We start from the raw sequence: 144,179 nt of genomic DNA on the forward strand, positions 1-144,179 counted from the left end.
AATTCGCAGGGGTCAGCACGACACGGCTGTGCAATGGCCGAGCCTCGCCCTGGGCAAACAACCTTCTTGATCATTGTATCGCCCCTGCCAGGTAAGTATGAGTTGTACAAGACCAAGCTGGCGCCAGCCTTCCTGGCCAGAGGCAGCACCGGGACGGTGGGGGCACCTCCAACTTTCAGGCAGGCTGCCGATGCACCCCAAGCACCAGAAATAACCAGACTTAAGCATCGGTCCACCCTTAAGCCCATAACCAGCCTTAAACACCCCCTCTGAGGCTTGAGTCAATGGTGCGCAGCCTACGGATCTAAGACCCATGGTCAACCAAAAGAAAAGCTAACCCATGGTTAACCAGTTTGGAATTAGAAAAATGTTCCACTTTTTTCTTTTTTTTTTTTCACCCATGGTTAACCAGTTTGGACTTTGAAATATTTTCAACTTTTTTGTGGTCTACCCATGGTTAACCAGTTTGGACTGGGCAAACAAATTCCATCTTTAAACTTAAGGCGAGACACTACAGGTGAATAGGGTAAAAATCTTAAATAAAAGGTATCACCATGAAACTTTCTCAGTTGATTAGTCATGTTTAGATGAGAAAAAAATGTATTACAAGTTTTTTGTATTTTGATGTTTGAATATGCAAATTAGGCGTTATCTCATTAAATATGCGCCAATTTGCATAATGTTTAAAAGACCATGTCTGATCATGGGATAAAGCCAGGTTAAAAAATCCTTTTCCATTTTGTTGGCATATTAGATGGGAAAAAAATTACAGAGGGATTTATGGATATCTACTTTTGTTTTCCTGTAAATCAGAAAAGACTGTCAATAGCCTTAGAAAGTCGATTTTCGCTATGTTTTTGGGGATATAATGTTATATAATTCAGGCTAGGAATAATATATTTACAAATCCCTCTGTAAATGTCTTCATAATATAGTTGGGTACGAGACTGGAAAGTTTGGTGTATATAGGTTGAACTGAAGTGGAGTTATGATCCTTGGAGTATGACCAAAAACTCATTTTGAGAAAATCGCATTTAAAGATTCAGGAAGTGTCAAGCCATACCACGTGATGCGTCTGAGCCAATCACGTTATCAGAAACCACCGCAAACCAATGAAATTGCGTCCTTAGGTTTAAACCCCCGTTTTTGCTAACATCATTGGTTACTGCTGGAAAGGAAATGTCCTTATTTGGATTAGATAACGTTGTGTGAGAGCTATAGCGCTTTCCAACGGTACCAAACATGAAAGGAATCAGAAAGCCGACACACAGCACGTTACGTTAGAATGCTAACTTTCCTGGAAACCTATGAGAATGCTGACGCCGCGAACAGACAAAATGTGAATAAATATACACATTAATGTATAATTAGGATATTTTCTTTATGCTAGTATGAAAGATTACATGTTTAGGGAGTGAACTAGCTCAAAATCTCAAATTGACCACTGCTGAAAAAACGATGTTTTTGCCTGCCGTGTCTCGCCTTAAGTAGCGTTCCATAACAAACGTACGAGGCGTTTCCAGTTTAGGAATCCATATTTCAGACGACATACAACTTGCCAAAGATTGCAATTTCAATATGCCTTCATTTGCAGCCTCCCCACATTCCAATTAGTCCTCAATATTCCTCCAATTGCAGCCTCCGCACATTTCAAATAGCCCTTGCTGGAGATCATCGCCGTGCCTTTCAGCCCTCCGAGTCAAAGCCGGCGCTTTAGTCTGTCATTAAACCATCACCTCAGGGGAGAGCGCGAACGCAGTCCCCCACCACCAGAAATTGTGCAGTCGAGATTCCTACATTTGAGGAATTCGCAGGGGTCAGCACGACACGGCTGTGCAATGGCCGAGCCTCGCCCTGGCAAACAACCTTCTTGATCATTGTATCGCCCCTGCCAGGTAAGTATGAGTTGTACAAGACCAAGCTGGCGCCAGCCTTCCTGGCCAGAGGCAGCACCGGGACGGTGGGGGCACCTCCAACTTTCAGGCAGGCTGCCGATGCACCCCAAGCACCAGAAATAACCAGACTTAAGCATCGGTCCACCCTTAAGCCCATAACCAGCCTTAAACACCCCCTCTGAGGCTTGAGTCAATGGTGCGCAGCCTACGGATCTAAGACCCATGGTCAACCAAAAAGAAAAGCTAACCCATGGTTAACCAGTTTGGAATTAGAAAAATGTTCCACTTTTTTTTTTTTCACCCATGGTTAACCAGTTTGGACTTTGAAATATTTTCAACTTTTTTTGTGGTCTACCCATGGTTAACCAGTTTGGACTGGGCAAACAAATTCCATCTTTAAACTTAAGGCGAGACACTACAGGTGAATAGGGTAAAAATCTTAAATAAAAGGTATCACCATGAAACTTTCTCAGTTGATTAGTCATGTTTAGATGAGAAAAAAATGTATTACAAGTTTTTGTATTTTGATGTTTGAATATGCAAATGAGGCGTTATCTCATTAAATATGCGCTAATTTGCATAATGTTTAAAAGACCATGTCTGATCATGGGATAAAGCCAGGTTAAAAAATCCTTTTCCATTTTGTTGGCATATTAGATGGGAAAAAAATTACAGAGGGATTTATGGATATCTACTTTTGTTTTCCTGTAAATCAGAAAAGACTGTCAATAGCCTTAGAAAGTCGATTTTCGCTATGTTTTTGGGGATATAATGTTATATAATTCAGGCTAGGAATAATATATTTACAAATCCCTCTGTAAATGTCTTCATAATATAGTTGGGTACGAGACTGAAAGTTTGGTGTATATAGGTTGAACTGAAGTGGAGTTATGATCCTTGGAGTATGACCAAAAACTCATTTGAGAAAATCGCATTTAAAGATTCAGGAAGTGTCAAGCCATACCACGTGATGCGTCTGAGCCAATCACGTTATCAGAAACCACCGCAAACCAATGAAATTGCGTCCTTAGGTTTAAACCCCGTTTTTGCTAACATCATTGGTTACTGCTGGAAAGGAAATGTCCTTATTTGGATTAGATAACGTTGTGTGAGAGCTATAGCGCTTTCCAACGGTACCAAACATGAAAGGAATCAGAAAGCCGACACACAGCACGTTACGTTAGAATGCTAACTTTCCTGGAAACCTATGAGAATGCTGACGCCGCGAACAGACAAAATGTGAATAAATATACACATTAATGTATAATTAGGATATTTTCTTTATGCTAGTATGAAAGATTACATGTTTAGGGAGTGAACTAGCTCAAAATCTCAAAATTGACCACTGCTGAAAAAACGATGTTTTTGCCTGCCGTGTCTCGCCTTAAGTAGCGTTCCATAACAAACGTACGAGGCGTTTCCAGTTTAGGAATCCATATTTCAGACGACATACAACTTGCCAAAGATTGCAATTTCAATATGCCTTCATTTGCAGCCTCCCACATTCCAATTAGTCCTCAATATTCCTCCAATTGCAGCCTCCGCACATTTCAAATAGCCCTTGCTGGAGATCATCGCCGTGCCTTTCAGCCCTCCGAGTCAAAGCCGGCGCTTTAGTCTGTCATTAAACCATCACCTCAGGGGAGAGCGCGAACGCAGTCCCCCACTACCAGAAATTGTGCAGTCGAGATTCCTACATTTGAGGAATTCGCAGGGGTCAGCACGACACGGCTGTGCAATGGCCGAGCCTCGCCCTGGGCAAACAACCTTCTTGATCATTGTATCGCCCCTGCCAGGTAAGTATGAGTTGTACAAGACCAAGCTGGCGCCAGCCTTCCTGGCCAGAGGCAGCACCGGGACGGTGGGGGCACCTCCAACTTTCAGGCAGGCTGCCGATGCACCCCAAGCACCAGAAATAACCAGACTTAAGCATCGGTCCACCTTAAGCCCATAACCAGCCTTAAACACCCCCTCTGAGGCTTGAGTCAATGGTGCGCAGCCTACGGATCTAAGACCCATGGTCAACCAAAAAGAAAAGCTAACCCATGGTTAACCAGTTTGGAATTAGAAAAATGTTCCACTTTTTTCTTTTTTTTTTTTCACCCATGGTTAACCAGTTTGGACTTTGAAATATTTTCAACTTTTTTTGTGGTCTACCCATGGTTAACCAGTTTGGACTGGGCAAACAAATTCCATCTTTAAACTTAAGGCGAGACACTACAGGTGAATAGGGTAAAAATCTTAAATAAAAGGTATCACCATGAAACTTTCTCAGTTGATTAGTCATGTTTAGATGAGAAAAAAATGTATTACAAGTTTTTTGTATTTTGATGTTTGAATATGCAAATTAGGCGTTATCTCATTAAATATGCGCCAATTTGCATAATGTTTAAAAGACCATGTCTGATCATGGGATAAAGCCAGGTTAAAAATCCTTTTCCATTTTGTTGGCATATTAGATGGGAAAAAAATTACAGAGGGATTTATGGATATCTACTTTTGTTTTCCTGTAAATCAGAAAAGACTGTCAATAGCCTTAGAAAGTCGATTTTCGCTATGTTTTTGGGGATATAATGTTATATAATTCAGGCTAGGAATAATATATTTACAAATCCCTCTGTAAATGTCTTCATAATATAGTTGGGTACGAGACTGGAAAGTTTGGTGTATATAGGTTGAACTGAAGTGGAGTTATGATCCTTGGAGTATGACCAAAAACTCATTTTGAGAAAATCGCATTTAAAGATTCAGGAAGTGTCAAGCCATACCACGTGATGCGTCTGAGCAATCACGTTATCAGAAACCACCGCAAACCAATGAAATTGCGTCCTTAGGTTTAAACCCCCGTTTTTGCTAACATCATTGGTTACTGCTGGAAAGGAAATGTCCTTATTTGGATTAGATAACGTTGTGTGAGAGCTATAGCGCTTTCCAACGGTACCAAACATGAAAGGAATCAGAAAGCCGACACACAGCACGTTACGTTAGAATGCTAACTTTCCTGGAAACCTATGAGAATGCTGACGCCGCGAACAGACAAAATGTGAATAAATATACACATTAATGTATAATTAGGATATTTTCTTTATGCTAGTATGAAAGATTACATGTTTAGGGAGTGAACTAGCTCAAAATCTCAAAATTGACCACTGCTGAAAAAACGATGTTTTTGCCTGCCGTGTCTCGCCTTAAGTAGCGTTCCATAACAAACGTACGAGGCGTTTCCAGTTTAGGAATCCATATTTCAGACGACATACAACTTGCCAAAGATTGCAATTTCAATATGCCTTCATTTGCAGCCTCCCCACATTCCAATTAGTCCTCAATATTCCTCCAATTGCAGCCTCCGCACATTTCAAATAGCCCTTGCTGGAGATCATCGCCGTGCCTTTCAGCCTCCGAGTCAAAGCCGGCGCTTTAGTCTGTCATTAAACCATCACCTCAGGGGAGAGCGCGAACGCAGTCCCCCACCACCAGAAATTGTGCAGTCGAGATTCCTACATTTGAGGAATTCGCAGGGGTCAGCACGACACGGCTGTGCAATGGCCGAGCCTCGCCCTGGGCAAACAACCTTCTTGATCATTGTATCGCCCTGCCAGGTAAGTATGAGTTGTACAAGACCAAGCTGGCGCCAGCCTTCCTGGCCAGAGGCAGCACCGGGACGGTGGGGGCACCTCCAACTTTCAGGCAGGCTGCCGATGCACCCCAAGCACCAGAAATAACCAGACTTAAGCATCGGTCCACCCTTAAGCCCATAACCAGCCTTAAACACCCCTCTGAGGCTTGAGTGGTGCGCAGCCTACGGATCTAAGACCCATGGTCAACCAAAAAGAAAAGCTAACCCATGGTTAACCAGTTTGGAATTAGAAAAATGTTCCACTTTTTTTTTTTTCACCCATGGTTAACCAGTTTGGACTTTGAAATATTTTCAACTTTTTTTGTGGTCTACCCATGGTTAACCAGTTTGGACTGGGCAAACAAATTCCATCTTTAAACTTAAGGCGAGACACTACAGGTGAATAGGGTAAAAATCTTAAATAAAAGGTATCACCATGAAACTTTCTCAGTTGATTAGTCATGTTTAGATGAGAAAAAAATGTATTACAAGTTTTTTGTATTTTGATGTTTGAATATGCAAATGAGGCGTTATCTCATTAAATATGCGCTAATTTGCATAATGTTTAAAAGACCATGTCTGATCATGGGATAAAGCCAGGTTAAAAAATCCTTTTCCATTTTGTTGGCATATTAGATGGGAAAAAAATTACAGAGGGATTTATGGATATCTACTTTTGTTTTCCTGTAAATCAGAAAAGACTGTCAATAGCCTTAGAAAGTCGATTTTCGCTATGTTTTTGGGGATATAATGTTATATAATTCAGGCTAGGAATAATATATTTACAAATCCCTCTGTAAATGTCTTCATAATATAGTTGGGTACGAGACTGGAAAGTTTGGTGTATATAGGTTGAACTGAAGTGGAGTTATGATCCTTGGAGTATGACCAAAAACTCATTTTGAGAAAATCGCATTTAAAGATTCAGGAAGTGTCAAGCCATACCACGTGATGCGTCTGAGCCAATCACGTTATCAGAAACCACCGCAAACCAATGAAATTGCGTCCTTAGGTTTAAACCCCCGTTTTTGCTAACATCATTGGTTACTGCTGGAAAGGAAATGTCCTTATTTGGATTAGATAACGTTGTGTGAGAGCTATAGCGCTTTCCAACGGTACCAAACATGAAAGGAATCAGAAAGCCGACACACAGCACGTTACGTTAGAATGCTAACTTTCCTGGAAACCTATGAGAATGCTGACGCCTGCGAACAGACAAAATGTGAATAAATATACACATTAATGTATAATTAGGATATTTTCTTTATGCTAGTATGAAAGATTACATGTTTAGGGAGTGAACTAGCTCAAAATCTCAAAATTGACCACTGCTGAAAAAACGATGTTTTTGCCTGCCGTGTCTCGCCTTAAGTAGCGTTCCATAACAAACGTACGAGGCGTTTCCAGTTTAGGAATCCATATTTCAGACGACATACAACTTGCCAAAGATTGCAATTTCAATATGCCTTCATTTGCAGCCTCCCCACATTCCAATTAGTCCTCAATATTCCTCCAATTGCAGCCTCCGCACATTTCAAATAGCCCTTGCTGGAGATCATCGCCGTGCCTTTCAGCCCTCCGAGTCAAAGCCGGCGCTTTAGTCTGTCATTAAACCATCACCTCAGGGGAGAGCGCGAACGCAGTCCCCCACTACCAGAAATTGTGCAGTCGAGATTCCTACATTTGAGGAATTCGCAGGGGTCAGCACGACACGGCTGTGCAATGGCCGAGCCTCGCCCTGGGCAAACAACCTTCTTGATCATTGTATCGCCCCTGCCAGGTAAGTATGAGTTGTACAAGACCAAGCTGGCGCCAGCCTTCCTGGCCAGAGGCAGCACCGGGACGGTGGGGGCACCTCCAACTTTCAGGCAGGCTGCCGATGCACCCCAAGCACCAGAAATAACCAGACTTAAGCATCGGTCCACCCTTAAGCCCATAACCAGCCTTAAACACCCCCTCTGAGGCTTGAGTCAATGGTGCGCAGCCTACGGATCTAAGACCCATGGTCAACCAAAAAGAAAAGCTAACCCATGGTTAACCAGTTTGGAATTAGAAAAATGTTCCACTTTTTTTCTTTTTTTTTTTTCACCCATGGTTAACCAGTTTGGACTTTGAAATATTTTCAACTTTTTTTGTGGTCTACCCATGGTTAACCAGTTTGGACTGGGCAAACAAATTCCATCTTTAAACTTAAGGCGAGACACTACAGGTGAATAGGGTAAAAATCTTAAATAAAAGGTATCACCATGAAACTTTCTCAGTTGATTAGTCATGTTTAGATGAGAAAAAAATGTATTACAAGTTTTTTGTATTTTGATGTTTGAATATGCAAATTAGGCGTTATCTCATTAAATATGCGCCAATTTGCATAATGTTTAAAAGACCATGTCTGATCATGGGATAAAGCCAGGTTAAAAAATCCTTTTCCATTTTGTTGGCATATTAGATGGGAAAAAAATTACAGAGGGATTTATGGATATCTACTTTTGTTTTCCTGTAAATCAGAAAAGACTGTCAATAGCCTTAGAAAGTCGATTTTCGCTATGTTTTTGGGGATATAATGTTATATAATTCAGGCTAGGAATAATATATTTACAAATCCCTCTGTAAATGTCTTCATAATATAGTTGGGTACGAGACTGGAAAGTTTGGTGTATATAGGTTGAACTGAAGTGGAGTTATGATCCTTGGAGTATGACCAAAAACTCATTTTGAGAAAATCGCATTTAAAGATTCAGGAAGTGTCAAGCCATACCACGTGATGCGTCTGAGCCAATCACGTTATCAGAAACCACCGCAAACCAATGAAATTGCGTCCTTAGGTTTAAACCCCCGTTTTTGCTAACATCATTGGTTACTGCTGGAAAGGAAATGTCCTTATTTGGATTAGATAACGTTGTGTGAGAGCTATAGCGCTTTCCAACGGTACCAAACATGAAAGGAATCAGAAAGCCGACACACAGCACGTTACGTTAGAATGCTAACTTTCCTGGAAACCTATGAGAATGCTGACGCCGCGAACAGACAAAATGTGAATAAATATACACATTAATGTATAATTAGGATATTTTCTTTATGCTAGTATGAAAGATTACATGTTTAGGGAGTGAACTAGCTCAAAATCTCAAAATTGACCACTGCTGAAAAAACGATGTTTTTGCCTGCCGTGTCTCGCCTTAAGTAGCGTTCCATAACAAACGTACGAGGCGTTTCCAGTTTAGGAATCCATATTTCAGACGACATACAACTTGCCAAAGATTGCAATTTCAATATGCCTTCATTTGCAGCCTCCCCACATTCCAATTAGTCCTCAATATTCCTCCAATTGCAGCCTCCGCACATTTCAAATAGCCCTTGCTGGAGATCATCGCCGTGCCTTTCAGCCCTCCGAGTCAAAGCCGGCGCTTTAGTCTGTCATTAAACCATCACCTCAGGGGAGAGCGCGAACGCAGTCCCCCACCACCAGAAATTGTGCAGTCGAGATTCCTACATTTGAGGAATTCGCAGGGGTCAGCACGACACGGCTGTGCAATGGCCGAGCCTCGCCCTGGGCAAACAACCTTCTTGATCATTGTATCGCCCCTGCCAGGTAAGTATGAGTTGTACAAGACCAAGCTGGCGCCAGCCTTCCTGGCCAGAGGCAGCACCGGGACGGTGGGGGCACCTCCAACTTTCAGGCAGGCTGCCGATGCACCCCAAGCACCAGAAATAACCAGACTTAAGCATCGGTCCACCCTTAAGCCCATAACCAGCCTTAAACACCCCCTCTGAGGCTTGAGTCAATGGTGCGCAGCCTACGGATCTAAGACCCATGGTCAACCAAAAAGAAAAGCTAACCCATGGTTAACCAGTTTGGAATTAGAAAAATGTTCCACTTTTTTTCTTTTTTTTTTTTCACCCATGGTTAACCAGTTTGGACTTTGAAATATTTTCAACTTTTTTTGTGGTCTACCCATGGTTAACCAGTTTGGACTGGGCAAACAAATTCCATCTTTAAACTTAAGGCGAGACACTACAGGTGAATAGGGTAAAAATCTTAAATAAAAGGTATCACCATGAAACTTTCTCAGTTGATTAGTCATGTTTAGATGAGAAAAAAATGTATTACAAGTTTTTTGTATTTTGATGTTTGAATATGCAAATGAGGCGTTATCTCATTAAATATGCGCTAATTTGCATAATGTTTAAAAGACCATGTCTGATCATGGGATAAAGCCAGGTTAAAAAATCCTTTTCCATTTTGTTGGCATATTAGATGGGAAAAAAATTACAGAGGGATTTATGGATATCTACTTTTGTTTTCCTGTAAATCAGAAAAGACTGTCAATAGCCTTAGAAAGTCGATTTTCGCTATGTTTTTGGGGATATAATGTTATATAATTCAGGCTAGGAATAATATATTTACAAATCCCTCTGTAAATGTCTTCATAATATAGTTGGGTACGAGACTGGAAAGTTTGGTGTATATAGGTTGAACTGAAGTGGAGTTATGATCCTTGGAGTATGACCAAAAACTCATTTTGAGAAAATCGCATTTAAAGATTCAGGAAGTGTCAAGCCATACCACGTGATGCGTCTGAGCCAATCACGTTATCAGAAACCACCGCAAACCAATGAAATTGCGTCCTTAGGTTTAAACCCCCGTTTTTGCTAACATCATTGGTTACTGCTGGAAAGGAAATGTCCTTATTTGGATTAGATAACGTTGTGTGAGAGCTATAGCGCTTTCCAACGGTACCAAACATGAAAGGAATCAGAAAGCCGACACACAGCACGTTACGTTAGAATGCTAACTTTCCTGGAAACCTATGAGAATGCTGACGCCGCGAACAGACAAAATGTGAATAAATATACACATTAATGTATAATTAGGATATTTTCTTTATGCTAGTATGAAAGATTACATGTTTAGGGAGTGAACTAGCTCAAAATCTCAAAATTGACCACTGCTGAAAAAACGATGTTTTTGCCTGCCGTGTCTCGCCTTAAGTAGCGTTCCATAACAAACGTACGAGGCGTTTCCAGTTTAGGAATCCATATTTCAGACGACATACAACTTGCCAAAGATTGCAATTTCAATATGCCTTCATTTGCAGCCTCCCCACATTCCAATTAGTCCTCAATATTCCTCCAATTGCAGCCTCCGCACATTTCAAATAGCCCTTGCTGGAGATCATCGCCGTGCCTTTCAGCCCTCCGAGTCAAAGCCGGCGCTTTAGTCTGTCATTAAACCATCACCTCAGGGGAGAGCGCGAACGCAGTCCCCCACTACCAGAAATTGTGCAGTCGAGATTCCTACATTTGAGGAATTCGCAGGGGTCAGCACGACACGGCTGTGCAATGGCCGAGCCTCGCCCTGGGCAAACAACCTTCTTGATCATTGTATCGCCCCTGCCAGGTAAGTATGAGTTGTACAAGACCAAGCTGGCGCCAGCCTTCCTGGCCAGAGGCAGCACCGGGACGGTGGGGGCACCTCCAACTTTCAGGCAGGCTGCCGATGCACCCCAAGCACCAGAAATAACCAGACTTAAGCATCGGTCCACCCTTAAGCCCATAACCAGCCTTAAACACCCCCTCTGAGGCTTGAGTCAATGGTGCGCAGCCTACGGATCTAAGACCCATGGTCAACCAAAAAGAAAAGCTAACCCATGGTTAACCAGTTTGGAATTAGAAAAATGTTCCACTTTTTTTCTTTTTTTTTTTTCACCCATGGTTAACCAGTTTGGACTTTGAAATATTTTCAACTTTTTTTGTGGTCTACCCATGGTTAACCAGTTTGGACTGGGCAAACAAATTCCATCTTTAAACTTAAGGCGAGACACTACAGGTGAATAGGGTAAAAATCTTAAATAAAAGGTATCACCATGAAACTTTCTCAGTTGATTAGTCATGTTTAGATGAGAAAAAAATGTATTACAAGTTTTTTGTATTTTGATGTTTGAATATGCAAATTAGGCGTTATCTCATTAAATATGCGCCAATTTGCATAATGTTTAAAAGACCATGTCTGATCATGGGATAAAGCCAGGTTAAAAAATCCTTTTCCATTTTGTTGGCATATTAGATGGGAAAAAAATTACAGAGGGATTTATGGATATCTACTTTTGTTTTCCTGTAAATCAGAAAAGACTGTCAATAGCCTTAGAAAGTCGATTTTCGCTATGTTTTTGGGGATATAATGTTATATAATTCAGGCTAGGAATAATATATTTACAAATCCCTCTGTAAATGTCTTCATAATATAGTTGGGTACGAGACTGGAAAGTTTGGTGTATATAGGTTGAACTGAAGTGGAGTTATGATCCTTGGAGTATGACCAAAAACTCATTTTGAGAAAATCGCATTTAAAGATTCAGGAAGTGTCAAGCCATACCACGTGATGCGTCTGAGCCAATCACGTTATCAGAAACCACCGCAAACCAATGAAATTGCGTCCTTAGGTTTAAACCCCCGTTTTTGCTAACATCATTGGTTACTGCTGGAAAGGAAATGTCCTTATTTGGATTAGATAACGTTGTGTGAGAGCTATAGCGCTTTCCAACGGTACCAAACATGAAAGGAATCAGAAAGCCGACACACAGCACGTTACGTTAGAATGCTAACTTTCCTGGAAACCTATGAGAATGCTGACGCCGCGAACAGACAAAATGTGAATAAATATACACATTAATGTATAATTAGGATATTTTCTTTATGCTAGTATGAAAGATTACATGTTTAGGGAGTGAACTAGCTCAAAATCTCAAAATTGACCACTGCTGAAAAAACGATGTTTTTGCCTGCCGTGTCTCGCCTTAAGTAGCGTTCCATAACAAACGTACGAGGCGTTTCCAGTTTAGGAATCCATATTTCAGACGACATACAACTTGCCAAAGATTGCAATTTCAATATGCCTTCATTTGCAGCCTCCCCACATTCCAATTAGTCCTCAATATTCCTCCAATTGCAGCCTCCGCACATTTCAAATAGCCCTTGCTGGAGATCATCGCCGTGCCTTTCAGCCCTCCGAGTCAAAGCCGGCGCTTTAGTCTGTCATTAAACCATCACCTCAGGGGAGAGCGCGAACGCAGTCCCCCACCACCAGAAATTGTGCAGTCGAGATTCCTACATTTGAGGAATTCGCAGGGGTCAGCACGACACGGCTGTGCAATGGCCGAGCCTCGCCCTGGGCAAACAACCTTCTTGATCATTGTATCGCCCCTGCCAGGTAAGTATGAGTTGTACAAGACCAAGCTGGCGCCAGCCTTCCTGGCCAGAGGCAGCACCGGGACGGTGGGGGCACCTCCAACTTTCAGGCAGGCTGCCGATGCACCCCAAGCACCAGAAATAACCAGACTTAAGCATCGGTCCACCCTTAAGCCCATAACCAGCCTTAAACACCCCCTCTGAGGCTTGAGTCAATGGTGCGCAGCCTACGGATCTAAGACCCATGGTCAACCAAAAAGAAAAGCTAACCCATGGTTAACCAGTTTGGAATTAGAAAAATGTTCCACTTTTTTTTTTTTCACCCATGGTTAACCAGTTTGGACTTTGAAATATTTTCAACTTTTTTTGTGGTCTACCCATGGTTAACCAGTTTGGACTGGGCAAACAAATTCCATCTTTAAACTTAAGGCGAGACACTACAGGTGAATAGGGTAAAAATCTTAAATAAAAGGTATCACCATGAAACTTTCTCAGTTGATTAGTCATGTTTAGATGAGAAAAAAATGTATTACAAGTTTTTTGTATTTTGATGTTTGAATATGCAAATTAGGCGTTATCTCATTAAATATGCGCCAATTTGCATAATGTTTAAAAGACCATGTCTGATCATGGGATAAAGCCAGGTTAAAAAATCCTTTTCCATTTTGTTGGCATATTAGATGGGAAAAAAATTACAGAGGGATTTATGGATATCTACTTTTGTTTTCCTGTAAATCAGAAAAGACTGTCAATAGCCTTAGAAAGTCGATTTTCGCTATGTTTTTGGGGATATAATGTTATATAATTCAGGCTAGGAATAATATATTTACAAATCCCTCTGTAAATGTCTTCATAATATAGTTGGGTACGAGACTGGAAAGTTTGGTGTATATAGGTTGAACTGAAGTGGAGTTATGATCCTTGGAGTATGACCAAAAACTCATTTTGAGAAAATCGCATTTAAAGATTCAGGAAGTGTCAAGCCATACCACGTGATGCGTCTGAGCCAATCACGTTATCAGAAACCACCGCAAACCAATGAAATTGCGTCCTTAGGTTTAAACCCCCGTTTTTGCTAACATCATTGGTTACTGCTGGAAAGGAAATGTCCTTATTTGGATTAGATAACGTTGTGTGAGAGCTATAGCGCTTTCCAACGGTACCAAACATGAAAGGAATCAGAAAGCCGACACACAGCACGTTACGTTAGAATGCTAACTTTCCTGGAAACCTATGAGAATGCTGACGCCGCGAACAGACAAAATGTGAATAAATATACACATTAATGTATAATTAGGATATTTTCTTTATGCTAGTATGAAAGATTACATGTTTAGGGAGTGAACTAGCTCAAAATCTCAAAATTGACCACTGCTGAAAAAACGATGTTTTTGCCTGCCGTGTCTCGCCTTAAGTAGCGTTCCATAACAAACGTACGAGGCGTTTCCAGTTTAGGAATCCATATTTCAGACGACATACAACTTGCCAAAGATTGCAATTTCAATATGCCTTCATTTGCAGCCTCCCCACATTCCAATTAGTCCTCAATATTCCTCCAATTGCAGCCTCCGCACATTTCAAATAGCCCTTGCTGGAGATCATCGCCGTGCCTTTCAGCCCTCCGAGTCAAAGCCGGCGCTTTAGTCTGTCATTAAACCATCACCTCAGGGGAGAGCGCGAACGCAGTCCCCCACCACCAGAAATTGTGCAGTCGAGATTCCTACATTTGAGGAATTCGCAGGGGTCAGCACGACACGGCTGTGCAATGGCCGAGCCTCGCCCTGGGCAAACAACCTTCTTGATCATTGTATCGCCCCTGCCAGGTAAGTATGAGTTGTACAAGACCAAGCTGGCGCCAGCCTTCCTGGCCAGAGGCAGCACCGGGACGGTGGGGGCACCTCCAACTTTCAGGCAGGCTGCCGATGCACCCCAAGCACCAGAAATAACCAGACTTAAGCATCGGTCCACCCTTAAGCCCATAACCAGCCTTAAACACCCCCTCTGAGGCTTGAGTCAATGGTGCGCAGCCTACGGATCTAAGACCCATGGTCAACCAAAAAGAAAAGCTAACCCATGGTTAACCAGTTTGGAATTAGAAAAATGTTCCACTTTTTTTTTTTTCACCCATGGTTAACCAGTTTGGACTTTGAAATATTTTCAACTTTTTTTGTGGTCTACCCATGGTTAACCAGTTTGGACTGGGCAAACAAATTCCATCTTTAAACTTAAGGCGAGACACTACAGGTGAATAGGGTAAAAATCTTAAATAAAAGGTATCACCATGAAACTTTCTCAGTTGATTAGTCATGTTTAGATGAGAAAAAAATGTATTACAAGTTTTTTGTATTTTGATGTTTGAATATGCAAATTAGGCGTTATCTCATTAAATATGCGCCAATTTGCATAATGTTTAAAAGACCATGTCTGATCATGGGATAAAGCCAGGTTAAAAAATCCTTTTCCATTTTGTTGGCATATTAGATGGGAAAAAAATTACAGAGGGATTTATGGATATCTACTTTTGTTTTCCTGTAAATCAGAAAAGACTGTCAATAGCCTTAGAAAGTCGATTTTCGCTATGTTTTTGGGGATATAATGTTATATAATTCAGGCTAGGAATAATATATTTACAAATCCCTCTGTAAATGTCTTCATAATATAGTTGGGTACGAGACTGGAAAGTTTGGTGTATATAGGTTGAACTGAAGTGGAGTTATGATCCTTGGAGTATGACCAAAAACTCATTTTGAGAAAATCGCATTTAAAGATTCAGGAAGTGTCAAGCCATACCACGTGATGCGTCTGAGCCAATCACGTTATCAGAAACCACCGCAAACCAATGAAATTGCGTCCTTAGGTTTAAACCCCCGTTTTTGCTAACATCATTGGTTACTGCTGGAAAGGAAATGTCCTTATTTGGATTAGATAACGTTGTGTGAGAGCTATAGCGCTTTCCAACGGTACCAAACATGAAAGGAATCAGAAAGCCGACACACAGCACGTTACGTTAGAATGCTAACTTTCCTGGAAACCTATGAGAATGCTGACGCCGCGAACAGACAAAATGTGAATAAATATACACATTAATGTATAATTAGGATATTTTCTTTATGCTAGTATGAAAGATTACATGTTTAGGGAGTGAACTAGCTCAAAATCTCAAAATTGACCACTGCTGAAAAAACGATGTTTTTGCCTGCCGTGTCTCGCCTTAAGTAGCGTTCCATAACAAACGTACGAGGCGTTTCCAGTTTAGGAATCCATATTTCAGACGACATACAACTTGCCAAAGATTGCAATTTCAATATGCCTTCATTTGCAGCCTCCCCACATTCCAATTAGTCCTCAATATTCCTCCAATTGCAGCCTCCGCACATTTCAAATAGCCCTTGCTGGAGATCATCGCCGTGCCTTTCAGCCCTCCGAGTCAAAGCCGGCGCTTTAGTCTGTCATTAAACCATCACCTCAGGGGAGAGCGCGAACGCAGTCCCCCACCACCAGAAATTGTGCAGTCGAGATTCCTACATTTGAGGAATTCGCAGGGGTCAGCACGACACGGCTGTGCAATGGCCGAGCCTCGCCCTGGGCAAACAACCTTCTTGATCATTGTATCGCCCCTGCCAGGTAAGTATGAGTTGTACAAGACCAAGCTGGCGCCAGCCTTCCTGGCCAGAGGCAGCACCGGGACGGTGGGGGCACCTCCAACTTTCAGGCAGGCTGCCGATGCACCCCAAGCACCAGAAATAACCAGACTTAAGCATCGGTCCACCCTTAAGCCCATAACCAGCCTTAAACACCCCCTCTGAGGCTTGAGTCAATGGTGCGCAGCCTACGGATCTAAGACCCATGGTCAACCAAAAAGAAAAGCTAACCCATGGTTAACCAGTTTGGAATTAGAAAAATGTTCCACTTTTTTTCTTTTTTTTTTTTCACCCATGGTTAACCAGTTTGGACTTTGAAATATTTTCAACTTTTTTTGTGGTCTACCCATGGTTAACCAGTTTGGACTGGGCAAACAAATTCCATCTTTAAACTTAAGGCGAGACACTACAGGTGAATAGGGTAAAAATCTTAAATAAAAGGTATCACCATGAAACTTTCTCAGTTGATTAGTCATGTTTAGATGAGAAAAAAATGTATTACAAGTTTTTTGTATTTTGATGTTTGAATATGCAAATTAGGCGTTATCTCATTAAATATGCGCCAATTTGCATAATGTTTAAAAGACCATGTCTGATCATGGGATAAAGCCAGGTTAAAAAATCCTTTTCCATTTTGTTGGCATATTAGATGGGAAAAAAATTACAGAGGGATTTATGGATATCTACTTTTGTTTTCCTGTAAATCAGAAAAGACTGTCAATAGCCTTAGAAAGTCGATTTTCGCTATGTTTTTGGGGATATAATGTTATATAATTCAGGCTAGGAATAATATATTTACAAATCCCTCTGTAAATGTCTTCATAATATAGTTGGGTACGAGACTGGAAAGTTTGGTGTATATAGGTTGAACTGAAGTGGAGTTATGATCCTTGGAGTATGACCAAAAACTCATTTTGAGAAAATCGCATTTAAAGATTCAGGAAGTGTCAAGCCATACCACGTGATGCGTCTGAGCCAATCACGTTATCAGAAACCACCGCAAACCAATGAAATTGCGTCCTTAGGTTTAAACCCCCGTTTTTGCTAACATCATTGGTTACTGCTGGAAAGGAAATGTCCTTATTTGGATTAGATAACGTTGTGTGAGAGCTATAGCGCTTTCCAACGGTACCAAACATGAAAGGAATCAGAAAGCCGACACACAGCACGTTACGTTAGAATGCTAACTTTCCTGGAAACCTATGAGAATGCTGACGCCGCGAACAGACAAAATGTGAATAAATATACACATTAATGTATAATTAGGATATTTTCTTTATGCTAGTATGAAAGATTACATGTTTAGGGAGTGAACTAGCTCAAAATCTCAAAATTGACCACTGCTGAAAAAACGATGTTTTTGCCTGCCGTGTCTCGCCTTAAGTAGCGTTCCATAACAAACGTACGAGGCGTTTCCAGTTTAGGAATCCATATTTCAGACGACATACAACTTGCCAAAGATTGCAATTTCAATATGCCTTCATTTGCAGCCTCCCCACATTCCAATTAGTCCTCAATATTCCTCCAATTGCAGCCTCCGCACATTTCAAATAGCCCTTGCTGGAGATCATCGCCGTGCCTTTCAGCCCTCCGAGTCAAAGCCGGCGCTTTAGTCTGTCATTAAACCATCACCTCAGGGGAGAGCGCGAACGCAGTCCCCCACCACCAGAAATTGTGCAGTCGAGATTCCTACATTTGAGGAATTCGCAGGGGTCAGCACGACACGGCTGTGCAATGGCCGAGCCTCGCCCTGGGCAAACAACCTTCTTGATCATTGTATCGCCCCTGCCAGGTAAGTATGAGTTGTACAAGACCAAGCTGGCGCCAGCCTTCCTGGCCAGAGGCAGCACCGGGACGGTGGGGGCACCTCCAACTTTCAGGCAGGCTGCCGATGCACCCCAAGCACCAGAAATAACCAGACTTAAGCATCGGTCCACCCTTAAGCCCATAACCAGCCTTAAACACCCCCTCTGAGGCTTGAGTCAATGGTGCGCAGCCTACGGATCTAAGACCCATGGTCAACCAAAAAGAAAAGCTAACCCATGGTTAACCAGTTTGGAATTAGAAAAATGTTCCACTTTTTTTTTTTTCACCCATGGTTAACCAGTTTGGACTTTGAAATATTTTCAACTTTTTTTGTGGTCTACCCATGGTTAACCAGTTTGGACTGGGCAAACAAATTCCATCTTTAAACTTAAGGCGAGACACTACAGGTGAATAGGGTAAAAATCTTAAATAAAAGGTATCACCATGAAACTTTCTCAGTTGATTAGTCATGTTTAGATGAGAAAAAAATGTATTACAAGTTTTTTGTATTTTGATGTTTGAATATGCAAATTAGGCGTTATCTCATTAAATATGCGCCAATTTGCATAATGTTTAAAAGACCATGTCTGATCATGGGATAAAGCCAGGTTAAAAAATCCTTTTCCATTTTGTTGGCATATTAGATGGGAAAAAAATTACAGAGGGATTTATGGATATCTACTTTTGTTTTCCTGTAAATCAGAAAAGACTGTCAATAGCCTTAGAAAGTCGATTTTCGCTATGTTTTTGGGGATATAATGTTATATAATTCAGGCTAGGAATAATATATTTACAAATCCCTCTGTAAATGTCTTCATAATATAGTTGGGTACGAGACTGGAAAGTTTGGTGTATATAGGTTGAACTGAAGTGGAGTTATGATCCTTGGAGTATGACCAAAAACTCATTTTGAGAAAATCGCATTTAAAGATTCAGGAAGTGTCAAGCCATACCACGTGATGCGTCTGAGCCAATCACGTTATCAGAAACCACCGCAAACCAATGAAATTGCGTCCTTAGGTTTAAACCCCCGTTTTTGCTAACATCATTGGTTACTGCTGGAAAGGAAATGTCCTTATTTGGATTAGATAACGTTGTGTGAGAGCTATAGCGCTTTCCAACGGTACCAAACATGAAAGGAATCAGAAAGCCGACACACAGCACGTTACGTTAGAATGCTAACTTTCCTGGAAACCTATGAGAATGCTGACGCCGCGAACAGACAAAATGTGAATAAATATACACATTAATGTATAATTAGGATATTTTCTTTATGCTAGTATGAAAGATTACATGTTTAGGGAGTGAACTAGCTCAAAATCTCAAAATTGACCACTGCTGAAAAAACGATGTTTTTGCCTGCCGTGTCTCGCCTTAAGTAGCGTTCCATAACAAACGTACGAGGCGTTTCCAGTTTAGGAATCCATATTTCAGACGACATACAACTTGCCAAAGATTGCAATTTCAATATGCCTTCATTTGCAGCCTCCCCACATTCCAATTAGTCCTCAATATTCCTCCAATTGCAGCCTCCGCACATTTCAAATAGCCCTTGCTGGAGATCATCGCCGTGCCTTTCAGCCCTCCGAGTCAAAGCCGGCGCTTTAGTCTGTCATTAAACCATCACCTCAGGGGAGAGCGCGAACGCAGTCCCCCACCACCAGAAATTGTGCAGTCGAGATTCCTACATTTGAGGAATTCGCAGGGGTCAGCACGACACGGCTGTGCAATGGCCGAGCCTCGCCCTGGGCAAACAACCTTCTTGATCATTGTATCGCCCCTGCCAGGTAAGTGTGAGTTGTACAAGACCAAGCTGGCGCCAGCCTTCCTGGCCAGAGGCAGCACCGGGACGGTGGGGGCACCTCCAACTTTCAGGCAGGCTGCCGATGCACCCCAAGCACCAGAAATAACCAGACTTAAGCATCGGTCCACCCTTAAGCCCATAACCAGCCTTAAACACCCCCTCTGAGGCTTGAGTCAATGGTGCGCAGCCTACGGATCTAAGACCCATGGTCAACCAAAAAGAAAAGCTAACCCATGGTTAACCAGTTTGGAATTAGAAAAATGTTCCACTTTTTTTTTTTTCACCCATGGTTAACCAGTTTGGACTTTGAAATATTTTCAACTTTTTTTGTGGTCTACCCATGGTTAACCAGTTTGGACTGGGCAAACAAATTCCATCTTTAAACTTAAGGCGAGACACTACAGGTGAATAGGGTAAAAATCTTAAATAAAAGGTATCACCATGAAACTTTCTCAGTTGATTAGTCATGTTTAGATGAGAAAAAAATGTATTACAAGTTTTTTGTATTTTGATGTTTGAATATGCAAATGAGGCGTTATCTCATTAAATATGCGCTAATTTGCATAATGTTTAAAAGACCATGTCTGATCATGGGATAAAGCCAGGTTAAAAAATCCTTTTCCATTTTGTTGGCATATTAGATGGGAAAAAAATTACAGAGGGATTTATGGATATCTACTTTTGTTTTCCTGTAAATCAGAAAAGACTGTCAATAGCCTTAGAAAGTCGATTTTCGCTATGTTTTTGGGGATATAATGTTATATAATTCAGGCTAGGAATAATATATTTACAAATCCCTCTGTAAATGTCTTCATAATATAGTTGGGTACGAGACTGGAAAGTTTGGTGTATATAGGTTGAACTGAAGTGGAGTTATGATCCTTGGAGTATGACCAAAAACTCATTTTGAGAAAATCGCATTTAAAGATTCAGGAAGTGTCAAGCCATACCACGTGATGCGTCTGAGCCAATCACGTTATCAGAAACCACCGCAAACCAATGAAATTGCGTCCTTAGGTTTAAACCCCCGTTTTTGCTAACATCATTGGTTACTGCTGGAAAGGAAATGTCCTTATTTGGATTAGATAACGTTGTGTGAGAGCTATAGCGCTTTCCAACGGTACCAAACATGAAAGGAATCAGAAAGCCGACACACAGCACGTTACGTTAGAATGCTAACTTTCCTGGAAACCTATGAGAATGCTGACGCCGCGAACAGACAAAATGTGAATAAATATACACATTAATGTATAATTAGGATATTTTCTTTATGCTAGTATGAAAGATTACATGTTTAGGGAGTGAACTAGCTCAAAATCTCAAAATTGACCACTGCTGAAAAAACGATGTTTTTGCCTGCCGTGTCTCGCCTTAAGTAGCGTTCCATAACAAACGTACGAGGCGTTTCCAGTTTAGGAATCCATATTTCAGACGACATACAACTTGCCAAAGATTGCAATTTCAATATGCCTTCATTTGCAGCCTCCCCACATTCCAATTAGTCCTCAATATTCCTCCAATTGCAGCCTCCGCACATTTCAAATAGCCCTTGCTGGAGATCATCGCCGTGCCTTTCAGCCCTCCGAGTCAAAGCCGGCGCTTTAGTCTGTCATTAAACCATCACCTCAGGGGAGAGCGCGAACGCAGTCCCCCACCACCAGAAATTGTGCAGTCGAGATTCCTACATTTGAGGAATTCGCAGGGGTCAGCACGACACGGCTGTGCAATGGCCGAGCCTCGCCCTGGGCAAACAACCTTCTTGATCATTGTATCGCCCCTGCCAGGTAAGTGTGAGTTGTACAAGACCAAGCTGGCGCCAGCCTTCCTGGCCAGAGGCAGCACCGGGACGGTGGGGGCACCTCCAACTTTCAGGCAGGCTGCCGATGCACCCCAAGCACCAGAAATAACCAGACTTAAGCATCGGTCCACCCTTAAGCCCATAACCAGCCTTAAACACCCCCTCTGAGGCTTGAGTCAATGGTGCGCAGCCTACGGATCTAAGACCCATGGTCAACCAAAAAGAAAAGCTAACCCATGGTTAACCAGTTTGGAATTAGAAAAATGTTCCACTTTTTTTTTTTTCACCCATGGTTAACCAGTTTGGACTTTGAAATATTTTCAACTTTTTTTGTGGTCTACCCATGGTTAACCAGTTTGGACTGGGCAAACAAATTCCATCTTTAAACTTAAGGCGAGACACTACAGGTGAATAGGGTAAAAATCTTAAATAAAAGGTATCACCATGAAACTTTCTCAGTTGATTAGTCATGTTTAGATGAGAAAAAAATGTATTACAAGTTTTTTGTATTTTGATGTTTGAATATGCAAATGAGGCGTTATCTCATTAAATATGCGCTAATTTGCATAATGTTTAAAAGACCATGTCTGATCATGGGATAAAGCCAGGTTAAAAAATCCTTTTCCATTTTGTTGGCATATTAGATGGGAAAAAAATTACAGAGGGATTTATGGATATCTACTTTTGTTTTCCTGTAAATCAGAAAAGACTGTCAATAGCCTTAGAAAGTCGATTTTCGCTATGTTTTTGGGGATATAATGTTATATAATTCAGGCTAGGAATAATATATTTACAAATCCCTCTGTAAATGTCTTCATAATATAGTTGGGTACGAGACTGGAAAGTTTGGTGTATATAGGTTGAACTGAAGTGGAGTTATGATCCTTGGAGTATGACCAAAAACTCATTTTGAGAAAATCGCATTTAAAGATTCAGGAAGTGTCAAGCCATACCACGTGATGCGTCTGAGCCAATCACGTTATCAGAAACCACCGCAAACCAATGAAATTGCGTCCTTAGGTTTAAACCCCCGTTTTTGCTAACATCATTGGTTACTGCTGGAAAGGAAATGTCCTTATTTGGATTAGATAACGTTGTGTGAGAGCTATAGCGCTTTCCAACGGTACCAAACATGAAAGGAATCAGAAAGCCGACACACAGCACGTTACGTTAGAATGCTAACTTTCCTGGAAACCTATGAGAATGCTGACGCCGCGAACAGACAAAATGTGAATAAATATACACATTAATGTATAATTAGGATATTTTCTTTATGCTAGTATGAAAGATTACATGTTTAGGGAGTGAACTAGCTCAAAATCTCAAAATTGACCACTGCTGAAAAAACGATGTTTTTGCCTGCCGTGTCTCGCCTTAAGTAGCGTTCCATAACAAACGTACGAGGCGTTTCCAGTTTAGGAATCCATATTTCAGACGACATACAACTTGCCAAAGATTGCAATTTCAATATGCCTTCATTTGCAGCCTCCCCACATTCCAATTAGTCCTCAATATTCCTCCAATTGCAGCCTCCGCACATTTCAAATAGCCCTTGCTGGAGATCATCGCCGTGCCTTTCAGCCCTCCGAGTCAAAGCCGGCGCTTTAGTCTGTCATTAAACCATCACCTCAGGGGAGAGCGCGAACGCAGTCCCCCACCACCAGAAATTGTGCAGTCGAGATTCCTACATTTGAGGAATTCGCAGGGGTCAGCACGACACGGCTGTGCAATGGCCGAGCCTCGCCCTGGGCAAACAACCTTCTTGATCATTGTATCGCCCCTGCCAGGTAAGTATGAGTTGTACAAGACCAAGCTGGCGCCAGCCTTCCTGGCCAGAGGCAGCACCGGGACGGTGGGGGCACCTCCAACTTTCAGGCAGGCTGCCGATGCACCCCAAGCACCAGAAATAACCAGACTTAAGCATCGGTCCACCCTTAAGCCCATAACCAGCCTTAAACACCCCCTCTGAGGCTTGAGTCAATGGTGCGCAGCCTACGGATCTAAGACCCATGGTCAACCAAAAAGAAAAGCTAACCCATGGTTAACCAGTTTGGAATTAGAAAAATGTTCCACTTTTTTTTTTTTCACCCATGGTTAACCAGTTTGGACTTTGAAATATTTTCAACTTTTTTTGTGGTCTACCCATGGTTAACCAGTTTGGACTGGGCAAACAAATTCCATCTTTAAACTTAAGGCGAGACACTACAGGTGAATAGGGTAAAAATCTTAAATAAAAGGTATCACCATGAAACTTTCTCAGTTGATTAGTCATGTTTAGATGAGAAAAAAATGTATTACAAGTTTTTTGTATTTTGATGTTTGAATATGCAAATTAGGCGTTATCTCATTAAATATGCGCCAATTTGCATAATGTTTAAAAGACCATGTCTGATCATGGGATAAAGCCAGGTTAAAAAATCCTTTTCCATTTTGTTGGCATATTAGATGGGAAAAAAATTACAGAGGGATTTATGGATATCTACTTTTGTTTTCCTGTAAATCAGAAAAGACTGTCAATAGCCTTAGAAAGTCGATTTTCGCTATGTTTTTGGGGATATAATGTTATATAATTCAGGCTAGGAATAATATATTTACAAATCCCTCTGTAAATGTCTTCATAATATAGTTGGGTACGAGACTGGAAAGTTTGGTGTATATAGGTTGAACTGAAGTGGAGTTATGATCCTTGGAGTATGACCAAAAACTCATTTTGAGAAAATCGCATTTAAAGATTCAGGAAGTGTCAAGCCATACCACGTGATGCGTCTGAGCCAATCACGTTATCAGAAACCACCGCAAACCAATGAAATTGCGTCCTTAGGTTTAAACCCCCGTTTTTGCTAACATCATTGGTTACTGCTGGAAAGGAAATGTCCTTATTTGGATTAGATAACGTTGTGTGAGAGCTATAGCGCTTTCCAACGGTACCAAACATGAAAGGAATCAGAAAGCCGACACACAGCACGTTACGTTAGAATGCTAACTTTCCTGGAAACCTATGAGAATGCTGACGCCGCGAACAGACAAAATGTGAATAAATATACACATTAATGTATAATTAGGATATTTTCTTTATGCTAGTATGAAAGATTACATGTTTAGGGAGTGAACTAGCTCAAAATCTCAAAATTGACCACTGCTGAAAAAACGATGTTTTTGCCTGCCGTGTCTCGCCTTAAGTAGCGTTCCATAACAAACGTACGAGGCGTTTCCAGTTTAGGAATCCATATTTCAGACGACATACAACTTGCCAAAGATTGCAATTTCAATATGCCTTCATTTGCAGCCTCCCCACATTCCAATTAGTCCTCAATATTCCTCCAATTGCAGCCTCCGCACATTTCAAATAGCCCTTGCTGGAGATCATCGCCGTGCCTTTCAGCCCTCCGAGTCAAAGCCGGCGCTTTAGTCTGTCATTAAACCATCACCTCAGGGGAGAGCGCGAACGCAGTCCCCCACCACCAGAAATTGTGCAGTCGAGATTCCTACATTTGAGGAATTCGCAGGGGTCAGCACGACACGGCTGTGCAATGGCCGAGCCTCGCCCTGGGCAAACAACCTTCTTGATCATTGTATCGCCCCTGCCAGGTAAGTGTGAGTTGTACAAGACCAAGCTGGCGCCAGCCTTCCTGGCCAGAGGCAGCACCGGGACGGTGGGGGCACCTCCAACTTTCAGGCAGGCTGCCGATGCACCCCAAGCACCAGAAATAACCAGACTTAAGCATCGGTCCACCCTTAAGCCCATAACCAGCCTTAAACACCCCCTCTGAGGCTTGAGTCAATGGTGCGCAGCCTACGGATCTAAGACCCATGGTCAACCAAAAAGAAAAGCTAACCCATGGTTAACCAGTTTGGAATTAGAAAAATGTTCCACTTTTTTTTTTTTCACCCATGGTTAACCAGTTTGGACTTTGAAATATTTTCAACTTTTTTTGTGGTCTACCCATGGTTAACCAGTTTGGACTGGGCAAACAAATTCCATCTTTAAACTTAAGGCGAGACACTACAGGTGAATAGGGTAAAAATCTTAAATAAAAGGTATCACCATGAAACTTTCTCAGTTGATTAGTCATGTTTAGATGAGAAAAAAATGTATTACAAGTTTTTTGTATTTTGATGTTTGAATATGCAAATGAGGCGTTATCTCATTAAATATGCGCTAATTTGCATAATGTTTAAAAGACCATGTCTGATCATGGGATAAAGCCAGGTTAAAAAATCCTTTTCCATTTTGTTGGCATATTAGATGGGAAAAAAATTACAGAGGGATTTATGGATATCTACTTTTGTTTTCCTGTAAATCAGAAAAGACTGTCAATAGCCTTAGAAAGTCGATTTTCGCTATGTTTTTGGGGATATAATGTTATATAATTCAGGCTAGGAATAATATATTTACAAATCCCTCTGTAAATGTCTTCATAATATAGTTGGGTACGAGACTGGAAAGTTTGGTGTATATAGGTTGAACTGAAGTGGAGTTATGATCCTTGGAGTATGACCAAAAACTCATTTTGAGAAAATCGCATTTAAAGATTCAGGAAGTGTCAAGCCATACCACGTGATGCGTCTGAGCCAATCACGTTATCAGAAACCACCGCAAACCAATGAAATTGCGTCCTTAGGTTTAAACCCCCGTTTTTGCTAACATCATTGGTTACTGCTGGAAAGGAAATGTCCTTATTTGGATTAGATAACGTTGTGTGAGAGCTATAGCGCTTTCCAACGGTACCAAACATGAAAGGAATCAGAAAGCCGACACACAGCACGTTACGTTAGAATGCTAACTTTCCTGGAAACCTATGAGAATGCTGACGCCGCGAACAGACAAAATGTGAATAAATATACACATTAATGTATAATTAGGATATTTTCTTTATGCTAGTATGAAAGATTACATGTTTAGGGAGTGAACTAGCTCAAAATCTCAAAATTGACCACTGCTGAAAAAACGATGTTTTTGCCTGCCGTGTCTCGCCTTAAGTAGCGTTCCATAACAAACGTACGAGGCGTTTCCAGTTTAGGAATCCATATTTCAGACGACATACAACTTGCCAAAGATTGCAATTTCAATATGCCTTCATTTGCAGCCTCCCCACATTCCAATTAGTCCTCAATATTCCTCCAATTGCAGCCTCCGCACATTTCAAATAGCCCTTGCTGGAGATCATCGCCGTGCCTTTCAGCCCTCCGAGTCAAAGCCGGCGCTTTAGTCTGTCATTAAACCATCACCTCAGGGGAGAGCGCGAACGCAGTCCCCCACTACCAGAAATTGTGCAGTCGAGATTCCTACATTTGAGGAATTCGCAGGGGTCAGCACGACACGGCTGTGCAATGGCCGAGCCTCGCCCTGGGCAAACAACCTTCTTGATCATTGTATCGCCCCTGCCAGGTAAGTATGAGTTGTACAAGACCAAGCTGGCGCCAGCCTTCCTGGCCAGAGGCAGCACCGGGACGGTGGGGGCACCTCCAACTTTCAGGCAGGCTGCCGATGCACCCCAAGCACCAGAAATAACCAGACTTAAGCATCGGTCCACCCTTAAGCCCATAACCAGCCTTAAACACCCCCTCTGAGGCTTGAGTCAATGGTGCGCAGCCTACGGATCTAAGACCCATGGTCAACCAAAAAGAAAAGCTAACCCATGGTTAACCAGTTTGGAATTAGAAAAATGTTCCACTTTTTTTCTTTTTTTTTTTTCACCCATGGTTAACCAGTTTGGACTTTGAAATATTTTCAACTTTTTTTGTGGTCTACCCATGGTTAACCAGTTTGGACTGGGCAAACAAATTCCATCTTTAAACTTAAGGCGAGACACTACAGGTGAATAGGGTAAAAATCTTAAATAAAAGGTATCACCATGAAACTTTCTCAGTTGATTAGTCATGTTTAGATGAGAAAAAAATGTATTACAAGTTTTTTGTATTTTGATGTTTGAATATGCAAATTAGGCGTTATCTCATTAAATATGCGCCAATTTGCATAATGTTTAAAAGACCATGTCTGATCATGGGATAAAGCCAGGTTAAAAAATCCTTTTCCATTTTGTTGGCATATTAGATGGGAAAAAAATTACAGAGGGATTTATGGATATCTACTTTTGTTTTCCTGTAAATCAGAAAAGACTGTCAATAGCCTTAGAAAGTCGATTTTCGCTATGTTTTTGGGGATATAATGTTATATAATTCAGGCTAGGAATAATATATTTACAAATCCCTCTGTAAATGTCTTCATAATATAGTTGGGTACGAGACTGGAAAGTTTGGTGTATATAGGTTGAACTGAAGTGGAGTTATGATCCTTGGAGTATGACCAAAAACTCATTTTGAGAAAATCGCATTTAAAGATTCAGGAAGTGTCAAGCCATACCACGTGATGCGTCTGAGCCAATCACGTTATCAGAAACCACCGCAAACCAATGAAATTGCGTCCTTAGGTTTAAACCCCCGTTTTTGCTAACATCATTGGTTACTGCTGGAAAGGAAATGTCCTTATTTGGATTAGATAACGTTGTGTGAGAGCTATAGCGCTTTCCAACGGTACCAAACATGAAAGGAATCAGAAAGCCGACACACAGCACGTTACGTTAGAATGCTAACTTTCCTGGAAACCTATGAGAATGCTGACGCCGCGAACAGACAAAATGTGAATAAATATACACATTAATGTATAATTAGGATATTTTCTTTATGCTAGTATGAAAGATTACATGTTTAGGGAGTGAACTAGCTCAAAATCTCAAAATTGACCACTGCTGAAAAAACGATGTTTTTGCCTGCCGTGTCTCGCCTTAAGTAGCGTTCCATAACAAACGTACGAGGCGTTTCCAGTTTAGGAATCCATATTTCAGACGACATACAACTTGCCAAAGATTGCAATTTCAATATGCCTTCATTTGCAGCCTCCCCACATTCCAATTAGTCCTCAATATTCCTCCAATTGCAGCCTCCGCACATTTCAAATAGCCCTTGCTGGAGATCATCGCCGTGCCTTTCAGCCCTCCGAGTCAAAGCCGGCGCTTTAGTCTGTCATTAAACCATCACCTCAGGGGAGAGCGCGAACGCAGTCCCCCACCACCAGAAATTGTGCAGTCGAGATTCCTACATTTGAGGAATTCGCAGGGGTCAGCACGACACGGCTGTGCAATGGCCGAGCCTCGCCCTGGGCAAACAACCTTCTTGATCATTGTATCGCCCCTGCCAGGTAAGTGTGAGTTGTACAAGACCAAGCTGGCGCCAGCCTTCCTGGCCAGAGGCAGCACCGGGACGGTGGGGGCACCTCCAACTTTCAGGCAGGCTGCCGATGCACCCCAAGCACCAGAAATAACCAGACTTAAGCATCGGTCCACCCTTAAGCCCATAACCAGCCTTAAACACCCCCTCTGAGGCTTGAGTCAATGGTGCGCAGCCTACGGATCTAAGACCCATGGTCAACCAAAAAGAAAAGCTAACCCATGGTTAACCAGTTTGGAATTAGAAAAATGTTCCACTTTTTTTTTTTTCACCCATGGTTAACCAGTTTGGACTTTGAAATATTTTCAACTTTTTTTGTGGTCTACCCATGGTTAACCAGTTTGGACTGGGCAAACAAATTCCATCTTTAAACTTAAGGCGAGACACTACAGGTGAATAGGGTAAAAATCTTAAATAAAAGGTATCACCATGAAACTTTCTCAGTTGATTAGTCATGTTTAGATGAGAAAAAAATGTATTACAAGTTTTTTGTATTTTGATGTTTGAATATGCAAATGAGGCGTTATCTCATTAAATATGCGCTAATTTGCATAATGTTTAAAAGACCATGTCTGATCATGGGATAAAGCCAGGTTAAAAAATCCTTTTCCATTTTGTTGGCATATTAGATGGGAAAAAAATTACAGAGGGATTTATGGATATCTACTTTTGTTTTCCTGTAAATCAGAAAAGACTGTCAATAGCCTTAGAAAGTCGATTTTCGCTATGTTTTTGGGGATATAATGTTATATAATTCAGGCTAGGAATAATATATTTACAAATCCCTCTGTAAATGTCTTCATAATATAGTTGGGTACGAGACTGGAAAGTTTGGTGTATATAGGTTGAACTGAAGTGGAGTTATGATCCTTGGAGTATGACCAAAAACTCATTTTGAGAAAATCGCATTTAAAGATTCAGGAAGTGTCAAGCCATACCACGTGATGCGTCTGAGCCAATCACGTTATCAGAAACCACCGCAAACCAATGAAATTGCGTCCTTAGGTTTAAACCCCCGTTTTTGCTAACATCATTGGTTACTGCTGGAAAGGAAATGTCCTTATTTGGATTAGATAACGTTGTGTGAGAGCTATAGCGCTTTCCAACGGTACCAAACATGAAAGGAATCAGAAAGCCGACACACAGCACGTTACGTTAGAATGCTAACTTTCCTGGAAACCTATGAGAATGCTGACGCCGCGAACAGACAAAATGTGAATAAATATACACATTAATGTATAATTAGGATATTTTCTTTATGCTAGTATGAAAGATTACATGTTTAGGGAGTGAACTAGCTCAAAATCTCAAAATTGACCACTGCTGAAAAAACGATGTTTTTGCCTGCCGTGTCTCGCCTTAAGTAGCGTTCCATAACAAACGTACGAGGCGTTTCCAGTTTAGGAATCCATATTTCAGACGACATACAACTTGCCAAAGATTGCAATTTCAATATGCCTTCATTTGCAGCCTCCCCACATTCCAATTAGTCCTCAATATTCCTCCAATTGCAGCCTCCGCACATTTCAAATAGCCCTTGCTGGAGATCATCGCCGTGCCTTTCAGCCCTCCGAGTCAAAGCCGGCGCTTTAGTCTGTCATTAAACCATCACCTCAGGGGAGAGCGCGAACGCAGTCCCCCACTACCAGAAATTGTGCAGTCGAGATTCCTACATTTGAGGAATTCGCAGGGGTCAGCACGACACGGCTGTGCAATGGCCGAGCCTCGCCCTGGGCAAACAACCTTCTTGATCATTGTATCGCCCCTGCCAGGTAAGTATGAGTTGTACAAGACCAAGCTGGCGCCAGCCTTCCTGGCCAGAGGCAGCACCGGGACGGTGGGGGCACCTCCAACTTTCAGGCAGGCTGCCGATGCACCCCAAGCACCAGAAATAACCAGACTTAAGCATCGGTCCACCCTTAAGCCCATAACCAGCCTTAAACACCCCCTCTGAGGCTTGAGTCAATGGTGCGCAGCCTACGGATCTAAGACCCATGGTCAACCAAAAAGAAAAGCTAACCCATGGTTAACCAGTTTGGAATTAGAAAAATGTTCCACTTTTTTTCTTTTTTTTTTTTCACCCATGGTTAACCAGTTTGGACTTTGAAATATTTTCAACTTTTTTTGTGGTCTACCCATGGTTAACCAGTTTGGACTGGGCAAACAAATTCCATCTTTAAACTTAAGGCGAGACACTACAGGTGAATAGGGTAAAAATCTTAAATAAAAGGTATCACCATGAAACTTTCTCAGTTGATTAGTCATGTTTAGATGAGAAAAAAATGTATTACAAGTTTTTTGTATTTTGATGTTTGAATATGCAAATTAGGCGTTATCTCATTAAATATGCGCCAATTTGCATAATGTTTAAAAGACCATGTCTGATCATGGGATAAAGCCAGGTTAAAAAATCCTTTTCCATTTTGTTGGCATATTAGATGGGAAAAAAATTACAGAGGGATTTATGGATATCTACTTTTGTTTTCCTGTAAATCAGAAAAGACTGTCAATAGCCTTAGAAAGTCGATTTTCGCTATGTTTTTGGGGATATAATGTTATATAATTCAGGCTAGGAATAATATATTTACAAATCCCTCTGTAAATGTCTTCATAATATAGTTGGGTACGAGACTGGAAAGTTTGGTGTATATAGGTTGAACTGAAGTGGAGTTATGATCCTTGGAGTATGACCAAAAACTCATTTTGAGAAAATCGCATTTAAAGATTCAGGAAGTGTCAAGCCATACCACGTGATGCGTCTGAGCCAATCACGTTATCAGAAACCACCGCAAACCAATGAAATTGCGTCCTTAGGTTTAAACCCCCGTTTTTGCTAACATCATTGGTTACTGCTGGAAAGGAAATGTCCTTATTTGGATTAGATAACGTTGTGTGAGAGCTATAGCGCTTTCCAACGGTACCAAACATGAAAGGAATCAGAAAGCCGACACACAGCACGTTACGTTAGAATGCTAACTTTCCTGGAAACCTATGAGAATGCTGACGCCGCGAACAGACAAAATGTGAATAAATATACACATTAATGTATAATTAGGATATTTTCTTTATGCTAGTATGAAAGATTACATGTTTAGGGAGTGAACTAGCTCAAAATCTCAAAATTGACCACTGCTGAAAAAACGATGTTTTTGCCTGCCGTGTCTCGCCTTAAGTAGCGTTCCATAACAAACGTACGAGGCGTTTCCAGTTTAGGAATCCATATTTCAGACGACATACAACTTGCCAAAGATTGCAATTTCAATATGCCTTCATTTGCAGCCTCCCCACATTCCAATTAGTCCTCAATATTCCTCCAATTGCAGCCTCCGCACATTTCAAATAGCCCTTGCTGGAGATCATCGCCGTGCCTTTCAGCCCTCCGAGTCAAAGCCGGCGCTTTAGTCTGTCATTAAACCATCACCTCAGGGGAGAGCGCGAACGCAGTCCCCCACCACCAGAAATTGTGCAGTCGAGATTCCTACATTTGAGGAATTCGCAGGGGTCAGCACGACACGGCTGTGCAATGGCCGAGCCTCGCCCTGGGCAAACAACCTTCTTGATCATTGTATCGCCCCTGCCAGGTAAGTATGAGTTGTACAAGACCAAGCTGGCGCCAGCCTTCCTGGCCAGAGGCAGCACCGGGACGGTGGGGGCACCTCCAACTTTCAGGCAGGCTGCCGATGCACCCCAAGCACCAGAAATAACCAGACTTAAGCATCGGTCCACCCTTAAGCCCATAACCAGCCTTAAACACCCCCTCTGAGGCTTGAGTCAATGGTGCGCAGCCTACGGATCTAAGACCCATGGTCAACCAAAAAGAAAAGCTAACCCATGGTTAACCAGTTTGGAATTAGAAAAATGTTCCACTTTTTTTTTTTTCACCCATGGTTAACCAGTTTGGACTTTGAAATATTTTCAACTTTTTTTGTGGTCTACCCATGGTTAACCAGTTTGGACTGGGCAAACAAATTCCATCTTTAAACTTAAGGCGAGACACTACAGGTGAATAGGGTAAAAATCTTAAATAAAAGGTATCACCATGAAACTTTCTCAGTTGATTAGTCATGTTTAGATGAGAAAAAAATGTATTACAAGTTTTTTGTATTTTGATGTTTGAATATGCAAATGAGGCGTTATCTCATTAAATATGCGCTAATTTGCATAATGTTTAAAAGACCATGTCTGATCATGGGATAAAGCCAGGTTAAAAAATCCTTTTCCATTTTGTTGGCATATTAGATGGGAAAAAAATTACAGAGGGATTTATGGATATCTACTTTTGTTTTCCTGTAAATCAGAAAAGACTGTCAATAGCCTTAGAAAGTCGATTTTCGCTATGTTTTTGGGGATATAATGTTATATAATTCAGGCTAGGAATAATATATTTACAAATCCCTCTGTAAATGTCTTCATAATATAGTTGGGTACGAGACTGGAAAGTTTGGTGTATATAGGTTGAACTGAAGTGGAGTTATGATCCTTGGAGTATGACCAAAAACTCATTTTGAGAAAATCGCATTTAAAGATTCAGGAAGTGTCAAGCCATACCACGTGATGCGTCTGAGCCAATCACGTTATCAGAAACCACCGCAAACCAATGAAATTGCGTCCTTAGGTTTAAACCCCCGTTTTTGCTAACATCATTGGTTACTGCTGGAAAGGAAATGTCCTTATTTGGATTAGATAACGTTGTGTGAGAGCTATAGCGCTTTCCAACGGTACCAAACATGAAAGGAATCAGAAAGCCGACACACAGCACGTTACGTTAGAATGCTAACTTTCCTGGAAACCTATGAGAATGCTGACGCCGCGAACAGACAAAATGTGAATAAATATACACATTAATGTATAATTAGGATATTTTCTTTATGCTAGTATGAAAGATTACATGTTTAGGGAGTGAAGTAGCTCAAAATCTCAAAATTGACCACTGCTGAAAAAACGATGTTTTTGCCTGCCGTGTCTCGCCTTAAGTAGCGTTCCATAACAAACGTACGAGGCGTTTCCAGTTTAGGAATCCATATTTCAGACGACATACAACTTGCCAAAGATTGCAATTTCAATATGCCTTCATTTGCAGCCTCCCCACATTCCAATTAGTCCTCAATATTCCTCCAATTGCAGCCTCCGCACATTTCAAATAGCCCTTGCTGGAGATCATCGCCGTGCCTTTCAGGCCTCCGAGTCAAAGCCGGCGCTTTAGTCTGTCATTAAACCATCACCTCAGGGGAGAGCGCGAACGCAGTCCCCCACTACCAGAAATTGTGCAGTCGAGATTCCTACATTTGAGGAATTCGCAGGGGTCAGCACGACACGGCTGTGCAATGGCCGAGCCTCGCCCTGGGCAAACAACCTTCTTGATCATTGTATCGCCCCTGCCAGGTAAGTATGAGTTGTACAAGACCAAGCTGGCGCCAGCCTTCCTGGCCAGAGGCAGCACCGGGACGGTGGGGGCACCTCCAACTTTCAGGCAGGCTGCCGATGCACCCCAAGCACCAGAAATAACCAGACTTAAGCATCGGTCCACCCTTAAGCCCATAACCAGCCTTAAACACCCCCTCTGAGGCTTGAGTCAATGGTGCGCAGCCTACGGATCTAAGACCCATGGTCAACCAAAAAGAAAAGCTAACCCATGGTTAACCAGTTTGGAATTAGAAAAATGTTCCACTTTTTTTCTTTTTTTTTTTTCACCCATGGTTAACCAGTTTGGACTTTGAAATATTTTCAACTTTTTTTGTGGTCTACCCATGGTTAACCAGTTTGGACTGGGCAAACAAATTCCATCTTTAAACTTAAGGCGAGACACTACAGGTGAATAGGGTAAAAATCTTAAATAAAAGGTATCACCATGAAACTTTCTCAGTTGATTAGTCATGTTTAGATGAGAAAAAAATGTATTACAAGTTTTTTGTATTTTGATGTTTGAATATGCAAATTAGGCGTTATCTCATTAAATATGCGCCAATTTGCATAATGTTTAAAAGACCATGTCTGATCATGGGATAAAGCCAGGTTAAAAAATCCTTTTCCATTTTGTTGGCATATTAGATGGGAAAAAAATTACAGAGGGATTTATGGATATCTACTTTTGTTTTCCTGTAAATCAGAAAAGACTGTCAATAGCCTTAGAAAGTCGATTTTCGCTATGTTTTTGGGGATATAATGTTATATAATTCAGGCTAGGAATAATATATTTACAAATCCCTCTGTAAATGTCTTCATAATATAGTTGGGTACGAGACTGGAAAGTTTGGTGTATATAGGTTGAACTGAAGTGGAGTTATGATCCTTGGAGTATGACCAAAAACTCATTTTGAGAAAATCGCATTTAAAGATTCAGGAAGTGTCAAGCCATACCACGTGATGCGTCTGAGCCAATCACGTTATCAGAAACCACCGCAAACCAATGAAATTGCGTCCTTAGGTTTAAACCCCCGTTTTTGCTAACATCATTGGTTACTGCTGGAAAGGAAATGTCCTTATTTGGATTAGATAACGTTGTGTGAGAGCTATAGCGCTTTCCAACGGTACCAAACATGAAAGGAATCAGAAAGCCGACACACAGCACGTTACGTTAGAATGCTAACTTTCCTGGAAACCTATGAGAATGCTGACGCCGCGAACAGACAAAATGTGAATAAATATACACATTAATGTATAATTAGGATATTTTCTTTATGCTAGTATGAAAGATTACATGTTTAGGGAGTGAACTAGCTCAAAATCTCAAAATTGACCACTGCTGAAAAAACGATGTTTTTGCCTGCCGTGTCTCGCCTTAAGTAGCGTTCCATAACAAACGTACGAGGCGTTTCCAGTTTAGGAATCCATATTTCAGACGACATACAACTTGCCAAAGATTGCAATTTCAATATGCCTTCATTTGCAGCCTCCCCACATTCCAATTAGTCCTCAATATTCCTCCAATTGCAGCCTCCGCACATTTCAAATAGCCCTTGCTGGAGATCATCGCCGTGCCTTTCAGCCCTCCGAGTCAAAGCCGGCGCTTTAGTCTGTCATTAAACCATCACCTCAGGGGAGAGCGCGAACGCAGTCCCCCACCACCAGAAATTGTGCAGTCGAGATTCCTACATTTGAGGAATTCGCAGGGGTCAGCACGACACGGCTGTGCAATGGCCGAGCCTCGCCCTGGGCAAACAACCTTCTTGATCATTGTATCGCCCCTGCCAGGTAAGTATGAGTTGTACAAGACCAAGCTGGCGCCAGCCTTCCTGGCCAGAGGCAGCACCGGGACGGTGGGGGCACCTCCAACTTTCAGGCAGGCTGCCGATGCACCCCAAGCACCAGAAATAACCAGACTTAAGCATCGGTCCACCCTTAAGCCCATAACCAGCCTTAAACACCCCCTCTGAGGCTTGAGTCAATGGTGCGCAGCCTACGGATCTAAGACCCATGGTCAACCAAAAAGAAAAGCTAACCCATGGTTAACCAGTTTGGAATTAGAAAAATGTTCCACTTTTTTTTTTTTCACCCATGGTTAACCAGTTTGGACTTTGAAATATTTTCAACTTTTTTTGTGGTCTACCCATGGTTAACCAGTTTGGACTGGGCAAACAAATTCCATCTTTAAACTTAAGGCGAGACACTACAGGTGAATAGGGTAAAAATCTTAAATAAAAGGTATCACCATGAAACTTTCTCAGTTGATTAGTCATGTTTAGATGAGAAAAAAATGTATTACAAGTTTTTTGTATTTTGATGTTTGAATATGCAAATGAGGCGTTATCTCATTAAATATGCGCTAATTTGCATAATGTTTAAAAGACCATGTCTGATCATGGGATAAAGCCAGGTTAAAAAATCCTTTTCCATTTTGTTGGCATATTAGATGGGAAAAAAATTACAGAGGGATTTATGGATATCTACTTTTGTTTTCCTGTAAATCAGAAAAGACTGTCAATAGCCTTAGAAAGTCGATTTTCGCTATGTTTTTGGGGATATAATGTTATATAATTCAGGCTAGGAATAATATATTTACAAATCCCTCTGTAAATGTCTTCATAATATAGTTGGGTACGAGACTGGAAAGTTTGGTGTATATAGGTTGAACTGAAGTGGAGTTATGATCCTTGGAGTATGACCAAAAACTCATTTTGAGAAAATCGCATTTAAAGATTCAGGAAGTGTCAAGCCATACCACGTGATGCGTCTGAGCCAATCACGTTATCAGAAACCACCGCAAACCAATGAAATTGCGTCCTTAGGTTTAAACCCCCGTTTTTGCTAACATCATTGGTTACTGCTGGAAAGGAAATGTCCTTATTTGGATTAGATAACGTTGTGTGAGAGCTATAGCGCTTTCCAACGGTACCAAACATGAAAGGAATCAGAAAGCCGACACACAGCACGTTACGTTAGAATGCTAACTTTCCTGGAAACCTATGAGAATGCTGACGCCGCGAACAGACAAAATGTGAATACATATACACATTAATGTATAATTAGGATATTTTCTTTATGCTAGTATGAAAGATTACATGTTTAGGGAGTGAACTAGCTCAAAATCTCAAAATTGACCACTGCTGAAAAAACGATGTTTTTGCCTGCCGTGTCTCGCCTTAAGTAGCGTTCCATAACAAACGTACGAGGCGTTTCCAGTTTAGGAATCCATATTTCAGACGACATACAACTTGCCAAAGATTGCAATTTCAATATGCCTTCATTTGCAGCCTCCCCACATTCCAATTAGTCCTCAATATTCCTCCAATTGCAGCCTCCGCACATTTCAAATAGCCCTTGCTGGAGATCATCGCCGTGCCTTTCAGCCCTCCGAGTCAAAGCCGGCGCTTTAGTCTGTCATTAAACCATCACCTCAGGGGAGAGCGCGAACGCAGTCCCCCACTACCAGAAATTGTGCAGTCGAGATTCCTACATTTGAGGAATTCGCAGGGGTCAGCACGACACGGCTGTGCAATGGCCGAGCCTCGCCCTGGGCAAACAACCTTCTTGATCATTGTATCGCCCCTGCCAGGTAAGTATGAGTTGTACAAGACCAAGCTGGCGCCAGCCTTCCTGGCCAGAGGCAGCACCGGGACGGTGGGGGCACCTCCAACTTTCAGGCAGGCTGCCGATGCACCCCAAGCACCAGAAATAACCAGACTTAAGCATCGGTCCACCCTTAAGCCCATAACCAGCCTTAAACACCCCCTCTGAGGCTTGAGTCAATGGTGCGCAGCCTACGGATCTAAGACCCATGGTCAACCAAAAAGAAAAGCTAACCCATGGTTAACCAGTTTGGAATTAGAAAAATGTTCCACTTTTTTTCTTTTTTTTTTTTCACCCATGGTTAACCAGTTTGGACTTTGAAATATTTTCAACTTTTTTTGTGGTCTACCCATGGTTAACCAGTTTGGACTGGGCAAACAAATTCCATCTTTAAACTTAAGGCGAGACACTACAGGTGAATAGGGTAAAAATCTTAAATAAAAGGTATCACCATGAAACTTTCTCAGTTGATTAGTCATGTTTAGATGAGAAAAAAATGTATTACAAGTTTTTTGTATTTTGATGTTTGAATATGCAAATTAGGCGTTATCTCATTAAATATGCGCCAATTTGCATAATGTTTAAAAGACCATGTCTGATCATGGGATAAAGCCAGGTTAAAAAATCCTTTTCCATTTTGTTGGCATATTAGATGGGAAAAAAATTACAGAGGGATTTATGGATATCTACTTTTGTTTTCCTGTAAATCAGAAAAGACTGTCAATAGCCTTAGAAAGTCGATTTTCGCTATGTTTTTGGGGATATAATGTTATATAATTCAGGCTAGGAATAATATATTTACAAATCCCTCTGTAAATGTCTTCATAATATAGTTGGGTACGAGACTGGAAAGTTTGGTGTATATAGGTTGAACTGAAGTGGAGTTATGATCCTTGGAGTATGACCAAAAACTCATTTTGAGAAAATCGCATTTAAAGATTCAGGAAGTGTCAAGCCATACCACGTGATGCGTCTGAGCCAATCACGTTATCAGAAACCACCGCAAACCAATGAAATTGCGTCCTTAGGTTTAAACCCCCGTTTTTGCTAACATCATTGGTTACTGCTGGAAAGGAAATGTCCTTATTTGGATTAGATAACGTTGTGTGAGAGCTATAGCGCTTTCCAACGGTACCAAACATGAAAGGAATCAGAAAGCCGACACACAGCACGTTACGTTAGAATGCTAACTTTCCTGGAAACCTATGAGAATGCTGACGCCGCGAACAGACAAAATGTGAATAAATATACACATTAATGTATAATTAGGATATTTTCTTTATGCTAGTATGAAAGATTACATGTTTAGGGAGTGAACTAGCTCAAAATCTCAAAATTGACCACTGCTGAAAAAACGATGTTTTTGCCTGCCGTGTCTCGCCTTAAGTAGCGTTCCATAACAAACGTACGAGGCGTTTCCAGTTTAGGAATCCATATTTCAGACGACATACAACTTGCCAAAGATTGCAATTTCAATATGCCTTCATTTGCAGCCTCCCCACATTCCAATTAGTCCTCAATATTCCTCCAATTGCAGCCTCCGCACATTTCAAATAGCCCTTGCTGGAGATCATCGCCGTGCCTTTCAGCCCTCCGAGTCAAAGCCGGCGCTTTAGTCTGTCATTAAACCATCACCTCAGGGGAGAGCGCGAACGCAGTCCCCCACCACCAGAAATTGTGCAGTCGAGATTCCTACATTTGAGGAATTCGCAGGGGTCAGCACGACACGGCTGTGCAATGGCCGAGCCTCGCCCTGGGCAAACAACCTTCTTGATCATTGTATCGCCCCTGCCAGGTAAGTATGAGTTGTACAAGACCAAGCTGGCGCCAGCCTTCCTGGCCAGAGGCAGCACCGGGACGGTGGGGGCACCTCCAACTTTCAGGCAGGCTGCCGATGCACCCCAAGCACCAGAAATAACCAGACTTAAGCATCGGTCCACCCTTAAGCCCATAACCAGCCTTAAACACCCCCTCTGAGGCTTGAGTCAATGGTGCGCAGCCTACGGATCTAAGACCCATGGTCAACCAAAAAGAAAAGCTAACCCATGGTTAACCAGTTTGGAATTAGAAAAATGTTCCACTTTTTTTTTTTTCACCCATGGTTAACCAGTTTGGACTTTGAAATATTTTCAACTTTTTTTGTGGTCTACCCATGGTTAACCAGTTTGGACTGGGCAAACAAATTCCATCTTTAAACTTAAGGCGAGACACTACAGGTGAATAGGGTAAAAATCTTAAATAAAAGGTATCACCATGAAACTTTCTCAGTTGATTAGTCATGTTTAGATGAGAAAAAAATGTATTACAAGTTTTTTGTATTTTGATGTTTGAATATGCAAATGAGGCGTTATCTCATTAAATATGCGCTAATTTGCATAATGTTTAAAAGACCATGTCTGATCATGGGATAAAGCCAGGTTAAAAAATCCTTTTCCATTTTGTTGGCATATTAGATGGGAAAAAAATTACAGAGGGATTTATGGATATCTACTTTTGTTTTCCTGTAAATCAGAAAAGACTGTCAATAGCCTTAGAAAGTCGATTTTCGCTATGTTTTTGGGGATATAATGTTATATAATTCAGGCTAGGAATAATATATTTACAAATCCCTCTGTAAATGTCTTCATAATATAGTTGGGTACGAGACTGGAAAGTTTGGTGTATATAGGTTGAACTGAAGTGGAGTTATGATCCTTGGAGTATGACCAAAAACTCATTTTGAGAAAATCGCATTTAAAGATTCAGGAAGTGTCAAGCCATACCACGTGATGCGTCTGAGCCAATCACGTTATCAGAAACCACCGCAAACCAATGAAATTGCGTCCTTAGGTTTAAACCCCCGTTTTTGCTAACATCATTGGTTACTGCTGGAAAGGAAATGTCCTTATTTGGATTAGATAACGTTGTGTGAGAGCTATAGCGCTTTCCAACGGTACCAAACATGAAAGGAATCAGAAAGCCGACACACAGCACGTTACGTTAGAATGCTAACTTTCCTGGAAACCTATGAGAATGCTGACGCCGCGAACAGACAAAATGTGAATACATATACACATTAATGTATAATTAGGATATTTTCTTTATGCTAGTATGAAAGATTACATGTTTAGGGAGTGAACTAGCTCAAAATCTCAAAATTGACCACTGCTGAAAAAACGATGTTTTTGCCTGCCGTGTCTCGCCTTAAGTAGCGTTCCATAACAAACGTACGAGGCGTTTCCAGTTTAGGAATCCATATTTCAGACGACATACAACTTGCCAAAGATTGCAATTTCAATATGCCTTCATTTGCAGCCTCCCCACATTCCAATTAGTCCTCAATATTCCTCCAATTGCAGCCTCCGCACATTTCAAATAGCCCTTGCTGGAGATCATCGCCGTGCCTTTCAGCCCTCCGAGTCAAAGCCGGCGCTTTAGTCTGTCATTAAACCATCACCTCAGGGGAGAGCGCGAACGCAGTCCCCCACCACCAGAAATTGTGCAGTCGAGATTCCTACATTTGAGGAATTCGCAGGGGTCAGCACGACACGGCTGTGCAATGGCCGAGCCTCGCCCTGGGCAAACAACCTTCTTGATCATTGTATCGCCCCTGCCAGGTAAGTATGAGTTGTACAAGACCAAGCTGGCGCCAGCCTTCCTGGCCAGAGGCAGCACCGGGACGGTGGGGGCACCTCCAACTTTCAGGCAGGCTGCCGATGCACCCCAAGCACCAGAAATAACCAGACTTAAGCATCGGTCCACCCTTAAGCCCATAACCAGCCTTAAACACCCCCTCTGAGGCTTGAGTCAATGGTGCGCAGCCTACGGATCTAAGACCCATGGTCAACCAAAAAGAAAAGCTAACCCATGGTTAACCAGTTTGGAATTAGAAAAATGTTCCACTTTTTTTTTTTTCACCCATGGTTAACCAGTTTGGACTTTGAAATATTTTCAACTTTTTTTGTGGTCTACCCATGGTTAACCAGTTTGGACTGGGCAAACAAATTCCATCTTTAAACTTAAGGCGAGACACTACAGGTGAATAGGGTAAAAATCTTAAATAAAAGGTATCACCATGAAACTTTCTCAGTTGATTAGTCATGTTTAGATGAGAAAAAAATGTATTACAAGTTTTTTGTATTTTGATGTTTGAATATGCAAATGAGGCGTTATCTCATTAAATATGCGCTAATTTGCATAATGTTTAAAAGACCATGTCTGATCATGGGATAAAGCCAGGTTAAAAAATCCTTTTCCATTTTGTTGGCATATTAGATGGGAAAAAAATTACAGAGGGATTTATGGATATCTACTTTTGTTTTCCTGTAAATCAGAAAAGACTGTCAATAGCCTTAGAAAGTCGATTTTCGCTATGTTTTTGGGGATATAATGTTATATAATTCAGGCTAGGAATAATATATTTACAAATCCCTCTGTAAATGTCTTCATAATATAGTTGGGTACGAGACTGGAAAGTTTGGTGTATATAGGTTGAACTGAAGTGGAGTTATGATCCTTGGAGTATGACCAAAAACTCATTTTGAGAAAATCGCATTTAAAGATTCAGGAAGTGTCAAGCCATACCACGTGATGCGTCTGAGCCAATCACGTTATCAGAAACCACCGCAAACCAATGAAATTGCGTCCTTAGGTTTAAACCCCCGTTTTTGCTAACATCATTGGTTACTGCTGGAAAGGAAATGTCCTTATTTGGATTAGATAACGTTGTGTGAGAGCTATAGCGCTTTCCAACGGTACCAAACATGAAAGGAATCAGAAAGCCGACACACAGCACGTTACGTTAGAATGCTAACTTTCCTGGAAACCTATGAGAATGCTGACGCCGCGAACAGACAAAATGTGAATACATATACACATTAATGTATAATTAGGATATTTTCTTTATGCTAGTATGAAAGATTACATGTTTAGGGAGTGAACTAGCTCAAAATCTCAAAATTGACCACTGCTGAAAAAACGATGTTTTTGCCTGCCGTGTCTCGCCTTAAGTAGCGTTCCATAACAAACGTACGAGGCGTTTCCAGTTTAGGAATCCATATTTCAGACGACATACAACTTGCCAAAGATTGCAATTTCAATATGCCTTCATTTGCAGCCTCCCCACATTCCAATTAGTCCTCAATATTCCTCCAATTGCAGCCTCCGCACATTTCAAATAGCCCTTGCTGGAGATCATCGCCGTGCCTTTCAGCCCTCCGAGTCAAAGCCGGCGCTTTAGTCTGTCATTAAACCATCACCTCAGGGGAGAGCGCGAACGCAGTCCCCCACTACCAGAAATTGTGCAGTCGAGATTCCTACATTTGAGGAATTCGCAGGGGTCAGCACGACACGGCTGTGCAATGGCCGAGCCTCGCCCTGGGCAAACAACCTTCTTGATCATTGTATCGCCCCTGCCAGGTAAGTATGAGTTGTACAAGACCAAGCTGGCGCCAGCCTTCCTGGCCAGAGGCAGCACCGGGACGGTGGGGGCACCTCCAACTTTCAGGCAGGCTGCCGATGCACCCCAAGCACCAGAAATAACCAGACTTAAGCATCGGTCCACCCTTAAGCCCATAACCAGCCTTAAACACCCCCTCTGAGGCTTGAGTCAATGGTGCGCAGCCTACGGATCTAAGACCCATGGTCAACCAAAAAGAAAAGCTAACCCATGGTTAACCAGTTTGGAATTAGAAAAATGTTCCACTTTTTTTCTTTTTTTTTTTTCACCCATGGTTAACCAGTTTGGACTTTGAAATATTTTCAACTTTTTTTGTGGTCTACCCATGGTTAACCAGTTTGGACTGGGCAAACAAATTCCATCTTTAAACTTAAGGCGAGACACTACAGGTGAATAGGGTAAAAATCTTAAATAAAAGGTATCACCATGAAACTTTCTCAGTTGATTAGTCATGTTTAGATGAGAAAAAAATGTATTACAAGTTTTTTGTATTTTGATGTTTGAATATGCAAATTAGGCGTTATCTCATTAAATATGCGCCAATTTGCATAATGTTTAAAAGACCATGTCTGATCATGGGATAAAGCCAGGTTAAAAAATCCTTTTCCATTTTGTTGGCATATTAGATGGGAAAAAAATTACAGAGGGATTTATGGATATCTACTTTTGTTTTCCTGTAAATCAGAAAAGACTGTCAATAGCCTTAGAAAGTCGATTTTCGCTATGTTTTTGGGGATATAATGTTATATAATTCAGGCTAGGAATAATATATTTACAAATCCCTCTGTAAATGTCTTCATAATATAGTTGGGTACGAGACTGGAAAGTTTGGTGTATATAGGTTGAACTGAAGTGGAGTTATGATCCTTGGAGTATGACCAAAAACTCATTTTGAGAAAATCGCATTTAAAGATTCAGGAAGTGTCAAGCCATACCACGTGATGCGTCTGAGCCAATCACGTTATCAGAAACCACCGCAAACCAATGAAATTGCGTCCTTAGGTTTAAACCCCCGTTTTTGCTAACATCATTGGTTACTGCTGGAAAGGAAATGTCCTTATTTGGATTAGATAACGTTGTGTGAGAGCTATAGCGCTTTCCAACGGTACCAAACATGAAAGGAATCAGAAAGCCGACACACAGCACGTTACGTTAGAATGCTAACTTTCCTGGAAACCTATGAGAATGCTGACGCCGCGAACAGACAAAATGTGAATAAATATACACATTAATGTATAATTAGGATATTTTCTTTATGCTAGTATGAAAGATTACATGTTTAGGGAGTGAACTAGCTCAAAATCTCAAAATTGACCACTGCTGAAAAAACGATGTTTTTGCCTGCCGTGTCTCGCCTTAAGTAGCGTTCCATAACAAACGTACGAGGCGTTTCCAGTTTAGGAATCCATATTTCAGACGACATACAACTTGCCAAAGATTGCAATTTCAATATGCCTTCATTTGCAGCCTCCCCACATTCCAATTAGTCCTCAATATTCCTCCAATTGCAGCCTCCGCACATTTCAAATAGCCCTTGCTGGAGATCATCGCCGTGCCTTTCAGCCCTCCGAGTCAAAGCCGGCGCTTTAGTCTGTCATTAAACCATCACCTCAGGGGAGAGCGCGAACGCAGTCCCCCACCACCAGAAATTGTGCAGTCGAGATTCCTACATTTGAGGAATTCGCAGGGGTCAGCACGACACGGCTGTGCAATGGCCGAGCCTCGCCCTGGGCAAACAACCTTCTTGATCATTGTATCGCCCCTGCCAGGTAAGTATGAGTTGTACAAGACCAAGCTGGCGCCAGCCTTCCTGGCCAGAGGCAGCACCGGGACGGTGGGGGCACCTCCAACTTTCAGGCAGGCTGCCGATGCACCCCAAGCACCAGAAATAACCAGACTTAAGCATCGGTCCACCCTTAAGCCCATAACCAGCCTTAAACACCCCCTCTGAGGCTTGAGTCAATGGTGCGCAGCCTACGGATCTAAGACCCATGGTCAACCAAAAAGAAAAGCTAACCCATGGTTAACCAGTTTGGAATTAGAAAAATGTTCCACTTTTTTTTTTTTCACCCATGGTTAACCAGTTTGGACTTTGAAATATTTTCAACTTTTTTTGTGGTCTACCCATGGTTAACCAGTTTGGACTGGGCAAACAAATTCCATCTTTAAACTTAAGGCGAGACACTACAGGTGAATAGGGTAAAAATCTTAAATAAAAGGTATCACCATGAAACTTTCTCAGTTGATTAGTCATGTTTAGATGAGAAAAAAATGTATTACAAGTTTTTTGTATTTTGATGTTTGAATATGCAAATGAGGCGTTATCTCATTAAATATGCGCTAATTTGCATAATGTTTAAAAGACCATGTCTGATCATGGGATAAAGCCAGGTTAAAAAATCCTTTTCCATTTTGTTGGCATATTAGATGGGAAAAAAATTACAGAGGGATTTATGGATATCTACTTTTGTTTTCCTGTAAATCAGAAAAGACTGTCAATAGCCTTAGAAAGTCGATTTTCGCTATGTTTTTGGGGATATAATGTTATATAATTCAGGCTAGGAATAATATATTTACAAATCCCTCTGTAAATGTCTTCATAATATAGTTGGGTACGAGACTGGAAAGTTTGGTGTATATAGGTTGAACTGAAGTGGAGTTATGATCCTTGGAGTATGACCAAAAACTCATTTTGAGAAAATCGCATTTAAAGATTCAGGAAGTGTCAAGCCATACCACGTGATGCGTCTGAGCCAATCACGTTATCAGAAACCACCGCAAACCAATGAAATTGCGTCCTTAGGTTTAAACCCCCGTTTTTGCTAACATCATTGGTTACTGCTGGAAAGGAAATGTCCTTATTTGGATTAGATAACGTTGTGTGAGAGCTATAGCGCTTTCCAACGGTACCAAACATGAAAGGAATCAGAAAGCCGACACACAGCACGTTACGTTAGAATGCTAACTTTCCTGGAAACCTATGAGAATGCTGACGCCGCGAACAGACAAAATGTGAATACATATACACATTAATGTATAATTAGGATATTTTCTTTATGCTAGTATGAAAGATTACATGTTTAGGGAGTGAACTAGCTCAAAATCTCAAAATTGACCACTGCTGAAAAAACGATGTTTTTGCCTGCCGTGTCTCGCCTTAAGTAGCGTTCCATAACAAACGTACGAGGCGTTTCCAGTTTAGGAATCCATATTTCAGACGACATACAACTTGCCAAAGATTGCAATTTCAATATGCCTTCATTTGCAGCCTCCCCACATTCCAATTAGTCCTCAATATTCCTCCAATTGCAGCCTCCGCACATTTCAAATAGCCCTTGCTGGAGATCATCGCCGTGCCTTTCAGCCCTCCGAGTCAAAGCCGGCGCTTTAGTCTGTCATTAAACCATCACCTCAGGGGAGAGCGCGAACGCAGTCCCCCACTACCAGAAATTGTGCAGTCGAGATTCCTACATTTGAGGAATTCGCAGGGGTCAGCACGACACGGCTGTGCAATGGCCGAGCCTCGCCCTGGGCAAACAACCTTCTTGATCATTGTATCGCCCCTGCCAGGTAAGTATGAGTTGTACAAGACCAAGCTGGCGCCAGCCTTCCTGGCCAGAGGCAGCACCGGGACGGTGGGGGCACCTCCAACTTTCAGGCAGGCTGCCGATGCACCCCAAGCACCAGAAATAACCAGACTTAAGCATCGGTCCACCCTTAAGCCCATAACCAGCCTTAAACACCCCCTCTGAGGCTTGAGTCAATGGTGCGCAGCCTACGGATCTAAGACCCATGGTCAACCAAAAAGAAAAGCTAACCCATGGTTAACCAGTTTGGAATTAGAAAAATGTTCCACTTTTTTTCTTTTTTTTTTTTCACCCATGGTTAACCAGTTTGGACTTTGAAATATTTTCAACTTTTTTTGTGGTCTACCCATGGTTAACCAGTTTGGACTGGGCAAACAAATTCCATCTTTAAACTTAAGGCGAGACACTACAGGTGAATAGGGTAAAAATCTTAAATAAAAGGTATCACCATGAAACTTTCTCAGTTGATTAGTCATGTTTAGATGAGAAAAAAATGTATTACAAGTTTTTTGTATTTTGATGTTTGAATATGCAAATTAGGCGTTATCTCATTAAATATGCGCCAATTTGCATAATGTTTAAAAGACCATGTCTGATCATGGGATAAAGCCAGGTTAAAAAATCCTTTTCCATTTTGTTGGCATATTAGATGGGAAAAAAATTACAGAGGGATTTATGGATATCTACTTTTGTTTTCCTGTAAATCAGAAAAGACTGTCAATAGCCTTAGAAAGTCGATTTTCGCTATGTTTTTGGGGATATAATGTTATATAATTCAGGCTAGGAATAATATATTTACAAATCCCTCTGTAAATGTCTTCATAATATAGTTGGGTACGAGACTGGAAAGTTTGGTGTATATAGGTTGAACTGAAGTGGAGTTATGATCCTTGGAGTATGACCAAAAACTCATTTTGAGAAAATCGCATTTAAAGATTCAGGAAGTGTCAAGCCATACCACGTGATGCGTCTGAGCCAATCACGTTATCAGAAACCACCGCAAACCAATGAAATTGCGTCCTTAGGTTTAAACCCCCGTTTTTGCTAACATCATTGGTTACTGCTGGAAAGGAAATGTCCTTATTTGGATTAGATAACGTTGTGTGAGAGCTATAGCGCTTTCCAACGGTACCAAACATGAAAGGAATCAGAAAGCCGACACACAGCACGTTACGTTAGAATGCTAACTTTCCTGGAAACCTATGAGAATGCTGACGCCGCGAACAGACAAAATGTGAATAAATATACACATTAATGTATAATTAGGATATTTTCTTTATGCTAGTATGAAAGATTACATGTTTAGGGAGTGAACTAGCTCAAAATCTCAAAATTGACCACTGCTGAAAAAACGATGTTTTTGCCTGCCGTGTCTCGCCTTAAGTAGCGTTCCATAACAAACGTACGAGGCGTTTCCAGTTTAGGAATCCATATTTCAGACGACATACAACTTGCCAAAGATTGCAATTTCAATATGCCTTCATTTGCAGCCTCCCCACATTCCAATTAGTCCTCAATATTCCTCCAATTGCAGCCTCCGCACATTTCAAATAGCCCTTGCTGGAGATCATCGCCGTGCCTTTCAGCCCTCCGAGTCAAAGCCGGCGCTTTAGTCTGTCATTAAACCATCACCTCAGGGGAGAGCGCGAACGCAGTCCCCCACCACCAGAAATTGTGCAGTCGAGATTCCTACATTTGAGGAATTCGCAGGGGTCAGCACGACACGGCTGTGCAATGGCCGAGCCTCGCCCTGGGCAAACAACCTTCTTGATCATTGTATCGCCCCTGCCAGGTAAGTATGAGTTGTACAAGACCAAGCTGGCGCCAGCCTTCCTGGCCAGAGGCAGCACCGGGACGGTGGGGGCACCTCCAACTTTCAGGCAGGCTGCCGATGCACCCCAAGCACCAGAAATAACCAGACTTAAGCATCGGTCCACCCTTAAGCCCATAACCAGCCTTAAACACCCCCTCTGAGGCTTGAGTCAATGGTGCGCAGCCTACGGATCTAAGACCCATGGTCAACCAAAAAGAAAAGCTAACCCATGGTTAACCAGTTTGGAATTAGAAAAATGTTCCACTTTTTTTTTTTTCACCCATGGTTAACCAGTTTGGACTTTGAAATATTTTCAACTTTTTTTGTGGTCTACCCATGGTTAACCAGTTTGGACTGGGCAAACAAATTCCATCTTTAAACTTAAGGCGAGACACTACAGGTGAATAGGGTAAAAATCTTAAATAAAAGGTATCACCATGAAACTTTCTCAGTTGATTAGTCATGTTTAGATGAGAAAAAAATGTATTACAAGTTTTTTGTATTTTGATGTTTGAATATGCAAATGAGGCGTTATCTCATTAAATATGCGCTAATTTGCATAATGTTTAAAAGACCATGTCTGATCATGGGATAAAGCCAGGTTAAAAAATCCTTTTCCATTTTGTTGGCATATTAGATGGGAAAAAAATTACAGAGGGATTTATGGATATCTACTTTTGTTTTCCTGTAAATCAGAAAAGACTGTCAATAGCCTTAGAAAGTCGATTTTCGCTATGTTTTTGGGGATATAATGTTATATAATTCAGGCTAGGAATAATATATTTACAAATCCCTCTGTAAATGTCTTCATAATATAGTTGGGTACGAGACTGGAAAGTTTGGTGTATATAGGTTGAACTGAAGTGGAGTTATGATCCTTGGAGTATGACCAAAAACTCATTTTGAGAAAATCGCATTTAAAGATTCAGGAAGTGTCAAGCCATACCACGTGATGCGTCTGAGCCAATCACGTTATCAGAAACCACCGCAAACCAATGAAATTGCGTCCTTAGGTTTAAACCCCCGTTTTTGCTAACATCATTGGTTACTGCTGGAAAGGAAATGTCCTTATTTGGATTAGATAACGTTGTGTGAGAGCTATAGCGCTTTCCAACGGTACCAAACATGAAAGGAATCAGAAAGCCGACACACAGCACGTTACGTTAGAATGCTAACTTTCCTGGAAACCTATGAGAATGCTGACGCCGCGAACAGACAAAATGTGAATAAATATACACATTAATGTATAATTAGGATATTTTCTTTATGCTAGTATGAAAGATTACATGTTTAGGGAGTGAACTAGCTCAAAATCTCAAAATTGACCACTGCTGAAAAAACGATGTTTTTGCCTGCCGTGTCTCGCCTTAAGTAGCGTTCCATAACAAACGTACGAGGCGTTTCCAGTTTAGGAATCCATATTTCAGACGACATACAACTTGCCAAAGATTGCAATTTCAATATGCCTTCATTTGCAGCCTCCCCACATTCCAATTAGTCCTCAATATTCCTCCAATTGCAGCCTCCGCACATTTCAAATAGCCCTTGCTGGAGATCATCGCCGTGCCTTTCAGCCCTCCGAGTCAAAGCCGGCGCTTTAGTCTGTCATTAAACCATCACCTCAGGGGAGAGCGCGAACGCAGTCCCCCACCACCAGAAATTGTGCAGTCGAGATTCCTACATTTGAGGAATTCGCAGGGGTCAGCACGACACGGCTGTGCAATGGCCGAGCCTCGCCCTGGGCAAACAACCTTCTTGATCATTGTATCGCCCCTGCCAGGTAAGTATGAGTTGTACAAGACCAAGCTGGCGCCAGCCTTCCTGGCCAGAGGCAGCACCGGGACGGTGGGGGCACCTCCAACTTTCAGGCAGGCTGCCGATGCACCCCAAGCACCAGAAATAACCAGACTTAAGCATCGGTCCACCCTTAAGCCCATAACCAGCCTTAAACACCCCCTCTGAGGCTTGAGTCAATGGTGCGCAGCCTACGGATCTAAGACCCATGGTCAACCAAAAAGAAAAGCTAACCCATGGTTAACCAGTTTGGAATTAGAAAAATGTTCCACTTTTTTTTTTTTCACCCATGGTTAACCAGTTTGGACTTTGAAATATTTTCAACTTTTTTTGTGGTCTACCCATGGTTAACCAGTTTGGACTGGGCAAACAAATTCCATCTTTAAACTTAAGGCGAGACACTACAGGTGAATAGGGTAAAAATCTTAAATAAAAGGTATCACCATGAAACTTTCTCAGTTGATTAGTCATGTTTAGATGAGAAAAAAATGTATTACAAGTTTTTTGTATTTTGATGTTTGAATATGCAAATGAGGCGTTATCTCATTAAATATGCGCTAATTTGCATAATGTTTAAAAGACCATGTCTGATCATGGGATAAAGCCAGGTTAAAAAATCCTTTTCCATTTTGTTGGCATATTAGATGGGAAAAAAATTACAGAGGGATTTATGGATATCTACTTTTGTTTTCCTGTAAATCAGAAAAGACTGTCAATAGCCTTAGAAAGTCGATTTTCGCTATGTTTTTGGGGATATAATGTTATATAATTCAGGCTAGGAATAATATATTTACAAATCCCTCTGTAAATGTCTTCATAATATAGTTGGGTACGAGACTGGAAAGTTTGGTGTATATAGGTTGAACTGAAGTGGAGTTATGATCCTTGGAGTATGACCAAAAACTCATTTTGAGAAAATCGCATTTAAAGATTCAGGAAGTGTCAAGCCATACCACGTGATGCGTCTGAGCCAATCACGTTATCAGAAACCACCGCAAACCAATGAAATTGCGTCCTTAGGTTTAAACCCCCGTTTTTGCTAACATCATTGGTTACTGCTGGAAAGGAAATGTCCTTATTTGGATTAGATAACGTTGTGTGAGAGCTATAGCGCTTTCCAACGGTACCAAACATGAAAGGAATCAGAAAGCCGACACACAGCACGTTACGTTAGAATGCTAACTTTCCTGGAAACCTATGAGAATGCTGACGCCGCGAACAGACAAAATGTGAATACATATACACATTAATGTATAATTAGGATATTTTCTTTATGCTAGTATGAAAGATTACATGTTTAGGGAGTGAACTAGCTCAAAATCTCAAAATTGACCACTGCTGAAAAAACGATGTTTTTGCCTGCCGTGTCTCGCCTTAAGTAGCGTTCCATAACAAACGTACGAGGCGTTTCCAGTTTAGGAATCCATATTTCAGACGACATACAACTTGCCAAAGATTGCAATTTCAATATGCCTTCATTTGCAGCCTCCCCACATTCCAATTAGTCCTCAATATTCCTCCAATTGCAGCCTCCGCACATTTCAAATAGCCCTTGCTGGAGATCATCGCCGTGCCTTTCAGCCCTCCGAGTCAAAGCCGGCGCTTTAGTCTGTCATTAAACCATCACCTCAGGGGAGAGCGCGAACGCAGTCCCCCACTACCAGAAATTGTGCAGTCGAGATTCCTACATTTGAGGAATTCGCAGGGGTCAGCACGACACGGCTGTGCAATGGCCGAGCCTCGCCCTGGGCAAACAACCTTCTTGATCATTGTATCGCCCCTGCCAGGTAAGTATGAGTTGTACAAGACCAAGCTGGCGCCAGCCTTCCTGGCCAGAGGCAGCACCGGGACGGTGGGGGCACCTCCAACTTTCAGGCAGGCTGCCGATGCACCCCAAGCACCAGAAATAACCAGACTTAAGCATCGGTCCACCCTTAAGCCCATAACCAGCCTTAAACACCCCCTCTGAGGCTTGAGTCAATGGTGCGCAGCCTACGGATCTAAGACCCATGGTCAACCAAAAAGAAAAGCTAACCCATGGTTAACCAGTTTGGAATTAGAAAAATGTTCCACTTTTTTTCTTTTTTTTTTTTCACCCATGGTTAACCAGTTTGGACTTTGAAATATTTTCAACTTTTTTTGTGGTCTACCCATGGTTAACCAGTTTGGACTGGGCAAACAAATTCCATCTTTAAACTTAAGGCGAGACACTACAGGTGAATAGGGTAAAAATCTTAAATAAAAGGTATCACCATGAAACTTTCTCAGTTGATTAGTCATGTTTAGATGAGAAAAAAATGTATTACAAGTTTTTTGTATTTTGATGTTTGAATATGCAAATTAGGCGTTATCTCATTAAATATGCGCCAATTTGCATAATGTTTAAAAGACCATGTCTGATCATGGGATAAAGCCAGGTTAAAAAATCCTTTTCCATTTTGTTGGCATATTAGATGGGAAAAAAATTACAGAGGGATTTATGGATATCTACTTTTGTTTTCCTGTAAATCAGAAAAGACTGTCAATAGCCTTAGAAAGTCGATTTTCGCTATGTTTTTGGGGATATAATGTTATATAATTCAGGCTAGGAATAATATATTTACAAATCCCTCTGTAAATGTCTTCATAATATAGTTGGGTACGAGACTGGAAAGTTTGGTGTATATAGGTTGAACTGAAGTGGAGTTATGATCCTTGGAGTATGACCAAAAACTCATTTTGAGAAAATCGCATTTAAAGATTCAGGAAGTGTCAAGCCATACCACGTGATGCGTCTGAGCCAATCACGTTATCAGAAACCACCGCAAACCAATGAAATTGCGTCCTTAGGTTTAAACCCCCGTTTTTGCTAACATCATTGGTTACTGCTGGAAAGGAAATGTCCTTATTTGGATTAGATAACGTTGTGTGAGAGCTATAGCGCTTTCCAACGGTACCAAACATGAAAGGAATCAGAAAGCCGACACACAGCACGTTACGTTAGAATGCTAACTTTCCTGGAAACCTATGAGAATGCTGACGCCGCGAACAGACAAAATGTGAATAAATATACACATTAATGTATAATTAGGATATTTTCTTTATGCTAGTATGAAAGATTACATGTTTAGGGAGTGAACTAGCTCAAAATCTCAAAATTGACCACTGCTGAAAAAACGATGTTTTTGCCTGCCGTGTCTCGCCTTAAGTAGCGTTCCATAACAAACGTACGAGGCGTTTCCAGTTTAGGAATCCATATTTCAGACGACATACAACTTGCCAAAGATTGCAATTTCAATATGCCTTCATTTGCAGCCTCCCCACATTCCAATTAGTCCTCAATATTCCTCCAATTGCAGCCTCCGCACATTTCAAATAGCCCTTGCTGGAGATCATCGCCGTGCCTTTCAGCCCTCCGAGTCAAAGCCGGCGCTTTAGTCTGTCATTAAACCATCACCTCAGGGGAGAGCGCGAACGCAGTCCCCCACCACCAGAAATTGTGCAGTCGAGATTCCTACATTTGAGGAATTCGCAGGGGTCAGCACGACACGGCTGTGCAATGGCCGAGCCTCGCCCTGGGCAAACAACCTTCTTGATCATTGTATCGCCCCTGCCAGGTAAGTATGAGTTGTACAAGACCAAGCTGGCGCCAGCCTTCCTGGCCAGAGGCAGCACCGGGACGGTGGGGGCACCTCCAACTTTCAGGCAGGCTGCCGATGCACCCCAAGCACCAGAAATAACCAGACTTAAGCATCGGTCCACCCTTAAGCCCATAACCAGCCTTAAACACCCCCTCTGAGGCTTGAGTCAATGGTGCGCAGCCTACGGATCTAAGACCCATGGTCAACCAAAAAGAAAAGCTAACCCATGGTTAACCAGTTTGGAATTAGAAAAATGTTCCACTTTTTTTTTTTTCACCCATGGTTAACCAGTTTGGACTTTGAAATATTTTCAACTTTTTTTGTGGTCTACCCATGGTTAACCAGTTTGGACTGGGCAAACAAATTCCATCTTTAAACTTAAGGCGAGACACTACAGGTGAATAGGGTAAAAATCTTAAATAAAAGGTATCACCATGAAACTTTCTCAGTTGATTAGTCATGTTTAGATGAGAAAAAAATGTATTACAAGTTTTTTGTATTTTGATGTTTGAATATGCAAATGAGGCGTTATCTCATTAAATATGCGCTAATTTGCATAATGTTTAAAAGACCATGTCTGATCATGGGATAAAGCCAGGTTAAAAAATCCTTTTCCATTTTGTTGGCATATTAGATGGGAAAAAAATTACAGAGGGATTTATGGATATCTACTTTTGTTTTCCTGTAAATCAGAAAAGACTGTCAATAGCCTTAGAAAGTCGATTTTCGCTATGTTTTTGGGGATATAATGTTATATAATTCAGGCTAGGAATAATATATTTACAAATCCCTCTGTAAATGTCTTCATAATATAGTTGGGTACGAGACTGGAAAGTTTGGTGTATATAGGTTGAACTGAAGTGGAGTTATGATCCTTGGAGTATGACCAAAAACTCATTTTGAGAAAATCGCATTTAAAGATTCAGGAAGTGTCAAGCCATACCACGTGATGCGTCTGAGCCAATCACGTTATCAGAAACCACCGCAAACCAATGAAATTGCGTCCTTAGGTTTAAACCCCCGTTTTTGCTAACATCATTGGTTACTGCTGGAAAGGAAATGTCCTTATTTGGATTAGATAACGTTGTGTGAGAGCTATAGCGCTTTCCAACGGTACCAAACATGAAAGGAATCAGAAAGCCGACACACAGCACGTTACGTTAGAATGCTAACTTTCCTGGAAACCTATGAGAATGCTGACGCCGCGAACAGACAAAATGTGAATAAATATACACATTAATGTATAATTAGGATATTTTCTTTATGCTAGTATGAAAGATTACATGTTTAGGGAGTGAACTAGCTCAAAATCTCAAAATTGACCACTGCTGAAAAAACGATGTTTTTGCCTGCCGTGTCTCGCCTTAAGTAGCGTTCCATAACAAACGTACGAGGCGTTTCCAGTTTAGGAATCCATATTTCAGACGACATACAACTTGCCAAAGATTGCAATTTCAATATGCCTTCATTTGCAGCCTCCCCACATTCCAATTAGTCCTCAATATTCCTCCAATTGCAGCCTCCGCACATTTCAAATAGCCCTTGCTGGAGATCATCGCCGTGCCTTTCAGCCCTCCGAGTCAAAGCCGGCGCTTTAGTCTGTCATTAAACCATCACCTCAGGGGAGAGCGCGAACGCAGTCCCCCACCACCAGAAATTGTGCAGTCGAGATTCCTACATTTGAGGAATTCGCAGGGGTCAGCACGACACGGCTGTGCAATGGCCGAGCCTCGCCCTGGGCAAACAACCTTCTTGATCATTGTATCGCCCCTGCCAGGTAAGTATGAGTTGTACAAGACCAAGCTGGCGCCAGCCTTCCTGGCCAGAGGCAGCACCGGGACGGTGGGGGCACCTCCAACTTTCAGGCAGGCTGCCGATGCACCCCAAGCACCAGAAATAACCAGACTTAAGCATCGGTCCACCCTTAAGCCCATAACCAGCCTTAAACACCCCCTCTGAGGCTTGAGTCAATGGTGCGCAGCCTACGGATCTAAGACCCATGGTCAACCAAAAAGAAAAGCTAACCCATGGTTAACCAGTTTGGAATTAGAAAAATGTTCCACTTTTTTTTTTTTCACCCATGGTTAACCAGTTTGGACTTTGAAATATTTTCAACTTTTTTTGTGGTCTACCCATGGTTAACCAGTTTGGACTGGGCAAACAAATTCCATCTTTAAACTTAAGGCGAGACACTACAGGTGAATAGGGTAAAAATCTTAAATAAAAGGTATCACCATGAAACTTTCTCAGTTGATTAGTCATGTTTAGATGAGAAAAAAATGTATTACAAGTTTTTTGTATTTTGATGTTTGAATATGCAAATGAGGCGTTATCTCATTAAATATGCGCTAATTTGCATAATGTTTAAAAGACCATGTCTGATCATGGGATAAAGCCAGGTTAAAAAATCCTTTTCCATTTTGTTGGCATATTAGATGGGAAAAAAATTACAGAGGGATTTATGGATATCTACTTTTGTTTTCCTGTAAATCAGAAAAGACTGTCAATAGCCTTAGAAAGTCGATTTTCGCTATGTTTTTGGGGATATAATGTTATATAATTCAGGCTAGGAATAATATATTTACAAATCCCTCTGTAAATGTCTTCATAATATAGTTGGGTACGAGACTGGAAAGTTTGGTGTATATAGGTTGAACTGAAGTGGAGTTATGATCCTTGGAGTATGACCAAAAACTCATTTTGAGAAAATCGCATTTAAAGATTCAGGAAGTGTCAAGCCATACCACGTGATGCGTCTGAGCCAATCACGTTATCAGAAACCACCGCAAACCAATGAAATTGCGTCCTTAGGTTTAAACCCCCGTTTTTGCTAACATCATTGGTTACTGCTGGAAAGGAAATGTCCTTATTTGGATTAGATAACGTTGTGTGAGAGCTATAGCGCTTTCCAACGGTACCAAACATGAAAGGAATCAGAAAGCCGACACACAGCACGTTACGTTAGAATGCTAACTTTCCTGGAAACCTATGAGAATGCTGACGCCGCGAACAGACAAAATGTGAATACATATACACATTAATGTATAATTAGGATATTTTCTTTATGCTAGTATGAAAGATTACATGTTTAGGGAGTGAACTAGCTCAAAATCTCAAAATTGACCACTGCTGAAAAAACGATGTTTTTGCCTGCCGTGTCTCGCCTTAAGTAGCGTTCCATAACAAACGTACGAGGCGTTTCCAGTTTAGGAATCCATATTTCAGACGACATACAACTTGCCAAAGATTGCAATTTCAATATGCCTTCATTTGCAGCCTCCCCACATTCCAATTAGTCCTCAATATTCCTCCAATTGCAGCCTCCGCACATTTCAAATAGCCCTTGCTGGAGATCATCGCCGTGCCTTTCAGCCCTCCGAGTCAAAGCCGGCGCTTTAGTCTGTCATTAAACCATCACCTCAGGGGAGAGCGCGAACGCAGTCCCCCACTACCAGAAATTGTGCAGTCGAGATTCCTACATTTGAGGAATTCGCAGGGGTCAGCACGACACGGCTGTGCAATGGCCGAGCCTCGCCCTGGGCAAACAACCTTCTTGATCATTGTATCGCCCCTGCCAGGTAAGTATGAGTTGTACAAGACCAAGCTGGCGCCAGCCTTCCTGGCCAGAGGCAGCACCGGGACGGTGGGGGCACCTCCAACTTTCAGGCAGGCTGCCGATGCACCCCAAGCACCAGAAATAACCAGACTTAAGCATCGGTCCACCCTTAAGCCCATAACCAGCCTTAAACACCCCCTCTGAGGCTTGAGTCAATGGTGCGCAGCCTACGGATCTAAGACCCATGGTCAACCAAAAAGAAAAGCTAACCCATGGTTAACCAGTTTGGAATTAGAAAAATGTTCCACTTTTTTTCTTTTTTTTTTTTCACCCATGGTTAACCAGTTTGGACTTTGAAATATTTTCAACTTTTTTTGTGGTCTACCCATGGTTAACCAGTTTGGACTGGGCAAACAAATTCCATCTTTAAACTTAAGGCGAGACACTACAGGTGAATAGGGTAAAAATCTTAAATAAAAGGTATCACCATGAAACTTTCTCAGTTGATTAGTCATGTTTAGATGAGAAAAAAATGTATTACAAGTTTTTTGTATTTTGATGTTTGAATATGCAAATTAGGCGTTATCTCATTAAATATGCGCCAATTTGCATAATGTTTAAAAGACCATGTCTGATCATGGGATAAAGCCAGGTTAAAAAATCCTTTTCCATTTTGTTGGCATATTAGATGGGAAAAAAATTACAGAGGGATTTATGGATATCTACTTTTGTTTTCCTGTAAATCAGAAAAGACTGTCAATAGCCTTAGAAAGTCGATTTTCGCTATGTTTTTGGGGATATAATGTTATATAATTCAGGCTAGGAATAATATATTTACAAATCCCTCTGTAAATGTCTTCATAATATAGTTGGGTACGAGACTGGAAAGTTTGGTGTATATAGGTTGAACTGAAGTGGAGTTATGATCCTTGGAGTATGACCAAAAACTCATTTTGAGAAAATCGCATTTAAAGATTCAGGAAGTGTCAAGCCATACCACGTGATGCGTCTGAGCCAATCACGTTATCAGAAACCACCGCAAACCAATGAAATTGCGTCCTTAGGTTTAAACCCCCGTTTTTGCTAACATCATTGGTTACTGCTGGAAAGGAAATGTCCTTATTTGGATTAGATAACGTTGTGTGAGAGCTATAGCGCTTTCCAACGGTACCAAACATGAAAGGAATCAGAAAGCCGACACACAGCACGTTACGTTAGAATGCTAACTTTCCTGGAAACCTATGAGAATGCTGACGCCGCGAACAGACAAAATGTGAATAAATATACACATTAATGTATAATTAGGATATTTTCTTTATGCTAGTATGAAAGATTACATGTTTAGGGAGTGAACTAGCTCAAAATCTCAAAATTGACCACTGCTGAAAAAACGATGTTTTTGCCTGCCGTGTCTCGCCTTAAGTAGCGTTCCATAACAAACGTACGAGGCGTTTCCAGTTTAGGAATCCATATTTCAGACGACATACAACTTGCCAAAGATTGCAATTTCAATATGCCTTCATTTGCAGCCTCCCCACATTCCAATTAGTCCTCAATATTCCTCCAATTGCAGCCTCCGCACATTTCAAATAGCCCTTGCTGGAGATCATCGCCGTGCCTTTCAGCCCTCCGAGTCAAAGCCGGCGCTTTAGTCTGTCATTAAACCATCACCTCAGGGGAGAGCGCGAACGCAGTCCCCCACCACCAGAAATTGTGCAGTCGAGATTCCTACATTTGAGGAATTCGCAGGGGTCAGCACGACACGGCTGTGCAATGGCCGAGCCTCGCCCTGGGCAAACAACCTTCTTGATCATTGTATCGCCCCTGCCAGGTAAGTATGAGTTGTACAAGACCAAGCTGGCGCCAGCCTTCCTGGCCAGAGGCAGCACCGGGACGGTGGGGGCACCTCCAACTTTCAGGCAGGCTGCCGATGCACCCCAAGCACCAGAAATAACCAGACTTAAGCATCGGTCCACCCTTAAGCCCATAACCAGCCTTAAACACCCCCTCTGAGGCTTGAGTCAATGGTGCGCAGCCTACGGATCTAAGACCCATGGTCAACCAAAAAGAAAAGCTAACCCATGGTTAACCAGTTTGGAATTAGAAAAATGTTCCACTTTTTTTTTTTTCACCCATGGTTAACCAGTTTGGACTTTGAAATATTTTCAACTTTTTTTGTGGTCTACCCATGGTTAACCAGTTTGGACTGGGCAAACAAATTCCATCTTTAAACTTAAGGCGAGACACTACAGGTGAATAGGGTAAAAATCTTAAATAAAAGGTATCACCATGAAACTTTCTCAGTTGATTAGTCATGTTTAGATGAGAAAAAAATGTATTACAAGTTTTTTGTATTTTGATGTTTGAATATGCAAATGAGGCGTTATCTCATTAAATATGCGCTAATTTGCATAATGTTTAAAAGACCATGTCTGATCATGGGATAAAGCCAGGTTAAAAAATCCTTTTCCATTTTGTTGGCATATTAGATGGGAAAAAAATTACAGAGGGATTTATGGATATCTACTTTTGTTTTCCTGTAAATCAGAAAAGACTGTCAATAGCCTTAGAAAGTCGATTTTCGCTATGTTTTTGGGGATATAATGTTATATAATTCAGGCTAGGAATAATATATTTACAAATCCCTCTGTAAATGTCTTCATAATATAGTTGGGTACGAGACTGGAAAGTTTGGTGTATATAGGTTGAACTGAAGTGGAGTTATGATCCTTGGAGTATGACCAAAAACTCATTTTGAGAAAATCGCATTTAAAGATTCAGGAAGTGTCAAGCCATACCACGTGATGCGTCTGAGCCAATCACGTTATCAGAAACCACCGCAAACCAATGAAATTGCGTCCTTAGGTTTAAACCCCCGTTTTTGCTAACATCATTGGTTACTGCTGGAAAGGAAATGTCCTTATTTGGATTAGATAACGTTGTGTGAGAGCTATAGCGCTTTCCAACGGTACCAAACATGAAAGGAATCAGAAAGCCGACACACAGCACGTTACGTTAGAATGCTAACTTTCCTGGAAACCTATGAGAATGCTGACGCCGCGAACAGACAAAATGTGAATACATATACACATTAATGTATAATTAGGATATTTTCTTTATGCTAGTATGAAAGATTACATGTTTAGGGAGTGAACTAGCTCAAAATCTCAAAATTGACCACTGCTGAAAAAACGATGTTTTTGCCTGCCGTGTCTCGCCTTAAGTAGCGTTCCATAACAAACGTACGAGGCGTTTCCAGTTTAGGAATCCATATTTCAGACGACATACAACTTGCCAAAGATTGCAATTTCAATATGCCTTCATTTGCAGCCTCCCCACATTCCAATTAGTCCTCAATATTCCTCCAATTGCAGCCTCCGCACATTTCAAATAGCCCTTGCTGGAGATCATCGCCGTGCCTTTCAGCCCTCCGAGTCAAAGCCGGCGCTTTAGTCTGTCATTAAACCATCACCTCAGGGGAGAGCGCGAACGCAGTCCCCCACTACCAGAAATTGTGCAGTCGAGATTCCTACATTTGAGGAATTCGCAGGGGTCAGCACGACACGGCTGTGCAATGGCCGAGCCTCGCCCTGGGCAAACAACCTTCTTGATCATTGTATCGCCCCTGCCAGGTAAGTATGAGTTGTACAAGACCAAGCTGGCGCCAGCCTTCCTGGCCAGAGGCAGCACCGGGACGGTGGGGGCACCTCCAACTTTCAGGCAGGCTGCCGATGCACCCCAAGCACCAGAAATAACCAGACTTAAGCATCGGTCCACCCTTAAGCCCATAACCAGCCTTAAACACCCCCTCTGAGGCTTGAGTCAATGGTGCGCAGCCTACGGATCTAAGACCCATGGTCAACCAAAAAGAAAAGCTAACCCATGGTTAACCAGTTTGGAATTAGAAAAATGTTCCACTTTTTTTCTTTTTTTTTTTTCACCCATGGTTAACCAGTTTGGACTTTGAAATATTTTCAACTTTTTTTGTGGTCTACCCATGGTTAACCAGTTTGGACTGGGCAAACAAATTCCATCTTTAAACTTAAGGCGAGACACTACAGGTGAATAGGGTAAAAATCTTAAATAAAAGGTATCACCATGAAACTTTCTCAGTTGATTAGTCATGTTTAGATGAGAAAAAAATGTATTACAAGTTTTTTGTATTTTGATGTTTGAATATGCAAATTAGGCGTTATCTCATTAAATATGCGCCAATTTGCATAATGTTTAAAAGACCATGTCTGATCATGGGATAAAGCCAGGTTAAAAAATCCTTTTCCATTTTGTTGGCATATTAGATGGGAAAAAAATTACAGAGGGATTTATGGATATCTACTTTTGTTTTCCTGTAAATCAGAAAAGACTGTCAATAGCCTTAGAAAGTCGATTTTCGCTATGTTTTTGGGGATATAATGTTATATAATTCAGGCTAGGAATAATATATTTACAAATCCCTCTGTAAATGTCTTCATAATATAGTTGGGTACGAGACTGGAAAGTTTGGTGTATATAGGTTGAACTGAAGTGGAGTTATGATCCTTGGAGTATGACCAAAAACTCATTTTGAGAAAATCGCATTTAAAGATTCAGGAAGTGTCAAGCCATACCACGTGATGCGTCTGAGCCAATCACGTTATCAGAAACCACCGCAAACCAATGAAATTGCGTCCTTAGGTTTAAACCCCCGTTTTTGCTAACATCATTGGTTACTGCTGGAAAGGAAATGTCCTTATTTGGATTAGATAACGTTGTGTGAGAGCTATAGCGCTTTCCAACGGTACCAAACATGAAAGGAATCAGAAAGCCGACACACAGCACGTTACGTTAGAATGCTAACTTTCCTGGAAACCTATGAGAATGCTGACGCCGCGAACAGACAAAATGTGAATAAATATACACATTAATGTATAATTAGGATATTTTCTTTATGCTAGTATGAAAGATTACATGTTTAGGGAGTGAACTAGCTCAAAATCTCAAAATTGACCACTGCTGAAAAAACGATGTTTTTGCCTGCCGTGTCTCGCCTTAAGTAGCGTTCCATAACAAACGTACGAGGCGTTTCCAGTTTAGGAATCCATATTTCAGACGACATACAACTTGCCAAAGATTGCAATTTCAATATGCCTTCATTTGCAGCCTCCCCACATTCCAATTAGTCCTCAATATTCCTCCAATTGCAGCCTCCGCACATTTCAAATAGCCCTTGCTGGAGATCATCGCCGTGCCTTTCAGCCCTCCGAGTCAAAGCCGGCGCTTTAGTCTGTCATTAAACCATCACCTCAGGGGAGAGCGCGAACGCAGTCCCCCACCACCAGAAATTGTGCAGTCGAGATTCCTACATTTGAGGAATTCGCAGGGGTCAGCACGACACGGCTGTGCAATGGCCGAGCCTCGCCCTGGGCAAACAACCTTCTTGATCATTGTATCGCCCCTGCCAGGTAAGTATGAGTTGTACAAGACCAAGCTGGCGCCAGCCTTCCTGGCCAGAGGCAGCACCGGGACGGTGGGGGCACCTCCAACTTTCAGGCAGGCTGCCGATGCACCCCAAGCACCAGAAATAACCAGACTTAAGCATCGGTCCACCCTTAAGCCCATAACCAGCCTTAAACACCCCCTCTGAGGCTTGAGTCAATGGTGCGCAGCCTACGGATCTAAGACCCATGGTCAACCAAAAAGAAAAGCTAACCCATGGTTAACCAGTTTGGAATTAGAAAAATGTTCCACTTTTTTTTTTTTCACCCATGGTTAACCAGTTTGGACTTTGAAATATTTTCAACTTTTTTTGTGGTCTACCCATGGTTAACCAGTTTGGACTGGGCAAACAAATTCCATCTTTAAACTTAAGGCGAGACACTACAGGTGAATAGGGTAAAAATCTTAAATAAAAGGTATCACCATGAAACTTTCTCAGTTGATTAGTCATGTTTAGATGAGAAAAAAATGTATTACAAGTTTTTTGTATTTTGATGTTTGAATATGCAAATGAGGCGTTATCTCATTAAATATGCGCTAATTTGCATAATGTTTAAAAGACCATGTCTGATCATGGGATAAAGCCAGGTTAAAAAATCCTTTTCCATTTTGTTGGCATATTAGATGGGAAAAAAATTACAGAGGGATTTATGGATATCTACTTTTGTTTTCCTGTAAATCAGAAAAGACTGTCAATAGCCTTAGAAAGTCGATTTTCGCTATGTTTTTGGGGATATAATGTTATATAATTCAGGCTAGGAATAATATATTTACAAATCCCTCTGTAAATGTCTTCATAATATAGTTGGGTACGAGACTGGAAAGTTTGGTGTATATAGGTTGAACTGAAGTGGAGTTATGATCCTTGGAGTATGACCAAAAACTCATTTTGAGAAAATCGCATTTAAAGATTCAGGAAGTGTCAAGCCATACCACGTGATGCGTCTGAGCCAATCACGTTATCAGAAACCACCGCAAACCAATGAAATTGCGTCCTTAGGTTTAAACCCCCGTTTTTGCTAACATCATTGGTTACTGCTGGAAAGGAAATGTCCTTATTTGGATTAGATAACGTTGTGTGAGAGCTATAGCGCTTTCCAACGGTACCAAACATGAAAGGAATCAGAAAGCCGACACACAGCACGTTACGTTAGAATGCTAACTTTCCTGGAAACCTATGAGAATGCTGACGCCGCGAACAGACAAAATGTGAATACATATACACATTAATGTATAATTAGGATATTTTCTTTATGCTAGTATGAAAGATTACATGTTTAGGGAGTGAACTAGCTCAAAATCTCAAAATTGACCACTGCTGAAAAAACGATGTTTTTGCCTGCCGTGTCTCGCCTTAAGTAGCGTTCCATAACAAACGTACGAGGCGTTTCCAGTTTAGGAATCCATATTTCAGACGACATACAACTTGCCAAAGATTGCAATTTCAATATGCCTTCATTTGCAGCCTCCCCACATTCCAATTAGTCCTCAATATTCCTCCAATTGCAGCCTCCGCACATTTCAAATAGCCCTTGCTGGAGATCATCGCCGTGCCTTTCAGCCCTCCGAGTCAAAGCCGGCGCTTTAGTCTGTCATTAAACCATCACCTCAGGGGAGAGCGCGAACGCAGTCCCCCACTACCAGAAATTGTGCAGTCGAGATTCCTACATTTGAGGAATTCGCAGGGGTCAGCACGACACGGCTGTGCAATGGCCGAGCCTCGCCCTGGGCAAACAACCTTCTTGATCATTGTATCGCCCCTGCCAGGTAAGTATGAGTTGTACAAGACCAAGCTGGCGCCAGCCTTCCTGGCCAGAGGCAGCACCGGGACGGTGGGGGCACCTCCAACTTTCAGGCAGGCTGCCGATGCACCCCAAGCACCAGAAATAACCAGACTTAAGCATCGGTCCACCCTTAAGCCCATAACCAGCCTTAAACACCCCCTCTGAGGCTTGAGTCAATGGTGCGCAGCCTACGGATCTAAGACCCATGGTCAACCAAAAAGAAAAGCTAACCCATGGTTAACCAGTTTGGAATTAGAAAAATGTTCCACTTTTTTTCTTTTTTTTTTTTCACCCATGGTTAACCAGTTTGGACTTTGAAATATTTTCAACTTTTTTTGTGGTCTACCCATGGTTAACCAGTTTGGACTGGGCAAACAAATTCCATCTTTAAACTTAAGGCGAGACACTACAGGTGAATAGGGTAAAAATCTTAAATAAAAGGTATCACCATGAAACTTTCTCAGTTGATTAGTCATGTTTAGATGAGAAAAAAATGTATTACAAGTTTTTTGTATTTTGATGTTTGAATATGCAAATTAGGCGTTATCTCATTAAATATGCGCCAATTTGCATAATGTTTAAAAGACCATGTCTGATCATGGGATAAAGCCAGGTTAAAAAATCCTTTTCCATTTTGTTGGCATATTAGATGGGAAAAAAATTACAGAGGGATTTATGGATATCTACTTTTGTTTTCCTGTAAATCAGAAAAGACTGTCAATAGCCTTAGAAAGTCGATTTTCGCTATGTTTTTGGGGATATAATGTTATATAATTCAGGCTAGGAATAATATATTTACAAATCCCTCTGTAAATGTCTTCATAATATAGTTGGGTACGAGACTGGAAAGTTTGGTGTATATAGGTTGAACTGAAGTGGAGTTATGATCCTTGGAGTATGACCAAAAACTCATTTTGAGAAAATCGCATTTAAAGATTCAGGAAGTGTCAAGCCATACCACGTGATGCGTCTGAGCCAATCACGTTATCAGAAACCACCGCAAACCAATGAAATTGCGTCCTTAGGTTTAAACCCCCGTTTTTGCTAACATCATTGGTTACTGCTGGAAAGGAAATGTCCTTATTTGGATTAGATAACGTTGTGTGAGAGCTATAGCGCTTTCCAACGGTACCAAACATGAAAGGAATCAGAAAGCCGACACACAGCACGTTACGTTAGAATGCTAACTTTCCTGGAAACCTATGAGAATGCTGACGCCGCGAACAGACAAAATGTGAATAAATATACACATTAATGTATAATTAGGATATTTTCTTTATGCTAGTATGAAAGATTACATGTTTAGGGAGTGAACTAGCTCAAAATCTCAAAATTGACCACTGCTGAAAAAACGATGTTTTTGCCTGCCGTGTCTCGCCTTAAGTAGCGTTCCATAACAAACGTACGAGGCGTTTCCAGTTTAGGAATCCATATTTCAGACGACATACAACTTGCCAAAGATTGCAATTTCAATATGCCTTCATTTGCAGCCTCCCCACATTCCAATTAGTCCTCAATATTCCTCCAATTGCAGCCTCCGCACATTTCAAATAGCCCTTGCTGGAGATCATCGCCGTGCCTTTCAGCCCTCCGAGTCAAAGCCGGCGCTTTAGTCTGTCATTAAACCATCACCTCAGGGGAGAGCGCGAACGCAGTCCCCCACCACCAGAAATTGTGCAGTCGAGATTCCTACATTTGAGGAATTCGCAGGGGTCAGCACGACACGGCTGTGCAATGGCCGAGCCTCGCCCTGGGCAAACAACCTTCTTGATCATTGTATCGCCCCTGCCAGGTAAGTATGAGTTGTACAAGACCAAGCTGGCGCCAGCCTTCCTGGCCAGAGGCAGCACCGGGACGGTGGGGGCACCTCCAACTTTCAGGCAGGCTGCCGATGCACCCCAAGCACCAGAAATAACCAGACTTAAGCATCGGTCCACCCTTAAGCCCATAACCAGCCTTAAACACCCCCTCTGAGGCTTGAGTCAATGGTGCGCAGCCTACGGATCTAAGACCCATGGTCAACCAAAAAGAAAAGCTAACCCATGGTTAACCAGTTTGGAATTAGAAAAATGTTCCACTTTTTTTTTTTTCACCCATGGTTAACCAGTTTGGACTTTGAAATATTTTCAACTTTTTTTGTGGTCTACCCATGGTTAACCAGTTTGGACTGGGCAAACAAATTCCATCTTTAAACTTAAGGCGAGACACTACAGGTGAATAGGGTAAAAATCTTAAATAAAAGGTATCACCATGAAACTTTCTCAGTTGATTAGTCATGTTTAGATGAGAAAAAAATGTATTACAAGTTTTTTGTATTTTGATGTTTGAATATGCAAATGAGGCGTTATCTCATTAAATATGCGCTAATTTGCATAATGTTTAAAAGACCATGTCTGATCATGGGATAAAGCCAGGTTAAAAAATCCTTTTCCATTTTGTTGGCATATTAGATGGGAAAAAAATTACAGAGGGATTTATGGATATCTACTTTTGTTTTCCTGTAAATCAGAAAAGACTGTCAATAGCCTTAGAAAGTCGATTTTCGCTATGTTTTTGGGGATATAATGTTATATAATTCAGGCTAGGAATAATATATTTACAAATCCCTCTGTAAATGTCTTCATAATATAGTTGGGTACGAGACTGGAAAGTTTGGTGTATATAGGTTGAACTGAAGTGGAGTTATGATCCTTGGAGTATGACCAAAAACTCATTTTGAGAAAATCGCATTTAAAGATTCAGGAAGTGTCAAGCCATACCACGTGATGCGTCTGAGCCAATCACGTTATCAGAAACCACCGCAAACCAATGAAATTGCGTCCTTAGGTTTAAACCCCCGTTTTTGCTAACATCATTGGTTACTGCTGGAAAGGAAATGTCCTTATTTGGATTAGATAACGTTGTGTGAGAGCTATAGCGCTTTCCAACGGTACCAAACATGAAAGGAATCAGAAAGCCGACACACAGCACGTTACGTTAGAATGCTAACTTTCCTGGAAACCTATGAGAATGCTGACGCCGCGAACAGACAAAATGTGAATACATATACACATTAATGTATAATTAGGATATTTTCTTTATGCTAGTATGAAAGATTACATGTTTAGGGAGTGAACTAGCTCAAAATCTCAAAATTGACCACTGCTGAAAAAACGATGTTTTTGCCTGCCGTGTCTCGCCTTAAGTAGCGTTCCATAACAAACGTACGAGGCGTTTCCAGTTTAGGAATCCATATTTCAGACGACATACAACTTGCCAAAGATTGCAATTTCAATATGCCTTCATTTGCAGCCTCCCCACATTCCAATTAGTCCTCAATATTCCTCCAATTGCAGCCTCCGCACATTTCAAATAGCCCTTGCTGGAGATCATCGCCGTGCCTTTCAGCCCTCCGAGTCAAAGCCGGCGCTTTAGTCTGTCATTAAACCATCACCTCAGGGGAGAGCGCGAACGCAGTCCCCCACTACCAGAAATTGTGCAGTCGAGATTCCTACATTTGAGGAATTCGCAGGGGTCAGCACGACACGGCTGTGCAATGGCCGAGCCTCGCCCTGGGCAAACAACCTTCTTGATCATTGTATCGCCCCTGCCAGGTAAGTATGAGTTGTACAAGACCAAGCTGGCGCCAGCCTTCCTGGCCAGAGGCAGCACCGGGACGGTGGGGGCACCTCCAACTTTCAGGCAGGCTGCCGATGCACCCCAAGCACCAGAAATAACCAGACTTAAGCATCGGTCCACCCTTAAGCCCATAACCAGCCTTAAACACCCCCTCTGAGGCTTGAGTCAATGGTGCGCAGCCTACGGATCTAAGACCCATGGTCAACCAAAAAGAAAAGCTAACCCATGGTTAACCAGTTTGGAATTAGAAAAATGTTCCACTTTTTTTCTTTTTTCTTTTTCACCCATGGTTAACCAGTTTGGACTTTGAAATATTTTCAACTTTTTTTGTGGTCTACCCATGGTTAACCAGTTTGGACTGGGCAAACAAATTCCATCTTTAAACTTAAGGCGAGACACTACAGGTGAATAGGGTAAAAATCTTAAATAAAAGGTATCACCATGAAACTTTCTCAGTTGATTAGTCATGTTTAGATGAGAAAAAAATGTATTACAAGTTTTTTGTATTTTGATGTTTGAATATGCAAATGAGGCGTTATCTCATTAAATATGCGCTAATTTGCATAATGTTTAAAAGACCATGTCTGATCATGGGATAAAGCCAGGTTAAAAAATCCTTTTCCATTTTGTTGGCATATTAGATGGGAAAAAAATTACAGAGGGATTTATGGATATCTACTTTTGTTTTCCTGTAAATCAGAAAAGACTGTCAATAGCCTTAGAAAGTCGATTTTCGCTATGTTTTTGGGGATATAATGTTATATAATTCAGGCTAGGAATAATATATTTACAAATCCCTCTGTAAATGTCTTCATAATATAGTTGGGTACGAGACTGGAAAGTTTGGTGTATATAGGTTGAACTGAAGTGGAGTTATGATCCTTGGAGTATGACCAAAAACTCATTTTGAGAAAATCGCATTTAAAGATTCAGGAAGTGTCAAGCCATACCACGTGATGCGTCTGAGCCAATCACGTTATCAGAAACCACCGCAAACCAATGAAATTGCGTCCTTAGGTTTAAACCCCCGTTTTTGCTAACATCATTGGTTACTGCTGGAAAGGAAATGTCCTTATTTGGATTAGATAACGTTGTGTGAGAGCTATAGCGCTTTCCAACGGTACCAAACATGAAAGGAATCAGAAAGCCGACACACAGCACGTTACGTTAGAATGCTAACTTTCCTGGAAACCTATGAGAATGCTGACGCCGCGAACAGACAAAATGTGAATAAATATACACATTAATGTATAATTAGGATATTTTCTTTATGCTAGTATGAAAGATTACATGTTTAGGGAGTGAACTAGCTCAAAATCTCAAAATTGACCACTGCTGAAAAAACGATGTTTTTGCCTGCCGTGTCTCGCCTTAAGTAGCGTTCCATAACAAACGTACGAGGCGTTTCCAGTTTAGGAATCCATATTTCAGACGACATACAACTTGCCAAAGATTGCAATTTCAATATGCCTTCATTTGCAGCCTCCCCACATTCCAATTAGTCCTCAATATTCCTCCAATTGCAGCCTCCGCACATTTCAAATAGCCCTTGCTGGAGATCATCGCCGTGCCTTTCAGCCCTCCGAGTCAAAGCCGGCGCTTTAGTCTGTCATTAAACCATCACCTCAGGGGAGAGCGCGAACGCAGTCCCCCACTACCAGAAATTGTGCAGTCGAGATTCCTACATTTGAGGAATTCGCAGGGGTCAGCACGACACGGCTGTGCAATGGCCGAGCCTCGCCCTGGGCAAACAACCTTCTTGATCATTGTATCGCCCCTGCCAGGTAAGTATGAGTTGTACAAGACCAAGCTGGCGCCAGCCTTCCTGGCCAGAGGCAGCACCGGGACGGTGGGGGCACCTCCAACTTTCAGGCAGGCTGCCGATGCACCCCAAGCACCAGAAATAACCAGACTTAAGCATCGGTCCACCCTTAAGCCCATAACCAGCCTTAAACACCCCCTCTGAGGCTTGAGTCAATGGTGCGCAGCCTACGGATCTAAGACCCATGGTCAACCAAAAAGAAAAGCTAACCCATGGTTAACCAGTTTGGAATTAGAAAAATGTTCCACTTTTTTTCTTTTTTCTTTTTCACCCATGGTTAACCAGTTTGGACTTTGAAATATTTTCAACTTTTTTTGTGGTCTACCCATGGTTAACCAGTTTGGACTGGGCAAACAAATTCCATCTTTAAACTTAAGGCGAGACACTACAGGTGAATAGGGTAAAAATCTTAAATAAAAGGTATCACCATGAAACTTTCTCAGTTGATTAGTCATGTTTAGATGAGAAAAAAATGTATTACAAGTTTTTTGTATTTTGATGTTTGAATATGCAAATGAGGCGTTATCTCATTAAATATGCGCTAATTTGCATAATGTTTAAAAGACCATGTCTGATCATGGGATAAAGCCAGGTTAAAAAATCCTTTTCCATTTTGTTGGCATATTAGATGGGAAAAAAATTACAGAGGGATTTATGGATATCTACTTTTGTTTTCCTGTAAATCAGAAAAGACTGTCAATAGCCTTAGAAAGTCGATTTTCGCTATGTTTTTGGGGATATAATGTTATATAATTCAGGCTAGGAATAATATATTTACAAATCCCTCTGTAAATGTCTTCATAATATAGTTGGGTACGAGACTGGAAAGTTTGGTGTATATAGGTTGAACTGAAGTGGAGTTATGATCCTTGGAGTATGACCAAAAACTCATTTTGAGAAAATCGCATTTAAAGATTCAGGAAGTGTCAAGCCATACCACGTGATGCGTCTGAGCCAATCACGTTATCAGAAACCACCGCAAACCAATGAAATTGCGTCCTTAGGTTTAAACCCCCGTTTTTGCTAACATCATTGGTTACTGCTGGAAAGGAAATGTCCTTATTTGGATTAGATAACGTTGTGTGAGAGCTATAGCGCTTTCCAACGGTACCAAACATGAAAGGAATCAGAAAGCCGACACACAGCACGTTACGTTAGAATGCTAACTTTCCTGGAAACCTATGAGAATGCTGACGCCGCGAACAGACAAAATGTGAATAAATATACACATTAATGTATAATTAGGATATTTTCTTTATGCTAGTATGAAAGATTACATGTTTAGGGAGTGAACTAGCTCAAAATCTCAAAATTGACCACTGCTGAAAAAACGATGTTTTTGCCTGCCGTGTCTCGCCTTAAGTAGCGTTCCATAACAAACGTACGAGGCGTTTCCAGTTTAGGAATCCATATTTCAGACGACATACAACTTGCCAAAGATTGCAATTTCAATATGCCTTCATTTGCAGCCTCCCCACATTCCAATTAGTCCTCAATATTCCTCCAATTGCAGCCTCCGCACATTTCAAATAGCCCTTGCTGGAGATCATCGCCGTGCCTTTCAGCCCTCCGAGTCAAAGCCGGCGCTTTAGTCTGTCATTAAACCATCACCTCAGGGGAGAGCGCGAACGCAGTCCCCCACCACCAGAAATTGTGCAGTCGAGATTCCTACATTTGAGGAATTCGCAGGGGTCAGCACGACACGGCTGTGCAATGGCCGAGCCTCGCCCTGGGCAAACAACCTTCTTGATCATTGTATCGCCCCTGCCAGGTAAGTATGAGTTGTACAAGACCAAGCTGGCGCCAGCCTTCCTGGCCAGAGGCAGCACCGGGACGGTGGGGGCACCTCCAACTTTCAGGCAGGCTGCCGATGCACCCCAAGCACCAGAAATAACCAGACTTAAGCATCGGTCCACCCTTAAGCCCATAACCAGCCTTAAACACCCCCTCTGAGGCTTGAGTCAATGGTGCGCAGCCTACGGATCTAAGACCCATGGTCAACCAAAAAGAAAAGCTAACCCATGGTTAACCAGTTTGGAATTAGAAAAATGTTCCACTTTTTTTTTTTTCACCCATGGTTAACCAGTTTGGACTTTGAAATATTTTCAACTTTTTTTGTGGTCTACCCATGGTTAACCAGTTTGGACTGGGCAAACAAATTCCATCTTTAAACTTAAGGCGAGACACTACAGGTGAATAGGGTAAAAATCTTAAATAAAAGGTATCACCATGAAACTTTCTCAGTTGATTAGTCATGTTTAGATGAGAAAAAAATGTATTACAAGTTTTTTGTATTTTGATGTTTGAATATGCAAATGAGGCGTTATCTCATTAAATATGCGCTAATTTGCATAATGTTTAAAAGACCATGTCTGATCATGGGATAAAGCCAGGTTAAAAAATCCTTTTCCATTTTGTTGGCATATTAGATGGGAAAAAAATTACAGAGGGATTTATGGATATCTACTTTTGTTTTCCTGTAAATCAGAAAAGACTGTCAATAGCCTTAGAAAGTCGATTTTCGCTATGTTTTTGGGGATATAATGTTATATAATTCAGGCTAGGAATAATATATTTACAAATCCCTCTGTAAATGTCTTCATAATATAGTTGGGTACGAGACTGGAAAGTTTGGTGTATATAGGTTGAACTGAAGTGGAGTTATGATCCTTGGAGTATGACCAAAAACTCATTTTGAGAAAATCGCATTTAAAGATTCAGGAAGTGTCAAGCCATACCACGTGATGCGTCTGAGCCAATCACGTTATCAGAAACCACCGCAAACCAATGAAATTGCGTCCTTAGGTTTAAACCCCCGTTTTTGCTAACATCATTGGTTACTGCTGGAAAGGAAATGTCCTTATTTGGATTAGATAACGTTGTGTGAGAGCTATAGCGCTTTCCAACGGTACCAAACATGAAAGGAATCAGAAAGCCGACACACAGCACGTTACGTTAGAATGCTAACTTTCCTGGAAACCTATGAGAATGCTGACGCCGCGAACAGACAAAATGTGAATAAATATACACATTAATGTATAATTAGGATATTTTCTTTATGCTAGTATGAAAGATTACATGTTTAGGGAGTGAACTAGCTCAAAATCTCAAAATTGACCACTGCTGAAAAAACGATGTTTTTGCCTGCCGTGTCTCGCCTTAAGTAGCGTTCCATAACAAACGTACGAGGCGTTTCCAGTTTAGGAATCCATATTTCAGACGACATACAACTTGCCAAAGATTGCAATTTCAATATGCCTTCATTTGCAGCCTCCCCACATTCCAATTAGTCCTCAATATTCCTCCAATTGCAGCCTCCGCACATTTCAAATAGCCCTTGCTGGAGATCATCGCCGTGCCTTTCAGCCCTCCGAGTCAAAGCCGGCGCTTTAGTCTGTCATTAAACCATCACCTCAGGGGAGAGCGCGAACGCAGTCCCCCACCACCAGAAATTGTGCAGTCGAGATTCCTACATTTGAGGAATTCGCAGGGGTCAGCACGACACGGCTGTGCAATGGCCGAGCCTCGCCCTGGGCAAACAACCTTCTTGATCATTGTATCGCCCCTGCCAGGTAAGTATGAGTTGTACAAGACCAAGCTGGCGCCAGCCTTCCTGGCCAGAGGCAGCACCGGGACGGTGGGGGCACCTCCAACTTTCAGGCAGGCTGCCGATGCACCCCAAGCACCAGAAATAACCAGACTTAAGCATCGGTCCACCCTTACGCCCGACTCACATTGTTGCGTTGATGCAACGGACGGTGGAGGAGGAGTTTGGCGCATGGGGTTCTGTTGATAACGGAGACGTTATAGTGAGATTGACAGGTCAACAAACCAATCACGTCACTAGTAAGCTTTTACCCTGTGAGTAGTAGCATGCTAACCCTAACCCATCATTAGACAGTGTGCTCAGACACCTCGCAAATCCTATGATACGTATTTCTCAGTTACAATAAAGGGGTTTTTACATTGTACAGTGTCTATTTCTCGGTAACTTTTAAAAAATCTAACCAAAAAAAAGTCAAACAACCAACTTGTAGGTACAAATACGACCATCTACGGAGTTTGGCAGCCATGTTTTTTTTTTTAGTTTGCCGCTCTGTAGACGTGAGCATATACGGGATATGATTGGCTAGTGCCTGTGCTGTCAGTTATGCATGAAAGGCAATATGATTGGCTGATGGATGCATTGCCTGTTGAAAAGTTGAACCTTCTTCAACTCTTGTCGCGAGCAAAGCATGAAACGCAACGCACGCGAACCAAACGGAGCCACAATTCAGTTCGGCAAAGGATGATGTCACCCCATGCAAAGTGAATGGGGATGCGTTAACCCTGACGCATCAACGCAGCAATGTGAGTCGGGCGTTAAGCCCATAACCAGCCTTAAACACCCCCTCTGAGGCTTGAGTCAATGGTGCGCAGCCTACGGATCTAAGACCCATGGTCAACCAAAAAGAAAAGCTAACCCATGGTTAACCAGTTTGGAATTAGAAAAATGTTCCACTTTTTTTTTTTTCACCCATGGTTAACCAGTTTGGACTTTGAAATATTTTCAACTTTTTTTGTGGTCTACCCATGGTTAACCAGTTTGGACTGGGCAAACAAATTCCATCTTTAAACTTAAGGCGAGACACTACAGGTGAATAGGGTAAAAATCTTAAATAAAAGGTATCACCATGAAACTTTCTCAGTTGATTAGTCATGTTTAGATGAGAAAAAAATGTATTACAAGTTTTTTGTATTTTGATGTTTGAATATGCAAATGAGGCGTTATCTCATTAAATATGCGCTAATTTGCATAATGTTTAAAAGACCATGTCTGATCATGGGATAAAGCCAGGTTAAAAAATCCTTTTCCATTTTGTTGGCATATTAGATGGGAAAAAAATTACAGAGGGATTTATGGATATCTACTTTTGTTTTCCTGTAAATCAGAAAAGACTGTCAATAGCCTTAGAAAGTCGATTTTCGCTATGTTTTTGGGGATATAATGTTATATAATTCAGGCTAGGAATAATATATTTACAAATCCCTCTGTAAATGTCTTCATAATATAGTTGGGTACGAGACTGGAAAGTTTGGTGTATATAGGTTGAACTGAAGTGGAGTTATGATCCTTGGAGTATGACCAAAAACTCATTTTGAGAAAATCGCATTTAAAGATTCAGGAAGTGTCAAGCCATACCACGTGATGCGTCTGAGCCAATCACGTTATCAGAAACCACCGCAAACCAATGAAATTGCGTCCTTAGGTTTAAACCCCCGTTTTTGCTAACATCATTGGTTACTGCTGGAAAGGAAATGTCCTTATTTGGATTAGATAACGTTGTGTGAGAGCTATAGCGCTTTCCAACGGTACCAAACATGAAAGGAATCAGAAAGCCGACACACAGCACGTTACGTTAGAATGCTAACTTTCCTGGAAACCTATGAGAATGCTGACGCCGCGAACAGACAAAATGTGAATAAATATACACATTAATGTATAATTAGGATATTTTCTTTATGCTAGTATGAAAGATTACATGTTTAGGGAGTGAACTAGCTCAAAATCTCAAAATTGACCACTGCTGAAAAAACGATGTTTTTGCCTGCCGTGTCTCGCCTTAAGTAGCGTTCCATAACAAACGTACGAGGCGTTTCCAGTTTAGGAATCCATATTTCAGACGACATACAACTTGCCAAAGATTGCAATTTCAATATGCCTTCATTTGCAGCCTCCCCACATTCCAATTAGTCCTCAATATTCCTCCAATTGCAGCCTCCGCACATTTCAAATAGCCCTTGCTGGAGATCATCGCCGTGCCTTTCAGCCCTCCGAGTCAAAGCCGGCGCTTTAGTCTGTCATTAAACCATCACCTCAGGGGAGAGCGCGAACGCAGTCCCCCACCACCAGAAATTGTGCAGTCGAGATTCCTACATTTGAGGAATTCGCAGGGGTCAGCACGACACGGCTGTGCAATGGCCGAGCCTCGCCCTGGGCAAACAACCTTCTTGATCATTGTATCGCCCCTGCCAGGTAAGTATGAGTTGTACAAGACCAAGCTGGCGCCAGCCTTCCTGGCCAGAGGCAGCACCGGGACGGTGGGGGCACCTCCAACTTTCAGGCAGGCTGCCGATGCACCCCAAGCACCAGAAATAACCAGACTTAAGCATCGGTCCACCCTTAAGCCCATAACCAGCCTTAAACACCCCCTCTGAGGCTTGAGTCAATGGTGCGCAGCCTACGGATCTAAGACCCATGGTCAACCAAAAAGAAAAGCTAACCCATGGTTAACCAGTTTGGAATTAGAAAAATGTTCCACTTTTTTTTTTTTCACCCATGGTTAACCAGTTTGGACTTTGAAATATTTTCAACTTTTTTTGTGGTCTACCCATGGTTAACCAGTTTGGACTGGGCAAACAAATTCCATCTTTAAACTTAAGGCGAGACACTACAGGTGAATAGGGTAAAAATCTTAAATAAAAGGTATCACCATGAAACTTTCTCAGTTGATTAGTCATGTTTAGATGAGAAAAAAATGTATTACAAGTTTTTTGTATTTTGATGTTTGAATATGCAAATGAGGCGTTATCTCATTAAATATGCGCTAATTTGCATAATGTTTAAAAGACCATGTCTGATCATGGGATAAAGCCAGGTTAAAAAATCCTTTTCCATTTTGTTGGCATATTAGATGGGAAAAAAATTACAGAGGGATTTATGGATATCTACTTTTGTTTTCCTGTAAATCAGAAAAGACTGTCAATAGCCTTAGAAAGTCGATTTTCGCTATGTTTTTGGGGATATAATGTTATATAATTCAGGCTAGGAATAATATATTTACAAATCCCTCTGTAAATGTCTTCATAATATAGTTGGGTACGAGACTGGAAAGTTTGGTGTATATAGGTTGAACTGAAGTGGAGTTATGATCCTTGGAGTATGACCAAAAACTCATTTTGAGAAAATCGCATTTAAAGATTCAGGAAGTGTCAAGCCATACCACGTGATGCGTCTGAGCCAATCACGTTATCAGAAACCACCGCAAACCAATGAAATTGCGTCCTTAGGTTTAAACCCCCGTTTTTGCTAACATCATTGGTTACTGCTGGAAAGGAAATGTCCTTATTTGGATTAGATAACGTTGTGTGAGAGCTATAGCGCTTTCCAACGGTACCAAACATGAAAGGAATCAGAAAGCCGACACACAGCACGTTACGTTAGAATGCTAACTTTCCTGGAAACCTATGAGAATGCTGACGCCGCGAACAGACAAAATGTGAATAAATATACACATTAATGTATAATTAGGATATTTTCTTTATGCTAGTATGAAAGATTACATGTTTAGGGAGTGAACTAGCTCAAAATCTCAAAATTGACCACTGCTGAAAAAACGATGTTTTTGCCTGCCGTGTCTCGCCTTAAGTAGCGTTCCATAACAAACGTACGAGGCGTTTCCAGTTTAGGAATCCATATTTCAGACGACATACAACTTGCCAAAGATTGCAATTTCAATATGCCTTCATTTGCAGCCTCCCCACATTCCAATTAGTCCTCAATATTCCTCCAATTGCAGCCTCCGCACATTTCAAATAGCCCTTGCTGGAGATCATCGCCGTGCCTTTCAGCCCTCCGAGTCAAAGCCGGCGCTTTAGTCTGTCATTAAACCATCACCTCAGGGGAGAGCGCGAACGCAGTCCCCCACCACCAGAAATTGTGCAGTCGAGATTCCTACATTTGAGGAATTCGCAGGGGTCAGCACGACACGGCTGTGCAATGGCCGAGCCTCGCCCTGGGCAAACAACCTTCTTGATCATTGTATCGCCCCTGCCAGGTAAGTATGAGTTGTACAAGACCAAGCTGGCGCCAGCCTTCCTGGCCAGAGGCAGCACCGGGACGGTGGGGGCACCTCCAACTTTCAGGCAGGCTGCCGATGCACCCCAAGCACCAGAAATAACCAGACTTAAGCATCGGTCCACCCTTAAGCCCATAACCAGCCTTAAACACCCCCTCTGAGGCTTGAGTCAATGGTGCGCAGCCTACGGATCTAAGACCCATGGTCAACCAAAAAGAAAAGCTAACCCATGGTTAACCAGTTTGGAATTAGAAAAATGTTCCACTTTTTTTTTTTTCACCCATGGTTAACCAGTTTGGACTTTGAAATATTTTCAACTTTTTTTGTGGTCTACCCATGGTTAACCAGTTTGGACTGGGCAAACAAATTCCATCTTTAAACTTAAGGCGAGACACTACAGGTGAATAGGGTAAAAATCTTAAATAAAAGGTATCACCATGAAACTTTCTCAGTTGATTAGTCATGTTTAGATGAGAAAAAAATGTATTACAAGTTTTTTGTATTTTGATGTTTGAATATGCAAATGAGGCGTTATCTCATTAAATATGCGCTAATTTGCATAATGTTTAAAAGACCATGTCTGATCATGGGATAAAGCCAGGTTAAAAAATCCTTTTCCATTTTGTTGGCATATTAGATGGGAAAAAAATTACAGAGGGATTTATGGATATCTACTTTTGTTTTCCTGTAAATCAGAAAAGACTGTCAATAGCCTTAGAAAGTCGATTTTCGCTATGTTTTTGGGGATATAATGTTATATAATTCAGGCTAGGAATAATATATTTACAAATCCCTCTGTAAATGTCTTCATAATATAGTTGGGTACGAGACTGGAAAGTTTGGTGTATATAGGTTGAACTGAAGTGGAGTTATGATCCTTGGAGTATGACCAAAAACTCATTTTGAGAAAATCGCATTTAAAGATTCAGGAAGTGTCAAGCCATACCACGTGATGCGTCTGAGCCAATCACGTTATCAGAAACCACCGCAAACCAATGAAATTGCGTCCTTAGGTTTAAACCCCCGTTTTTGCTAACATCATTGGTTACTGCTGGAAAGGAAATGTCCTTATTTGGATTAGATAACGTTGTGTGAGAGCTATAGCGCTTTCCAACGGTACCAAACATGAAAGGAATCAGAAAGCCGACACACAGCACGTTACGTTAGAATGCTAACTTTCCTGGAAACCTATGAGAATGCTGACGCCGCGAACAGACAAAATGTGAATAAATATACACATTAATGTATAATTAGGATATTTTCTTTATGCTAGTATGAAAGATTACATGTTTAGGGAGTGAACTAGCTCAAAATCTCAAAATTGACCACTGCTGAAAAAACGATGTTTTTGCCTGCCGTGTCTCGCCTTAAGTAGCGTTCCATAACAAACGTACGAGGCGTTTCCAGTTTAGGAATCCATATTTCAGACGACATACAACTTGCCAAAGATTGCAATTTCAATATGCCTTCATTTGCAGCCTCCCCACATTCCAATTAGTCCTCAATATTCCTCCAATTGCAGCCTCCGCACATTTCAAATAGCCCTTGCTGGAGATCATCGCCGTGCCTTTCAGCCCTCCGAGTCAAAGCCGGCGCTTTAGTCTGTCATTAAACCATCACCTCAGGGGAGAGCGCGAACGCAGTCCCCCACCACCAGAAATTGTGCAGTCGAGATTCCTACATTTGAGGAATTCGCAGGGGTCAGCACGACACGGCTGTGCAATGGCCGAGCCTCGCCCTGGGCAAACAACCTTCTTGATCATTGTATCGCCCCTGCCAGGTAAGTATGAGTTGAACAAGACCAAGCTGGCGCCAGCCTTCCTGGCCAGAGGCAGCACCGGGACGGTGGGGGCACCTCCAACTTTCAGGCAGGCTGCCGATGCACCCCAAGCACCAGAAATAACCAGACTTAAGCATCGGTCCACCCTTAAGCCCATAACCAGCCTTAAACACCCCCTCTGAGGCTTGAGTCAATGGTGCGCAGCCTACGGATCTAAGACCCATGGTCAACCAAAAAGAAAAGCTAACCCATGGTTAACCAGTTTGGAATTAGAAAAATGTTCCACTTTTTTTTTTTTCACCCATGGTTAACCAGTTTGGACTTTGAAATATTTTCAACTTTTTTTGTGGTCTACCCATGGTTAACCAGTTTGGACTGGGCAAACAAATTCCATCTTTAAACTTAAGGCGAGACACTACAGGTGAATAGGGTAAAAATCTTAAATAAAAGGTATCACCATGAAACTTTCTCAGTTGATTAGTCATGTTTAGATGAGAAAAAAATGTATTACAAGTTTTTTGTATTTTGATGTTTGAATATGCAAATGAGGCGTTATCTCATTAAATATGCGCTAATTTGCATAATGTTTAAAAGACCATGTCTGATCATGGGATAAAGCCAGGTTAAAAAATCCTTTTCCATTTTGTTGGCATATTAGATGGGAAAAAAATTACAGAGGGATTTATGGATATCTACTTTTGTTTTCCTGTAAATCAGAAAAGACTGTCAATAGCCTTAGAAAGTCGATTTTCGCTATGTTTTTGGGGATATAATGTTATATAATTCAGGCTAGGAATAATATATTTACAAATCCCTCTGTAAATGTCTTCATAATATAGTTGGGTACGAGACTGGAAAGTTTGGTGTATATAGGTTGAACTGAAGTGGAGTTATGATCCTTGGAGTATGACCAAAAACTCATTTTGAGAAAATCGCATTTAAAGATTCAGGAAGTGTCAAGCCATACCACGTGATGCGTCTGAGCCAATCACGTTATCAGAAACCACCGCAAACCAATGAAATTGCGTCCTTAGGTTTAAACCCCCGTTTTTGCTAACATCATTGGTTACTGCTGGAAAGGAAATGTCCTTATTTGGATTAGATAACGTTGTGTGAGAGCTATAGCGCTTTCCAACGGTACCAAACATGAAAGGAATCAGAAAGCCGACACACAGCACGTTACGTTAGAATGCTAACTTTCCTGGAAACCTATGAGAATGCTGACGCCGCGAACAGACAAAATGTGAATAAATATACACATTAATGTATAATTAGGATATTTTCTTTATGCTAGTATGAAAGATTACATGTTTAGGGAGTGAACTAGCTCAAAATCTCAAAATTGACCACTGCTGAAAAAACGATGTTTTTGCCTGCCGTGTCTCGCCTTAAGTAGCGTTCCATAACAAACGTACGAGGCGTTTCCAGTTTAGGAATCCATATTTCAGACGACATACAACTTGCCAAAGATTGCAATTTCAATATGCCTTCATTTGCAGCCTCCCCACATTCCAATTAGTCCTCAATATTCCTCCAATTGCAGCCTCCGCACATTTCAAATAGCCCTTGCTGGAGATCATCGCCGTGCCTTTCAGCCCTCCGAGTCAAAGCCGGCGCTTTAGTCTGTCATTAAACCATCACCTCAGGGGAGAGCGCGAACGCAGTCCCCCACCACCAGAAATTGTGCAGTCGAGATTCCTACATTTGAGGAATTCGCAGGGGTCAGCACGACACGGCTGTGCAATGGCCGAGCCTCGCCCTGGGCAAACAACCTTCTTGATCATTGTATCGCCCCTGCCAGGTAAGTATGAGTTGTACAAGACCAAGCTGGCGCCAGCCTTCCTGGCCAGAGGCAGCACCGGGACGGTGGGGGCACCTCCAACTTTCAGGCAGGCTGCCGATGCACCCCAAGCACCAGAAATAACCAGACTTAAGCATCGGTCCACCCTTAAGCCCATAACCAGCCTTAAACACCCCCTCTGAGGCTTGAGTCAATGGTGCGCAGCCTACGGATCTAAGACCCATGGTCAACCAAAAAGAAAAGCTAACCCATGGTTAACCAGTTTGGAATTAGAAAAATGTTCCACTTTTTTTTTTTTCACCCATGGTTAACCAGTTTGGACTTTGAAATATTTTCAACTTTTTTTGTGGTCTACCCATGGTTAACCAGTTTGGACTGGGCAAACAAATTCCATCTTTAAACTTAAGGCGAGACACTACAGGTGAATAGGGTAAAAATCTTAAATAAAAGGTATCACCATGAAACTTTCTCAGTTGATTAGTCATGTTTAGATGAGAAAAAAATGTATTACAAGTTTTTTGTATTTTGATGTTTGAATATGCAAATGAGGCGTTATCTCATTAAATATGCGCTAATTTGCATAATGTTTAAAAGACCATGTCTGATCATGGGATAAAGCCAGGTTAAAAAATCCTTTTCCATTTTGTTGGCATATTAGATGGGAAAAAAATTACAGAGGGATTTATGGATATCTACTTTTGTTTTCCTGTAAATCAGAAAAGACTGTCAATAGCCTTAGAAAGTCGATTTTCGCTATGTTTTTGGGGATATAATGTTATATAATTCAGGCTAGGAATAATATATTTACAAATCCCTCTGTAAATGTCTTCATAATATAGTTGGGTACGAGACTGGAAAGTTTGGTGTATATAGGTTGAACTGAAGTGGAGTTATGATCCTTGGAGTATGACCAAAAACTCATTTTGAGAAAATCGCATTTAAAGATTCAGGAAGTGTCAAGCCATACCACGTGATGCGTCTGAGCCAATCACGTTATCAGAAACCACCGCAAACCAATGAAATTGCGTCCTTAGGTTTAAACCCCCGTTTTTGCTAACATCATTGGTTACTGCTGGAAAGGAAATGTCCTTATTTGGATTAGATAACGTTGTGTGAGAGCTATAGCGCTTTCCAACGGTACCAAACATGAAAGGAATCAGAAAGCCGACACACAGCACGTTACGTTAGAATGCTAACTTTCCTGGAAACCTATGAGAATGCTGACGCCGCGAACAGACAAAATGTGAATAAATATACACATTAATGTATAATTAGGATATTTTCTTTATGCTAGTATGAAAGATTACATGTTTAGGGAGTGAACTAGCTCAAAATCTCAAAATTGACCACTGCTGAAAAAACGATGTTTTTGCCTGCCGTGTCTCGCCTTAAGTAGCGTTCCATAACAAACGTACGAGGCGTTTCCAGTTTAGGAATCCATATTTCAGACGACATACAACTTGCCAAAGATTGCAATTTCAATATGCCTTCATTTGCAGCCTCCCCACATTCCAATTAGTCCTCAATATTCCTCCAATTGCAGCCTCCGCACATTTCAAATAGCCCTTGCTGGAGATCATCGCCGTGCCTTTCAGCCCTCCGAGTCAAAGCCGGCGCTTTAGTCTGTCATTAAACCATCACCTCAGGGGAGAGCGCGAACGCAGTCCCCCACCACCAGAAATTGTGCAGTCGAGATTCCTACATTTGAGGAATTCGCAGGGGTCAGCACGACACGGCTGTGCAATGGCCGAGCCTCGCCCTGGGCAAACAACCTTCTTGATCATTGTATCGCCCCTGCCAGGTAAGTATGAGTTGAACAAGACCAAGCTGGCGCCAGCCTTCCTGGCCAGAGGCAGCACCGGGACGGTGGGGGCACCTCCAACTTTCAGGCAGGCTGCCGATGCACCCCAAGCACCAGAAATAACCAGACTTAAGCATCGGTCCACCCTTAAGCCCATAACCAGCCTTAAACACCCCCTCTGAGGCTTGAGTCAATGGTGCGCAGCCTACGGATCTAAGACCCATGGTCAACCAAAAAGAAAAGCTAACCCATGGTTAACCAGTTTGGAATTAGAAAAATGTTCCACTTTTTTTTTTTTCACCCATGGTTAACCAGTTTGGACTTTGAAATATTTTCAACTTTTTTTGTGGTCTACCCATGGTTAACCAGTTTGGACTGGGCAAACAAATTCCATCTTTAAACTTAAGGCGAGACACTACAGGTGAATAGGGTAAAAATCTTAAATAAAAGGTATCACCATGAAACTTTCTCAGTTGATTAGTCATGTTTAGATGAGAAAAAAATGTATTACAAGTTTTTTGTATTTTGATGTTTGAATATGCAAATGAGGCGTTATCTCATTAAATATGCGCTAATTTGCATAATGTTTAAAAGACCATGTCTGATCATGGGATAAAGCCAGGTTAAAAAATCCTTTTCCATTTTGTTGGCATATTAGATGGGAAAAAAATTACAGAGGGATTTATGGATATCTACTTTTGTTTTCCTGTAAATCAGAAAAGACTGTCAATAGCCTTAGAAAGTCGATTTTCGCTATGTTTTTGGGGATATAATGTTATATAATTCAGGCTAGGAATAATATATTTACAAATCCCTCTGTAAATGTCTTCATAATATAGTTGGGTACGAGACTGGAAAGTTTGGTGTATATAGGTTGAACTGAAGTGGAGTTATGATCCTTGGAGTATGACCAAAAACTCATTTTGAGAAAATCGCATTTAAAGATTCAGGAAGTGTCAAGCCATACCACGTGATGCGTCTGAGCCAATCACGTTATCAGAAACCACCGCAAACCAATGAAATTGCGTCCTTAGGTTTAAACCCCCGTTTTTGCTAACATCATTGGTTACTGCTGGAAAGGAAATGTCCTTATTTGGATTAGATAACGTTGTGTGAGAGCTATAGCGCTTTCCAACGGTACCAAACATGAAAGGAATCAGAAAGCCGACACACAGCACGTTACGTTAGAATGCTAACTTTCCTGGAAACCTATGAGAATGCTGACGCCGCGAACAGACAAAATGTGAATAAATATACACATTAATGTATAATTAGGATATTTTCTTTATGCTAGTATGAAAGATTACATGTTTAGGGAGTGAACTAGCTCAAAATCTCAAAATTGACCACTGCTGAAAAAACGATGTTTTTGCCTGCCGTGTCTCGCCTTAAGTAGCGTTCCATAACAAACGTACGAGGCGTTTCCAGTTTAGGAATCCATATTTCAGACGACATACAACTTGCCAAAGATTGCAATTTCAATATGCCTTCATTTGCAGCCTCCCCACATTCCAATTAGTCCTCAATATTCCTCCAATTGCAGCCTCCGCACATTTCAAATAGCCCTTGCTGGAGATCATCGCCGTGCCTTTCAGCCCTCCGAGTCAAAGCCGGCGCTTTAGTCTGTCATTAAACCATCACCTCAGGGGAGAGCGCGAACGCAGTCCCCCACCACCAGAAATTGTGCAGTCGAGATTCCTACATTTGAGGAATTCGCAGGGGTCAGCACGACACGGCTGTGCAATGGCCGAGCCTCGCCCTGGGCAAACAACCTTCTTGATCATTGTATCGCCCCTGCCAGGTAAGTATGAGTTGTACAAGACCAAGCTGGCGCCAGCCTTCCTGGCCAGAGGCAGCACCGGGACGGTGGGGGCACCTCCAACTTTCAGGCAGGCTGCCGATGCACCCCAAGCACCAGAAATAACCAGACTTAAGCATCGGTCCACCCTTAAGCCCATAACCAGCCTTAAACACCCCCTCTGAGGCTTGAGTCAATGGTGCGCAGCCTACGGATCTAAGACCCATGGTCAACCAAAAAAGAAAAGCTAACCCATGGTTAACCAGTTTGGAATTAGAAAAATGTTCCACTTTTTTTTTTTTCACCCATGGTTAACCAGTTTGGACTTTGAAATATTTTCAACTTTTTTTGTGGTCTACCCATGGTTAACCAGTTTGGACTGGGCAAACAAATTCCATCTTTAAACTTAAGGCGAGACACTACAGGTGCATAGGGTAAAAATCTTAAATAAAAGGTATCACCATGAAACTTTCTCAGTTGATTAGTCATGTTTAGATGAGAAAAAAATGTATTACAAGTTTTTTGTATTTTGATGTTTGAATATGCAAATGAGGCGTTATCTCATTAAATATGCGCTAATTTGCATAATGTTTAAAAGACCATGTCTGATCATGGGATAAAGCCAGGTTAAAAAATCCTTTTCCATTTTGTTGGCATATTAGATGGGAAAAAAATTACAGAGGGATTTATGGATATCTACTTTTGTTTTCCTGTAAATCAGAAAAGACTGTCAATAGCCTTAGAAAGTCGATTTTCGCTATGTTTTTGGGGATATAATGTTATATAATTCAGGCTAGGAATAACATATTTACAAATCCCTCTGTAAATGTCTTCATAATATAGTTGGGTACGAGACTGGAAAGTTTGGTGTATATAGGTTGAACTGAAGTGGAGTTATGATCCTTGGAGTATGACCAAAAACTCATTTTGAGAAAATCACATTTAAAGATTCAGGAAGTGTCAAGCCATACCACGTGATGCGTCTGAGCCAATCACGTTATCAGAAACCACCGCAAACCAATGAAATTGCTTCCTTAGGTTTAAACCCCCGTTTTTGCTAACATCATTGGTTACTGCTGGAAAGGAAATGTCCTTATTTGGATTAGATAACGTTGTGTGAGAGCTATAGCGCTTTCCAACGGTACCAAACATGAAAGGAATCAGAAAGCCGACACACAGCACGTTACGTTAGAATGCTAACTTTCCTGGAAACCTATGAGAATGCTGACGCCGCGAACAGACAAAATGTGAATAAATATACACATTAATGTATAATTAGGATATTTTCTTTATGCTAGTATGAAAGATTACATGTTTAGGGAGTGAACTAGCTCAAAATCTCAAAATTGACCACTGCTGAAAAAACGATGTTTTTGCCTGCCGTGTCTCGCCTTAAGTAGCGTTCCATAACAAACGTACGAGGCGTTTCCAGTTTAGGAATCCATATTTCAGACGACATACAACTTGCCAAAGATTGCAATTTCAATATGCCTTCATTTGCAGCCTCCCCACATTCCAATTAGTCCTCAATATTCCTCCAATTGCAGCCTCCGCACATTTCAAATAGCCCTTGCTGGAGATCATCGCCGTGCCTTTCAGCCCTCCGAGTCAAAGCCGGCGCTTTAGTCTGTCATTAAACCATCACCTCAGGGGAGAGCGCGAACGCAGTCCCCCACCACCAGAAATTGTGCAGTCGAGATTCCTACATTTGAGGAATTCGCAGGGGTCAGCACGACACGGCTGTGCAATGGCCGAGCCTCGCCCTGGGCAAACAACCTTCTTGATCATTGTATCGCCCCTGCCAGGTAAGTATGAGTTGTACAAGACCAAGCTGGCGCCAGCCTTCCTGGCCAGAGGCAGCACCGGGACGGTGGGGGCACCTCCAACTTTCAGGCAGGCTGCCGATGCACCCCAAGCACCAGAAATAACCAGACTTAAGCATCGGTCCACCCTTAAGCCCATAACCAGCCTTAAACACCCCCTCTGAGGCTTGAGTCAATGGTGCGCAGCCTACGGATCTAAGACCCATGGTCAACCAAAAAGAAAAGCTAACCCATGGTTAACCAGTTTGGAATTAGAAAAATGTTCCACTTTTTTTTTTTTCACCCATGGTTAACCAGTTTGGACTTTGAAATATTTTCAACTTTTTTTGTGGTCTACCCATGGTTAACCAGTTTGGACTGGGCAAACAAATTCCATCTTTAAACTTAAGGCGAGACACTACAGGTGAATAGGGTAAAAATCTTAAATAAAAGGTATCACCATGAAACTTTCTCAGTTGATTAGTCATGTTTAGATGAGAAAAAAATGTATTACAAGTTTTTTGTATTTTGATGTTTGAATATGCAAATGAGGCGTTATCTCATTAAATATGCGCTAATTTGCATAATGTTTAAAAGACCATGTCTGATCATGGGATAAAGCCAGGTTAAAAAATCCTTTTCCATTTTGTTGGCATATTAGATGGGAAAAAAATTACAGAGGGATTTATGGATATCTACTTTTGTTTTCCTGTAAATCAGAAAAGACTGTCAATAGCCTTAGAAAGTCGATTTTCGCTATGTTTTTGGGGATATAATGTTATATAATTCAGGCTAGGAATAATATATTTACAAATCCCTCTGTAAATGTCTTCATAATATAGTTGGGTACGAGACTGGAAAGTTTGGTGTATATAGGTTGAACTGAAGTGGAGTTATGATCCTTGGAGTATGACCAAAAACTCATTTTGAGAAAATCGCATTTAAAGATTCAGGAAGTGTCAAGCCATACCACGTGATGCGTCTGAGCCAATCACGTTATCAGAAACCACCGCAAACCAATGAAATTGCGTCCTTAGGTTTAAACCCCCGTTTTTGCTAACATCATTGGTTACTGCTGGAAAGGAAATGTCCTTATTTGGATTAGATAACGTTGTGTGAGAGCTATAGCGCTTTCCAACGGTACCAAACATGAAAGGAATCAGAAAGCCGACACACAGCACGTTACGTTAGAATGCTAACTTTCCTGGAAACCTATGAGAATGCTGACGCCGCGAACAGACAAAATGTGAATAAATATACACATTAATGTATAATTAGGATATTTTCTTTATGCTAGTATGAAAGATTACATGTTTAGGGAGTGAACTAGCTCAAAATCTCAAAATTGACCACTGCTGAAAAAACGATGTTTTTGCCTGCCGTGTCTCGCCTTAAGTAGCGTTCCATAACAAACGTACGAGGCGTTTCCAGTTTAGGAATCCATATTTCAGACGACATACAACTTGCCAAAGATTGCAATTTCAATATGCCTTCATTTGCAGCCTCCCCACATTCCAATTAGTCCTCAATATTCCTCCAATTGCAGCCTCCGCACATTTCAAATAGCCCTTGCTGGAGATCATCGCCGTGCCTTTCAGCCCTCCGAGTCAAAGCCGGCGCTTTAGTCTGTCATTAAACCATCACCTCAGGGGAGAGCGCGAACGCAGTCCCCCACCACCAGAAATTGTGCAGTCGAGATTCCTACATTTGAGGAATTCGCAGGGGTCAGCACGACACGGCTGTGCAATGGCCGAGCCTCGCCCTGGGCAAACAACCTTCTTGATCATTGTATCGCCCCTGCCAGGTAAGTATGAGTTGTACAAGACCAAGCTGGCGCCAGCCTTCCTGGCCAGAGGCAGCACCGGGACGGTGGGGGCACCTCCAACTTTCAGGCAGGCTGCCGATGCACCCCAAGCACCAGAAATAACCAGACTTAAGCATCGGTCCACCCTTAAGCCCATAACCAGCCTTAAACACCCCCTCTGAGGCTTGAGTCAATGGTGCGCAGCCTACGGATCTAAGACCCATGGTCAACCAAAAAGAAAAGCTAACCCATGGTTAACCAGTTTGGAATTAGAAAAATGTTCCACTTTTTTCTTTTTCACCCATGGTTAACCAGTTTGGACTTTGAAATATTTTCAACTTTTTTTGTGGTCTACCCATGGTTAACCAGTTTGGACTGGGCAAACAAATTCCATCTTTAAACTTAAGGCGAGACACTACAGGTGAATAGGGTAAAAATCTTAAATAAAAGGTATCACCATGAAACTTTCTCAGTTGATTAGTCATGTTTAGATGAGAAAAAAATGTATTACAAGTTTTTTGTATTTTGATGTTTGAATATGCAAATGAGGCGTTATCTCATTAAATATGCGCTAATTTGCATAATGTTTAAAAGACCATGTCTGATCATGGGATAAAGCCAGGTTAAAAAATCCTTTTCCATTTTGTTGGCATATTAGATGGGAAAAAAATTACAGAGGGATTTATGGATATCTACTTTTGTTTTCCTGTAAATCAGAAAAGACTGTCAATAGCCTTAGAAAGTCGATTTTCGCTATGTTTTTGGGGATATAATGTTATATAATTCAGGCTAGGAATAACATATTTACAAATCCCTCTGTAAATGTCTTCATAATATAGTTGGGTACGAGACTGGAAAGTTTGGTGTATATAGGTTGAACTGAAGTGGAGTTATGATCCTTGGAGTATGACCAAAAACTCATTTTGAGAAAATCACATTTAAAGATTCAGGAAGTGTCAAGCCATACCACGTGATGCGTCTGAGCCAATCACGTTATCAGAAACCACCGCAAACCAATGAAATTGCTTCCTTAGGTTTAAACCCCCGTTTTTGCTAACATCATTGGTTACTGCTGGAAAGGAAATGTCCTTATTTGGATTAGATAACGTTGTGTGAGAGCTATAGCGCTTTCCAACGGTACCAAACATGAAAGGAATCAGAAAGCCGACACACAGCACGTTACGTTAGAATGCTAACTTTCCTGGAAACCTATGAGAATGCTGACGCCGCGAACAGACAAAATGTGAATAAATATACACATTAATGTATAATTAGGATATTTTCTTTATGCTAGTATGAAAGATTACATGTTTAGGGAGTGAACTAGCTCAAAATCTCAAAATTGACCACTGCTGAAAAAACGATGTTTTTGCCTGCCGTGTCTCGCCTTAAGTAGCGTTCCATAACAAACGTACGAGGCGTTTCCAGTTTAGGAATCCATATTTCAGACGACATACAACTTGCCAAAGATTGCAATTTCAATATGCCTTCATTTGCAGCCTCCCCACATTCCAATTAGTCCTCAATATTCCTCCAATTGCAGCCTCCGCACATTTCAAATAGCCCTTGCTGGAGATCATCGCCGTGCCTTTCAGCCCTCCGAGTCAAAGCCGGCGCTTTAGTCTGTCATTAAACCATCACCTCAGGGGAGAGCGCGAACGCAGTCCCCCACCACCAGAAATTGTGCAGTCGAGATTCCTACATTTGAGGAATTCGCAGGGGTCAGCACGACACGGCTGTGCAATGGCCGAGCCTCGCCCTGGGCAAACAACCTTCTTGATCATTGTATCGCCCCTGCCAGGTAAGTATGAGTTGTACAAGACCAAGCTGGCGCCAGCCTTCCTGGCCAGAGGCAGCACCGGGACGGTGGGGGCACCTCCAACTTTCAGGCAGGCTGCCGATGCACCCCAAGCACCAGAAATAACCAGACTTAAGCATCGGTCCACCCTTAAGCCCATAACCAGCCTTAAACACCCCCTCTGAGGCTTGAGTCAATGGTGCGCAGCCTACGGATCTAAGACCCATGGTCAACCAAAAAGAAAAGCTAACCCATGGTTAACCAGTTTGGAATTAGAAAAATGTTCCACTTTTTTTTTTTTCACCCATGGTTAACCAGTTTGGACTTTGAAATATTTTCAACTTTTTTTGTGGTCTACCCATGGTTAACCAGTTTGGACTGGGCAAACAAATTCCATCTTTAAACTTAAGGCGAGACACTACAGGTGAATAGGGTAAAAATCTTAAATAAAAGGTATCACCATGAAACTTTCTCAGTTGATTAGTCATGTTTAGATGAGAAAAAAATGTATTACAAGTTTTTTGTATTTTGATGTTTGAATATGCAAATGAGGCGTTATCTCATTAAATATGCGCTAATTTGCATAATGTTTAAAAGACCATGTCTGATCATGGGATAAAGCCAGGTTAAAAAATCCTTTTCCATTTTGTTGGCATATTAGATGGGAAAAAAATTACAGAGGGATTTATGGATATCTACTTTTGTTTTCCTGTAAATCAGAAAAGACTGTCAATAGCCTTAGAAAGTCGATTTTCGCTATGTTTTTGGGGATATAATGTTATATAATTCAGGCTAGGAATAATATATTTACAAATCCCTCTGTAAATGTCTTCATAATATAGTTGGGTACGAGACTGGAAAGTTTGGTGTATATAGGTTGAACTGAAGTGGAGTTATGATCCTTGGAGTATGACCAAAAACTCATTTTGAGAAAATCGCATTTAAAGATTCAGGAAGTGTCAAGCCATACCACGTGATGCGTCTGAGCCAATCACGTTATCAGAAACCACCGCAAACCAATGAAATTGCGTCCTTAGGTTTAAACCCCCGTTTTTGCTAACATCATTGGTTACTGCTGGAAAGGAAATGTCCTTATTTGGATTAGATAACGTTGTGTGAGAGCTATAGCGCTTTCCAACGGTACCAAACATGAAAGGAATCAGAAAGCCGACACACAGCACGTTACGTTAGAATGCTAACTTTCCTGGAAACCTATGAGAATGCTGACGCCGCGAACAGACAAAATGTGAATAAATATACACATTAATGTATAATTAGGATATTTTCTTTATGCTAGTATGAAAGATTACATGTTTAGGGAGTGAACTAGCTCAAAATCTCAAAATTGACCACTGCTGAAAAAACGATGTTTTTGCCTGCCGTGTCTCGCCTTAAGTAGCGTTCCATAACAAACGTACGAGGCGTTTCCAGTTTAGGAATCCATATTTCAGACGACATACAACTTGCCAAAGATTGCAATTTCAATATGCCTTCATTTGCAGCCTCCCCACATTCCAATTAGTCCTCAATATTCCTCCAATTGCAGCCTCCGCACATTTCAAATAGCCCTTGCTGGAGATCATCGCCGTGCCTTTCAGCCCTCCGAGTCAAAGCCGGCGCTTTAGTCTGTCATTAAACCATCACCTCAGGGGAGAGCGCGAACGCAGTCCCCCACCACCAGAAATTGTGCAGTCGAGATTCCTACATTTGAGGAATTCGCAGGGGTCAGCACGACACGGCTGTGCAATGGCCGAGCCTCGCCCTGGGCAAACAACCTTCTTGATCATTGTATCGCCCCTGCCAGGTAAGTATGAGTTGTACAAGACCAAGCTGGCGCCAGCCTTCCTGGCCAGAGGCAGCACCGGGACGGTGGGGGCACCTCCAACTTTCAGGCAGGCTGCCGATGCACCCCAAGCACCAGAAATAACCAGACTTAAGCATCGGTCCACCCTTAAGCCCATAACCAGCCTTAAACACCCCCTCTGAGGCTTGAGTCAATGGTGCGCAGCCTACGGATCTAAGACCCATGGTCAACCAAAAAGAAAAGCTAACCCATGGTTAACCAGTTTGGAATTAGAAAAATGTTCCACTTTTTTTTTTTTCACCCATGGTTAACCAGTTTGGACTTTGAAATATTTTCAACTTTTTTTGTGGTCTACCCATGGTTAACCAGTTTGGACTGGGCAAACAAATTCCATCTTTAAACTTAAGGCGAGACACTACAGGTGAATAGGGTAAAAATCTTAAATAAAAGGTATCACCATGAAACTTTCTCAGTTGATTAGTCATGTTTAGATGAGAAAAAAATGTATTACAAGTTTTTTGTATTTTGATGTTTGAATATGCAAATGAGGCGTTATCTCATTAAATATGCGCTAATTTGCATAATGTTTAAAAGACCATGTCTGATCATGGGATAAAGCCAGGTTAAAAAATCCTTTTCCATTTTGTTGGCATATTAGATGGGAAAAAAATTACAGAGGGATTTATGGATATCTACTTTTGTTTTCCTGTAAATCAGAAAAGACTGTCAATAGCCTTAGAAAGTCGATTTTCGCTATGTTTTTGGGGATATAATGTTATATAATTCAGGCTAGGAATAACATATTTACAAATCCCTCTGTAAATGTCTTCATAATATAGTTGGGTACGAGACTGGAAAGTTTGGTGTATATAGGTTGAACTGAAGTGGAGTTATGATCCTTGGAGTATGACCAAAAACTCATTTTGAGAAAATCACATTTAAAGATTCAGGAAGTGTCAAGCCATACCACGTGATGCGTCTGAGCCAATCACGTTATCAGAAACCACCGCAAACCAATGAAATTGCTTCCTTAGGTTTAAACCCCCGTTTTTGCTAACATCATTGGTTACTGCTGGAAAGGAAATGTCCTTATTTGGATTAGATAACGTTGTGTGAGAGCTATAGCGCTTTCCAACGGTACCAAACATGAAAGGAATCAGAAAGCCGACACACAGCACGTTACGTTAGAATGCTAACTTTCCTGGAAACCTATGAGAATGCTGACGCCGCGAACAGACAAAATGTGAATAAATATACACATTAATGTATAATTAGGATATTTTCTTTATGCTAGTATGAAAGATTACATGTTTAGGGAGTGAACTAGCTCAAAATCTCAAAATTGACCACTGCTGAAAAAACGATGTTTTTGCCTGCCGTGTCTCGCCTTAAGTAGCGTTCCATAACAAACGTACGAGGCGTTTCCAGTTTAGGAATCCATATTTCAGACGACATACAACTTGCCAAAGATTGCAATTTCAATATGCCTTCATTTGCAGCCTCCCCACATTCCAATTAGTCCTCAATATTCCTCCAATTGCAGCCTCCGCACATTTCAAATAGCCCTTGCTGGAGATCATCGCCGTGCCTTTCAGCCCTCCGAGTCAAAGCCGGCGCTTTAGTCTGTCATTAAACCATCACCTCAGGGGAGAGCGCGAACGCAGTCCCCCACCACCAGAAATTGTGCAGTCGAGATTCCTACATTTGAGGAATTCGCAGGGGTCAGCACGACACGGCTGTGCAATGGCCGAGCCTCGCCCTGGGCAAACAACCTTCTTGATCATTGTATCGCCCCTGCCAGGTAAGTATGAGTTGTACAAGACCAAGCTGGCGCCAGCCTTCCTGGCCAGAGGCAGCACCGGGACGGTGGGGGCACCTCCAACTTTCAGGCAGGCTGCCGATGCACCCCAAGCACCAGAAATAACCAGACTTAAGCATCGGTCCACCCTTAAGCCCATAACCAGCCTTAAACACCCCCTCTGAGGCTTGAGTCAATGGTGCGCAGCCTACGGATCTAAGACCCATGGTCAACCAAAAAGAAAAGCTAACCCATGGTTAACCAGTTTGGAATTAGAAAAATGTTCCACTTTTTTTTTTTTCACCCATGGTTAACCAGTTTGGACTTTGAAATATTTTCAACTTTTTTTGTGGTCTACCCATGGTTAACCAGTTTGGACTGGGCAAACAAATTCCATCTTTAAACTTAAGGCGAGACACTACAGGTGAATAGGGTAAAAATCTTAAATAAAAGGTATCACCATGAAACTTTCTCAGTTGATTAGTCATGTTTAGATGAGAAAAAAATGTATTACAAGTTTTTTGTATTTTGATGTTTGAATATGCAAATGAGGCGTTATCTCATTAAATATGCGCTAATTTGCATAATGTTTAAAAGACCATGTCTGATCATGGGATAAAGCCAGGTTAAAAAATCCTTTTCCATTTTGTTGGCATATTAGATGGGAAAAAAATTACAGAGGGATTTATGGATATCTACTTTTGTTTTCCTGTAAATCAGAAAAGACTGTCAATAGCCTTAGAAAGTCGATTTTCGCTATGTTTTTGGGGATATAATGTTATATAATTCAGGCTAGGAATAATATATTTACAAATCCCTCTGTAAATGTCTTCATAATATAGTTGGGTACGAGACTGGAAAGTTTGGTGTATATAGGTTGAACTGAAGTGGAGTTATGATCCTTGGAGTATGACCAAAAACTCATTTTGAGAAAATCGCATTTAAAGATTCAGGAAGTGTCAAGCCATACCACGTGATGCGTCTGAGCCAATCACGTTATCAGAAACCACCGCAAACCAATGAAATTGCGTCCTTAGGTTTAAACCCCCGTTTTTGCTAACATCATTGGTTACTGCTGGAAAGGAAATGTCCTTATTTGGATTAGATAACGTTGTGTGAGAGCTATAGCGCTTTCCAACGGTACCAAACATGAAAGGAATCAGAAAGCCGACACACAGCACGTTACGTTAGAATGCTAACTTTCCTGGAAACCTATGAGAATGCTGACGCCGCGAACAGACAAAATGTGAATACATATACACATTAATGTATAATTAGGATATTTTCTTTATGCTAGTATGAAAGATTACATGTTTAGGGAGTGAACTAGCTCAAAATCTCAAAATTGACCACTGCTGAAAAAACGATGTTTTTGCCTGCCGTGTCTCGCCTTAAGTAGCGTTCCATAACAAACGTACGAGGCGTTTCCAGTTTAGGAATCCATATTTCAGACGACATACAACTTGCCAAAGATTGCAATTTCAATATGCCTTCATTTGCAGCCTCCCCACATTCCAATTAGTCCTCAATATTCCTCCAATTGCAGCCTCCGCACATTTCAAATAGCCCTTGCTGGAGATCATCGCCGTGCCTTTCAGCCCTCCGAGTCAAAGCCGGCGCTTTAGTCTGTCATTAAACCATCACCTCAGGGGAGAGCGCGAACGCAGTCCCCCACTACCAGAAATTGTGCAGTCGAGATTCCTACATTTGAGGAATTCGCAGGGGTCAGCACGACACGGCTGTGCAATGGCCGAGCCTCGCCCTGGGCAAACAACCTTCTTGATCATTGTATCGCCCCTGCCAGGTAAGTATGAGTTGTACAAGACCAAGCTGGCGCCAGCCTTCCTGGCCAGAGGCAGCACCGGGACGGTGGGGGCACCTCCAACTTTCAGGCAGGCTGCCGATGCACCCCAAGCACCAGAAATAACCAGACTTAAGCATCGGTCCACCCTTAAGCCCATAACCAGCCTTAAACACCCCCTCTGAGGCTTGAGTCAATGGTGCGCAGCCTACGGATCTAAGACCCATGGTCAACCAAAAAGAAAAGCTAACCCATGGTTAACCAGTTTGGAATTAGAAAAATGTTCCACTTTTTTTCTTTTTTTTTTTTCACCCATGGTTAACCAGTTTGGACTTTGAAATATTTTCAACTTTTTTTGTGGTCTACCCATGGTTAACCAGTTTGGACTGGGCAAACAAATTCCATCTTTAAACTTAAGGCGAGACACTACAGGTGAATAGGGTAAAAATCTTAAATAAAAGGTATCACCATGAAACTTTCTCAGTTGATTAGTCATGTTTAGATGAGAAAAAAATGTATTACAAGTTTTTTGTATTTTGATGTTTGAATATGCAAATTAGGCGTTATCTCATTAAATATGCGCCAATTTGCATAATGTTTAAAAGACCATGTCTGATCATGGGATAAAGCCAGGTTAAAAAATCCTTTTCCATTTTGTTGGCATATTAGATGGGAAAAAAATTACAGAGGGATTTATGGATATCTACTTTTGTTTTCCTGTAAATCAGAAAAGACTGTCAATAGCCTTAGAAAGTCGATTTTCGCTATGTTTTTGGGGATATAATGTTATATAATTCAGGCTAGGAATAATATATTTACAAATCCCTCTGTAAATGTCTTCATAATATAGTTGGGTACGAGACTGGAAAGTTTGGTGTATATAGGTTGAACTGAAGTGGAGTTATGATCCTTGGAGTATGACCAAAAACTCATTTTGAGAAAATCGCATTTAAAGATTCAGGAAGTGTCAAGCCATACCACGTGATGCGTCTGAGCCAATCACGTTATCAGAAACCACCGCAAACCAATGAAATTGCGTCCTTAGGTTTAAACCCCCGTTTTTGCTAACATCATTGGTTACTGCTGGAAAGGAAATGTCCTTATTTGGATTAGATAACGTTGTGTGAGAGCTATAGCGCTTTCCAACGGTACCAAACATGAAAGGAATCAGAAAGCCGACACACAGCACGTTACGTTAGAATGCTAACTTTCCTGGAAACCTATGAGAATGCTGACGCCGCGAACAGACAAAATGTGAATAAATATACACATTAATGTATAATTAGGATATTTTCTTTATGCTAGTATGAAAGATTACATGTTTAGGGAGTGAACTAGCTCAAAATCTCAAAATTGACCACTGCTGAAAAAACGATGTTTTTGCCTGCCGTGTCTCGCCTTAAGTAGCGTTCCATAACAAACGTACGAGGCGTTTCCAGTTTAGGAATCCATATTTCAGACGACATACAACTTGCCAAAGATTGCAATTTCAATATGCCTTCATTTGCAGCCTCCCCACATTCCAATTAGTCCTCAATATTCCTCCAATTGCAGCCTCCGCACATTTCAAATAGCCCTTGCTGGAGATCATCGCCGTGCCTTTCAGCCCTCCGAGTCAAAGCCGGCGCTTTAGTCTGTCATTAAACCATCACCTCAGGGGAGAGCGCGAACGCAGTCCCCCACCACCAGAAATTGTGCAGTCGAGATTCCTACATTTGAGGAATTCGCAGGGGTCAGCACGACACGGCTGTGCAATGGCCGAGCCTCGCCCTGGGCAAACAACCTTCTTGATCATTGTATCGCCCCTGCCAGGTAAGTATGAGTTGTACAAGACCAAGCTGGCGCCAGCCTTCCTGGCCAGAGGCAGCACCGGGACGGTGGGGGCACCTCCAACTTTCAGGCAGGCTGCCGATGCACCCCAAGCACCAGAAATAACCAGACTTAAGCATCGGTCCACCCTTAAGCCCATAACCAGCCTTAAACACCCCCTCTGAGGCTTGAGTCAATGGTGCGCAGCCTACGGATCTAAGACCCATGGTCAACCAAAAAGAAAAGCTAACCCATGGTTAACCAGTTTGGAATTAGAAAAATGTTCCACTTTTTTTTTTTTCACCCATGGTTAACCAGTTTGGACTTTGAAATATTTTCAACTTTTTTTGTGGTCTACCCATGGTTAACCAGTTTGGACTGGGCAAACAAATTCCATCTTTAAACTTAAGGCGAGACACTACAGGTGAATAGGGTAAAAATCTTAAATAAAAGGTATCACCATGAAACTTTCTCAGTTGATTAGTCATGTTTAGATGAGAAAAAAATGTATTACAAGTTTTTTGTATTTTGATGTTTGAATATGCAAATGAGGCGTTATCTCATTAAATATGCGCTAATTTGCATAATGTTTAAAAGACCATGTCTGATCATGGGATAAAGCCAGGTTAAAAAATCCTTTTCCATTTTGTTGGCATATTAGATGGGAAAAAAATTACAGAGGGATTTATGGATATCTACTTTTGTTTTCCTGTAAATCAGAAAAGACTGTCAATAGCCTTAGAAAGTCGATTTTCGCTATGTTTTTGGGGATATAATGTTATATAATTCAGGCTAGGAATAATATATTTACAAATCCCTCTGTAAATGTCTTCATAATATAGTTGGGTACGAGACTGGAAAGTTTGGTGTATATAGGTTGAACTGAAGTGGAGTTATGATCCTTGGAGTATGACCAAAAACTCATTTTGAGAAAATCGCATTTAAAGATTCAGGAAGTGTCAAGCCATACCACGTGATGCGTCTGAGCCAATCACGTTATCAGAAACCACCGCAAACCAATGAAATTGCGTCCTTAGGTTTAAACCCCCGTTTTTGCTAACATCATTGGTTACTGCTGGAAAGGAAATGTCCTTATTTGGATTAGATAACGTTGTGTGAGAGCTATAGCGCTTTCCAACGGTACCAAACATGAAAGGAATCAGAAAGCCGACACACAGCACGTTACGTTAGAATGCTAACTTTCCTGGAAACCTATGAGAATGCTGACGCCGCGAACAGACAAAATGTGAATACATATACACATTAATGTATAATTAGGATATTTTCTTTATGCTAGTATGAAAGATTACATGTTTAGGGAGTGAACTAGCTCAAAATCTCAAAATTGACCACTGCTGAAAAAACGATGTTTTTGCCTGCCGTGTCTCGCCTTAAGTAGCGTTCCATAACAAACGTACGAGGCGTTTCCAGTTTAGGAATCCATATTTCAGACGACATACAACTTGCCAAAGATTGCAATTTCAATATGCCTTCATTTGCAGCCTCCCCACATTCCAATTAGTCCTCAATATTCCTCCAATTGCAGCCTCCGCACATTTCAAATAGCCCTTGCTGGAGATCATCGCCGTGCCTTTCAGCCCTCCGAGTCAAAGCCGGCGCTTTAGTCTGTCATTAAACCATCACCTCAGGGGAGAGCGCGAACGCAGTCCCCCACTACCAGAAATTGTGCAGTCGAGATTCCTACATTTGAGGAATTCGCAGGGGTCAGCACGACACGGCTGTGCAATGGCCGAGCCTCGCCCTGGGCAAACAACCTTCTTGATCATTGTATCGCCCCTGCCAGGTAAGTATGAGTTGTACAAGACCAAGCTGGCGCCAGCCTTCCTGGCCAGAGGCAGCACCGGGACGGTGGGGGCACCTCCAACTTTCAGGCAGGCTGCCGATGCACCCCAAGCACCAGAAATAACCAGACTTAAGCATCGGTCCACCCTTAAGCCCATAACCAGCCTTAAACACCCCCTCTGAGGCTTGAGTCAATGGTGCGCAGCCTACGGATCTAAGACCCATGGTCAACCAAAAAGAAAAGCTAACCCATGGTTAACCAGTTTGGAATTAGAAAAATGTTCCACTTTTTTTCTTTTTTTTTTTTCACCCATGGTTAACCAGTTTGGACTTTGAAATATTTTCAACTTTTTTTGTGGTCTACCCATGGTTAACCAGTTTGGACTGGGCAAACAAATTCCATCTTTAAACTTAAGGCGAGACACTACAGGTGAATAGGGTAAAAATCTTAAATAAAAGGTATCACCATGAAACTTTCTCAGTTGATTAGTCATGTTTAGATGAGAAAAAAATGTATTACAAGTTTTTTGTATTTTGATGTTTGAATATGCAAATTAGGCGTTATCTCATTAAATATGCGCCAATTTGCATAATGTTTAAAAGACCATGTCTGATCATGGGATAAAGCCAGGTTAAAAAATCCTTTTCCATTTTGTTGGCATATTAGATGGGAAAAAAATTACAGAGGGATTTATGGATATCTACTTTTGTTTTCCTGTAAATCAGAAAAGACTGTCAATAGCCTTAGAAAGTCGATTTTCGCTATGTTTTTGGGGATATAATGTTATATAATTCAGGCTAGGAATAATATATTTACAAATCCCTCTGTAAATGTCTTCATAATATAGTTGGGTACGAGACTGGAAAGTTTGGTGTATATAGGTTGAACTGAAGTGGAGTTATGATCCTTGGAGTATGACCAAAAACTCATTTTGAGAAAATCGCATTTAAAGATTCAGGAAGTGTCAAGCCATACCACGTGATGCGTCTGAGCCAATCACGTTATCAGAAACCACCGCAAACCAATGAAATTGCGTCCTTAGGTTTAAACCCCCGTTTTTGCTAACATCATTGGTTACTGCTGGAAAGGAAATGTCCTTATTTGGATTAGATAACGTTGTGTGAGAGCTATAGCGCTTTCCAACGGTACCAAACATGAAAGGAATCAGAAAGCCGACACACAGCACGTTACGTTAGAATGCTAACTTTCCTGGAAACCTATGAGAATGCTGACGCCGCGAACAGACAAAATGTGAATAAATATACACATTAATGTATAATTAGGATATTTTCTTTATGCTAGTATGAAAGATTACATGTTTAGGGAGTGAACTAGCTCAAAATCTCAAAATTGACCACTGCTGAAAAAACGATGTTTTTGCCTGCCGTGTCTCGCCTTAAGTAGCGTTCCATAACAAACGTACGAGGCGTTTCCAGTTTAGGAATCCATATTTCAGACGACATACAACTTGCCAAAGATTGCAATTTCAATATGCCTTCATTTGCAGCCTCCCCACATTCCAATTAGTCCTCAATATTCCTCCAATTGCAGCCTCCGCACATTTCAAATAGCCCTTGCTGGAGATCATCGCCGTGCCTTTCAGCCCTCCGAGTCAAAGCCGGCGCTTTAGTCTGTCATTAAACCATCACCTCAGGGGAGAGCGCGAACGCAGTCCCCCACCACCAGAAATTGTGCAGTCGAGATTCCTACATTTGAGGAATTCGCAGGGGTCAGCACGACACGGCTGTGCAATGGCCGAGCCTCGCCCTGGGCAAACAACCTTCTTGATCATTGTATCGCCCCTGCCAGGTAAGTATGAGTTGTACAAGACCAAGCTGGCGCCAGCCTTCCTGGCCAGAGGCAGCACCGGGACGGTGGGGGCACCTCCAACTTTCAGGCAGGCTGCCGATGCACCCCAAGCACCAGAAATAACCAGACTTAAGCATCGGTCCACCCTTAAGCCCATAACCAGCCTTAAACACCCCCTCTGAGGCTTGAGTCAATGGTGCGCAGCCTACGGATCTAAGACCCATGGTCAACCAAAAAGAAAAGCTAACCCATGGTTAACCAGTTTGGAATTAGAAAAATGTTCCACTTTTTTTTTTTTCACCCATGGTTAACCAGTTTGGACTTTGAAATATTTTCAACTTTTTTTGTGGTCTACCCATGGTTAACCAGTTTGGACTGGGCAAACAAATTCCATCTTTAAACTTAAGGCGAGACACTACAGGTGAATAGGGTAAAAATCTTAAATAAAAGGTATCACCATGAAACTTTCTCAGTTGATTAGTCATGTTTAGATGAGAAAAAAATGTATTACAAGTTTTTTGTATTTTGATGTTTGAATATGCAAATGAGGCGTTATCTCATTAAATATGCGCTAATTTGCATAATGTTTAAAAGACCATGTCTGATCATGGGATAAAGCCAGGTTAAAAAATCCTTTTCCATTTTGTTGGCATATTAGATGGGAAAAAAATTACAGAGGGATTTATGGATATCTACTTTTGTTTTCCTGTAAATCAGAAAAGACTGTCAATAGCCTTAGAAAGTCGATTTTCGCTATGTTTTTGGGGATATAATGTTATATAATTCAGGCTAGGAATAATATATTTACAAATCCCTCTGTAAATGTCTTCATAATATAGTTGGGTACGAGACTGGAAAGTTTGGTGTATATAGGTTGAACTGAAGTGGAGTTATGATCCTTGGAGTATGACCAAAAACTCATTTTGAGAAAATCGCATTTAAAGATTCAGGAAGTGTCAAGCCATACCACGTGATGCGTCTGAGCCAATCACGTTATCAGAAACCACCGCAAACCAATGAAATTGCGTCCTTAGGTTTAAACCCCCGTTTTTGCTAACATCATTGGTTACTGCTGGAAAGGAAATGTCCTTATTTGGATTAGATAACGTTGTGTGAGAGCTATAGCGCTTTCCAACGGTACCAAACATGAAAGGAATCAGAAAGCCGACACACAGCACGTTACGTTAGAATGCTAACTTTCCTGGAAACCTATGAGAATGCTGACGCCGCGAACAGACAAAATGTGAATACATATACACATTAATGTATAATTAGGATATTTTCTTTATGCTAGTATGAAAGATTACATGTTTAGGGAGTGAACTAGCTCAAAATCTCAAAATTGACCACTGCTGAAAAAACGATGTTTTTGCCTGCCGTGTCTCGCCTTAAGTAGCGTTCCATAACAAACGTACGAGGCGTTTCCAGTTTAGGAATCCATATTTCAGACGACATACAACTTGCCAAAGATTGCAATTTCAATATGCCTTCATTTGCAGCCTCCCCACATTCCAATTAGTCCTCAATATTCCTCCAATTGCAGCCTCCGCACATTTCAAATAGCCCTTGCTGGAGATCATCGCCGTGCCTTTCAGCCCTCCGAGTCAAAGCCGGCGCTTTAGTCTGTCATTAAACCATCACCTCAGGGGAGAGCGCGAACGCAGTCCCCCACTACCAGAAATTGTGCAGTCGAGATTCCTACATTTGAGGAATTCGCAGGGGTCAGCACGACACGGCTGTGCAATGGCCGAGCCTCGCCCTGGGCAAACAACCTTCTTGATCATTGTATCGCCCCTGCCAGGTAAGTATGAGTTGTACAAGACCAAGCTGGCGCCAGCCTTCCTGGCCAGAGGCAGCACCGGGACGGTGGGGGCACCTCCAACTTTCAGGCAGGCTGCCGATGCACCCCAAGCACCAGAAATAACCAGACTTAAGCATCGGTCCACCCTTAAGCCCATAACCAGCCTTAAACACCCCCTCTGAGGCTTGAGTCAATGGTGCGCAGCCTACGGATCTAAGACCCATGGTCAACCAAAAAGAAAAGCTAACCCATGGTTAACCAGTTTGGAATTAGAAAAATGTTCCACTTTTTTTCTTTTTTCTTTTTCACCCATGGTTAACCAGTTTGGACTTTGAAATATTTTCAACTTTTTTTGTGGTCTACCCATGGTTAACCAGTTTGGACTGGGCAAACAAATTCCATCTTTAAACTTAAGGCGAGACACTACAGGTGAATAGGGTAAAAATCTTAAATAAAAGGTATCACCATGAAACTTTCTCAGTTGATTAGTCATGTTTAGATGAGAAAAAAATGTATTACAAGTTTTTTGTATTTTGATGTTTGAATATGCAAATGAGGCGTTATCTCATTAAATATGCGCTAATTTGCATAATGTTTAAAAGACCATGTCTGATCATGGGATAAAGCCAGGTTAAAAAATCCTTTTCCATTTTGTTGGCATATTAGATGGGAAAAAAATTACAGAGGGATTTATGGATATCTACTTTTGTTTTCCTGTAAATCAGAAAAGACTGTCAATAGCCTTAGAAAGTCGATTTTCGCTATGTTTTTGGGGATATAATGTTATATAATTCAGGCTAGGAATAATATATTTACAAATCCCTCTGTAAATGTCTTCATAATATAGTTGGGTACGAGACTGGAAAGTTTGGTGTATATAGGTTGAACTGAAGTGGAGTTATGATCCTTGGAGTATGACCAAAAACTCATTTTGAGAAAATCGCATTTAAAGATTCAGGAAGTGTCAAGCCATACCACGTGATGCGTCTGAGCCAATCACGTTATCAGAAACCACCGCAAACCAATGAAATTGCGTCCTTAGGTTTAAACCCCCGTTTTTGCTAACATCATTGGTTACTGCTGGAAAGGAAATGTCCTTATTTGGATTAGATAACGTTGTGTGAGAGCTATAGCGCTTTCCAACGGTACCAAACATGAAAGGAATCAGAAAGCCGACACACAGCACGTTACGTTAGAATGCTAACTTTCCTGGAAACCTATGAGAATGCTGACGCCGCGAACAGACAAAATGTGAATAAATATACACATTAATGTATAATTAGGATATTTTCTTTATGCTAGTATGAAAGATTACATGTTTAGGGAGTGAACTAGCTCAAAATCTCAAAATTGACCACTGCTGAAAAAACGATGTTTTTGCCTGCCGTGTCTCGCCTTAAGTAGCGTTCCATAACAAACGTACGAGGCGTTTCCAGTTTAGGAATCCATATTTCAGACGACATACAACTTGCCAAAGATTGCAATTTCAATATGCCTTCATTTGCAGCCTCCCCACATTCCAATTAGTCCTCAATATTCCTCCAATTGCAGCCTCCGCACATTTCAAATAGCCCTTGCTGGAGATCATCGCCGTGCCTTTCAGCCCTCCGAGTCAAAGCCGGCGCTTTAGTCTGTCATTAAACCATCACCTCAGGGGAGAGCGCGAACGCAGTCCCCCACTACCAGAAATTGTGCAGTCGAGATTCCTACATTTGAGGAATTCGCAGGGGTCAGCACGACACGGCTGTGCAATGGCCGAGCCTCGCCCTGGGCAAACAACCTTCTTGATCATTGTATCGCCCCTGCCAGGTAAGTATGAGTTGTACAAGACCAAGCTGGCGCCAGCCTTCCTGGCCAGAGGCAGCACCGGGACGGTGGGGGCACCTCCAACTTTCAGGCAGGCTGCCGATGCACCCCAAGCACCAGAAATAACCAGACTTAAGCATCGGTCCACCCTTAAGCCCATAACCAGCCTTAAACACCCCCTCTGAGGCTTGAGTCAATGGTGCGCAGCCTACGGATCTAAGACCCATGGTCAACCAAAAAGAAAAGCTAACCCATGGTTAACCAGTTTGGAATTAGAAAAATGTTCCACTTTTTTTCTTTTTTCTTTTTCACCCATGGTTAACCAGTTTGGACTTTGAAATATTTTCAACTTTTTTTGTGGTCTACCCATGGTTAACCAGTTTGGACTGGGCAAACAAATTCCATCTTTAAACTTAAGGCGAGACACTACAGGTGAATAGGGTAAAAATCTTAAATAAAAGGTATCACCATGAAACTTTCTCAGTTGATTAGTCATGTTTAGATGAGAAAAAAATGTATTACAAGTTTTTTGTATTTTGATGTTTGAATATGCAAATGAGGCGTTATCTCATTAAATATGCGCTAATTTGCATAATGTTTAAAAGACCATGTCTGATCATGGGATAAAGCCAGGTTAAAAAATCCTTTTCCATTTTGTTGGCATATTAGATGGGAAAAAAATTACAGAGGGATTTATGGATATCTACTTTTGTTTTCCTGTAAATCAGAAAAGACTGTCAATAGCCTTAGAAAGTCGATTTTCGCTATGTTTTTGGGGATATAATGTTATATAATTCAGGCTAGGAATAATATATTTACAAATCCCTCTGTAAATGTCTTCATAATATAGTTGGGTACGAGACTGGAAAGTTTGGTGTATATAGGTTGAACTGAAGTGGAGTTATGATCCTTGGAGTATGACCAAAAACTCATTTTGAGAAAATCGCATTTAAAGATTCAGGAAGTGTCAAGCCATACCACGTGATGCGTCTGAGCCAATCACGTTATCAGAAACCACCGCAAACCAATGAAATTGCGTCCTTAGGTTTAAACCCCCGTTTTTGCTAACATCATTGGTTACTGCTGGAAAGGAAATGTCCTTATTTGGATTAGATAACGTTGTGTGAGAGCTATAGCGCTTTCCAACGGTACCAAACATGAAAGGAATCAGAAAGCCGACACACAGCACGTTACGTTAGAATGCTAACTTTCCTGGAAACCTATGAGAATGCTGACGCCGCGAACAGACAAAATGTGAATAAATATACACATTAATGTATAATTAGGATATTTTCTTTATGCTAGTATGAAAGATTACATGTTTAGGGAGTGAACTAGCTCAAAATCTCAAAATTGACCACTGCTGAAAAAACGATGTTTTTGCCTGCCGTGTCTCGCCTTAAGTAGCGTTCCATAACAAACGTACGAGGCGTTTCCAGTTTAGGAATCCATATTTCAGACGACATACAACTTGCCAAAGATTGCAATTTCAATATGCCTTCATTTGCAGCCTCCCCACATTCCAATTAGTCCTCAATATTCCTCCAATTGCAGCCTCCGCACATTTCAAATAGCCCTTGCTGGAGATCATCGCCGTGCCTTTCAGCCCTCCGAGTCAAAGCCGGCGCTTTAGTCTGTCATTAAACCATCACCTCAGGGGAGAGCGCGAACGCAGTCCCCCACCACCAGAAATTGTGCAGTCGAGATTCCTACATTTGAGGAATTCGCAGGGGTCAGCACGACACGGCTGTGCAATGGCCGAGCCTCGCCCTGGGCAAACAACCTTCTTGATCATTGTATCGCCCCTGCCAGGTAAGTATGAGTTGTACAAGACCAAGCTGGCGCCAGCCTTCCTGGCCAGAGGCAGCACCGGGACGGTGGGGGCACCTCCAACTTTCAGGCAGGCTGCCGATGCACCCCAAGCACCAGAAATAACCAGACTTAAGCATCGGTCCACCCTTAAGCCCATAACCAGCCTTAAACACCCCCTCTGAGGCTTGAGTCAATGGTGCGCAGCCTACGGATCTAAGACCCATGGTCAACCAAAAAGAAAAGCTAACCCATGGTTAACCAGTTTGGAATTAGAAAAATGTTCCACTTTTTTTTTTTTCACCCATGGTTAACCAGTTTGGACTTTGAAATATTTTCAACTTTTTTTGTGGTCTACCCATGGTTAACCAGTTTGGACTGGGCAAACAAATTCCATCTTTAAACTTAAGGCGAGACACTACAGGTGAATAGGGTAAAAATCTTAAATAAAAGGTATCACCATGAAACTTTCTCAGTTGATTAGTCATGTTTAGATGAGAAAAAAATGTATTACAAGTTTTTTGTATTTTGATGTTTGAATATGCAAATGAGGCGTTATCTCATTAAATATGCGCTAATTTGCATAATGTTTAAAAGACCATGTCTGATCATGGGATAAAGCCAGGTTAAAAAATCCTTTTCCATTTTGTTGGCATATTAGATGGGAAAAAAATTACAGAGGGATTTATGGATATCTACTTTTGTTTTCCTGTAAATCAGAAAAGACTGTCAATAGCCTTAGAAAGTCGATTTTCGCTATGTTTTTGGGGATATAATGTTATATAATTCAGGCTAGGAATAATATATTTACAAATCCCTCTGTAAATGTCTTCATAATATAGTTGGGTACGAGACTGGAAAGTTTGGTGTATATAGGTTGAACTGAAGTGGAGTTATGATCCTTGGAGTATGACCAAAAACTCATTTTGAGAAAATCGCATTTAAAGATTCAGGAAGTGTCAAGCCATACCACGTGATGCGTCTGAGCCAATCACGTTATCAGAAACCACCGCAAACCAATGAAATTGCGTCCTTAGGTTTAAACCCCCGTTTTTGCTAACATCATTGGTTACTGCTGGAAAGGAAATGTCCTTATTTGGATTAGATAACGTTGTGTGAGAGCTATAGCGCTTTCCAACGGTACCAAACATGAAAGGAATCAGAAAGCCGACACACAGCACGTTACGTTAGAATGCTAACTTTCCTGGAAACCTATGAGAATGCTGACGCCGCGAACAGACAAAATGTGAATAAATATACACATTAATGTATAATTAGGATATTTTCTTTATGCTAGTATGAAAGATTACATGTTTAGGGAGTGAACTAGCTCAAAATCTCAAAATTGACCACTGCTGAAAAAACGATGTTTTTGCCTGCCGTGTCTCGCCTTAAGTAGCGTTCCATAACAAACGTACGAGGCGTTTCCAGTTTAGGAATCCATATTTCAGACGACATACAACTTGCCAAAGATTGCAATTTCAATATGCCTTCATTTGCAGCCTCCCCACATTCCAATTAGTCCTCAATATTCCTCCAATTGCAGCCTCCGCACATTTCAAATAGCCCTTGCTGGAGATCATCGCCGTGCCTTTCAGCCCTCCGAGTCAAAGCCGGCGCTTTAGTCTGTCATTAAACCATCACCTCAGGGGAGAGCGCGAACGCAGTCCCCCACCACCAGAAATTGTGCAGTCGAGATTCCTACATTTGAGGAATTCGCAGGGGTCAGCACGACACGGCTGTGCAATGGCCGAGCCTCGCCCTGGGCAAACAACCTTCTTGATCATTGTATCGCCCCTGCCAGGTAAGTATGAGTTGTACAAGACCAAGCTGGCGCCAGCCTTCCTGGCCAGAGGCAGCACCGGGACGGTGGGGGCACCTCCAACTTTCAGGCAGGCTGCCGATGCACCCCAAGCACCAGAAATAACCAGACTTAAGCATCGGTCCACCCTTACGCCCGACTCACATTGTTGCGTTGATGCAACGGACGGTGGAGGAGGAGTTTGGCGCATGGGGTTCTGTTGATAACGGAGACGTTATAGTGAGATTGACAGGTCAACAAACCAATCACGTCACTAGTAAGCTTTTACCCTGTGAGTAGTAGCATGCTAACCCTAACCCATCATTAGACAGTGTGCTCAGACACCTCGCAAATCCTATGATACGTATTTCTCAGTTACAATAAAGGGGTTTTTACATTGTACAGTGTCTATTTCTCGGTAACTTTTAAAAAATCTAACCAAAAAAAAGTCAAACAACCAACTTGTAGGTACAAATACGACCATCTACGGAGTTTGGCAGCCATGTTTTTTTTTTTAGTTTGCCGCTCTGTAGACGTGAGCATATACGGGATATGATTGGCTAGTGCCTGTGCTGTCAGTTATGCATGAAAGGCAATATGATTGGCTGATGGATGCATTGCCTGTTGAAAAGTTGAACCTTCTTCAACTCTTGTCGCGAGCAAAGCATGAAACGCAACGCACGCGAACCAAACGGAGCCACAATTCAGTTCGGCAAAGGATGATGTCACCCCATGCAAAGTGAATGGGGATGCGTTAACCCTGACGCATCAACGCAGCAATGTGAGTCGGGCGTTAAGCCCATAACCAGCCTTAAACACCCCCTCTGAGGCTTGAGTCAATGGTGCGCAGCCTACGGATCTAAGACCCATGGTCAACCAAAAAGAAAAGCTAACCCATGGTTAACCAGTTTGGAATTAGAAAAATGTTCCACTTTTTTTTTTTTCACCCATGGTTAACCAGTTTGGACTTTGAAATATTTTCAACTTTTTTTGTGGTCTACCCATGGTTAACCAGTTTGGACTGGGCAAACAAATTCCATCTTTAAACTTAAGGCGAGACACTACAGGTGAATAGGGTAAAAATCTTAAATAAAAGGTATCACCATGAAACTTTCTCAGTTGATTAGTCATGTTTAGATGAGAAAAAAATGTATTACAAGTTTTTTGTATTTTGATGTTTGAATATGCAAATGAGGCGTTATCTCATTAAATATGCGCTAATTTGCATAATGTTTAAAAGACCATGTCTGATCATGGGATAAAGCCAGGTTAAAAAATCCTTTTCCATTTTGTTGGCATATTAGATGGGAAAAAAATTACAGAGGGATTTATGGATATCTACTTTTGTTTTCCTGTAAATCAGAAAAGACTGTCAATAGCCTTAGAAAGTCGATTTTCGCTATGTTTTTGGGGATATAATGTTATATAATTCAGGCTAGGAATAATATATTTACAAATCCCTCTGTAAATGTCTTCATAATATAGTTGGGTACGAGACTGGAAAGTTTGGTGTATATAGGTTGAACTGAAGTGGAGTTATGATCCTTGGAGTATGACCAAAAACTCATTTTGAGAAAATCGCATTTAAAGATTCAGGAAGTGTCAAGCCATACCACGTGATGCGTCTGAGCCAATCACGTTATCAGAAACCACCGCAAACCAATGAAATTGCGTCCTTAGGTTTAAACCCCCGTTTTTGCTAACATCATTGGTTACTGCTGGAAAGGAAATGTCCTTATTTGGATTAGATAACGTTGTGTGAGAGCTATAGCGCTTTCCAACGGTACCAAACATGAAAGGAATCAGAAAGCCGACACACAGCACGTTACGTTAGAATGCTAACTTTCCTGGAAACCTATGAGAATGCTGACGCCGCGAACAGACAAAATGTGAATAAATATACACATTAATGTATAATTAGGATATTTTCTTTATGCTAGTATGAAAGATTACATGTTTAGGGAGTGAACTAGCTCAAAATCTCAAAATTGACCACTGCTGAAAAAACGATGTTTTTGCCTGCCGTGTCTCGCCTTAAGTAGCGTTCCATAACAAACGTACGAGGCGTTTCCAGTTTAGGAATCCATATTTCAGACGACATACAACTTGCCAAAGATTGCAATTTCAATATGCCTTCATTTGCAGCCTCCCCACATTCCAATTAGTCCTCAATATTCCTCCAATTGCAGCCTCCGCACATTTCAAATAGCCCTTGCTGGAGATCATCGCCGTGCCTTTCAGCCCTCCGAGTCAAAGCCGGCGCTTTAGTCTGTCATTAAACCATCACCTCAGGGGAGAGCGCGAACGCAGTCCCCCACCACCAGAAATTGTGCAGTCGAGATTCCTACATTTGAGGAATTCGCAGGGGTCAGCACGACACGGCTGTGCAATGGCCGAGCCTCGCCCTGGGCAAACAACCTTCTTGATCATTGTATCGCCCCTGCCAGGTAAGTATGAGTTGTACAAGACCAAGCTGGCGCCAGCCTTCCTGGCCAGAGGCAGCACCGGGACGGTGGGGGCACCTCCAACTTTCAGGCAGGCTGCCGATGCACCCCAAGCACCAGAAATAACCAGACTTAAGCATCGGTCCACCCTTAAGCCCATAACCAGCCTTAAACACCCCCTCTGAGGCTTGAGTCAATGGTGCGCAGCCTACGGATCTAAGACCCATGGTCAACCAAAAAGAAAAGCTAACCCATGGTTAACCAGTTTGGAATTAGAAAAATGTTCCACTTTTTTTTTTTTCACCCATGGTTAACCAGTTTGGACTTTGAAATATTTTCAACTTTTTTTGTGGTCTACCCATGGTTAACCAGTTTGGACTGGGCAAACAAATTCCATCTTTAAACTTAAGGCGAGACACTACAGGTGAATAGGGTAAAAATCTTAAATAAAAGGTATCACCATGAAACTTTCTCAGTTGATTAGTCATGTTTAGATGAGAAAAAAATGTATTACAAGTTTTTTGTATTTTGATGTTTGAATATGCAAATGAGGCGTTATCTCATTAAATATGCGCTAATTTGCATAATGTTTAAAAGACCATGTCTGATCATGGGATAAAGCCAGGTTAAAAAATCCTTTTCCATTTTGTTGGCATATTAGATGGGAAAAAAATTACAGAGGGATTTATGGATATCTACTTTTGTTTTCCTGTAAATCAGAAAAGACTGTCAATAGCCTTAGAAAGTCGATTTTCGCTATGTTTTTGGGGATATAATGTTATATAATTCAGGCTAGGAATAATATATTTACAAATCCCTCTGTAAATGTCTTCATAATATAGTTGGGTACGAGACTGGAAAGTTTGGTGTATATAGGTTGAACTGAAGTGGAGTTATGATCCTTGGAGTATGACCAAAAACTCATTTTGAGAAAATCGCATTTAAAGATTCAGGAAGTGTCAAGCCATACCACGTGATGCGTCTGAGCCAATCACGTTATCAGAAACCACCGCAAACCAATGAAATTGCGTCCTTAGGTTTAAACCCCCGTTTTTGCTAACATCATTGGTTACTGCTGGAAAGGAAATGTCCTTATTTGGATTAGATAACGTTGTGTGAGAGCTATAGCGCTTTCCAACGGTACCAAACATGAAAGGAATCAGAAAGCCGACACACAGCACGTTACGTTAGAATGCTAACTTTCCTGGAAACCTATGAGAATGCTGACGCCGCGAACAGACAAAATGTGAATAAATATACACATTAATGTATAATTAGGATATTTTCTTTATGCTAGTATGAAAGATTACATGTTTAGGGAGTGAACTAGCTCAAAATCTCAAAATTGACCACTGCTGAAAAAACGATGTTTTTGCCTGCCGTGTCTCGCCTTAAGTAGCGTTCCATAACAAACGTACGAGGCGTTTCCAGTTTAGGAATCCATATTTCAGACGACATACAACTTGCCAAAGATTGCAATTTCAATATGCCTTCATTTGCAGCCTCCCCACATTCCAATTAGTCCTCAATATTCCTCCAATTGCAGCCTCCGCACATTTCAAATAGCCCTTGCTGGAGATCATCGCCGTGCCTTTCAGCCCTCCGAGTCAAAGCCGGCGCTTTAGTCTGTCATTAAACCATCACCTCAGGGGAGAGCGCGAACGCAGTCCCCCACCACCAGAAATTGTGCAGTCGAGATTCCTACATTTGAGGAATTCGCAGGGGTCAGCACGACACGGCTGTGCAATGGCCGAGCCTCGCCCTGGGCAAACAACCTTCTTGATCATTGTATCGCCCCTGCCAGGTAAGTATGAGTTGTACAAGACCAAGCTGGCGCCAGCCTTCCTGGCCAGAGGCAGCACCGGGACGGTGGGGGCACCTCCAACTTTCAGGCAGGCTGCCGATGCACCCCAAGCACCAGAAATAACCAGACTTAAGCATCGGTCCACCCTTAAGCCCATAACCAGCCTTAAACACCCCCTCTGAGGCTTGAGTCAATGGTGCGCAGCCTACGGATCTAAGACCCATGGTCAACCAAAAAGAAAAGCTAACCCATGGTTAACCAGTTTGGAATTAGAAAAATGTTCCACTTTTTTTTTTTTCACCCATGGTTAACCAGTTTGGACTTTGAAATATTTTCAACTTTTTTTGTGGTCTACCCATGGTTAACCAGTTTGGACTGGGCAAACAAATTCCATCTTTAAACTTAAGGCGAGACACTACAGGTGAATAGGGTAAAAATCTTAAATAAAAGGTATCACCATGAAACTTTCTCAGTTGATTAGTCATGTTTAGATGAGAAAAAAATGTATTACAAGTTTTTTGTATTTTGATGTTTGAATATGCAAATGAGGCGTTATCTCATTAAATATGCGCTAATTTGCATAATGTTTAAAAGACCATGTCTGATCATGGGATAAAGCCAGGTTAAAAAATCCTTTTCCATTTTGTTGGCATATTAGATGGGAAAAAAATTACAGAGGGATTTATGGATATCTACTTTTGTTTTCCTGTAAATCAGAAAAGACTGTCAATAGCCTTAGAAAGTCGATTTTCGCTATGTTTTTGGGGATATAATGTTATATAATTCAGGCTAGGAATAATATATTTACAAATCCCTCTGTAAATGTCTTCATAATATAGTTGGGTACGAGACTGGAAAGTTTGGTGTATATAGGTTGAACTGAAGTGGAGTTATGATCCTTGGAGTATGACCAAAAACTCATTTTGAGAAAATCGCATTTAAAGATTCAGGAAGTGTCAAGCCATACCACGTGATGCGTCTGAGCCAATCACGTTATCAGAAACCACCGCAAACCAATGAAATTGCGTCCTTAGGTTTAAACCCCCGTTTTTGCTAACATCATTGGTTACTGCTGGAAAGGAAATGTCCTTATTTGGATTAGATAACGTTGTGTGAGAGCTATAGCGCTTTCCAACGGTACCAAACATGAAAGGAATCAGAAAGCCGACACACAGCACGTTACGTTAGAATGCTAACTTTCCTGGAAACCTATGAGAATGCTGACGCCGCGAACAGACAAAATGTGAATAAATATACACATTAATGTATAATTAGGATATTTTCTTTATGCTAGTATGAAAGATTACATGTTTAGGGAGTGAACTAGCTCAAAATCTCAAAATTGACCACTGCTGAAAAAACGATGTTTTTGCCTGCCGTGTCTCGCCTTAAGTAGCGTTCCATAACAAACGTACGAGGCGTTTCCAGTTTAGGAATCCATATTTCAGACGACATACAACTTGCCAAAGATTGCAATTTCAATATGCCTTCATTTGCAGCCTCCCCACATTCCAATTAGTCCTCAATATTCCTCCAATTGCAGCCTCCGCACATTTCAAATAGCCCTTGCTGGAGATCATCGCCGTGCCTTTCAGCCCTCCGAGTCAAAGCCGGCGCTTTAGTCTGTCATTAAACCATCACCTCAGGGGAGAGCGCGAACGCAGTCCCCCACCACCAGAAATTGTGCAGTCGAGATTCCTACATTTGAGGAATTCGCAGGGGTCAGCACGACACGGCTGTGCAATGGCCGAGCCTCGCCCTGGGCAAACAACCTTCTTGATCATTGTATCGCCCCTGCCAGGTAAGTATGAGTTGAACAAGACCAAGCTGGCGCCAGCCTTCCTGGCCAGAGGCAGCACCGGGACGGTGGGGGCACCTCCAACTTTCAGGCAGGCTGCCGATGCACCCCAAGCACCAGAAATAACCAGACTTAAGCATCGGTCCACCCTTAAGCCCATAACCAGCCTTAAACACCCCCTCTGAGGCTTGAGTCAATGGTGCGCAGCCTACGGATCTAAGACCCATGGTCAACCAAAAAGAAAAGCTAACCCATGGTTAACCAGTTTGGAATTAGAAAAATGTTCCACTTTTTTTTTTTTCACCCATGGTTAACCAGTTTGGACTTTGAAATATTTTCAACTTTTTTTGTGGTCTACCCATGGTTAACCAGTTTGGACTGGGCAAACAAATTCCATCTTTAAACTTAAGGCGAGACACTACAGGTGAATAGGGTAAAAATCTTAAATAAAAGGTATCACCATGAAACTTTCTCAGTTGATTAGTCATGTTTAGATGAGAAAAAAATGTATTACAAGTTTTTTGTATTTTGATGTTTGAATATGCAAATGAGGCGTTATCTCATTAAATATGCGCTAATTTGCATAATGTTTAAAAGACCATGTCTGATCATGGGATAAAGCCAGGTTAAAAAATCCTTTTCCATTTTGTTGGCATATTAGATGGGAAAAAAATTACAGAGGGATTTATGGATATCTACTTTTGTTTTCCTGTAAATCAGAAAAGACTGTCAATAGCCTTAGAAAGTCGATTTTCGCTATGTTTTTGGGGATATAATGTTATATAATTCAGGCTAGGAATAATATATTTACAAATCCCTCTGTAAATGTCTTCATAATATAGTTGGGTACGAGACTGGAAAGTTTGGTGTATATAGGTTGAACTGAAGTGGAGTTATGATCCTTGGAGTATGACCAAAAACTCATTTTGAGAAAATCGCATTTAAAGATTCAGGAAGTGTCAAGCCATACCACGTGATGCGTCTGAGCCAATCACGTTATCAGAAACCACCGCAAACCAATGAAATTGCGTCCTTAGGTTTAAACCCCCGTTTTTGCTAACATCATTGGTTACTGCTGGAAAGGAAATGTCCTTATTTGGATTAGATAACGTTGTGTGAGAGCTATAGCGCTTTCCAACGGTACCAAACATGAAAGGAATCAGAAAGCCGACACACAGCACGTTACGTTAGAATGCTAACTTTCCTGGAAACCTATGAGAATGCTGACGCCGCGAACAGACAAAATGTGAATAAATATACACATTAATGTATAATTAGGATATTTTCTTTATGCTAGTATGAAAGATTACATGTTTAGGGAGTGAACTAGCTCAAAATCTCAAAATTGACCACTGCTGAAAAAACGATGTTTTTGCCTGCCGTGTCTCGCCTTAAGTAGCGTTCCATAACAAACGTACGAGGCGTTTCCAGTTTAGGAATCCATATTTCAGACGACATACAACTTGCCAAAGATTGCAATTTCAATATGCCTTCATTTGCAGCCTCCCCACATTCCAATTAGTCCTCAATATTCCTCCAATTGCAGCCTCCGCACATTTCAAATAGCCCTTGCTGGAGATCATCGCCGTGCCTTTCAGCCCTCCGAGTCAAAGCCGGCGCTTTAGTCTGTCATTAAACCATCACCTCAGGGGAGAGCGCGAACGCAGTCCCCCACCACCAGAAATTGTGCAGTCGAGATTCCTACATTTGAGGAATTCGCAGGGGTCAGCACGACACGGCTGTGCAATGGCCGAGCCTCGCCCTGGGCAAACAACCTTCTTGATCATTGTATCGCCCCTGCCAGGTAAGTATGAGTTGTACAAGACCAAGCTGGCGCCAGCCTTCCTGGCCAGAGGCAGCACCGGGACGGTGGGGGCACCTCCAACTTTCAGGCAGGCTGCCGATGCACCCCAAGCACCAGAAATAACCAGACTTAAGCATCGGTCCACCCTTAAGCCCATAACCAGCCTTAAACACCCCCTCTGAGGCTTGAGTCAATGGTGCGCAGCCTACGGATCTAAGACCCATGGTCAACCAAAAAGAAAAGCTAACCCATGGTTAACCAGTTTGGAATTAGAAAAATGTTCCACTTTTTTTTTTTTCACCCATGGTTAACCAGTTTGGACTTTGAAATATTTTCAACTTTTTTTGTGGTCTACCCATGGTTAACCAGTTTGGACTGGGCAAACAAATTCCATCTTTAAACTTAAGGCGAGACACTACAGGTGAATAGGGTAAAAATCTTAAATAAAAGGTATCACCATGAAACTTTCTCAGTTGATTAGTCATGTTTAGATGAGAAAAAAATGTATTACAAGTTTTTTGTATTTTGATGTTTGAATATGCAAATGAGGCGTTATCTCATTAAATATGCGCTAATTTGCATAATGTTTAAAAGACCATGTCTGATCATGGGATAAAGCCAGGTTAAAAAATCCTTTTCCATTTTGTTGGCATATTAGATGGGAAAAAAATTACAGAGGGATTTATGGATATCTACTTTTGTTTTCCTGTAAATCAGAAAAGACTGTCAATAGCCTTAGAAAGTCGATTTTCGCTATGTTTTTGGGGATATAATGTTATATAATTCAGGCTAGGAATAATATATTTACAAATCCCTCTGTAAATGTCTTCATAATATAGTTGGGTACGAGACTGGAAAGTTTGGTGTATATAGGTTGAACTGAAGTGGAGTTATGATCCTTGGAGTATGACCAAAAACTCATTTTGAGAAAATCGCATTTAAAGATTCAGGAAGTGTCAAGCCATACCACGTGATGCGTCTGAGCCAATCACGTTATCAGAAACCACCGCAAACCAATGAAATTGCGTCCTTAGGTTTAAACCCCCGTTTTTGCTAACATCATTGGTTACTGCTGGAAAGGAAATGTCCTTATTTGGATTAGATAACGTTGTGTGAGAGCTATAGCGCTTTCCAACGGTACCAAACATGAAAGGAATCAGAAAGCCGACACACAGCACGTTACGTTAGAATGCTAACTTTCCTGGAAACCTATGAGAATGCTGACGCCGCGAACAGACAAAATGTGAATAAATATACACATTAATGTATAATTAGGATATTTTCTTTATGCTAGTATGAAAGATTACATGTTTAGGGAGTGAACTAGCTCAAAATCTCAAAATTGACCACTGCTGAAAAAACGATGTTTTTGCCTGCCGTGTCTCGCCTTAAGTAGCGTTCCATAACAAACGTACGAGGCGTTTCCAGTTTAGGAATCCATATTTCAGACGACATACAACTTGCCAAAGATTGCAATTTCAATATGCCTTCATTTGCAGCCTCCCCACATTCCAATTAGTCCTCAATATTCCTCCAATTGCAGCCTCCGCACATTTCAAATAGCCCTTGCTGGAGATCATCGCCGTGCCTTTCAGCCCTCCGAGTCAAAGCCGGCGCTTTAGTCTGTCATTAAACCATCACCTCAGGGGAGAGCGCGAACGCAGTCCCCCACCACCAGAAATTGTGCAGTCGAGATTCCTACATTTGAGGAATTCGCAGGGGTCAGCACGACACGGCTGTGCAATGGCCGAGCCTCGCCCTGGGCAAACAACCTTCTTGATCATTGTATCGCCCCTGCCAGGTAAGTATGAGTTGAACAAGACCAAGCTGGCGCCAGCCTTCCTGGCCAGAGGCAGCACCGGGACGGTGGGGGCACCTCCAACTTTCAGGCAGGCTGCCGATGCACCCCAAGCACCAGAAATAACCAGACTTAAGCATCGGTCCACCCTTAAGCCCATAACCAGCCTTAAACACCCCCTCTGAGGCTTGAGTCAATGGTGCGCAGCCTACGGATCTAAGACCCATGGTCAACCAAAAAGAAAAGCTAACCCATGGTTAACCAGTTTGGAATTAGAAAAATGTTCCACTTTTTTTTTTTTCACCCATGGTTAACCAGTTTGGACTTTGAAATATTTTCAACTTTTTTTGTGGTCTACCCATGGTTAACCAGTTTGGACTGGGCAAACAAATTCCATCTTTAAACTTAAGGCGAGACACTACAGGTGAATAGGGTAAAAATCTTAAATAAAAGGTATCACCATGAAACTTTCTCAGTTGATTAGTCATGTTTAGATGAGAAAAAAATGTATTACAAGTTTTTTGTATTTTGATGTTTGAATATGCAAATGAGGCGTTATCTCATTAAATATGCGCTAATTTGCATAATGTTTAAAAGACCATGTCTGATCATGGGATAAAGCCAGGTTAAAAAATCCTTTTCCATTTTGTTGGCATATTAGATGGGAAAAAAATTACAGAGGGATTTATGGATATCTACTTTTGTTTTCCTGTAAATCAGAAAAGACTGTCAATAGCCTTAGAAAGTCGATTTTCGCTATGTTTTTGGGGATATAATGTTATATAATTCAGGCTAGGAATAATATATTTACAAATCCCTCTGTAAATGTCTTCATAATATAGTTGGGTACGAGACTGGAAAGTTTGGTGTATATAGGTTGAACTGAAGTGGAGTTATGATCCTTGGAGTATGACCAAAAACTCATTTTGAGAAAATCGCATTTAAAGATTCAGGAAGTGTCAAGCCATACCACGTGATGCGTCTGAGCCAATCACGTTATCAGAAACCACCGCAAACCAATGAAATTGCGTCCTTAGGTTTAAACCCCCGTTTTTGCTAACATCATTGGTTACTGCTGGAAAGGAAATGTCCTTATTTGGATTAGATAACGTTGTGTGAGAGCTATAGCGCTTTCCAACGGTACCAAACATGAAAGGAATCAGAAAGCCGACACACAGCACGTTACGTTAGAATGCTAACTTTCCTGGAAACCTATGAGAATGCTGACGCCGCGAACAGACAAAATGTGAATAAATATACACATTAATGTATAATTAGGATATTTTCTTTATGCTAGTATGAAAGATTACATGTTTAGGGAGTGAACTAGCTCAAAATCTCAAAATTGACCACTGCTGAAAAAACGATGTTTTTGCCTGCCGTGTCTCGCCTTAAGTAGCGTTCCATAACAAACGTACGAGGCGTTTCCAGTTTAGGAATCCATATTTCAGACGACATACAACTTGCCAAAGATTGCAATTTCAATATGCCTTCATTTGCAGCCTCCCCACATTCCAATTAGTCCTCAATATTCCTCCAATTGCAGCCTCCGCACATTTCAAATAGCCCTTGCTGGAGATCATCGCCGTGCCTTTCAGCCCTCCGAGTCAAAGCCGGCGCTTTAGTCTGTCATTAAACCATCACCTCAGGGGAGAGCGCGAACGCAGTCCCCCACCACCAGAAATTGTGCAGTCGAGATTCCTACATTTGAGGAATTCGCAGGGGTCAGCACGACACGGCTGTGCAATGGCCGAGCCTCGCCCTGGGCAAACAACCTTCTTGATCATTGTATCGCCCCTGCCAGGTAAGTATGAGTTGTACAAGACCAAGCTGGCGCCAGCCTTCCTGGCCAGAGGCAGCACCGGGACGGTGGGGGCACCTCCAACTTTCAGGCAGGCTGCCGATGCACCCCAAGCACCAGAAATAACCAGACTTAAGCATCGGTCCACCCTTAAGCCCATAACCAGCCTTAAACACCCCCTCTGAGGCTTGAGTCAATGGTGCGCAGCCTACGGATCTAAGACCCATGGTCAACCAAAAAAGAAAAGCTAACCCATGGTTAACCAGTTTGGAATTAGAAAAATGTTCCACTTTTTTTTTTTTCACCCATGGTTAACCAGTTTGGACTTTGAAATATTTTCAACTTTTTTTGTGGTCTACCCATGGTTAACCAGTTTGGACTGGGCAAACAAATTCCATCTTTAAACTTAAGGCGAGACACTACAGGTGCATAGGGTAAAAATCTTAAATAAAAGGTATCACCATGAAACTTTCTCAGTTGATTAGTCATGTTTAGATGAGAAAAAAATGTATTACAAGTTTTTTGTATTTTGATGTTTGAATATGCAAATGAGGCGTTATCTCATTAAATATGCGCTAATTTGCATAATGTTTAAAAGACCATGTCTGATCATGGGATAAAGCCAGGTTAAAAAATCCTTTTCCATTTTGTTGGCATATTAGATGGGAAAAAAATTACAGAGGGATTTATGGATATCTACTTTTGTTTTCCTGTAAATCAGAAAAGACTGTCAATAGCCTTAGAAAGTCGATTTTCGCTATGTTTTTGGGGATATAATGTTATATAATTCAGGCTAGGAATAACATATTTACAAATCCCTCTGTAAATGTCTTCATAATATAGTTGGGTACGAGACTGGAAAGTTTGGTGTATATAGGTTGAACTGAAGTGGAGTTATGATCCTTGGAGTATGACCAAAAACTCATTTTGAGAAAATCACATTTAAAGATTCAGGAAGTGTCAAGCCATACCACGTGATGCGTCTGAGCCAATCACGTTATCAGAAACCACCGCAAACCAATGAAATTGCTTCCTTAGGTTTAAACCCCCGTTTTTGCTAACATCATTGGTTACTGCTGGAAAGGAAATGTCCTTATTTGGATTAGATAACGTTGTGTGAGAGCTATAGCGCTTTCCAACGGTACCAAACATGAAAGGAATCAGAAAGCCGACACACAGCACGTTACGTTAGAATGCTAACTTTCCTGGAAACCTATGAGAATGCTGACGCCGCGAACAGACAAAATGTGAATAAATATACACATTAATGTATAATTAGGATATTTTCTTTATGCTAGTATGAAAGATTACATGTTTAGGGAGTGAACTAGCTCAAAATCTCAAAATTGACCACTGCTGAAAAAACGATGTTTTTGCCTGCCGTGTCTCGCCTTAAGTAGCGTTCCATAACAAACGTACGAGGCGTTTCCAGTTTAGGAATCCATATTTCAGACGACATACAACTTGCCAAAGATTGCAATTTCAATATGCCTTCATTTGCAGCCTCCCCACATTCCAATTAGTCCTCAATATTCCTCCAATTGCAGCCTCCGCACATTTCAAATAGCCCTTGCTGGAGATCATCGCCGTGCCTTTCAGCCCTCCGAGTCAAAGCCGGCGCTTTAGTCTGTCATTAAACCATCACCTCAGGGGAGAGCGCGAACGCAGTCCCCCACCACCAGAAATTGTGCAGTCGAGATTCCTACATTTGAGGAATTCGCAGGGGTCAGCACGACACGGCTGTGCAATGGCCGAGCCTCGCCCTGGGCAAACAACCTTCTTGATCATTGTATCGCCCCTGCCAGGTAAGTATGAGTTGTACAAGACCAAGCTGGCGCCAGCCTTCCTGGCCAGAGGCAGCACCGGGACGGTGGGGGCACCTCCAACTTTCAGGCAGGCTGCCGATGCACCCCAAGCACCAGAAATAACCAGACTTAAGCATCGGTCCACCCTTAAGCCCATAACCAGCCTTAAACACCCCCTCTGAGGCTTGAGTCAATGGTGCGCAGCCTACGGATCTAAGACCCATGGTCAACCAAAAAGAAAAGCTAACCCATGGTTAACCAGTTTGGAATTAGAAAAATGTTCCACTTTTTTTTTTTTCACCCATGGTTAACCAGTTTGGACTTTGAAATATTTTCAACTTTTTTTGTGGTCTACCCATGGTTAACCAGTTTGGACTGGGCAAACAAATTCCATCTTTAAACTTAAGGCGAGACACTACAGGTGAATAGGGTAAAAATCTTAAATAAAAGGTATCACCATGAAACTTTCTCAGTTGATTAGTCATGTTTAGATGAGAAAAAAATGTATTACAAGTTTTTTGTATTTTGATGTTTGAATATGCAAATGAGGCGTTATCTCATTAAATATGCGCTAATTTGCATAATGTTTAAAAGACCATGTCTGATCATGGGATAAAGCCAGGTTAAAAAATCCTTTTCCATTTTGTTGGCATATTAGATGGGAAAAAAATTACAGAGGGATTTATGGATATCTACTTTTGTTTTCCTGTAAATCAGAAAAGACTGTCAATAGCCTTAGAAAGTCGATTTTCGCTATGTTTTTGGGGATATAATGTTATATAATTCAGGCTAGGAATAATATATTTACAAATCCCTCTGTAAATGTCTTCATAATATAGTTGGGTACGAGACTGGAAAGTTTGGTGTATATAGGTTGAACTGAAGTGGAGTTATGATCCTTGGAGTATGACCAAAAACTCATTTTGAGAAAATCGCATTTAAAGATTCAGGAAGTGTCAAGCCATACCACGTGATGCGTCTGAGCCAATCACGTTATCAGAAACCACCGCAAACCAATGAAATTGCGTCCTTAGGTTTAAACCCCCGTTTTTGCTAACATCATTGGTTACTGCTGGAAAGGAAATGTCCTTATTTGGATTAGATAACGTTGTGTGAGAGCTATAGCGCTTTCCAACGGTACCAAACATGAAAGGAATCAGAAAGCCGACACACAGCACGTTACGTTAGAATGCTAACTTTCCTGGAAACCTATGAGAATGCTGACGCCGCGAACAGACAAAATGTGAATAAATATACACATTAATGTATAATTAGGATATTTTCTTTATGCTAGTATGAAAGATTACATGTTTAGGGAGTGAACTAGCTCAAAATCTCAAAATTGACCACTGCTGAAAAAACGATGTTTTTGCCTGCCGTGTCTCGCCTTAAGTAGCGTTCCATAACAAACGTACGAGGCGTTTCCAGTTTAGGAATCCATATTTCAGACGACATACAACTTGCCAAAGATTGCAATTTCAATATGCCTTCATTTGCAGCCTCCCCACATTCCAATTAGTCCTCAATATTCCTCCAATTGCAGCCTCCGCACATTTCAAATAGCCCTTGCTGGAGATCATCGCCGTGCCTTTCAGCCCTCCGAGTCAAAGCCGGCGCTTTAGTCTGTCATTAAACCATCACCTCAGGGGAGAGCGCGAACGCAGTCCCCCACCACCAGAAATTGTGCAGTCGAGATTCCTACATTTGAGGAATTCGCAGGGGTCAGCACGACACGGCTGTGCAATGGCCGAGCCTCGCCCTGGGCAAACAACCTTCTTGATCATTGTATCGCCCCTGCCAGGTAAGTATGAGTTGTACAAGACCAAGCTGGCGCCAGCCTTCCTGGCCAGAGGCAGCACCGGGACGGTGGGGGCACCTCCAACTTTCAGGCAGGCTGCCGATGCACCCCAAGCACCAGAAATAACCAGACTTAAGCATCGGTCCACCCTTAAGCCCATAACCAGCCTTAAACACCCCCTCTGAGGCTTGAGTCAATGGTGCGCAGCCTACGGATCTAAGACCCATGGTCAACCAAAAAGAAAAGCTAACCCATGGTTAACCAGTTTGGAATTAGAAAAATGTTCCACTTTTTTTTTTTTCACCCATGGTTAACCAGTTTGGACTTTGAAATATTTTCAACTTTTTTTGTGGTCTACCCATGGTTAACCAGTTTGGACTGGGCAAACAAATTCCATCTTTAAACTTAAGGCGAGACACTACAGGTGAATAGGGTAAAAATCTTAAATAAAAGGTATCACCATGAAACTTTCTCAGTTGATTAGTCATGTTTAGATGAGAAAAAAATGTATTACAAGTTTTTTGTATTTTGATGTTTGAATATGCAAATGAGGCGTTATCTCATTAAATATGCGCTAATTTGCATAATGTTTAAAAGACCATGTCTGATCATGGGATAAAGCCAGGTTAAAAAATCCTTTTCCATTTTGTTGGCATATTAGATGGGAAAAAAATTACAGAGGGATTTATGGATATCTACTTTTGTTTTCCTGTAAATCAGAAAAGACTGTCAATAGCCTTAGAAAGTCGATTTTCGCTATGTTTTTGGGGATATAATGTTATATAATTCAGGCTAGGAATAACATATTTACAAATCCCTCTGTAAATGTCTTCATAATATAGTTGGGTACGAGACTGGAAAGTTTGGTGTATATAGGTTGAACTGAAGTGGAGTTATGATCCTTGGAGTATGACCAAAAACTCATTTTGAGAAAATCACATTTAAAGATTCAGGAAGTGTCAAGCCATACCACGTGATGCGTCTGAGCCAATCACGTTATCAGAAACCACCGCAAACCAATGAAATTGCTTCCTTAGGTTTAAACCCCCGTTTTTGCTAACATCATTGGTTACTGCTGGAAAGGAAATGTCCTTATTTGGATTAGATAACGTTGTGTGAGAGCTATAGCGCTTTCCAACGGTACCAAACATGAAAGGAATCAGAAAGCCGACACACAGCACGTTACGTTAGAATGCTAACTTTCCTGGAAACCTATGAGAATGCTGACGCCGCGAACAGACAAAATGTGAATAAATATACACATTAATGTATAATTAGGATATTTTCTTTATGCTAGTATGAAAGATTACATGTTTAGGGAGTGAACTAGCTCAAAATCTCAAAATTGACCACTGCTGAAAAAACGATGTTTTTGCCTGCCGTGTCTCGCCTTAAGTAGCGTTCCATAACAAACGTACGAGGCGTTTCCAGTTTAGGAATCCATATTTCAGACGACATACAACTTGCCAAAGATTGCAATTTCAATATGCCTTCATTTGCAGCCTCCCCACATTCCAATTAGTCCTCAATATTCCTCCAATTGCAGCCTCCGCACATTTCAAATAGCCCTTGCTGGAGATCATCGCCGTGCCTTTCAGCCCTCCGAGTCAAAGCCGGCGCTTTAGTCTGTCATTAAACCATCACCTCAGGGGAGAGCGCGAACGCAGTCCCCCACCACCAGAAATTGTGCAGTCGAGATTCCTACATTTGAGGAATTCGCAGGGGTCAGCACGACACGGCTGTGCAATGGCCGAGCCTCGCCCTGGGCAAACAACCTTCTTGATCATTGTATCGCCCCTGCCAGGTAAGTATGAGTTGTACAAGACCAAGCTGGCGCCAGCCTTCCTGGCCAGAGGCAGCACCGGGACGGTGGGGGCACCTCCAACTTTCAGGCAGGCTGCCGATGCACCCCAAGCACCAGAAATAACCAGACTTAAGCATCGGTCCACCCTTAAGCCCATAACCAGCCTTAAACACCCCCTCTGAGGCTTGAGTCAATGGTGCGCAGCCTACGGATCTAAGACCCATGGTCAACCAAAAAGAAAAGCTAACCCATGGTTAACCAGTTTGGAATTAGAAAAATGTTCCACTTTTTTTTTTTTCACCCATGGTTAACCAGTTTGGACTTTGAAATATTTTCAACTTTTTTTGTGGTCTACCCATGGTTAACCAGTTTGGACTGGGCAAACAAATTCCATCTTTAAACTTAAGGCGAGACACTACAGGTGAATAGGGTAAAAATCTTAAATAAAAGGTATCACCATGAAACTTTCTCAGTTGATTAGTCATGTTTAGATGAGAAAAAAATGTATTACAAGTTTTTTGTATTTTGATGTTTGAATATGCAAATGAGGCGTTATCTCATTAAATATGCGCTAATTTGCATAATGTTTAAAAGACCATGTCTGATCATGGGATAAAGCCAGGTTAAAAAATCCTTTTCCATTTTGTTGGCATATTAGATGGGAAAAAAATTACAGAGGGATTTATGGATATCTACTTTTGTTTTCCTGTAAATCAGAAAAGACTGTCAATAGCCTTAGAAAGTCGATTTTCGCTATGTTTTTGGGGATATAATGTTATATAATTCAGGCTAGGAATAATATATTTACAAATCCCTCTGTAAATGTCTTCATAATATAGTTGGGTACGAGACTGGAAAGTTTGGTGTATATAGGTTGAACTGAAGTGGAGTTATGATCCTTGGAGTATGACCAAAAACTCATTTTGAGAAAATCGCATTTAAAGATTCAGGAAGTGTCAAGCCATACCACGTGATGCGTCTGAGCCAATCACGTTATCAGAAACCACCGCAAACCAATGAAATTGCGTCCTTAGGTTTAAACCCCCGTTTTTGCTAACATCATTGGTTACTGCTGGAAAGGAAATGTCCTTATTTGGATTAGATAACGTTGTGTGAGAGCTATAGCGCTTTCCAACGGTACCAAACATGAAAGGAATCAGAAAGCCGACACACAGCACGTTACGTTAGAATGCTAACTTTCCTGGAAACCTATGAGAATGCTGACGCCGCGAACAGACAAAATGTGAATAAATATACACATTAATGTATAATTAGGATATTTTCTTTATGCTAGTATGAAAGATTACATGTTTAGGGAGTGAACTAGCTCAAAATCTCAAAATTGACCACTGCTGAAAAAACGATGTTTTTGCCTGCCGTGTCTCGCCTTAAGTAGCGTTCCATAACAAACGTACGAGGCGTTTCCAGTTTAGGAATCCATATTTCAGACGACATACAACTTGCCAAAGATTGCAATTTCAATATGCCTTCATTTGCAGCCTCCCCACATTCCAATTAGTCCTCAATATTCCTCCAATTGCAGCCTCCGCACATTTCAAATAGCCCTTGCTGGAGATCATCGCCGTGCCTTTCAGCCCTCCGAGTCAAAGCCGGCGCTTTAGTCTGTCATTAAACCATCACCTCAGGGGAGAGCGCGAACGCAGTCCCCCACCACCAGAAATTGTGCAGTCGAGATTCCTACATTTGAGGAATTCGCAGGGGTCAGCACGACACGGCTGTGCAATGGCCGAGCCTCGCCCTGGGCAAACAACCTTCTTGATCATTGTATCGCCCCTGCCAGGTAAGTATGAGTTGTACAAGACCAAGCTGGCGCCAGCCTTCCTGGCCAGAGGCAGCACCGGGACGGTGGGGGCACCTCCAACTTTCAGGCAGGCTGCCGATGCACCCCAAGCACCAGAAATAACCAGACTTAAGCATCGGTCCACCCTTAAGCCCATAACCAGCCTTAAACACCCCCTCTGAGGCTTGAGTCAATGGTGCGCAGCCTACGGATCTAAGACCCATGGTCAACCAAAAAGAAAAGCTAACCCATGGTTAACCAGTTTGGAATTAGAAAAATGTTCCACTTTTTTTTTTTTCACCCATGGTTAACCAGTTTGGACTTTGAAATATTTTCAACTTTTTTTGTGGTCTACCCATGGTTAACCAGTTTGGACTGGGCAAACAAATTCCATCTTTAAACTTAAGGCGAGACACTACAGGTGAATAGGGTAAAAATCTTAAATAAAAGGTATCACCATGAAACTTTCTCAGTTGATTAGTCATGTTTAGATGAGAAAAAAATGTATTACAAGTTTTTTGTATTTTGATGTTTGAATATGCAAATGAGGCGTTATCTCATTAAATATGCGCTAATTTGCATAATGTTTAAAAGACCATGTCTGATCATGGGATAAAGCCAGGTTAAAAAATCCTTTTCCATTTTGTTGGCATATTAGATGGGAAAAAAATTACAGAGGGATTTATGGATATCTACTTTTGTTTTCCTGTAAATCAGAAAAGACTGTCAATAGCCTTAGAAAGTCGATTTTCGCTATGTTTTTGGGGATATAATGTTATATAATTCAGGCTAGGAATAACATATTTACAAATCCCTCTGTAAATGTCTTCATAATATAGTTGGGTACGAGACTGGAAAGTTTGGTGTATATAGGTTGAACTGAAGTGGAGTTATGATCCTTGGAGTATGACCAAAAACTCATTTTGAGAAAATCACATTTAAAGATTCAGGAAGTGTCAAGCCATACCACGTGATGCGTCTGAGCCAATCACGTTATCAGAAACCACCGCAAACCAATGAAATTGCTTCCTTAGGTTTAAACCCCCGTTTTTGCTAACATCATTGGTTACTGCTGGAAAGGAAATGTCCTTATTTGGATTAGATAACGTTGTGTGAGAGCTATAGCGCTTTCCAACGGTACCAAACATGAAAGGAATCAGAAAGCCGACACACAGCACGTTACGTTAGAATGCTAACTTTCCTGGAAACCTATGAGAATGCTGACGCCGCGAACAGACAAAATGTGAATAAATATACACATTAATGTATAATTAGGATATTTTCTTTATGCTAGTATGAAAGATTACATGTTTAGGGAGTGAACTAGCTCAAAATCTCAAAATTGACCACTGCTGAAAAAACGATGTTTTTGCCTGCCGTGTCTCGCCTTAAGTAGCGTTCCATAACAAACGTACGAGGCGTTTCCAGTTTAGGAATCCATATTTCAGACGACATACAACTTGCCAAAGATTGCAATTTCAATATGCCTTCATTTGCAGCCTCCCCACATTCCAATTAGTCCTCAATATTCCTCCAATTGCAGCCTCCGCACATTTCAAATAGCCCTTGCTGGAGATCATCGCCGTGCCTTTCAGCCCTCCGAGTCAAAGCCGGCGCTTTAGTCTGTCATTAAACCATCACCTCAGGGGAGAGCGCGAACGCAGTCCCCCACCACCAGAAATTGTGCAGTCGAGATTCCTACATTTGAGGAATTCGCAGGGGTCAGCACGACACGGCTGTGCAATGGCCGAGCCTCGCCCTGGGCAAACAACCTTCTTGATCATTGTATCGCCCCTGCCAGGTAAGTATGAGTTGTACAAGACCAAGCTGGCGCCAGCCTTCCTGGCCAGAGGCAGCACCGGGACGGTGGGGGCACCTCCAACTTTCAGGCAGGCTGCCGATGCACCCCAAGCACCAGAAATAACCAGACTTAAGCATCGGTCCACCCTTAAGCCCATAACCAGCCTTAAACACCCCCTCTGAGGCTTGAGTCAATGGTGCGCAGCCTACGGATCTAAGACCCATGGTCAACCAAAAAGAAAAGCTAACCCATGGTTAACCAGTTTGGAATTAGAAAAATGTTCCACTTTTTTTTTTTTCACCCATGGTTAACCAGTTTGGACTTTGAAATATTTTCAACTTTTTTTGTGGTCTACCCATGGTTAACCAGTTTGGACTGGGCAAACAAATTCCATCTTTAAACTTAAGGCGAGACACTACAGGTGAATAGGGTAAAAATCTTAAATAAAAGGTATCACCATGAAACTTTCTCAGTTGATTAGTCATGTTTAGATGAGAAAAAAATGTATTACAAGTTTTTTGTATTTTGATGTTTGAATATGCAAATGAGGCGTTATCTCATTAAATATGCGCTAATTTGCATAATGTTTAAAAGACCATGTCTGATCATGGGATAAAGCCAGGTTAAAAAATCCTTTTCCATTTTGTTGGCATATTAGATGGGAAAAAAATTACAGAGGGATTTATGGATATCTACTTTTGTTTTCCTGTAAATCAGAAAAGACTGTCAATAGCCTTAGAAAGTCGATTTTCGCTATGTTTTTGGGGATATAATGTTATATAATTCAGGCTAGGAATAATATATTTACAAATCCCTCTGTAAATGTCTTCATAATATAGTTGGGTACGAGACTGGAAAGTTTGGTGTATATAGGTTGAACTGAAGTGGAGTTATGATCCTTGGAGTATGACCAAAAACTCATTTTGAGAAAATCGCATTTAAAGATTCAGGAAGTGTCAAGCCATACCACGTGATGCGTCTGAGCCAATCACGTTATCAGAAACCACCGCAAACCAATGAAATTGCGTCCTTAGGTTTAAACCCCCGTTTTTGCTAACATCATTGGTTACTGCTGGAAAGGAAATGTCCTTATTTGGATTAGATAACGTTGTGTGAGAGCTATAGCGCTTTCCAACGGTACCAAACATGAAAGGAATCAGAAAGCCGACACACAGCACGTTACGTTAGAATGCTAACTTTCCTGGAAACCTATGAGAATGCTGACGCCGCGAACAGACAAAATGTGAATAAATATACACATTAATGTATAATTAGGATATTTTCTTTATGCTAGTATGAAAGATTACATGTTTAGGGAGTGAACTAGCTCAAAATCTCAAAATTGACCACTGCTGAAAAAACGATGTTTTTGCCTGCCGTGTCTCGCCTTAAGTAGCGTTCCATAACAAACGTACGAGGCGTTTCCAGTTTAGGAATCCATATTTCAGACGACATACAACTTGCCAAAGATTGCAATTTCAATATGCCTTCATTTGCAGCCTCCCCACATTCCAATTAGTCCTCAATATTCCTCCAATTGCAGCCTCCGCACATTTCAAATAGCCCTTGCTGGAGATCATCGCCGTGCCTTTCAGCCCTCCGAGTCAAAGCCGGCGCTTTAGTCTGTCATTAAACCATCACCTCAGGGGAGAGCGCGAACGCAGTCCCCCACCACCAGAAATTGTGCAGTCGAGATTCCTACATTTGAGGAATTCGCAGGGGTCAGCACGACACGGCTGTGCAATGGCCGAGCCTCGCCCTGGGCAAACAACCTTCTTGATCATTGTATCGCCCCTGCCAGGTAAGTATGAGTTGTACAAGACCAAGCTGGCGCCAGCCTTCCTGGCCAGAGGCAGCACCGGGACGGTGGGGGCACCTCCAACTTTCAGGCAGGCTGCCGATGCACCCCAAGCACCAGAAATAACCAGACTTAAGCATCGGTCCACCCTTAAGCCCATAACCAGCCTTAAACACCCCCTCTGAGGCTTGAGTCAATGGTGCGCAGCCTACGGATCTAAGACCCATGGTCAACCAAAAAGAAAAGCTAACCCATGGTTAACCAGTTTGGAATTAGAAAAATGTTCCACTTTTTTTTTTTTCACCCATGGTTAACCAGTTTGGACTTTGAAATATTTTCAACTTTTTTTGTGGTCTACCCATGGTTAACCAGTTTGGACTGGGCAAACAAATTCCATCTTTAAACTTAAGGCGAGACACTACAGGTGAATAGGGTAAAAATCTTAAATAAAAGGTATCACCATGAAACTTTCTCAGTTGATTAGTCATGTTTAGATGAGAAAAAAATGTATTACAAGTTTTTTGTATTTTGATGTTTGAATATGCAAATGAGGCGTTATCTCATTAAATATGCGCTAATTTGCATAATGTTTAAAAGACCATGTCTGATCATGGGATAAAGCCAGGTTAAAAAATCCTTTTCCATTTTGTTGGCATATTAGATGGGAAAAAAATTACAGAGGGATTTATGGATATCTACTTTTGTTTTCCTGTAAATCAGAAAAGACTGTCAATAGCCTTAGAAAGTCGATTTTCGCTATGTTTTTGGGGATATAATGTTATATAATTCAGGCTAGGAATAATATATTTACAAATCCCTCTGTAAATGTCTTCATAATATAGTTGGGTACGAGACTGGAAAGTTTGGTGTATATAGGTTGAACTGAAGTGGAGTTATGATCCTTGGAGTATGACCAAAAACTCATTTTGAGAAAATCGCATTTAAAGATTCAGGAAGTGTCAAGCCATACCACGTGATGCGTCTGAGCCAATCACGTTATCAGAAACCACCGCAAACCAATGAAATTGCGTCCTTAGGTTTAAACCCCCGTTTTTGCTAACATCATTGGTTACTGCTGGAAAGGAAATGTCCTTATTTGGATTAGATAACGTTGTGTGAGAGCTATAGCGCTTTCCAACGGTACCAAACATGAAAGGAATCAGAAAGCCGACACACAGCACGTTACGTTAGAATGCTAACTTTCCTGGAAACCTATGAGAATGCTGACGCCGCGAACAGACAAAATGTGAATAAATATACACATTAATGTATAATTAGGATATTTTCTTTATGCTAGTATGAAAGATTACATGTTTAGGGAGTGAACTAGCTCAAAATCTCAAAATTGACCACTGCTGAAAAAACGATGTTTTTGCCTGCCGTGTCTCGCCTTAAGTAGCGTTCCATAACAAACGTACGAGGCGTTTCCAGTTTAGGAATCCATATTTCAGACGACATACAACTTGCCAAAGATTGCAATTTCAATATGCCTTCATTTGCAGCCTCCCCACATTCCAATTAGTCCTCAATATTCCTCCAATTGCAGCCTCCGCACATTTCAAATAGCCCTTGCTGGAGATCATCGCCGTGCCTTTCAGCCCTCCGAGTCAAAGCCGGCGCTTTAGTCTGTCATTAAACCATCACCTCAGGGGAGAGCGCGAACGCAGTCCCCCACCACCAGAAATTGTGCAGTCGAGATTCCTACATTTGAGGAATTCGCAGGGGTCAGCACGACACGGCTGTGCAATGGCCGAGCCTCGCCCTGGGCAAACAACCTTCTTGATCATTGTATCGCCCCTGCCAGGTAAGTATGAGTTGTATAAGACCAAGCTGGCGCCAGCCTTCCTGGCCAGAGGCAGCACCGGGACGGTGGGGGCACCTCCAACTTTCAGGCAGGCTGCCGATGCACCCCAAGCACCAGAAATAACCAGACTTAAGCATCGGTCCACCCTTAAGCCCATAACCAGCCTTAAACACCCCCTCTGAGGCTTGAGTCAATGGTGCGCAGCCTACGGATCTAAGACCCATGGTCAACCAAAAAGAAAAGCTAACCCATGGTTAACCAGTTTGGAATTAGAAAAATGTTCCACTTTTTTTTTTTAAACCCATGGTTAACCAGTTTGGACTTTGAAATATTTTCAACTTTTTTTGTGGTCTACCCATGGTTAACCAGTTTGGACTGGGCAAACAAATTCCATCTTTAAACTTAAGGCGAGACACTACAGGTGAATAGGGTAAAAATCTTAAATAAAAGGTATCACCATGAAACTTTCTCAGTTGATTAGTCATGTTTAGATGAGAAAAAAATGTATTACAAGTTTTTTGTATTTTGATGTTTGAATATGCAAATGAGGCGTTATCTCATTAAATATGCGCTAATTTGCATAATGTTTAAAAGACCATGTCTGATCATGGGATAAAGCCAGGTTAAAAAATCCTTTTCCATTTTGTTGGCATATTAGATGGGAAAAAAATTACAGAGGGATTTATGGATATCTACTTTTGTTTTCCTGTAAATCAGAAAAGACTGTCAATAGCCTTAGAAAGTCGATTTTCGCTATGTTTTTGGGGATATAATGTTATATAATTCAGGCTAGGAATAATATATTTACAAATCCCTCTGTAAATGTCTTCATAATATAGTTGGGTACGAGACTGGAAAGTTTGGTGTATATAGGTTGAACTGAAGTGGAGTTATGATCCTTGGAGTATGACCAAAAACTCATTTTGAGAAAATCGCATTTAAAGATTCAGGAAGTGTCAAGCCATACCACGTGATGCGTCTGAGCCAATCACGTTATCAGAAACCACCGCAAACCAATGAAATTGCGTCCTTAGGTTTAAACCCCCGTTTTTGCTAACATCATTGGTTACTGCTGGAAAGGAAATGTCCTTATTTGGATTAGATAACGTTGTGTGAGAGCTATAGCGCTTTCCAACGGTACCAAACATGAAAGGAATCAGAAAGCCGACACACAGCACGTTACGTTAGAATGCTAACTTTCCTGGAAACCTATGAGAATGCTGACGCCGCGAACAGACAAAATGTGAATAAATATACACATTAATGTATAATTAGGATATTTTCTTTATGCTAGTATGAAAGATTACATGTTTAGGGAGTGAACTAGCTCAAAATCTCAAAATTGACCACTGCTGAAAAAACGATGTTTTTGCCTGCCGTGTCTCGCCTTAAGTAGCGTTCCATAACAAACGTACGAGGCGTTTCCAGTTTAGGAATCCATATTTCAGACGACATACAACTTGCCAAAGATTGCAATTTCAATATGCCTTCATTTGCAGCCTCCCCACATTCCAATTAGTCCTCAATATTCCTCCAATTGCAGCCTCCGCACATTTCAAATAGCCCTTGCTGGAGATCATCGCCGTGCCTTTCAGCCCTCCGAGTCAAAGCCGGCGCTTTAGTCTGTCATTAAACCATCACCTCAGGGGAGAGCGCGAACGCAGTCCCCCACCACCAGAAATTGTGCAGTCGAGATTCCTACATTTGAGGAATTCGCAGGGGTCAGCACGACACGGCTGTGCAATGGCCGAGCCTCGCCCTGGGCAAACAACCTTCTTGATCATTGTATCGCCCCTGCCAGGTAAGTATGAGTTGTACAAGACCAAGCTGGCGCCAGCCTTCCTGGCCAGAGGCAGCACCGGGACGGTGGGGGCACCTCCAACTTTCAGGCAGGCTGCCGATGCACCCCAAGCACCAGAAATAACCAGACTTAAGCATCGGTCCACCCTTAAGCCCATAACCAGCCTTAAACACCCCCTCTGAGGCTTGAGTCAATGGTGCGCAGCCTACGGATCTAAGACCCATGGTCAACCAAAAAGAAAAGCTAACCCATGGTTAACCAGTTTGGAATTAGAAAAATGTTCCACTTTTTTTTTTTTCACCCATGGTTAACCAGTTTGGACTTTGAAATATTTTCAACTTTTTTTGTGGTCTACCCATGGTTAACCAGTTTGGACTGGGCAAACAAATTCCATCTTTAAACTTAAGGCGAGACACTACAGGTGAATAGGGTAAAAATCTTAAATAAAAGGTATCACCATGAAACTTTCTCAGTTGATTAGTCATGTTTAGATGAGAAAAAAATGTATTACAAGTTTTTTGTATTTTGATGTTTGAATATGCAAATGAGGCGTTATCTCATTAAATATGCGCTAATTTGCATAATGTTTAAAAGACCATGTCTGATCATGGGATAAAGCCAGGTTAAAAAATCCTTTTCCATTTTGTTGGCATATTAGATGGGAAAAAAATTACAGAGGGATTTATGGATATCTACTTTTGTTTTCCTGTAAATCAGAAAAGACTGTCAATAGCCTTAGAAAGTCGATTTTCGCTATGTTTTTGGGGATATAATGTTATATAATTCAGGCTAGGAATAATATATTTACAAATCCCTCTGTAAATGTCTTCATAATATAGTTGGGTACGAGACTGGAAAGTTTGGTGTATATAGGTTGAACTGAAGTGGAGTTATGATCCTTGGAGTATGACCAAAAACTCATTTTGAGAAAATCGCATTTAAAGATTCAGGAAGTGTCAAGCCATACCACGTGATGCGTCTGAGCCAATCACGTTATCAGAAACCACCGCAAACCAATGAAATTGCGTCCTTAGGTTTAAACCCCCGTTTTTGCTAACATCATTGGTTACTGCTGGAAAGGAAATGTCCTTATTTGGATTAGATAACGTTGTGTGAGAGCTATAGCGCTTTCCAACGGTACCAAACATGAAAGGAATCAGAAAGCCGACACACAGCACGTTACGTTAGAATGCTAACTTTCCTGGAAACCTATGAGAATGCTGACGCCGCGAACAGACAAAATGTGAATAAATATACACATTAATGTATAATTAGGATATTTTCTTTATGCTAGTATGAAAGATTACATGTTTAGGGAGTGAACTAGCTCAAAATCTCAAAATTGACCACTGCTGAAAAAACGATGTTTTTGCCTGCCGTGTCTCGCCTTAAGTAGCGTTCCATAACAAACGTACGAGGCGTTTCCAGTTTAGGAATCCATATTTCAGACGACATACAACTTGCCAAAGATTGCAATTTCAATATGCCTTCATTTGCAGCCTCCCCACATTCCAATTAGTCCTCAATATTCCTCCAATTGCAGCCTCCGCACATTTCAAATAGCCCTTGCTGGAGATCATCGCCGTGCCTTTCAGCCCTCCGAGTCAAAGCCGGCGCTTTAGTCTGTCATTAAACCATCACCTCAGGGGAGAGCGCGAACGCAGTCCCCCACCACCAGAAATTGTGCAGTCGAGATTCCTACATTTGAGGAATTCGCAGGGGTCAGCACGACACGGCTGTGCAATGGCCGAGCCTCGCCCTGGGCAAACAACCTTCTTGATCATTGTATCGCCCCTGCCAGGTAAGTATGAGTTGTATAAGACCAAGCTGGCGCCAGCCTTCCTGGCCAGAGGCAGCACCGGGACGGTGGGGGCACCTCCAACTTTCAGGCAGGCTGCCGATGCACCCCAAGCACCAGAAATAACCAGACTTAAGCATCGGTCCACCCTTAAGCCCATAACCAGCCTTAAACACCCCCTCTGAGGCTTGAGTCAATGGTGCGCAGCCTACGGATCTAAGACCCATGGTCAACCAAAAAGAAAAGCTAACCCATGGTTAACCAGTTTGGAATTAGAAAAATGTTCCACTTTTTTTTTTTAAACCCATGGTTAACCAGTTTGGACTTTGAAATATTTTCAACTTTTTTTGTGGTCTACCCATGGTTAACCAGTTTGGACTGGGCAAACAAATTCCATCTTTAAACTTAAGGCGAGACACTACAGGTGAATAGGGTAAAAATCTTAAATAAAAGGTATCACCATGAAACTTTCTCAGTTGATTAGTCATGTTTAGATGAGAAAAAAATGTATTACAAGTTTTTTGTATTTTGATGTTTGAATATGCAAATGAGGCGTTATCTCATTAAATATGCGCTAATTTGCATAATGTTTAAAAGACCATGTCTGATCATGGGATAAAGCCAGGTTAAAAAATCCTTTTCCATTTTGTTGGCATATTAGATGGGAAAAAAATTACAGAGGGATTTATGGATATCTACTTTTGTTTTCCTGTAAATCAGAAAAGACTGTCAATAGCCTTAGAAAGTCGATTTTCGCTATGTTTTTGGGGATATAATGTTATATAATTCAGGCTAGGAATAATATATTTACAAATCCCTCTGTAAATGTCTTCATAATATAGTTGGGTACGAGACTGGAAAGTTTGGTGTATATAGGTTGAACTGAAGTGGAGTTATGATCCTTGGAGTATGACCAAAAACTCATTTTGAGAAAATCGCATTTAAAGATTCAGGAAGTGTCAAGCCATACCACGTGATGCGTCTGAGCCAATCACGTTATCAGAAACCACCGCAAACCAATGAAATTGCGTCCTTAGGTTTAAACCCCCGTTTTTGCTAACATCATTGGTTACTGCTGGAAAGGAAATGTCCTTATTTGGATTAGATAACGTTGTGTGAGAGCTATAGCGCTTTCCAACGGTACCAAACATGAAAGGAATCAGAAAGCCGACACACAGCACGTTACGTTAGAATGCTAACTTTCCTGGAAACCTATGAGAATGCTGACGCCGCGAACAGACAAAATGTGAATAAATATACACATTAATGTATAATTAGGATATTTTCTTTATGCTAGTATGAAAGATTACATGTTTAGGGAGTGAACTAGCTCAAAATCTCAAAATTGACCACTGCTGAAAAAACGATGTTTTTGCCTGCCGTGTCTCGCCTTAAGTAGCGTTCCATAACAAACGTACGAGGCGTTTCCAGTTTAGGAATCCATATTTCAGACGACATACAACTTGCCAAAGATTGCAATTTCAATATGCCTTCATTTGCAGCCTCCCCACATTCCAATTAGTCCTCAATATTCCTCCAATTGCAGCCTCCGCACATTTCAAATAGCCCTTGCTGGAGATCATCGCCGTGCCTTTCAGCCCTCCGAGTCAAAGCCGGCGCTTTAGTCTGTCATTAAACCATCACCTCAGGGGAGAGCGCGAACGCAGTCCCCCACCACCAGAAATTGTGCAGTCGAGATTCCTACATTTGAGGAATTCGCAGGGGTCAGCACGACACGGCTGTGCAATGGCCGAGCCTCGCCCTGGGCAAACAACCTTCTTGATCATTGTATCGCCCCTGCCAGGTAAGTATGAGTTGTACAAGACCAAGCTGGCGCCAGCCTTCCTGGCCAGAGGCAGCACCGGGACGGTGGGGGCACCTCCAACTTTCAGGCAGGCTGCCGATGCACCCCAAGCACCAGAAATAACCAGACTTAAGCATCGGTCCACCCTTAAGCCCATAACCAGCCTTAAACACCCCCTCTGAGGCTTGAGTCAATGGTGCGCAGCCTACGGATCTAAGACCCATGGTCAACCAAAAAGAAAAGCTAACCCATGGTTAACCAGTTTGGAATTAGAAAAATGTTCCACTTTTTTTTTTTTCACCCATGGTTAACCAGTTTGGACTTTGAAATATTTTCAACTTTTTTTGTGGTCTACCCATGGTTAACCAGTTTGGACTGGGCAAACAAATTCCATCTTTAAACTTAAGGCGAGACACTACAGGTGAATAGGGTAAAAATCTTAAATAAAAGGTATCACCATGAAACTTTCTCAGTTGATTAGTCATGTTTAGATGAGAAAAAAATGTATTACAAGTTTTTTGTATTTTGATGTTTGAATATGCAAATGAGGCGTTATCTCATTAAATATGCGCTAATTTGCATAATGTTTAAAAGACCATGTCTGATCATGGGATAAAGCCAGGTTAAAAAATCCTTTTCCATTTTGTTGGCATATTAGATGGGAAAAAAATTACAGAGGGATTTATGGATATCTACTTTTGTTTTCCTGTAAATCAGAAAAGACTGTCAATAGCCTTAGAAAGTCGATTTTCGCTATGTTTTTGGGGATATAATGTTATATAATTCAGGCTAGGAATAATATATTTACAAATCCCTCTGTAAATGTCTTCATAATATAGTTGGGTACGAGACTGGAAAGTTTGGTGTATATAGGTTGAACTGAAGTGGAGTTATGATCCTTGGAGTATGACCAAAAACTCATTTTGAGAAAATCGCATTTAAAGATTCAGGAAGTGTCAAGCCATACCACGTGATGCGTCTGAGCCAATCACGTTATCAGAAACCACCGCAAACCAATGAAATTGCGTCCTTAGGTTTAAACCCCCGTTTTTGCTAACATCATTGGTTACTGCTGGAAAGGAAATGTCCTTATTTGGATTAGATAACGTTGTGTGAGAGCTATAGCGCTTTCCAACGGTACCAAACATGAAAGGAATCAGAAAGCCGACACACAGCACGTTACGTTAGAATGCTAACTTTCCTGGAAACCTATGAGAATGCTGACGCCGCGAACAGACAAAATGTGAATAAATATACACATTAATGTATAATTAGGATATTTTCTTTATGCTAGTATGAAAGATTACATGTTTAGGGAGTGAACTAGCTCAAAATCTCAAAATTGACCACTGCTGAAAAAACGATGTTTTTGCCTGCCGTGTCTCGCCTTAAGTAGCGTTCCATAACAAACGTACGAGGCGTTTCCAGTTTAGGAATCCATATTTCAGACGACATACAACTTGCCAAAGATTGCAATTTCAATATGCCTTCATTTGCAGCCTCCCCACATTCCAATTAGTCCTCAATATTCCTCCAATTGCAGCCTCCGCACATTTCAAATAGCCCTTGCTGGAGATCATCGCCGTGCCTTTCAGCCCTCCGAGTCAAAGCCGGCGCTTTAGTCTGTCATTAAACCATCACCTCAGGGGAGAGCGCGAACGCAGTCCCCCACTACCAGAAATTGTGCAGTCGAGATTCCTACATTTGAGGAATTCGCAGGGGTCAGCACGACACGGCTGTGCAATGGCCGAGCCTCGCCCTGGGCAAACAACCTTCTTGATCATTGTATCGCCCCTGCCAGGTAAGTATGAGTTGTACAAGACCAAGCTGGCGCCAGCCTTCCTGGCCAGAGGCAGCACCGGGACGGTGGGGGCACCTCCAACTTTCAGGCAGGCTGCCGATGCACCCCAAGCACCAGAAATAACCAGACTTAAGCAACGGTCCACCCTTAAGCCCATAACCAGCCTTAAACACCCCCTCTGAGGCTTGAGTCAATGGTGCGCAGCCTACGGATCTAAGACCCATGGTCAACCAAAAAGAAAAGCTAACCCATGGTTAACCAGTTTGGAATTAGAAAAATGTTCCAGTTTTTTTCTTTTTTTTTTTTCACCCATGGTTAACCAGTTTGGACTTTGAAATATTTTCAACTTTTTTTGTGGTCTACCCATGGTTAACCAGTTTGGACTGGGCAAACAAATTCCATCTTTAAACTTAAGGCGAGACACTACAGGTGAATAGGGTAAAAATCTTAAATAAAAGGTATCACCATGAAACTTTCTCAGTTGATTAGTCATGTTTAGATGAGAAAAAAATGTATTACAAGTTTTTTGTATTTTGATGTTTGAATATGCAAATTAGGCGTTATCTCATTAAATATGCGCCAATTTGCATAATGTTTAAAAGACCATGTCTGATCATGGGATAAAGCCAGGTTAAAAAATCCTTTTCCATTTTGTTGGCATATTAGATGGGAAAAAAATTACAGAGGGATTTATGGATATCTACTTTTGTTTTCCTGTAAATCAGAAAAGACTGTCAATAGCCTTAGAAAGTCGATTTTCGCTATGTTTTTGGGGATATAATGTTATATAATTCAGGCTAGGAATAATATATTTACAAATCCCTCTGTAAATGTCTTCATAATATAGTTGGGTACGAGACTGGAAAGTTTGGTGTATATAGGTTGAACTGAAGTGGAGTTATGATCCTTGGAGTATGACCAAAAACTCATTTTGAGAAAATCGCATTTAAAGATTCAGGAAGTGTCAAGCCATACCACGTGATGCGTCTGAGCCAATCACGTTATCAGAAACCACCGCAAACCAATGAAATTGCGTCCTTAGGTTTAAACCCCCGTTTTTGCTAACATCATTGGTTACTGCTGGAAAGGAAATGTCCTTATTTGGATTAGATAACGTTGTGTGAGAGCTATAGCGCTTTCCAACGGTACCAAACATGAAAGGAATCAGAAAGCCGACACACAGCACGTTACGTTAGAATGCTAACTTTCCTGGAAACCTATGAGAATGCTGACGCCGCGAACAGACAAAATGTGAATAAATATACACATTAATGTATAATTAGGATATTTTCTTTATGCTAGTATGAAAGATTACATGTTTAGGGAGTGAACTAGCTCAAAATCTCAAAATTGACCACTGCTGAAAAAACGATGTTTTTGCCTGCCGTGTCTCGCCTTAAGTAGCGTTCCATAACAAACGTACGAGGCGTTTCCAGTTTAGGAATCCATATTTCAGACGACATACAACTTGCCAAAGATTGCAATTTCAATATGCCTTCATTTGCAGCCTCCCCACATTCCAATTAGTCCTCAATATTCCTCCAATTGCAGCCTCCGCACATTTCAAATAGCCCTTGCTGGAGATCATCGCCGTGCCTTTCAGCCCTCCGAGTCAAAGCCGGCGCTTTAGTCTGTCATTAAACCATCACCTCAGGGGAGAGCGCGAACGCAGTCCCCCACCACCAGAAATTGTGCAGTCGAGATTCCTACATTTGAGGAATTCGCAGGGGTCAGCACGACACGGCTGTGCAATGGCCGAGCCTCGCCCTGGGCAAACAACCTTCTTGATCATTGTATCGCCCCTGCCAGGTAAGTATGAGTTGTACAAGACCAAGCTGGCGCCAGCCTTCCTGGCCAGAGGCAGCACCGGGACGGTGGGGGCACCTCCAACTTTCAGGCAGGCTGCCGATGCACCCCAAGCACCAGAAATAACCAGACTTAAGCATCGGTCCACCCTTAAGCCCATAACCAGCCTTAAACACCCCCTCTGAGGCTTGAGTCAATGGTGCGCAGCCTACGGATCTAAGACCCATGGTCAACCAAAAAGAAAAGCTAACCCATGGTTAACCAGTTTGGAATTAGAAAAATGTTCCACTTTTTTTTTTTTCACCCATGGTTAACCAGTTTGGACTTTGAAATATTTTCAACTTTTTTTGTGGTCTACCCATGGTTAACCAGTTTGGACTGGGCAAACAAATTCCATCTTTAAACTTAAGGCGAGACACTACAGGTGAATAGGGTAAAAATCTTAAATAAAAGGTATCACCATGAAACTTTCTCAGTTGATTAGTCATGTTTAGATGAGAAAAAAATGTATTACAAGTTTTTTGTATTTTGATGTTTGAATATGCAAATGAGGCGTTATCTCATTAAATATGCGCTAATTTGCATAATGTTTAAAAGACCATGTCTGATCATGGGATAAAGCCAGGTTAAAAAATCCTTTTCCATTTTGTTGGCATATTAGATGGGAAAAAAATTACAGAGGGATTTATGGATATCTACTTTTGTTTTCCTGTAAATCAGAAAAGACTGTCAATAGCCTTAGAAAGTCGATTTTCGCTATGTTTTTGGGGATATAATGTTATATAATTCAGGCTAGGAATAATATATTTACAAATCCCTCTGTAAATGTCTTCATAATATAGTTGGGTACGAGACTGGAAAGTTTGGTGTATATAGGTTGAACTGAAGTGGAGTTATGATCCTTGGAGTATGACCAAAAACTCATTTTGAGAAAATCGCATTTAAAGATTCAGGAAGTGTCAAGCCATACCACGTGATGCGTCTGAGCCAATCACGTTATCAGAAACCACCGCAAACCAATGAAATTGCGTCCTTAGGTTTAAACCCCCGTTTTTGCTAACATCATTGGTTACTGCTGGAAAGGAAATGTCCTTATTTGGATTAGATAACGTTGTGTGAGAGCTATAGCGCTTTCCAACGGTACCAAACATGAAAGGAATCAGAAAGCCGACACACAGCACGTTACGTTAGAATGCTAACTTTCCTGGAAACCTATGAGAATGCTGACGCCGCGAACAGACAAAATGTGAATAAATATACACATTAATGTATAATTAGGATATTTTCTTTATGCTAGTATGAAAGATTACATGTTTAGGGAGTGAACTAGCTCAAAATCTCAAAATTGACCACTGCTGAAAAAACGATGTTTTTGCCTGCCGTGTCTCGCCTTAAGTAGCGTTCCATAACAAACGTACGAGGCGTTTCCAGTTTAGGAATCCATATTTCAGACGACATACAACTTGCCAAAGATTGCAATTTCAATATGCCTTCATTTGCAGCCTCCCCACATTCCAATTAGTCCTCAATATTCCTCCAATTGCAGCCTCCGCACATTTCAAATAGCCCTTGCTGGAGATCATCGCCGTGCCTTTCAGCCCTCCGAGTCAAAGCCGGCGCTTTAGTCTGTCATTAAACCATCACCTCAGGGGAGAGCGCGAACGCAGTCCCCCACTACCAGAAATTGTGCAGTCGAGATTCCTACATTTGAGGAATTCGCAGGGGTCAGCACGACACGGCTGTGCAATGGCCGAGCCTCGCCCTGGGCAAACAACCTTCTTGATCATTGTATCGCCCCTGCCAGGTAAGTATGAGTTGTACAAGACCAAGCTGGCGCCAGCCTTCCTGGCCAGAGGCAGCACCGGGACGGTGGGGGCACCTCCAACTTTCAGGCAGGCTGCCGATGCACCCCAAGCACCAGAAATAACCAGACTTAAGCAACGGTCCACCCTTAAGCCCATAACCAGCCTTAAACACCCCCTCTGAGGCTTGAGTCAATGGTGCGCAGCCTACGGATCTAAGACCCATGGTCAACCAAAAAGAAAAGCTAACCCATGGTTAACCAGTTTGGAATTAGAAAAATGTTCCAGTTTTTTTCTTTTTTTTTTTTCACCCATGGTTAACCAGTTTGGACTTTGAAATATTTTCAACTTTTTTTGTG

This window comes from Sprattus sprattus (genome assembly GCF_963457725.1).
Source record: "Sprattus sprattus genome assembly, chromosome: 21".
Classification (NCBI taxonomy): Eukaryota; Metazoa; Chordata; class Actinopteri; order Clupeiformes; family Clupeidae; genus Sprattus; species Sprattus sprattus.